Genomic DNA, 121,000 nt, shown 5'->3' with positions numbered 1-121,000 from the left:
GGGGGAGAGAGGGAGGCGCCGCCGGGCCCGGTCTCGCGAGAGGTGGGAGCCGCTCACCGTGCTCTCGCGAGAGTCCTGCCGGGCCGCGCGGCGCCGGCCCGCCGCCCGCCCCCCGCTCATTGTCCGTGCGCTCCCGCGGGGGCGGATGGGAAGGCGCTAGGGGGCGGGGCGCGGCACCGCCCGCCTATCCCCGCCCCCGGCCCGGGTTGAGGGAACGGGGCGGGGGTGGGTCGTCGCGGGGCCGCGGGTGCGTGGCCGCCCTCAGCCTCCTCAGCGCCTCCCGCCCGCGTGGCTCCGCCATCCCCGCCCGCCACCGCCGGCGCGGAGTGACGACCGGAGGGAGAGCCCCGGGGTCGGTGCCCTGTGAGCCCCAGGCTTCCCCAGGAAGAAACGTGTCCCCAGCCCCGGCGGAGGCAAACCCTCCTCAGGCAGAGCCAGGGCTCCCCTCAGGGCCTGCGCCGGCTGCTGCCTCTCCCGCTTTCCATGGCGGGGAACGGAGGAGTGGGGGACGCCAGCCAGGCGCTTTGGCATGTATTTGCCCAAGATAATAAGGATTCACGGCTGCCACTCGGCTCTTCGAACCCCCACAGCATGGTTACCTTTGCAATGGGGCAGGCACTCATAGTCCCTCAGCTCCCTAGGCCGGGCTCCGGGCAGCCAGCGCAGCCATGCTCTGTCAGCGCAAGGCTAAGGGCTGCTCTCCTCAGCAGAATAGAGACGTTAGCATCTCTCAAATATTTAAGACAATGGGCTCTCGATGCCTATTAGGTTCATTAGAAGATTCTGGCAAAAAAAAAAAAAAAAACCAAAAAACCCAACCAACCCCACAGTTTATGTGCAAGGTTTTGCTTTTCATCTAAGCCAATATTGCCACCTGGTGCTGGTATGAGGAAAGCTCACTTTTCCTGTGCTCGCCTTAGATGGGTTGGTTTTTATAACCAAAACAGTGCTTGTAGAATCAGGCAAATAATATTTATCATTTAAAATTCTTTCATAGTCGATATCTTTCTTTCCAATGTTATTTGGGGCTAAAGAGTCAGCCTCTCCATCATCGGAAGCTGCCATGTTCCAGCCGCTTTACAAAGGTGGGGGAGTGTGGCTGAATTCAGTTCTCCAGGGGAAAGGAAAAATCTGCCTTTTGAATTCATCACAGACTGATTTTTCTTCTCTATATGCGGCTGGAGAGCACAATGAAACAATAACACAGAAGGTATTTGAAAAAAACGGGATTGGTACAAAATACGCGTTGAAATAATATGAAAGTGCTCAGAGAACAATCACAAGAAATGCAGCTCTCTTAACAAGCTCAGGATAAAAAACAATGAAGTGCTGAGAAACAAACACATAAATCTAAGTTAACAATACTTCTGCGCTCCAGTACTGCAGAGCAGTAAAAGCAGAGCAAGGTGCCTTGATGAAATGTAAAGCAATCCAGCCACTTTTCCCCAGTAAAACTAATACATAGATTGCAAAACGTATGGTGCTAATAAACAGAATTATAAATGATGTTAGCATCTCCTGAGTACAAAAGCGGGTCTTGCTCCATTTCCCTGGCTTTATTTCAACGCCAGTATTTTGTTCCTCCGAGACCTCTCTCTCAATTTCCTTTGTCGTCCTTCGGTCAAGGCACCAAACTGGCGGCGAGGTGAATCATTTTGACCTTTACTGATTGCATTCACGCTGCAGAAAGAGCCATGCAGTGCTGACCATCGCTGCCCTGCTAACACAGCTGCTGCGGTACGACACAGAGCTCCAGTTCCCCAAGCCTCTACTTGTGCTGATCGCTGGAAAACTTTTATGACATTCCTATGTTTCTCTTTTCCAGTATGTGCGCAAAGCCTCGTGGATTTGGGGAGAAATGTGCTACCCCTCCAGCTGACTTGGGAGTTGTGGAGCCTCAGAAGAGCTCTCACGGTGCGTAAGGTGTGCACTGAGCGGGGCTCTGTGGCTGTTCCCCAGCGCTCTGATGGGACCATCCCCGCTGGCAGCAGGCATGCTGCGAGGTTATCCCAACAGAATTCCTCCATCCTTTTCTGCTGCCTTTTCGGTTACAGCACAACCAGGCCTACAAGTCTCAGGTTCAGCCCCGAGATAAATGTAGCACAGCTTTATTGCAGAAACAGTTTTTCAAGGAAATAAGCCAGTCAGCATGTATTTATTGTCCATAAAGCACACGCTTTATGTGGCTGACAGAGAGAATATATTCCTCATTTTTTTGCCAATTTCAGAAATACCTGGCACAGAAGCAGAGTCCCCTGACACAGTGAGCGTGTTCCTTGCCAGTCTGCAGGCAGAAAGCCTTTGCCGTGGGAACGGGAACCCACACCCACAACTGCCCTCCTGAGCGAGCGCTAGGAAGGGGGAAGATTGCTGGGCACAACATAAATCCATAGGAATTCCACCTGGTCATTAGTTTTGCAGGTAGAACTTGTTCATATAGAACCAGTAAAATTATATTCGTGTATGTCGTAGGCTTCAACCAAGGAAAGACTTTTTCCCCAAGAACGTTGAATACTTCAACAAATATTTCCATATAGAGTGTAACAAATGCCTATTCAAAGGTCAGTGATATTACAGAATCACAGAATCACTAAGGTTAGAAAAGACCTGTAAGATCGTCAAGCCCAACCATCACCCCAACACCACCATGACCACTAAACCACGTCCCGCAGGGCCACGTCCACACGTTCCTTGAACACCTCCAGGGATGGTGACTCCACCACCTCCCTGGGCAGTTTATTCCAGTGTCTCACCACTCTCTCAGGAAAGACATTTTTCCTAATATCCAGCCTGAACCTCCCCTGGTGCAACTTGAGGCCATTCCCTCTCATCCTATCACTCATCACTTGGGAGAAGAGACCAACACCCACCTCTCTGCAACCCCCTTTCAGGCAGTTGTAGAGAGCGATGAGGTCTCCCCTCAGCCTCCTCTTCTCCAGACTGAACAACCCCAGTTCCCTCAGCCGCTCCTCATCAGACTTGTGCTCCAGACCCCTCACCAGCTCCGTCGTCCTTCTCTGGACACGCTCCAGCACCTCTATGTCGTTCTTGGAGTGAGGGGCACAAAACTGAACACAGCATTCGAGGTGCGGCCACACCAGTGCCGAGTACAGGGGCACGATCACCTCCCTGCTCCTGCTGCCCACACTCTTTCTGATACGGGCCAGGATGCTGTTGTATTCAGACGGCAGAAGGGCTAACAGAGAAGTGAGCGGTGCCAGGGACATTTAAAAATTAGGAGAGCCCTGAAAAAAATCAGCGCTGTAATTCATTTATCCAGAACTAAAAACATGACAGAAGCACCTCTTTGACATAAAGCATCAATAACCCAGGAGCTAACCTGGTGTGTGCTACTGTTTGAGCAAAAGCCTAACCTTTATAAACTCCAGCCACTAACAACCTAAATACATTGATGCTGTTACACTCCTGCAGATAGCACGGGTACAACAGTAGTCTCGTGTCCATGCTTCCGAGTTTTAATTTGTATATAGACGGCACAGCAGCTACAGTAGCATCTACAACAGGGTAATTGTAACGTGACTGAAGACCATCGAACCATTTTTTAAAACTGAAAACAGAAGTTTTAGCCTAAAAAACTCCCAAGTTTGGATTATTTCACAAACAAGGGGTTCTCCAGAAGACTGCACTGAATCCAAATGGGTCAGGCATCTTGGTAAGAGCAATATACTCCTTTACTCTGACAACTGCCATCACTCTGGAATTTAAACAGCATTTTTGTCTGAATCCATGATGGTCGTCTTTCCCCTCCCCACCGGTTTCAATGTATTTCATGTATTTGACGGCCTCTTCCAACTCCTCCATCTTTTGTAGGCTTCACCCCCCCCAAGGCCCAGGGAAAGGAGATAATGAGAAAGTTCTTTCAAGTCAGGAACTGAAGCATGGGGAGGGTATCTTGTGAACTCGCACTGGCTGTGTACGCAGCAGAAAGAGGAATTCCAGACCTTATTTCCTTCATGGAAAACTTTAGACATCTGACATCCTTCAAAGTGCCAGAGGAAAGGAAGCCTTGTTAAAAACCTGTCCCTGCAGCAGAGGCTATGGAGGACATAGACAAGAATTCAAGGCGACTTTCAAATCCTGCTGTACCTGACAGCCTTATGATATAATGACAACCAAAATGACCAAGTTTAAATATATATAAGTTTAATAAATAGAGGTCACAAATATATTTTTAAACAAACAAATCGTGTATATAATTATATAAACATAAACAAATTCTATATGTAATTCTTGTTATACCTTGCCCCCAACCACCTCTGACATTCCAAGTTACTACATCCAGATCCTGAAAGGAAATACTTCTCCACTACTGCCATTTAAATTGTGGAAGTTTCCATTTTCTCAATCTCTTTCAAATGGGGATCTTCAAAGCAGCACCAACAGCTTTTTCTTTTCTTCTGCTCCAGCAAGCCCCCACCCGCAGCAGAACATGCAAACCGTTTGCCTGCGATTGAAAAACATACGAAGACACTTAACAGGAGTATTTACAGATCCCAAATTCAACCCTTACACTGGCCAGTTAATTAGCTGACCTTCATTTTGTCTTCATCTGCCTGCAGCAGAATATTTTATTTTCTGACTGCGCATTGTCTGCATCCAATCTAGGATTAACTCCACGGAGAAGGAGTTACTCCACTCTCAAGCATGCAGAGTGCTGCCAAAACCTGGTACCACCTAGCACCAGAACAGCACTGGCGGTGCCAGGAGTGACTCGGCAGCACATTTCTCTCCCAGCAGCATAACACTATCACAGGCACTGAGCAGCAATGGGTAGCTGACTACCGCTGGATGAAACAGAACTTAAAATTGAGTTTTTAAAGGACAGAAGGAAGTAGAGGCCCAAAAGTACATCCCTCTGGTGATGCGGGCCTCACTTCTAACACCTCCTCTCATCACGGCTTCCTCCAGCAACGGGAAGCACTGCCTGCTTTGCTAGATAAACCCCGTTATTACTTCCACCCCAGAGCACCAGAGGCTGGCACACCAGCCCATTCACAAGCCAGCAGAGCCCATTTAGTTCACTCAGCATGGCAGAACGACCAGTCTTTTTGCCCATCTCCCCTTGTTGGCTCGCGGGGAGACCTCACCCACGTAGCTCAAAAGGCTCCTGAGCTCTCCTTGTGCCTCGTGTGCAGGTTATTCCTTTACATCTCCTCTCCACGGGCACGGGTCAGGCTACCGGAGCGGCAGTCTCCTGCAGAAGATGCCTCATTTGGCTGCTTCCACCTCCTGCAGAACTCGGGGGTTTTCATAAATGAAGGCCACCGGTGAGGAGCCTTACCTGAGGGCTGTGTCTCCCAGACAGCTCTTTGCCACCCCAGACCTCCGAGTTACAGCGATCCCTTCATGCACGCTTAAGCCACGTATCAGCTGGAAGCCCTAAAGAGAGCACAAGAGAAACATCACTTCAAATATTCAATTAATTATATCTGTATTAATAGAGCTAAACAGCTGGGATCTGGCTCGCGGAAGGGAAAAAAAGAAAAATCAAGCCGAATAATAGGCTGAGAAATTACTTCTAAACGACACAGGCTGAACACATTCCCCGCCGACCCCAGGGCCTCACAGGCTATCAGCCAGAGCAGGCCGCCGGGCACCACCGCCTTTTGGCCATTAATAACAATTAAAAAAAGGGGGCATATTTCACGTGGCGTTTTCCATTTCCAGAGCCCCGGGGAGGGCTCAGACACCCCGGGTCTCCTGCCCCGGTGCCCCTCACCTCACGGCGGCTGGGGCGGGGGGAGGCCCGGCGCCTTCACCTCACCTCATGGCGGCGGGGAGGGAGGGAGGGGAGTCCCGGCGCCTGCACCTCACCTCATGGCGGCGGGGAGGGAGGGAGGGGAGGCCCGGCGCCTTCACCTCACCTCACGGCGGCGGGGAGGGAGGGAGGGAGGGGAGTCCCGGCGCCTTCACCTCACCTCACGGCGGCGGGGAGGGAGGGGAGGCCCGGCGCCTTCACCTCACCTCATGGCGGCGGGGAAGGAGAGAGGGGAGTCCCGGCGCCTGCACCTCACCTCATGGCGGCAGGGAGGGAGGGAGGGGAGTCCCGGCGCCTGCACCTCACCTCATGGCGGCAGGGAGGGAGGGAGGGGAGGCCCGGCGCCTGCACCTCACCTCATGGCGGCGGGAAGGGGGGGAGTCCCGGCGCCTGCACCTCTCCTCATGGCGGCGGGGAGGGAGGGAGGGGAGTCCCGGAGCCTCCACCTCAACTCATGGCGGCGGGGAGGGAGGGAGGGGAGTCCCGGAGCCTCCACCTCAACTCATGGCGGCAGGGAGGGAGGGGAGTCCCGGCGCCTTCACCTCACCTCATGGCGGCGGGAAGGGGGGGAGTCCCGGCGCCTGCACCTCTCCTCATGGCGGCGGGGAGGGAGGGAGGGGAGTCCCGGAGCCTCCACCTCAACTCATGGCGGCAGGGAGGGAGGGGAGTCCCGGCGCCTTCACCTCACCTCATGGCGGCGGGAAGGGGGGGAGTCCCGGCGCCTGCACCTCTCCTCATGGCGGCGGGGAGGGAGGGAGGGGAGTCCCGGAGCCTCCACCTCAACTCATGGCGGCAGGGAGGGAGGGGAGTCCCGGCGCCTTCACCTCACCTCATGGCGGCGGGAAGGGGGGGAGTCCCGGCGCCTGCACCTCACCTCATGGCGGCCGTCGCGGCCCAGCGCCGCTGCCACCCCTCATGGCGGCCTGCACCGAGAGAGTCCGGGCCCCGCCGCGCCGCCGAGGTGTTTCCGCAGGCGCCGCCCCGCTGGCCTCGGCCGCTCCCCTCGGGGCGGGCCCGGCCCGGCGGGGCCCGGGGGGCGGTGGCAGGGCCCGGGGGGCGGTGGCGGGGCCCGGGGGGCGGTGGCGGGGCCCGGGGGCAGCCTCCCTCGGGGCAGGCGGGGTAAGAGTAAACTGAATAATCTTGTGAAAGAGAAGCAAAGGCAGCGGGAACGGCGTGGCTCTCCCTCCGCCTCCTCTGTCCGGGGGCCGAACGAAGGCTGGTGTGGAGTGTTGGCGTGTATCTCACCGTGCAGTCCTTGTAGAACAGGTACGGTGTGTTACCACCTCCGGGCCCCAGCTGAGGCAGGCCATTAAGGTTATGAAAGTGCTTTTCATCAGAGCCCAGCTAATGCCCCAAAGCTGCTTCACAGTCGGGCTGGACACTACAGCCCCGGTACCTGCGGCAGTCATGGCTGAGGGAAACGGGACTGGCTGGCACAGCACGTTTGCAGAACTTTTCTTGCAGCGATTTACTGGATTTTCTTCCCCCTCCCACAGCATTGCTGTTTCTTTTGCTCTGGGGACTGACTGCGGCACAGACGCTGTTGAGCCACGGTCGATAGGTACGGAAGAATGACGGTACCGATGCTGCAGCGCCGGAGCTGGAGAAGAGCAGGTGACGGACACGGGGCAGGCAGCGAGTCCCCGGGCACGGGCGGTTTCGGACCTGAGTGTGACAGTAAAGGATTGCTCTTGCTGTTGCAGGAGCTCCAGACGTCGGTCTCTCCCATCCTAGGCTTGTAGCACACGTATTTTTGAAGTGTTACAGCTCCATCCTACTGCAAGTCCCTCGAGCAGATGAGCTGTGCCAGCAGAGAGTGGTTCATGTCCTGATTTAATCCATCCTGCTAATTTATGGGAGCAAAATCTCTCAGATGTGATCCCTCCTTTATTGTGTAACTGAGCATTTACTCAACAGGTTTTAAACAGGTTTCTGGAGCCTGTTGTGTTGCTTTGGACACAAACTGCAGGGCTGCGTTGGGATGCAGGGAGTTCAAGGGAGGCTGTCGCTAGACTAGAGGGGCTCTTCTGAAGGTTGGCTCTGCTTTTGTTTTGTGGTAACTTATATCTCTAATCTGGCTTGAAACAACATGTCTCCATCCCTTCAGTCCCCAACACGGCACTTGCAGGAGAAAAGGCGGATGTATTTAGCTTCCACCAAGCTAAGATGAACAACAGGCCAAGCAGGGATCTCGGTATCAAAGAACAATGTGATGTTTGCAGACATCAGCTATGGCCTGGGAGAGAAGGAAGGCCAACACAGCTGAGCAGATGAAACTGCCATGAAAACAGCTCTCGGATAGTCAAGCCAGTGCTGTGGACACTGCAGCTGCCCGTATCTCCCATCCCCACACCTGGAAGCAGGCGGGAGGTCAGGCAAGAGGACCTGTTGCCCAGCCAGGTGCTGTTTCCAGTCATGGTGTGGTTCTGCTCAGCTCTGCAGACCGGCATCTGGCCAGGCTGCTGCAGCACGGACTCCAAGCACGGCATTGCTGCACCCAGCCTGTTTCAGAAGCCTCTTCTCATCCCCTCAGAGGGATGCAGCTGATGTAGAGAGCACACTCACCAGGAAGCTCTGGCAGAAGAGGGCTTTATTTGATACCCATGGCAGAGCTGTTGTGTTTCACCTGGTGTGACACCTTTTATCCAAAGTTCACAAATAATGTGCAAGCATTTGTTTGAGATAAACCAATGCTCCAAACCTAATTACTGGAGGGGAAAGCTGTACAGGAAAGCAGGGAAATCTATGCTGTGAAATGAGAGGCTGGTCCTGGTATCGGAAGTCGCTGAGTTCTGGTATTTGGCATGCAGAAAGCTTTTGAAGTATCTCCCTGGTCCTGCTGAAAATGTCTTATTATAAGAGGCAAGGCACATTAATTTGGGCCCCATGCTACGCTAAGGAGTTATACAGCTTCCAAACCAGAGCTGTTGCTTAGGCAGCCTGCTCCAGGTCTTGGCAGAGCTCATCATCCATCCCCGCCTGTGGGCACGTGCCCTCAGCCACAGGCAGTAAGACCTCCAGTAACAAAATGATGAAGTGCCCTCTGTGTTTGCTGTTACCTGTCCCTCCACCATAGCAGCTTTTCATCAGCCCCAGATCTTCAGCGCTGGAGCGTAGCCAGGAAACTGCTGTCCTTCACTAGGTTCATCACTAGATAGGAAAGCACCTAACGGTTTCCATTGCTCAGCACCAGCCACTCTCCCCGCACACAGCCGTGGCTGTCCTGGGCAGAACAAGCCCAGCGCTTCCTGGGACGAGGTAGGAGCAGGCTGCATCGGGGAGGAGCACCCCACACATCATGGCCTGCATGAGCATCCCCACATCCAGGAAGAATAGCTGCCCACCTTGGGTTGAAAAAGACCAAGAGGGACTTGAAGAAGACAGGGATGGTAGCAGATGATTACCTGAGGCAAGAGACAGATCCAGCTGAGCGTTGGTGGCATCCCCAAGCTCCAAGAGCCTCCAGGAGGAGCACAGGGGAGAGATCCCAGCCTTTCCCCAGAGGCCTTGGAATGTCTCACTGGAACACAAAGCCCCGATGAAAAACTTCCTTTGAATGGATCCCAAGTGGGAGAGGTTATAGCTACACTGCCATGCCTGGCCACAGACACATGGAGCACCGAGCCGGTGTTAAGGCATCCGATGGAGGCTGGGGAAGGTGTAGCTGCGTCTCTCTCCCAGCGAGGGATTTGGCAGGACTACCCCTTTAGTCTGCTTGTTTCAGGGCAGGCTTTTTGCTGTTGGCAGCCCACAGCCGTTTCTGAGCTGGCTTTTCCTACCCTGTGTGTCTGAAGTGCAGCATCAGGGGTAAGCAGAGAAGCAGCTCACCTGCGCTCTGGTTCCCTTTAGCTGGTGCTTGATTTCATTTTCTCCAGCTTCACAGATCCTGTGTTTCCTGCACTGGTTCTCCATGCCCCTACGTGTGCATCTTAGCACTGAGGTCAGTGTGGATGTTTACAGCAAAGTTGATCTTGCTGAACTCTCCAACTTCAATCCAGGAAGAAAAGTACCTTTACTGCTTGGATATGGCACTTTGAACCAGAGATCCTTCCACCGCAGCGCATCACACAGGTGGCACTGTGTCCTTCCATGCTGAGATGGAAAGTTAGCCCTCAACACCCAAGGAGAGACCCAAGTCAGATTCTTTAGCCTGGAAGAAATTCCTTTCTTAGCCAGGTAATTGGACGAGAGAGGGCAATATTAATGGAATGAATCATTTTCACTCTCTCAAAGCAAGAATAGGGACTTTTCTATGACAGTCAAATTTTCTCTTAGCCCCCGACTTGTTAAACTGGGGTGCTTCTGGGCTTTCTCTCTATCTGAACAAGAGCCACAGATTTCATCCGACTCCAGAGGGGAGCCTGCACTTTCCACTTTCCAGCTATCATCACAAGATGGCATTACAGACTTAAAAGCTGAGCCGGCTCTGCTAATGCTTAGAGATCTTTCCCAGACCCTGGGGCGTCCAACTCCAGAAGACCACAGAAGAAGCTGTGGACTTAACCCTGCCTGCTGAGCTCCTCCGCCAGGTCTCAGCCCCCAACACTTGCTTTTAATCATGTCCCTTTAATGTTAAGGCTGTGCTTTAAGTACACGGCGTGCGGAATGAAAAGCTGCAGCCGTTACTCCTGTAATCTATGAGCCATCTAATTGCACTGATTTAAGCTAGTTATAGTTTTGACAGTTAATGGCATGCAGAGCGCTTTAATCTTGACCTGCAACACCTCCGGCTCTTCCAGGGCCTCCTCTGCCCCTGAGGAGACACTGCTAATCAGACCAAGCGGTGAAGTAGTTGAAGATGTGGCTAAAGGGAGCCAAAGGCAAATCATGAGCAAAATGCACCCGACTCATTTTGTTGCAATGCACTGTCAAATTTAAAACTGTCTTTTGTTTGCCTGAGAGTGATTTGGGAGAGGGATGATAAGTCTTTCAATAATTTACAGCTTTAAAATAATAACAAAAAGAGAAAAATGGTTCTTCTTAGATATGTTTTTTAAAAAACAAAGTTTATTTTGAGTTAGGTGCATAAAGCCCCAGCACAGCGTGTTATCCCCTCTGTATCCCTCCTGCTACCTCTGCCCTCACAGGGATGCAGCCTGCCCTAAGCTGCCTGCCCACCCATGGCGTGACCCACAGCCAACAGCCACAGCTCAGCTTGGCCCCACTGGTGAGGAAGCTCCAGCCCCACACGCTGTCCCATCAGCTCAGGAGAGGGCATCGGCAACAGCCTTGCCTCATATGGGACTGTGCTCCCCTTCAGCCCTTGTTGCAGCCGTCAAAGCAGGCAACGCTTTGCCTAGGTCAGGCTACCACAGTTGTGCTCACTTGCTGGATAGTTTCTGTTTGCCGAGGGTTAAACACAGCTTGGCTCAGCCCCAAGGGACCAACAGCCCTAAAAGACCCTGACCAGCCTCACCTGATGCCCCTACACCCATAGGTCATGAGCCCCATTTAAGCTCAGCCCTGTGCTTCCCTCTTTCCATAAGTGATGCTGCAGGAGTGCTTGGCTCCAGCCTTGCTCCTGGATGGACCCCTTGGCTCTGAGCTGCTGGTGGCTGGCTCCTGGAAGGACCCTTAGACACGTGTTGTAGCTGTGTCTCTGGCCCTAATTTCTAGATGAACTTTGGATCTATGTTGTATCCATGCTTCCAGTCTTGTCCTTGGCTGATCTCTTCTTGGTCCTGGGTGGGTTCTGGACCTGGGTTATTGCAAGCTGGACCTGGGACTGCTGGTGGACCCTGTAACCAGCACCGGGCTGTGCTCAGACCTAGTGGGGCTGTGTGTGATGGTGGTATCTCTGCTGGGCTCATCTTGGTTTCCCTTCCCTTAGGGAGCAGTTGGCCCTTCTTGCTCCCTGCTGGGCCCATCACCTTGTTGCAAGAGAGCAAGTACAAAACCTGTTCATCTCTATGCTGACCCTATTCCCCATGGACCTTCCTGGGATGGGGTGGGAGGAAGCAGTTTTGCCATGGTATTCAGTGGCTATGTCAGGAGAGGACGATGCAGGGCTGGGTTAATGGGAGGCTTGCTGTTGGATGCTCCAGGCTTCATCCACCAGTTGCTTTCTGCAAGACGCAGCCATGATCTAACTGCATCTCCTTCCCTGGCCAAGGGCCCTACAGCCTCTCACTGGGGCTTAGTGTTTGTCTGGCTGTGCTGTCTCCTGGGGTGACAGCTCTCCCCAGTACAGCTGCCCCGGGGATGGCAGTGGGGCAAGATCTGTTGGTGAGCTGTCTCTGAGGCTGTAGCTGGATGTGTCCCTCTGGGCAACGCAGGGAAACGCCGGTCAGGCTGTTCCCTTCAGAGTGGAGCTAGAGAGCAACCTCCCTTGGCCCAGAGGAAAGAAATCTAAAAAGATTATATAAACCAAAAATCAGCCTGCCGGAGGGGTGGATGCGCTGGCACCAAGTGCAGTGCCAGTTTGCATCTGCTGGGGCAGGAGCATGCCATGCAGCCTCTCTCCCCAGCTGCCCTCCCTCCAGGCCTTGCCTGGGTTTCATCTTGCTGCCAGAACCCAGGTCTTTTTGTTGTTCAAAATGTGCTCAGGCAGCACAAGGAGCCTGTACGGTTCCCCTCTGTTCTCGGCTGAATTTCTTTTTCCCCTTTTGCCTCTGGCAGAGCCCTGGAGCTCTGCTCCCCTCCCTCCTGTCCTGCTCCCCTCCCTCCCTGGCCAAGTCTCCTTCTCTGCTGTCCCCTTCCCCTTCTAGCTCTTATTCAACCCCCATTTTTTTGCTTCTTCCCCTTGTAGCTCTTATTCAACCCCCATTTTTTTGCTTCTTCCCCTTCTAGCTCTTATTCAACTCCCATTTTTTTGCTTCTCTCCCTCCTTCAGTGCTCCCATCCAGAAGACAGATTGCCCACTGCAATCTCTGTTACTCTGAGCCTTTCATCTAACGGATCCTAAACCACTTTCTCAGCATGATAAATGTGATCTGCTAATCCTCTGGAGGGGGATCCCCCGCAGCACAAGCCACCTCTGGGATCTCTGGCAGATCTCACAGTATCAAGCTGCAGGGTCTGTCTCAGTTGCAAATGTACAAGTGGTAAAGTAGCTGCCTCGCCCACGAGCATGGGCATCACAACTTGCTCCGCTCCCCCAAACCCTCTTCATCTTAGGAATTTACACACGCAGGGAGACTAACTGAAGCAGATCCTCCTCCTTGCAGTGGTCCACCGGGTCCTTTTTCAGCAAGGAAGAGGCTCTGTGGGGCAAGCAGCGAGGTATGGGATTAAATATGCGGAGGAGACCTGGAGGAGGGCTTGGACAGCACCGACCTGAGCATGCAAGTGGGCTGTTCTGGATCTCTCATTACTCTAAATGGTACTATGATAATAAAACCCAGTTACTCTGAGTGCTGGTTTAATTCTGTGAGGTCTTGTAAAGCCTGACTGGAGCCCCAGGGGATTTTGGCCAGTGCTGGCACCGGGAGCAGGGGGGTGTAAGCATGGCCCATGTTTCCTGGGGTTGAGTGGTGGGTAGAGAGGGGTGGACACACCAAGAAAAGCACCAGCCCAGCATTTCAGAGTAGAGCTAACTAGAAACAGCTTATTCCATTAAAAAAAAAAAATAAAGAAGGAAAAAATCATTCTTAATTAGGACAGAAACCCCCAGATAGGCTTTTTTAAAGGAAAAGCCTAAAAATACCATTTTTTGCTTTGATTTGAAAACTATTTTTGCTCTTCAGACTGTAAGATAAAACACATTTGAATTGATGATGCATTTCACAACAAAAATATATCCCTTTTCATCTTGAAAATGCTGAAATGGGTTGTTTCAAAATTTTCAACATTTTACCCCCCTTTTTCTAAACGCAAAATTTTTAATTTAGCTGAAATGTCTTTTTTTTGAAAGGAAACTCTTGATTACATTTTTTTTTCCAACAGCTTTAATTAGAATTAACAATTACAGCTGATTCTTAGCTGGATGATAAACAGCTGGACTGAATCCACTCCTCAGCCTTCTCTGCTATGGGACTTCCAAACAAGCTCCGGCACTAGCAGGAGTTTAGCCCTCTGCAACATTTTAGCTTTGTCTAGTCACTGGAATTTATTTTTCTTTCTTTTTTTTCCCTACTCTTTCTCCTCTGAGGATTAGTTTTTACCAGTGCAGTATCTCTAACAGTCAGGGAACTTCACAGTGAGTTGAGATCATGTTGATTTCTCGAGGAAGAAGCCGCATACTAATTTTTTCTATTTTCCTGCCATGAGGAAAGCAGGTAACAGCTTCAGGAAGGCAGCTGGGTTTGTAGATATTATATTCACCCGCCAGATGACAGGAAGGTCTGAGGTCCATGGGACCATCATGGGAAAGAAGGAGACCTTGGCTGGGGATGAAGCTGGTGTTGCTGGTAAAGGGAAGCACATGGGATTAAAGCAGAATGGATTAAGCCTGAGAAAAGCATTAGGTGAGGATCAGGGAGATGGATTAGTTCATGGTCTGGCCAGGAAGGGCATCCTGCTTAAACCAAACCCCGCATCAGGGAGAGGGGAACCCTTGCTTGCAGTGCACAGGGTGATGTTTGTTGTAGGCAGCAGCTCAGGACCCCCAGGGCAAGGACTCGTTCCGGGCAGCTCTGAATCTGTTGGCCCAAGCTGCTGTGTTTGCTGCCTCGATGCCCCTGCAGCAATGCCCAGCCATTAGCCGGAGGGTTCCCAGGCTCGTGCCCACCCTGGAGGGTCCCGGTACCCAGCAGAAAGATACTGCAGAGAATCCGGATGGCTTTTCAGGGCTGGAGCCCAGGTCAAAGCCTTCTGGCTGGTATCCCAAAGGTGTCCAGGGTCTTCTACCCCATGGTGTGGGGCTGGGGGCTCGGCTGCTGTCCCTCTGTGCCCAGGATTTTCACACACCCCAACTCTTTGGGGGCAAGGGAAAGAACGCTGCAGCAGTGTGAATGGAGAGGAAGGGCCTGGTGGTGGAGGAGATGGGAAGATATTAGAGTCTGCTCTTAAAACCCTTAAAACCTCTGTTTCAGGCACCCAGGCAGGTTTGTCCGGCCTTTGCAGGCAACCTCCAGAGAGCCAACAGGCACTGGGGCATCCTCCTTTGCCGAAACCAATGTCCCCAGTGCCCACCGCGGCTCTCCCACAGCCATGTCCAGTGCTCTTCATCGCTACTCATCCCTGCGTTGGCTCGTTGCTGTTAAGGGCTGATCTCTTCTCCCTGGAGACAAGCCCACGGCTTCAGCCTGTCCCACCTTGCTGCTCCTGCTCCCCTGCCAAACAGTTACTACTATCTTGGATGATCTTGAGATGGTATTGAGTGAGAGGGAGGTTTTCGTGTAGAAGTCTCCCTGTGATGAATGGATTAAGAGATTTTGTGAAAATTAAAGCCTTTCTTCACACTTCAAGCTCTTCAGCTGTTGCTTTTTCCCTTCCACTTCTGTACAGAAATCCCTGTGGGCCTTACTTGCCCCGTCCCTTTTGCTGATGTTTTCTCCCCACCGTGACCTGGAGATGTGCCTGGCAGCACTCACTGCTTTTTGCCACCCAGTTTCCCCCGAAAGCTTCATCCTGCCGAGCCCCTGGCAGACCCTGCTGCTCCTGGGCCAGCGGCTGCAGAGAGGGTGCTGCTAGCATGGCTTATTTATATACCAAACCAACCCGGGAGAGGGCCCGTAAATGCCTCTTTATTTCCATATTTATCATTGCAGTTCAGATGGATGAGGAATCCGATGGAAAGTTTAGACGAAATGGAGAGGAAATGAAAAAGTGTCGGTAAGCGGCAGCTCAGCCGAGAGACTGGCAGCCTCAAGGGTTTCCAGCAGCAAAAAGGCTTTCAATTACTGCGCTGCTGCTCGATAACATCTTCATTTCCCCAGCAGCGCTGCCAGGATGGATGGGGCAGCGGGTCCTCGCTGCGGAGCACCCTGTGCCCAGCAGTCTTCCCAAAGACTGTGGCCTGGTCGTTACAGAGATACGGACCTGAGACCCTAAAAAAAAGAAAAAGCATGTTTGGTCTTGTTGGTGTTTTACAGGGCTGTTTTCTTCCCAGATGCTGGTAAGTACCGTGAGCAGCAGAATGTGGGTGCTGACGAGCAATAAATATCTCCAGGTAATGAGCATCGGGCTTCCTCACTCGCACCGTGGTGGAAAGGAGCCGCAAAGGCTTTGCTGGACAACTTCAGAGCATCCAGCACTGGGCGTTGGTGATGGATGATGATTTAAAGCCCATTTTTGCAGGGAATAATGGCTCATAACCATCCCCTCTCCTTTAAGTGTGCAACACTGCTGAGATTTATGGTCTCCTTGTTTCCACCTTATGGGAAGTGTTTTATTAATCGTCCCTGCGCTTGCTCCCAAACCTGCGTGTGCTGTGGTGCAGGGATGCTTCAAATGCAGTGAAGAGGAGGTGGTAGCGCAGGATGCAGCTCCTGGGGGCAGCAGCCGGAGTGGCAGGGATGGGACCTTCCCAGGAGCTTTCCAAGGATCTGAAACCTTCAGCCCTGGGATGGGCCATCTGCCCACGGGCCAAGGGAGCCCGGCTCAGCCCAGGCTGCGCTGCCGGGGCATAACTGGGACTGCAAGTCTGTGCCTAGGGCCCCTGCGTCCCTGGGGAGGAGGCTGGGGACGGAGCTGCTCCATCACTGCCTGCACAGTCGCCCTCTGGAATGCAGTCCCACTCCGGCACCCCCCGCCAATGACTTTATTCTTACCTAAATCCCTGCTTGGACACCTGGAAAGGCTCCTGCTCAGGTCATTAGAGGTGACTGCTTCTAGAAAGGGTCTCTGGGGACGCTGCTGCCTGCGTGGTCCCAGCCGAACTGGTGGCACTAAAAACTTCATGTTCCCTTCACACCAGTTATGTACCCGCCAGGTCCCTCTGCTCTTGCCACGGGCTTTATTCTCCTCTCCCCTTCTAAATCATTGGAACATGGCTTCCTAGGAAAGCAGCTTTGAATTGATCACTGTTGCCGCCTTATCTAATTTAATCCAAACCTGATATCAAACGGGAGCAAGAGAGGGAAGCCCTGTGGGAAGCCTGCGTGCGGCAAACCACTTGGCTGTGATGAACGGCATCGTTAATAATCCGTAATGAAATGCTGGAGTCATCTGGCATTGCCGGGCTCTCGAAATAAGGCAGAGCCTACCCTCGCTCCCCTGGCTGAAGCCGCCAGGCTCCCACCAGGGCCAAGCCATCCTGCAGATGCATTCCAGAGGGAGAAGAGTTGTCGTGGACAGACACTCGCCAGGATCCCGACCCCGAGCTGTGCCGCTGCGCCAGCAGCAGCTCACCCGGAAACCCTCGTGCTTCAGTCCCCGGCCCCGCTGGCAGAGCCTCCCTGTGAGCAGAGACGGCCCCTCGGCTCATTGCATCCCATTTACCGCTCCGGAGCCTCCAAGGGATTGATGGCAAAAGCCCTTGGACGAGTCTTTATTTTTTTTTTTTTGGACAGCGAATGAAATAGCATTTGGGCTGGTGGTGACGAGAGGCTGTAAGTGGGACCCATCTGATCCTTACGGCAATTTGGAGAGGCTGATGCTGACGTGGCAGAACTGGTCCTGCAAAAGCCTCTGCGTCCCAGCACACAAAATGGGTGAGAAAAAACATTTTCAAAAGCAAGCAGGGTAACCCTGCAGCTGTGATGCCACCCCACCTCAAGCCCAGGGTTCACCTCTGTCCTCTCGGGATGCATATGCACTGCAAAAATCATCTGCTCTGAACTCAGGCTGGGTCGCGACTCACTTCTCGGGTTGTAAAGACGCGTTTCATCATCTCAGCGTGGAAAGCGGCTGCTGCCAGCTCTCTGGCAGCGGCGGGGCAGGCTGGGAGGCGATGCAGCACGGTGCCGGAGCTGCAGGTCATTAAGCAATTACACCCGCTGGAGCCTGAGTTTCATCTAATCTTTTGGAGCTACAGCACGACACAAAAGGTTGAGGGAAGGAAAGGCTGGAGGGGAAAAGTGTTTTGGACAACAATCCTGGTAGGAGACTCTTCCCAGTGAGTGTCTGGCCACAAATCCATCTATTTTGGTGCAAGCATGGAGTGCAAAGCCTGGACCTGCCACCTGGAAACTCGACCTAACGAGTCGCCTGTGGAGCTTGTTTATTATCCGGGAGAATGATGCCTTTCCTGCCATACGGTCCTGGCGTCCTCCCAGGGGGAAAAGGCCAATCAAACACTCCTGGTGATGGCAACTTGGCGCAGGAGCCCTGTGAACGTGGCAGGGTGATCGGGGAGAGCCCCGGCGTGGGGGGGACGGGAAGGTCCCCAGTGCCTGTCAGCCGCCTGCGGATGTCTGTGCCTCACTCCGCTCTGCACTAAACAGCACCTCATGGCTTTCTTTGGGGTCTTCCCCCAACCAAGACTACTTGCAGGTACTTTAGCAAGAAAAAACCACTAAAAACAGAGTTAACTGGCGAGGGGCAGTGCTGTGTGGCTTCAGAGCAATGGCACCTTGTTATTTGATTTTGCTTTTGGAGTTAAACTGAATGTCTGATTATGCATCCGGGAATGTTCGACACCAGCCGGGTAATTCCATTTCTGACCAAATTCAGGACATGTGGCCATGCCTGAGCTTCTGGAGAAGCCAGAGTGTCCCGAGCAGGGGATGTGGCTCCAGCTGAGCATGCGGTGGCCCCAGGCACAATACCACATGTCTTTTCCTGAAGAAAGTCTGAATTTCTGATGACCCAAGAGTCACCCTGTGGCCCTCAGCACCGTCCCCACAGCGATTGCACCGTCTCTCCTCCAGCTCCTGCCCGAGAAGCAGCAATCCTTGAAATCAAGTAGTTAGGTCCAGTTGCAAAGGCAAGGAAAAGTTTTATCGACTTTATTGTGACAGCGAATCACACCGAGGTGTCAAGCTATTGATCTGGGCTTGTGCTAAGCAAGGGCAAATTTTGTATCATCCTGCCTGGGGGTAACCAGGCTCTCCCTGCTGCTTCGCTGCTGCTTAGGCGTAGGACTGGCCCAGCTTTTCCGGGCCCTTACCCTAGTTCACCGTTAAACCTGTGAAGCTGTTGGCCGAGAAGACATCAGTGCCGTTTCGCAGGGAATAACCCATTTCTGCATCCTCAGCTTTTCTGATTTCCTCTTTTGAACAGCTCAGCGCTATGGATAAGGGAAAACAAAGGTGCCCGTGGCAGGTATTTGGGGATGCCAGCAGCTCTGGGCTTGCAGGCAGCCCATGGGAGCTGGGCAGCGGTGCCCGGTGGTCTCTGCCCGGGAGAGGGGAGCAGGCAGGACCCGGCGCACGCCTGACCAGGATGCTCTGCCCAGGGAGATCAGCCCCAAATCCCACCCCATGCTCAAAGCCGAGCCGCTTTGAGCAAAGCTTGCCCTTAAAAGAAGGTATTTAAACACAAAGAATCGATCGCGTTAAGTGCAAATTCATCTGTTGATACTGCTGTCCAGGGGCAGAGCGGCCGTTTACTGTGGCGCGCAATACTGCGGGGATCAGCGGCTCTGCGCTCATTAACGCTCTGGGCCACTAACGATGCCCAGAAGTGGCTGGAAACAAAGACAACTGAAGTCTGATGGATTAATGCTGCCTCCCACCAATGCAGCCCGCGATCCATCAATTACCTATCTGCTTAGTCCTTTTCTCCATCCTTTTACAATCTAAATAGCACATTTTATAGTCGCTGCTAAGTGATGTGATCAACATCAATTACCTACTAAAAGAGAATCAAGTCTTGATTTGAAATTAAGTGCTGCATTTTGCCGTGTTCTTTATATGTAGCCAACAGAATAATTGCAGTGACATAAAAACTAATTACACAACTCCACAATTAGGCCTCCCTCCTAGTGCTGTGATTGTCTTTAAGTACATTGATAAAAAACTACTCCCAGCCTTAAGTTATTCTCTCATACCCATCTTCCCCAATACCTTTGGAAAAAACCCTCCACCCCAACAGATCAAACGAGGAACTCGAAACGCAAAAGATAATACATGCAGAGCGTGTTTTCTGATCTCTTTGATGTGCGAGTCGTTTCAGACGGCGGGATTAGGCTGGTACCGCCCGAGGATGCAGCAGCGCTCCTCTCTGTGACGATGGACCTCAGCAAGACTTCCCAAACCGCCCGGGGCTGTCACGGGCCGCAAGGCCAGCGTGCCGGCACCCTGCTGCATCACCATGAGGCTGTGACGGGGGAGAAGCTCCTTTTCCCTGTGCCCCAGCTGACATTTGGCTCTTGGGCTGCAAGCAGAGGAGAGGCCAGCCCTGCCCGGCTGCCGGCCTTGGGTTTGGTGCATGGAAGGGTTTTATTGCTGCTCCTGCTGTGCCTGAAAGAGAGATCGTACCTCAGGTTCAGCGAGATGGCTGATCATCCCGTTAGTGCTGTTCCACCCCGCAGAAACAAGGGGAAAAGCTGGATTCAGCTCACCTGCCCCACCAGAGAAACCACGGCAGGGTTTGGGCAGAGACGGATGGATGAGCCCTGTCCTGGGCTGGTGGCAATGCTGCTCCGGGAGCCGAGAGGGCCCAGAGCCCCAAAGGGAGGAGAAGGAAGGGGCTGGAGTACGGCAGTGCTTTCACACATCCAACGGCCAGGAGTAACATCTTGCCAGAAATCACGTAGCTGCCTGAAAAATCATGCCATCGAACCCCAATGAATCTGTGGAGCGCTCCTGATGGGCTTTGTGGGTTTTGTTTTTGGATTCCGATTTTGAGGTGCTTATATCCAACCTGGAAAGACTGAAAACACTTCATTTACTGGAAATGAAAGCAGGGATTTACTTATAATCAGTCTTCTGCCTCCAAGATCTTTGTGGGTGCCAGCAGCAAAGCACGGTGGCAGCAAAGCTGGCAGCAAAGCTCAGCGCATGGGTGAGCGGAGCCGTGGGGACACCGGCCCAGGGGACAGAGTGGGCACGCAGCTTTCCGCCAGTCCCCTTACACCGTGCTGTCCTGTCAGCTGTCGCTTGCTGTCGCTGAGCATCCTTTGCTGGATAATTAAGCATTGTAGATTTAATTTTGGGGCTGGCAGGGTGTTTTTGGCTGCTGTCTGGTGCGTGGTGGAGGCGCCATCCTCGTGCATCAGCTGCTCCTCAGCCACAGCCCGGCCCTTGCCGGGGAGGAGGGTTGCGCAGCTCTCGGCTGTGGCTTTTCCGTCATTTCTGCAATTCCATCGCTCAGTCACTGGCCGGGAGAGGGGTGGGAAATGCTTTGGCACCCGATTTTAATCAGCACCGTGCTGTGAGCTAATGAGGCAGAAGGGTCCCACTGGCTCACGCCTGCGGCAGCCCGGCAGTCCCCGTGCCTTCCGCTCCGACTTTCTCACCTCTTCACCAGCGCGGTCCAGGGGACGTTAGGTGCCAAAGCTGTGAATCAACACCCTTGTATTTACCTGAAACTTCACTACCTCCTTCGAAAGGTGTGAAAAATAAAGGGGGTGCTGAAGCAGTCAGCGGCAGGGAAGACGAGAGAGCTCAGGCCAACCATGTCCCATGAACCTTGCGAATAATGTCACCTCCTGTTTCCCCATCACCTGCGTGGCGTGGGGGAGAGGGGGAGCTCGGGACGCCCCGGCACAGGCGGGCCCAGGCTGGAGCAGGGAAGGCCCGTGGGCCCAGGCCCCCTTCCCCGGCTGCACCACTGATGTCTGGGGGCTCCGGGCTGTGCCTGGGCCCCTCCCGTTGCTACCCCAGCTGCCTCCGAGCAGAGCCGCCCGCTGCCGGTGCCCCGGGGCTGCCTGGAGGGTGATCCGGGGAGGGCGATGCCCGCGGTGCCACACCAGCCCGAGGGACGACACACAACGAGCGAAGGTCCCAGCGCTTGGTGTCCGCGCGCAGACAGCCGCGGCGCAGGGCCACCCCGAAAGAAAGCAGTTGTTGTTTAGAAAAGCCATTTATTTCAGACTTTTCCCCTAAAACCGGTAGGGAAAGTGGCCGTCAGTGAGTCCGTCCCTCCCTCAGGGGACCGAGTTTCTTCAGGGCCTGGCGCAGCCTCGGCGGGGCTGGTGTCCGCTGTCCGGGACAGGCTGTTTGCCCACAGCTAGGGTGTCTCCCGAACGCCTGGCGAGGCCCACTCCCGCCTGCTCGGGCCGCTCCCGGAGCCGGCGGCCCCGGCCCGGGACAGGGACCGACCCCGCCCGGTGTGAGGGCGGCGACGCCGCCTCACGGGGAGCGCGGGCCACCCTCGCGGGGGCGGGGCCAAGGGCGGGGCGGGGCCGCGGCATGGGCCGGCGCGGATTGGCCGGGGGCGGGGGCCGAGCGGAGCGTGCGCAGTGCGGAGCGGTGAGTGGGGGTGGGCGGCCGGGGCCGAGGCGGGGGCGCGGTGCTGTGGCAGCCCCGGGCCCCGGCGGCTGTGCGGTGCCGGGGGAGCGGGCCCCAGGCGGGCCCTGCGGGGCTGGGCCGCCGCCTCCCGTGCCGGAGCGTGTCCTGCCGGTGCTCTCGTTGGAGGGGAGCCGGCGGTGAGGCCTTGTCGGGGCGGGGGACTGCCCGCCGCCCTGCTTCCCCACAGAGGGGGCCCCGCCCTGGCGCTGAGGGCGCAGGGCCCGGGGAGCTGCTTCTGGGGTGGAGTAACGGCGTTTGCCCTAAACCCGGGGGTTGGCGGCCTGCCTTGGGCGGGGCTGGGAAGCAAAGCCCTGCCTGGGCTGTCGTGTTGTAGAAGCGACCGAAAATCAGGGCCCTGTGGTGGGCACCTGCCTACAAAGTGCAGGGCAGGATGCCCAGGCAGACAAGGATCCCTTCCACTGAAGGGTTTTAAGTACAAACCCAACAAACCAGGAGCGGTTTGGATTCAGCGTTGAGCGCGAGGGTAGGCTGGGGGACCTCGGGCCCCCTTTGCACCTGGGCAGCTGTGGAATACAAGTGTCCTGGTACCACTGGTGTAGCTCTGGGCCATTAAAATGGATTTTACTTCAGGATAAGCACTCAGTAACATGAGGCCTGAATTTTAAAACTGTTGAATTATTTTAGTACGAGCTTGCATATGGTTTTCGTGCCGGAGAACTAGTGAAATTACATGTTGCACAAAGCCAGGGAGTGAAAACTGAGCAAATGGAATTTTGTGTATAAACACTTTGGAATATTGCCTTAAAATGTTTAACTTCAGTGGTTGACTAACACTCGCATTAGAAGTAATCTTTGACAAATAATCAACACTACCCGCCTCTCAAGATGGCCTAGGTTTACACTAACAAGTTCCGTAGGCACAATTTCTTCGGGGCAAGTTATTTATTTTACAGTGTTTTGCTGATAGAACTAACCTAGTACAAATATGGTTTAGAGGCAGAAAGTATGACTTCACTGATACTGTTTAATTTGCTTGCCAAAGGAGTATAATCTGCACAGGCGTTTCTGTCGGTAGAGCTGTCTGCGCGAGGAGGCTGCTCCAGCGTACAGCCGTGGTAGGAAACCTTTTAAGTGCAGATAAGTCTCTACGGTGTTAGAAGGCGATGACACACCTTGTCGTTTACCGAAAGTGCTACCGCAGTGTTTCTGCTCTGTGTGATCCTTCTGAATTCATTTGTGCTCTGGGAGGAGCATTATTAAGGGATGGACTTCTTTTTTTCCTCTCTTTCCTTTCCCCCAACCCTGCCCTAAAGTGACCAGTCTGGACTGTATTGGTATTTTTCAGCAGCTTCCAAGCATCCAAAATACTGTCCCAGAATCTTTAATGTAAAAGTGCAGCTAATGGATGTGAGGGCAGCATCTGCAAGTTCCTGGGGTCTGCCATCTGTGTGACCACGTATTTACTAGATTTGAAGGGATATATATATGATCCTTTTAAAGAAATAAGCTGGAAACTGGCAATTCCTAATGAGTTATCAGATCAGCCCTTGAACGCGCAACACCCTCCCCATGCCCTAAAGCAGCACAAGACCAGTGTTGGTGCTACCGCTGCCACCTTCTCCTTTTTTGCAGTTGAGAATTTCTTAGCCTGATCAATAAAACCCCTGAAAAACTCTCCAGCACCCCCTAACCCTCCCTCTGTCTGCTCTTACTTGGCAAGGAAATGGGAGACTCCTTAAATACAGATGTGGTCAAGCTCAGCAGGTGTGGTTGAAAGCACGTCGACTATACCCTGAGAATTTGCAAGGCAGTGGATTATTGGGATAAATTTAGGGATAATAGTCAGCGTTTCTATGTGCTAATCTTCTCTGCTACTGACTCCCTCTGTGGCTTTTGTAACCCACCTCAGCTCTCTTCCCGCTCAGCTTTCCCCTTTGAGAAATACTGTTTAACTTGCGCTCCTGAAGTAGGTGAATCAGCTTTAATTAAGATTTGTCGAGCACTTTGTTGATAAGTTCCCTGTAAAGCTAGTTATTATTTTTTATTAACACGGAGATATTCTTAGCACCTGAAGTGAAAAATGACACAACACTGGGGATCTTCTGGGAAACAGCCCTGTGAAAGGAGACGGCGCGTGCTAACGAAGGCTTTATCAAATCTCTTCTGGCTGCGGTTCACAAGGCAGCTTGCTTCTAAAGCTCTGACTCAAAAAAACCTCCAAATCCTCTTGAGTCACTGGGAAATCTTACATGTTCCTGGAAGTTAAGCCTCGCTTTTGCATAAGATTTGTAGATCATGCCCCCTTGCCGGATTTCTTGCAGAGCCTTCAGTCGGGATTTGGTGCAGCTGTGTGCGTATGGCATCTGCTGTGCAGGCACAGCTGCTCTCGCTCGCTTTGAAACACCTTGTTTCAATGATTTTGATTGCTTTCAGCAATCGTTGCCTCACATTATTCTGTCTGGGGTGGGGAGGTCTTGCCTGTTCAGCTGGCTGGTGACCCTTATGGGTTACAGCCCGTGGTGGGGCTGTTTGGGGGTAAGAGGGGAGGAGGGAAGCCTTGCCGTTCCCCACTGGCAGCCCAGGTCAGCATCCCTCGCCCTGCAGCGCATGGGAAGGCCGTCTCCACCGTCAAAGTAGCTTGGTGGCAAATTGAGCTGAAGAGCTTCGTTTTTGAAAGGTAATGAAGACGTGAATTGAAACGGTTACGGCTGTGCTTGGTCTGCATTGCTGGGTGTGTGCCCTTTCGGCAGGATGAGGAGCTCTATTGTATTTTGGGGAAGAGAAGGCTGTTAATTTAGCTCTGTCACTGCTGTAGTGGTGTAGGAGTGGCCAGGTGGGGGAATGCTAAAATCAAATGCAGTGCTGGAAAAGTCTCCTTGTCCATGCCTCTGTCCTGAGGCCAGGTGAGAGATACTCGGCTCCAGACTGGACAGCGGTGGATGTTAGTGTAGATCTGGACCGGGGGCAAGTTCCCTCTGGGACTTGATGAAATCCTGGTCTCGGAGAGCCTGATAACTCGTCTAACTCACCCTTCCAGCTAATTGAGTGGGCCGCTTTGTCTCTTGCCTTCAGAGAACGAGGAGCTCAGTGGATGGTTGTCCTCCTTGTAAACAGCTGGTAAATGCTGACCGAGAGCTGATAATGACCCTGGAGGGGAGCAGGGATGGAGAAACCCTTCAACAGCTCCTAAGGGGCTGCGTGTTTTACAGCGCTGACTGCTCCGCTTGTTTCCCAGACCCTCCGGTTTGTCTGCGACTTTCTTAGGGGTGGTACCCAGCACTGAGCATGGCTTTCCAGCCTGGAATTAGGAATTTTATGTTCTTAAATCCCAGAATGATGTTTAGCTCTTCGCAGCTGGAGCTGTGGTGTCATAACACTGACACGTCGCATTTTTAGTCTAGTCCCTGATTTTCCTTAGTGTTACCTCTGTCCAGAGGGCTTTCCCCCATGCTGTACTGGGGTGCTTGATCTTCGGTTTTGCTGTTTCCAAGTGTGGTTCTTTGCATTGTTTTCCTTGCTTTTCTTTTTATTGATTCATGGGTGTTTTTGGAACTTTCTTCAGTTGATCAATTCTGATCATGACCTCCGGAGTGCTTCCAGCTCTTAACTGCTGGGCGTCCTTTCAGGTTTTATAAAAGTACTTGCTCTTTCATTGTTCAGGCCATTAATGAAAAGGGTGAATAGAAGCAGACCTGGACTGAGCTCCAAGGGCCCTCGTGTGAGGTTTTCTCCTGCTGCAACAGGGAATCATTGTCATCTACCCCTAAGGTGTGTGTATGGGGCAGTTGCTTTGTTGTTTTGTTTTGTTTTTTTTTTTTCTTAGTAATGAGCACTGTGCTTCGTTAAGGTGAGCTCACCTAGTCCGAGTTCCTCTGATTTGCCTGAGAGTGTCAGATGGATAGAGTGAAAAGCCTGCTTTAACGCCGTTGTGCTGGTTGGAGGTGTGATAGGCAGATCGTTGTAGTGGGGGATTTGTGCCCCATTTCTGAAGACTCGGGTGATTTTCAAGACCTTTCATGAACCTCATTTAACTGGGGCTTCTCGCTGGCGCTCGCTAAGACTAGCATCACTTGGAGGCAATCCTCCAGTTGTTCAGCCCTGCTTTCCACCGAGAGCTCCCTGGGTGTTTCTGCTTTGATAGCAGAGGGGTATGCATGGGGGGAATTGGTGTCTGTAGTGTCCTGCTCCCCTTTGTTTCTCCGTAGGTCTGTCCTCAGTGAGAGTTAGGCTTGTCTGTATGTGACTAAGGTAGTTAAAAATACATTTTTCTCCTCAAGCAATTCAAAGTTCCTTGTGTGGTTGCTCTGCTCTGGAAAAAAAAAAAATGACTTGCTCTGGAAAAATTAATTACACTCATTTTTATCCCTGAATAGTGTGTTGCTGTGGGAGCAGTTGCAGGATACCTCGTTCCACCAGGGTTCTGCTGGTCACCTTCTCAGTGCAAACTAAGCTTAAGGAAGAGGAGTTACTTTAACTGAAATACATGTAACTGGAGAAAACGTCACTGCCCAAGCCGGACGAGTTTTACCCGCCCCTGAATTCTGTAAGTACTGAGCTACTGTGTTCAGCTTTTTGAATTTTAAGAGGTTGGTCCTTTTCTGAGGTGTGCTTCTACCCACTATACCGTCTTTCTTTGCACATTGGTGTAACTGTGGGGTGAAATTTGGGCCCCAGGGTTCCTCTGTAGTTTTCATCTCTTCCACCTTTCAAGGCTGGTAACATGAGGTACCTGGCCACAGCTGTTTGCTTAGGCTGTGCTTCAAGGACATCATCAGCGGGATGGAGAAGCTGTGCCCTGTTTGTTCTTCTTTATTGGTCCACGGCTGATGGTGTGCGCCCTGACCAAATTTCTGTGCTAGGGGAGAAAATTCAGCCCCCCTAAAGCATTCCTGTGGTTTCTGTTGGATTCTTCCTTACTTCTCTCCGGGGGGCTGTGTGCTGTAGTTAAATACTGGTAGAAAGGTTGTGTTCCACTCTGGATTACGGCTGAATCTTGGTGGTGGACAAATTGCATCCTGAGTACAGTTTGCGAAGCCTTTTGGGCTTCGTGGGATGCAAGAAGCTGTATTTTATTCTAGATGTGTGTTTGCTGATAATTCTATAGGATTTTCAGTGAGCAGGTTGTAAGAGTCCTGATTATACTGGTTCTCTGCGCAGTCAGACTCTTTGGCCAAATAATTCACAAGCGTGCTGCAGAGAGAGGAAAGGGAAGATGGAAGGATGATTTAGAAACCTCTGGGTCACTGGAATAGGTGGGAAGAAGATGCATATTTTGATCTGAAGGAGATACTGAGCCAGGTACATGCCTTTAAGCATCTAAAGAAAAGTTGGGATTTTTTTAACGGCTGCCTGCTTTAAACCCAAATAGTTTCTTTAATGAAAGTTTTTAAAGGTTTCACTGTTAATTTTAGAATTTTTATTTCAAGCATGCTTCTATAAAATTAACTTTTTCAATGCAGAATGCTTTAATGTCTTCCGTGTTGGTGCTCATTTGCAAGAAATTTATGCGCAATTATTTCTTATGTACCAGTTAAATCTATCAGCCAACAGATGTCAAGTGTAGCAAAAATGCTATAATAATATTATGGTCTAATAATAGTTATAATGATTCTAATTACCTGGTGCGGCTTTTGAGAGAGGCAGACTCAGAAATTGGTGGAAATGGGATGTTTAACCTTGAACTGCAGAAGTAGGGCACTTTCAGAGGTGTTTGGGCTGTACCCCTTCTTCCTTATCGGACATCCCATTCCCTTTATTCCCTCCAGCAAACCGGGAGTACGAGTCTGGTCTGTTTTGAATGTTCAAACCTCATTCTTGGTATGTTCAGAGATGGAAAAAAGTGCTGGCAAGCTGTAGATGAGCACGTTTCTTAAAATACCCATAAATGTGAAGCCCGGTCATTTTTAACCTCACGCTGCAGTCTAGCCGCCCTGTTTTCGGTGCGCTCCTGCTGCCTGATGATTACAGCGCGCACAGATTGCTCTCACCTCAGGAAGGCTGCAGAAGGCTCAGCAATCTTCATCTTTTATGCAAGTTGGTTGCGCTGCTTTTAAGTGTCAGGGAGGCTTTGCCACAGCCGGTATAGCACAAAGCCAGCCTGAATCTGCCTGAGCGCTGCCGGGCACTTTTCACGCTGTCCGCTGATGGGGGAGTGGGTATGGGGGTGTGCAGGTGAGCAGGCATGAGTTGTTGATCCCGATGGAGGCTTTGGTGTGAGAGGTGAGGAGGGCATGTCAGCAGGTAGGAGCCAGCCGCCTTGCTGGTGCGCGAGTGCTGTGCTTTGCCTTCCGCAGTTTGAACCTGCACAGTCTTGTTGGAGTCTCCTTTCCCAGTGCAAGAAGGATGCTCTGCATGCCAGCTCTTTTATGTCATTCCCAATGCCCCTCTACCACCGTATTTTTCCTTTAGGAAGGGTCCTAGGCTGCATTTTCAGTGAGTTTTGCCCGACTTTGCCATGTGCTGTGTAGTGTCTTGGGGTCCCAGTGCCCATTATTGTTGTAGGACCAACAAGGCGATGCGTAATGGATCGCCCCTTGCCGCAGCTGTTTGTTTTAATTTTGTGACGTGAAGTTGGTGAGGAGTCCCTGATTCACAGGCAAGGATCCTTTCCGCAGAGGAAGTCCCTCGCATAGGCTGGAAGTTGACAGCTTTTAATGATTATATGCCAGGCTGAATGTTTTTCCTTTAAATAATAGATTCAGCATGCTGATGAGAACTCAGCAGGACCTATGGGAATTCGGCTGTTGGTTACTGATCCTCGACACAGGCAGCAGCTGTGAATCTTATACCGCCTTCCTGTAAAATGGATCCAGGTGTGCCCTTGCAAGGTTTTCTTCTTCATTTCCAGCCTGCTTGTAGGCCGGCGTACTCTACCTCTCGCAAAAGTCCTGCCTGCCAGTGCTGAGCACTCGGCGCACGCAGCCCACCTTTCCCCGGGGCTCACATCAGTGAGGGCTCTGCCATCTTCAGCCTTTTCTTTGGGGAGATTTGCCTTCTTGCTCGAGTCCGTACCTCCATTGGTGTGTCACCATGGAGATGGGGCTGTAGGAGCTGCAGGGCACAACCTTTTCCAGGCTCACGTGAAGAAGGATGTGGTAACGGGCTACCCTTGTTTAGGGAAAATGATTTCTTGGAGTAAATAATTTGTCAAAGAACACTTGGCATCGCCCCAGATGCTATTAAGGAAAAGACAAATCTTGGAATTCTTCAAGCCTGAGCTGTAAGGCTCATGTAATATTCACTTGCTTTATAACATGCTGCTTTGCTTAGCTCAACATCAGGCATTGCTGCTACGACCAACGCTGACTCACTAACCTGCTTGTGCTTTTACTTACCCTGAGAAACCAAAGCTCCCTTTGTTTTCTGCTCTTGGTAAATATTAGCAGTGTATTTCTCATCCTGCCACAAGAGCACCTTTCTGCATCCCTTTTCTGAGCCTACTGAGAGTCCAGATTTTCACTGCTCTGAGCTGGTTGCAAGGGTTCGCTTCCCTGTGACCGGTACGGCTGTGGCAGGGTCTCCAAAGGACACAAAGGGCGCGTAGGTGCGTTGAGTTCTCCCACATGCAGAGGAGCGCAGGCACCTCTCTGGCTTGGCCGACCGTGGCAGCGCACCCCAGAGCCTGAATGAGCTGGTGTTGAAACCTCCTTGAGAGTTTGGGGACGCTGTCCTTCCTGCTCGCCTGGCACTGGTGCGCTCTTTCTTCGTCTAGTTTCTGGTACATGGAGAACTGTCTTGACAAGGTCTGGAAGAGCCCTCCGGCACCTCTCTGCCTCATTGTCTCTACGTCTCATTTCAGACTTCATCTGTAAACATCTCTTTGCCCTTGCTAAATACTGTGTCTCTTAATTTCTTCCTGCAAGAGTATTATTTAATTTGTAAATGTTTTAGGACGTTATTTGAAAAATACGATATGAAGCTGTATTTCATTTACTGTAATGATCCACTAATGCGGGCATATTTCAAAGGCAGGCTATGCAGTACTGTGGGGTTTAATTAAATTTTGTTTTTCAAGTAAGCATCAATAGACAGACAATAACAAATGGTGAACAATATTCATACAGAACAAAGTCACTCCATTTTCTTTTCCAAGACTGTGGAAGTGAAAGTGTATAGCCCTTAAAATGCACTTGGCCTGCTCACAACTGCTGCTTTAGTGCAGTTACTTACTTTAGGGGGAGGTTTTTCTTCTTACTCTGACTTAATTAATTTTCTTGATCTCTTCCTGCCCACAAAATAAACTGTTAACACTATGGAAAATTTCCAGCAGGAGCCTCAGGTGAGCTAGGTTCTGCTGCAAGCTCTGGACTTATTTTTGAACATTGTGTTGCTTGATGCATTATGGCTTGTAGAGATGAGTCTTTGTGAGGGTTGCAAAACCGAAGGGCTGGGTACAAGATTCTCATTCCTTCAGTCTCCTGTCTCCGGTGGCCGGATGTGGTATGTGCCAGCGCTGGCACAGAGAGGTTGCCGGAAGGTAAAAATGATGTTGTTGCATTCGACATTGTTGTACCCAAATCGGGAATAAGCAAGTGGCTCTTGAGTGCATTTCGTTCCTTTTCTTCCAGCGAGCGTGGGGTAATCAAGTACAAAATGTATGCAGAGGAGCTTGGAAAGTCTGTTCAACGTCAGCGGGAGGCTGTTGGTAATCATAATAGAACTCGCAAGCGTGGCACTTGTACAAGTCTTCTAGGGGTAAAGAAATTCATCGGTGATGATGTAAATGGGCTCCTTTGTTTGGGTTTGCGCAGAGCATCGCTTGAGGAGCAGAGTGAGATTGCTGGCTGGAGCATTGTTGAGCTCTGGCTGGTTTCTGGTGGCTAGCGTGGGTTTTGTTCTCTCTTAGTGTTTGGCAAGTTTTCCGTTGTTAAGAAACATAACCAGAATTTGCTGAGGAAATCAGTGCGGGTGCCCTGGACTCCCGCAGCACTACAGCCCTTTGATTTTTCTCTGAAATCTCTGCAAGTCAGAGAGCTGAAAAAAAGGTAAATTTTTCCAAGGAGGACCCCCTGTTCTCCGTTCAGACATGTGAGTTCAAGCCGTGTCCTGGATTGATGCCTAAGGCTTTGCCTGCTTAACCTGCCCGCAAAATGGATCCCAGGCTGGGGCAGCGGGGTGGCTGGGGTCGAGGGCTGGCTGTGCCTGGTGCTGGCTCTGCTCACCACCAGCTGACCCAAGGTGGGTCACCATCCAAAGAGCTGTTGGGTGAAAATCAGAGCACGTAAAGCCTGGGAGAGGCTGTGGGAACCTGGCTCTCGACTGGCGTCTCTGCAGCTGTAAGTGCCTGAAAAGCATCGCTGTAAACGACAGACTTGTGTCTGCTAACCTCCTCCTCCATGAGATCTCGGTTTAACACTTCCTGCGTTACGGTAACAGCCTGTGTTTTGCTCCTTGCTGGAAAGCAGTGCCACGAGTGCTTTACAGCTCTCCTGGTGCACGTACCGGCTGATGGTGTTTTCTGCGCTGGATGAGATGCTTGTAGGAAACAACAATCCTGTCCAAGTAAGGCTGGCAAGATGGTGTCCTGTGCTTGATGCCAGTCCCTGTGGCTGGAGAGGAGTCCTGGTGCAGATAAAACAGTGTCTAAATATAACTTGTCGTGAGGCATCAGATGCGCTTTAAATAAATTCTGGAAAAAAACCCACGCAGCTGAGGGTTGCGCTGGTACTACCAATACAAAGAGGAATGCCCTGTGCCTGCCACCTTGTTCTGCCCTTGTTTCTTACTTTAGGCTGCCAGATTTTCCCTTTTCTCACTTCTTTTTTTTTGGTATGTAATGGCACTCGAGGTTCTGTTGCTGGGTTTTGGGGCAGGCAGTTGCTTTTTGGTGACTTGAAGCAGTGTCTCCTACTTCTGTCATCCTTCCTTTGGATCTCCTGCCCTTCTCCCGTTCGCTCTTACTTTGCGATAAGCTAACCTTCTTTGTGGGCTGGTCAAGCTTCCCATGCAGGAACCTCGGACAGACAAACTTTTCTGGTGCTATTATTCATCTTCTATGGAAGGAGCGGTTTTCCTGGCCGTGGTGGGGCTTGGCTGGCTGACTCCAGATGAAGCACACTGGTATCTGGAACATCTGGAGCCGGCGGCTGAGCCCTGGGCTGAGGGATTTGCCTTCCGTGCAGACCAGTAAGTGCTTGAGCCTGGTCTTTGCAGGAGCAGGTGAATGATTTGGGTTCCCCACGGTACTGGCTGGCATGATTAAATCTTGCAGATGTGCCCAGAGCAGGTTTAGGAGCTTGTTCTCCTACCCAGCAGGATAACAGAGAGAGAATGATGTGCCCCACAGCACGGCCAGCGCTGGAGAGTCCAGGACCTGTGCTTTAATGGTTCTTGCAGGATTGTGCAGCAAACAGGGGACCCGCGACGGGCCTCGACACAAGGTCTGGAATGACATGAGCCCAGGGCATGGAAAGTTGCGATAGTGCTCGGGAATGAACTAAAAAAGGGCTCTAGGACTATTTAAAAGAAAAAAGAAGTAATCTGTAGTTCAATTTTTGGGGAATTCACTTCTAGTGAGAGAGCGCAAGGCTGTCTGGGAGGGGAGGAGTGCTTGCTCAGACGGAGGATAATCCATCACAGCACGTTACCACGCTAAGGCTCTTTGACAAACATTAGCCTTCTTAATGCCTCCCTAGCACGAGCGAGATGCTGCACTGCTGGTCAAAGAACGTGAAGTTTCTGGACTATGAGGAGCTTCAGCCCAGAGTGATAATTTAAACACCAAGTTCTTTTTAATAATGGATATTGTTGATGGCTGCCTCACATGGGAGTGCTGCACAGGAACAGATTGCGTTGTACTGATGTGTTTTAAAAATGAGAAATGTGCTGGTCTTCGTAAGCACTTGGGTCTGACACCGGCCAGCTAGGTTTCTTGGATTTCTCCTTTGGAGTTTGGCAGCCGTCTGCTTCAGGGAGTACGGTGGTCTCACAAGAGTTTATTTGATCTGACACATGACAAATTGTTTCTGCTGGCAGGTACTTGAGGCGCAGTCTGTTAGCTGGCAGCCGTGGCTTCGCAGGCACCGGGGAAGTTGGGGAAGGCAAGCCTGCCCTCCTCCTCCTCTTAGAAAGTGCCAGCGAATGGAGCGTTGATTTAGCCCACCTCCCATTCCACTCTCCTTTTTGCTGGTCATTAAATTGTGCTATTTGCATACATTATTAATGTTGCTTATGTGCTGGGTGTTCCTGCAGATGCTCGTTGTGTTTCTCATTGGCGCTTCAGTGTGTGGTGCAGAAGAGGAGAGCCTGCATCTCTGGAACCAGACCCAGTTGCCATTAAAGATGCTTTGTTAAGTCGCTTTTTTTAGGGCACCCTTTTAATTCTGTAATGAGGAGTGGAATATTACATTCCTCAGCAGAATAAAAAGTACACGTCCCCTGTGAGATACTGTAAATACATTTTATCTGTTCTATTACCTGCAGTTTTGAGAATATGTCCCCTAAGCATTTTAATCTTGTTTTCCAGAGTTGTCTCAGGGTGAGGAATTGCTCCTATTTGCAACTTTGGGAATAATTACTTGTTCGTTAATTTCTTCTCTTTCCTGCTGTCCATCTATTATTGCTTCTGAGAGAATAAAAACTCTCTGTAAATCTCCACCGAAACAGGACTGACTGCTCGATTAGAAGAGTTATGTGCGCTAGAAATGTGTTTGTGAGAGAGCATCTTGTAGCTGTGCGCGTGGACGGACTCACCAGCATGTGCTGGCTCCTTCAGCGCTGTTCAGAAGCACTTAGCCACATAGAGCCTGCCAGATGCCCGGGCTGGCTCTGCGCTCCTTACCCTACGATTAAAGAAGAAGGCACCGCAGGCAGCATGTTTCTGGGCAGTCGTGGCACACCTGGAGCACTGTGATGAGGCAGGAGGCTGAAGGTCAGGTCTGCTCAACCACCCGAGCGGTGCTTCGCCTCCTGAAGTGCTTTGCCTGCAGTGCCTAGCTGCTGTTATGAAATAGAAATTAGACAGGACAATAAGGGAAGCGGTTCATCAGCTGGCCCTCTTTTGTCCAGCAACTGAAAGCTAGTTCAGAGATTTTTGTGGAAGCACTGTTTGCTTTGGTCCTTTTTTGCTCTTTAAGTACAGACTGAAAGAGCTGGAGACTGGAGGCCACTGTAATTATTATTTCTTCCTGAATAGCAGCATAAATATGCCATTTAATGCATAAATGACAGGGTCCTTGCCTTGGAAAAAATACACGGTCTGACCCTAATGCTGCAAACCCTTCTACATGTGAGTAACCGCCCCTGCCTGGTTCTGGGTGCACTGAGATTTCTCGCTCCCTGGATGGGGGTTGGTACCAAAACTTGTCTTGACATGTGATGTCTGCGGTCACTGGAAGTCACTGTGGAGGCTGTCATTGAAACAGCCTTGGCTTGCGTGGCAGCTGTATTTAGATGGCAGCTGATGGAGGAGCTCTGCAGAATAGTTTGTCCATCGCGTGATAAAATCTGCTTGCAGGAAGGGGCAGCTGAAGTCTGTGGTCTTCATGGGAGAAGCCCCCTCTGTACAAATGTGGCCTGGCAGTCCTGTGATGGACTTGCCATCTCCCCACCTGATGCGGCAAGATGAGGCTGTGGCACCACCAGGATGTAGAGGAAGCTGCTCAGGGTGTTCTGCTCTCTGAGCAGAGAGGAAGGTGCTGCAGATGCATCTTTCATCAGAGCTTCAAGAGTATGAGTGGCTAACAGCCTGCTTGTTAGCTCTTACAGCAGGCAGGGAGATTTTGAGAGTCTTCCTTGGCTTTGCAAGTACCCGTACAGCAAAGGCCAAGGAATGGAGAGCGAAAAATCCCTGTATCCTTTGGCTGCTGCTTCCCACTGCCTGGGCGCGCTATACGGTGTTTGCAGAGGCAGCAGATACAGTGACAGCCAGGACTGCTGAAGAAAGGACCCTTCATGGACTGGTGCTGCTCAGCTACTCAGATACGCCAGTTCACGAAATGGCTCTTTATAGGGTATTCTCTAACAAAAGGATGTTCCTTTTAAGTGGTTGGGTCTCCCGCTGTTGGTCCAAGCTCCAGGTGAGAAACAGTGGGTCTTTTCTTTTGGGCTGAAGGGTGCTGAGGTTACAAACACAGTCATTGTCCCTTGGAAGAGAAAATCACAGAGGAAAACCACTCAATTCTGGTTGCATCTCTGTTTTCCTCCTTCCTCAGTCTAGGTTTTGGGCTGCTGGAGCCTGCCTTTGCTGTGGCTGAGGGGCAGTGGGATGGAGCTGAGGTACTGCTCCTGATTGAACCCCACGGCTCTGAAGAACAGTGAGCACGGTCATGGAGCTCAGGAGGAATCTGTGAACTGGGAGCAGTCCTACTGTTTGGGAAGTTTACTACTTCTTTGAGTCTCTCTCCGTGACCCTTCACTGTGCTCACCTCTAAGGCCCAGACCCGCAGCTTGAACATCCTCAGCGAAGCGGTTACTTGAGCCTTCTGTGCAGAGAGGAGCCACGCAGACCTTGCAGCCCTTGAGCGCAGTGGCTGGTGCGACTCTTGACGGCATGCGCAGGCTCCCGTGGTGGCTAAGGCATTTGCAGAAATGTTGTTTCATAACCTTTGCTGGGAGTTGTGAGACATACAGAGGCAGGTTCCTTGATTTGTCACAGTGTCACAAGGATTTAAGGTTGAGGAACTCTTTGAAGCACCAATACAGCCTGTTCTGCCATGACAAGGTGGAGATGAGCGCCAGCGTGACTTTTCTTCCCCGAGGAAAACACTCTTTTGCACAGATCACAAGCTGTGGCTCTGCCACCGTTTGAAGAGACCAGACAAATTGCAGAGACGGGCGCTCTGTGCAACATCAAAGTCTGCCCGTCAGAAGCTGAGATGCTCAGGAACTCCAGCTCGGCGTCCTTCATGTCTAGGCAGCAAAAGGGAAGAAGGTCTCTGAACTGAGAGTCACTTGGGGGATCAAAGCTCTTCCTAGCAGAGGCTGATGAGGCGAAAGCCAGGACGACAGCAGGAAGGTCACAGCCCATGCGGATGATCGGGGCCATCTAATAACAGCAGTCAGATCTCCACAGGGGTCTGTGAAACCTTCTGCTCTGCTGGAGGACTCGGGCCTGTGTCAACCCCCGAGGAAGAGGATGTGCTATGTCCAGCGCCTGCCCTTGGCTGGAGTGATTCTGCAGTGCCTGAGGGATTGTTTAATTAAAAGAATGCTGCACTGTCACATTTTCAACTATTTTTTCCGTACGTTGCTACAAGTAACATCTAAAATAGCTCTTCCTATCTGACAAGAGATGAAAGAAGAAATGTTTTTTCAGCTGTGGACTCCTTGCATTTGATGGTACTTTGTGTGCAGGCAGTTTCCTTGCTTCTTCCCTGATTTTTATTAAGCTTAAAACAGTGCCCAAGGACCATCAAAGACTGGAGCATCTTGATCCTAGGTGCAGCGTGAGCACGTGTTGGTCTGTAACCATCTCGCAAGCAGAAAGGCAAAAAAACCATTCCCCAACGTAGAGGTGGCAGTTGATGAAGAACAGGAGAGGGATGGAATTATGTTCTCTTTCAGCTTCCCGTGTCTGTGCATTTACTTCTGCGTTTGCAGCCCTTAGAGCTCTTTGCTATTTTAAATTTCCTTGGGAGAAAAACTGCCGAATGAATGCTGCTGGCTGTTCTGCTTTGGTTTCAGACTGGGGAGGCTCTTGCGCTTGGGGAGAAAGACTCGCTTTTTAATCTTGGTGGGAAGTGCCTGCGTAGAAGAATGGAAATCATGGTGAGAGTCGCTTCTAGATGATTGTACTGGTAGTCTCTCTGTTTTCTCTTCATACTCATTACTGTCGCAGGGCTTTTTTAATTGCTTATGAAAGGCATCCTCTGAGACCACTTTAAAAGTACTGATGCAGTGAAAAAAATAAGCAAACTTGAATAATGCCTTTTATCCAAGCACGTGCTGCAGACTCTAGTGGAAGGAGCCCTGCGATTCCCTTGGTTTAACCGTGGCGTCTGTGTTAGAAGTGGAGCAACTGAGCCCCGGCGTGGGGAACGACTTGCCCGGGTTCCTGTGGAGAGTTGGGGCAAAGCCAGGAGCGGTCCCGAGGGAACCTGCTTGGCAGTAGGTTACGTTCATCCCCGGAGAGCTCCTTATTCCCCTTCAGGGGAGGGTTTGAGATTGTCTTTTTAGGGCTTTATTCGTTTTGGTGCCGGTGGCTGATCTGGCAGCTCCTGCATGGGTTTGGCCCACGAGGCGGCTCCCAGTGGCTTTTCAGCTGGGAACTCGCCACAGAACTGGAAGCGTGGGGGAGCTCAGCTCGCTTGCAAGGGAGGTCCTGAGCTCAGCATCCCGCCAGACGTCCCATGCACTTAATCCCACGGGTTGTGATGCCACGTTAATCCTGGCTGCATAGCCAGAGCATGTGGCGGGTGAGCCACACGTTTGCTGCCCGTGTGCCGTGCTGCTCCCTGCTCTGACCTGTGCCCGTGGGTCGTCACGCCGAGTAAGAGCTGTCACCACCACCCGGTGCACTGTAGAGAGGTGAGGAAATGCATTTTTCATCAACTTCGCAGCTCACCGTTTCTGGCGGATCGATAGAGCTGCTGGAGAGGCCCTTCGCTTGCCTGCCGTCGAGGCACCTCTGCGCCGGGTGCTCTGCAGGGCTGCAGCAGCGGGTACCCACGGCTTGGGAGAGATGGCAATCCCAACGGGAAACCTCCAGGCTGAGCTGGAGCCGACAGTGAGAGTTTTGGGGGGGGACAGGCTGAGATACAGACATAGGGAATAGATGGTTGTACTGGGGCAGGCGGTGTGGTGTGGGTGCTGCTGCGCAAGTTGTGTGCCTGATACATCAGCGTCACATTTCTATAATACTGAGCCTGAATTTTGCATGGTTTTTTAACCTCTTTCTTGAGTCTCTTTATAGGGAAGCTGGCATCTGATGGGGGAAGGAGGTTGCTATTCGATGTGAGAGCCAAGAGTGAACAGCAGGAACTTGGAAAATACAAAAAGCTGTTTCCAGAGGGGCTGGGAGTACACCAATTAAATCTTTGGCTCTTTGTGAGCCCAACTGCAGTGGGATGTCAGAGTGCCCCGTGCCCTGGCTAGTGTGGCATACACTTTCTTTCCTGTTAGATTCTCCAAGCTTGGGAAAGCAGAAGGGGTAAAAAAATATGCTGAACACTGGCAGACTCCCAGGTTAGTCTGAGCCAAGGCATCACCTTGCAAATAGGGGCTGGTGGAAATGATAAGTACATGGGGCAGGGGGGGGAAATATTACTGAATTGTACGTGCTGTGCGTAGGAAATTGCAGGAAGGAGCAGGAGAAGGGAATAAGTACAGGCAGGAGGAGAGGCATTCTCAGCTGGGGTTTGGGGCAATGGGGAGGCGATGAGGAAGGGGAAAGCTGTTTCGCATGGTTGAGGTCAGGCAGTGTGGCAGCTTTCAGAAAGGTGTTTGTCCTGAATGTCCCTGCGCATCTCTTATCTCCAGGCAAGTCCTAAATTGGTGCAAATCAGCCCCCCCGCTCTGGTACGGACTCGAACGTGCTTGCTAGCCCCGAAGCTCTGTAGAGCGAGGGTGTCGTATGCGTGTGCAGGTGGTTGCAGAGCCCTGCGAGAACAAGTGCCAGAAATTCAGACAGATGCATTTTTTAATAAATAATAAATGATAAATTCAGTCGTCTACTCTCTGAGGCATGCTCTGCTTTTGTACACTCCATCCTGAGTGGAGCAAAAGTTCCCCCCGTCGTGGACCCAGGGCTCTGTGGTGTGGAGGGTCTGAGGACTGCCGGAGGCATGCCGGCTGCAGCCCCTGGAATTGGGGATCTTGCTGAGCCCCGGCGGAGAGTGGTCCCTTCTGCGATCGTCGGTAATGAGTGGGTGGAGAGGATGATGGCAGCCTTGCTCAGACTTCAAACCACCGAAGTATAAAGCTGTGCTCTTGTCCTCTGGAGAGCAGTGTTTTCTGTGAATGCTGGTTTCTGAGGGAATTCATTAAGTAAATTTAATTGATAGACTAAATGATGTTTAATGTTAAACTGCGCGAGGTTGTTTGTATAAATAACAGGGTTGGAGTTGCTGTAGTTGGGTAGAAGGGGCGATGCCGGCTTTATCCGTAAATGACCCACAACAACCCACTCCTCTGCCTCTGTGCAGAGCCGTGGCCGGTGTCGGTGAAGCCGCTGGGTGCCGAGAGCTCCCCTCGCCATACCCAGGTGCTGCTGCGCTGTTTCCTGTCACTGGATACTTCCATGCTCTGCTCTGGTGTGCGTCGGCACCCGGCGGCGCTTGTAGTAAAGACTGACATTCGGTGGTATTGTAGCTGAGCCGCTGTTAGAGGAGCTAATGTTAGCTGATGGCTAAGCAGGTAGCCTGTAGGGGTTATTAATATTTATTGTTATTATTTGTTAGTGGTGGTTATAAAAGTTGCATGATTGCACGGTAGACGCCAGGCTCTGTAAGCAGGTGTTTCTGCCATGGTTAGCCTTCTCCCTCCCCATCCCCACCGCTGCGTGTCAAAATTTCTCTCTGTGCACTGGTATGAGTTCAGAGCAGTGCTTCTGCTGCAGATCAGAGCAGAACCCGCTGCTCGGGAGCAGGCTGTGCCTAACCAGCAGAGCTTGAGCCGCGATTTATTCCTGTAAAACTAAAAGCCTGGCCTTCTTGCTGCGTGGGTTCTCCGTAGGCAGCCAAATACGCGAAGGTGTTCCCACAACTTTTCCCTTGTGTAGGAGTGTTTTTAACATGTCAGAGCAGAGTCCTGGTAGGAGTAAATGATGAGGAGCAAACAAGAAGAATAAACGTTTTTTTAAGCAGTTTCGTAAGTGGCATCAATGGGATGGTCTGTATTGCAGCTGCACCCTCTCCGCTGAAATCTTGGCAGTGTGGGGGTGTTTGCAAACAAGTGGTGCTCGCTGTCCTGTCTTTCACCCATGCGTGTGGGGCTCCGTGCCCAGGTGGGACCCTCTGGCAGGGGTTGGGGCCTCTTGGTGCACTGGGCTCCTCTGTGGAGCTGGGGGTACTCACTGGAGGCACGAGCACTCTTTCCCAATGGGGGGACGCCATAAGAAGCAGAGCTGCTGAGAGCGTCCTGAGCGCGGCAGAAGTGGATGCAGCGTCAGACCTCGAACGAAGCTGCGCAGAGCCTGCACCAGCCCGGTGCAGTGGGTCTGTACCCAAAGAAGTCTGTTCTTGCCCGGTTTGTCCTGGGAGAACCAAGGACAAATAAATTGGGGCTCCATCGGGACAGATCCCTGAAGGAAGCTCCTCCTTATGTTTGGTTTTGCTATTCCTGCTTTACATAAGGTGTTAGGTTTGTTATTATTATTTCATTCTGTTTTTATTATTAATTTTTATTCAGATCCAGTTCTTTGATCAGTCAAGCATATTCAGGTCTCTTCCAGCTTCTTTGTACTTCTAATATTGGCTTTAATGAAAAGGAAATTTCACTCCTGCCTCCTTTTGGAAATGTTGCTGATCAGGACCTGTTCGTGGCAGGAGGGAGCTCAGGCAGATGCGCGGAGCAGGAGGTCCCTGGTGCTTCCCGGGTGCCTGTCGATCAGCTGTGCAGAGCCACAGCGGCTCACCTGGGCACCACACCTGGGGCAAGTGCAGTTAATTTCTAGGCCTTGTCTCAGGAAAGAAAAAGCATGAAAAGAAGATGAAGGTGACTTTTAAGGAGGCAAAAGTGGTATCAGAGACTCACAAGTCCTGTTCTTAGTGAAGGCAGCGGGGAGCGCTCACATTGTGCAAGGTTTGGTAGCTCGTGGTTCTTGCAGCATCTTGCCCGTCAGCTCGCATCTTCCTGCTGGATCCTCCACATTAAAACGTGGTAACCATCTCTCAGTAGACATGTTTGGAAGGACAGGACCTGTGCTCTGTCTTATGAGAGCCATTAGGGTTTTAATATGGGCCAGTTGTCTTCTCATGGCTCCCATTTCCAGAGGAAATCCAAGAAATCCTGTGCTTCGTGCCAGAAGCCACGATGCAATGTCCAAGTACTGTCAGGGCAGGGAGAGCTGAGGCAGGTCTTCAGGATTGAGTCCTGCTAAGCAGACACATGGTCATCTGGGCCTGTGTCCACCAAAACATGAGTATTTCCAGGCTGGTTTTTCTTAGCTTGGTTTGTACTTAACAGGAGCCTTTGTGTCTCCGTGCCCCTGGGAAGAAGAGAGGATGATCATATTTGCAGGTTGGTCCTGCTCACCTGTTTGAAAGCAGAGGATTGTGCAGACCCGACTGTAATGAACAGGGAAGGTCAGAGCGTCCTGTGGCCTCCTAGTAATCCTCCGTTTGTCCACCAGCTGCTTCCTCTCTTACGCACAGGCTGAATTTCAGATTAAAACCTCCTCTTTCTCCTGTTGGTGTAGCTGCAGTCATCGCAGGAGGAGGGACCGCCAGCCACGGGACGTTCTCAAGGCATCTGACTGACACTGCTCTGCTCTTCAGTAGCAAGTCGGCAAAAACGGGTGCTCATTACAGACCTGGGGACCCTATTGCTCAGAGGAAGAAAATTTCAGGTCAGGTCAGCTAAATTTCCTTCTCTTTCTCCGTTGCGTTGCACATCACTTAGCATGTCGTGCTGGTCTTGGCCACAGATGCCAGCATCATTAAAATGACATTGTGTTTGAATGGGGATCTTGACACTGATTGCAGTATGTGTCCTGAGTGCACCTCTTCCATCAGACTTCCCAATTTACACGTCTATCTTTAAAACAGTTTCCTTAACTGTTATTGCCCATCAAACTTTGGCTTCAGCCTAAGAAGCTGTGAGTGCTTGGAGGTCTTCGTGTCACCATTTCGGCTGAAGGGTGCTTTGGATGTCTTCCTTGATGTCTTTGATCATTTGATTGTTCTCCAGTGCTGCCCTGTGCTCAGCGAGGGGAGCTCTGTGAATTATTTGTGCTCGTAGATGCACAAAGTGCTGTTGGTGCTGTCATTACCACCGGCCGTCTCGATGAAGGGTGGCTGGACAGATACCCTGCCTGAACTAGTAAATTTGCAGACAATTTTGCAAGACTTATAATTCCCGTGCTGCTCCCTCAATCCTGAGATGAGAACAAGGATTAGCTTATTGCTTCCAGTTGGCCATAAAACCAGAGCCTAGCGAGGGAGCTGGGGAGCTCTCTGGGATGTCTGTGTGCTCTCCTGAAGCAGTGGATCAGAATTCAGATGAGGCTTCAGATGGATTTATTGGGGTGGCACAGTACATGCAGCGTGGGCTTTGAGTTAGGACATGAAAGAGTGGTGCGTTCCCAGCAGCAGAAGGCATTAATGAAATATGTTCTCTTACTGACTTGCTTTGAACTGTCACCTATGACTACGGCAACCGCATGCACTGGGCTGTGCAGCACTTACTGATGCACAGCTAGTAAAATCAGCAAAAATGTCCCTGCTAACAGATAACGTAATGGCAACGCTGTTGTTTCTGCAGCCGTCGGTGCAGATGGGGTTTTCTGGAGCCGTGGAGCAGAACCTCCCTGTGCTGCGAAGCTGAGAACATCGCCTGCTCTGGCGGGAGGACTGCTGCTGGGAACGGAGGCTTCTTTGAGAGTGACCTTTTGCTCTTTCCCTAGTACCTGATTTTCTTTGACAGAAGAGGATTATTGGAGAAAAAAAAAAACCCAACAAACCACCACCCCATTCTGCACAAGGGGAATTTGTGGTCTTCCTGTAGTGGTTCTGGTGCTGACCAGCTGCAGCTGTATGTGGGTGCTGCTGGATCCCAAAACAATGTCCTTAAATCAAAGCAAATGCTCCCCATGCAGGTGGGGTCACGGTTACCACCCTTCCTGCTTTGCAAGCTGCAGGGGTCGTTTCTAAAAATGCGTTGTAGCCACATAACATTTGGTTTGGAAATCCTCTCACGCCCTCTGCGTACATCTGTCTTGTAACGAGATGTCAGCCTGCGCAGGCTTCTCTCCAGGAGCTTCAAACCCCCGTGTTTCACATGTTAGCTCCTCCTGCCTACCTGGGACCTAAGCAAACTGCTAATTGTTGTGCAGATGTCATCTTCCAGGCAGGCATGAGGTTGTAGGCTTTAAAGAGGCTGTACTGTCATTTGCTACCAGCCTTCTCGGTACACGTGAGCTCTATTTTTATGGGAGTGCGCGTTTTCTTTCAGCCACTGCTTTGTTGAATTTCTTTTTCTTCTTTTCTCTTTTTATTTCTAGGCTTGCAGGTAAAGTTTTAGGGATACATCTATTTTTCATTATCCCAGTTTTGCCGCTTGTTTTATAACTAAAAAAAAAAACCCACCAAAACCTGTTTCCTATGTAAAAAGCAGCAGTTTGTTCCAACATGAGTTGAGGGGAGGACTGTATGTCTTGGTCAGTCTGAGATTGAGGTCCTGACTGTGGCATTGACCAGAAGGGCACGTAGATCTTCTGGGAGCGGATGGAGCCCATGAACTCTGCTCTGGGTTTTCCAGCTCAGGAACCTGGGTGTTGGTTGTAGCCTGGTTGCACTTGGCAGTGCCCCGAGAGAGATGGAAGCTTTGGTCACAGGTTGTCTTTGCCTGTCTTCTGAAAATGGAGAGCTTTTCTTCTACTCTGGTTGTAGTTTAATAAGGGCTTGTGGGTCCTTGAGGTGGTTCTTTGACCCTTTAAAAAAGAGGAGGACGTCAAAGGAGGATACCAAGCATTAGGTCAGAAACGCAAGGTGGTACTTCCGCGCATGGTGTGAATTAAGCAGTGGAACTCATTGCTGAGGGATGCTGTGGGTGTCAGAAGTCCAGATCTGCTCCAAAAGCAATGAATGGGAAAACAAAAATTCTGTTGAGCTGGATTTGAGCGCAAAGACACAGGCTGCTGTTCAGGGAGACCCTGCGTCAGGAGTTTTTGGAAGGTGCAGAAGTGCATCAGATGTATTAGTGTTTGTGTTCCCTGCTCTGCTGCTTTTTCTTAGATGTCCACCACTGACCAGTGTGATGCGGTGTTTTGCCTTTTGGGTTTTTTTTTTTTTGGCTAAAGCAAAAACCAAGCAGGAAGAGGAAGAAGTAACATAACAGAGTGGGGAGACAAGATAGCAGTAAAGGGGTAGAAGGAGAGGACTCCGCTCCCACTGTGTCTCCAGAGTTGTTTTGGGGGAGCGGTCCTTTGGTGGCAGGAGTTGGTGTTGGGTGTGCCTGTGAGCTTATTTTCTGCTTTTGGAATAGAAGATGGTTGTTTCAAGGAAGGAAAAAATCTGTGATGTGATGTGCCATCCTGATGGACAACAGAGACAGAAAGAAAGATATTTAGGATGGCTTGTATGGGAGGAAATTCTTTAAAACCTGGATAGGAGTAGGAGCAGACTTGATGGAGGGATGAGTAATGAAGGGGTGTTTGAACGGAACTAATCAGTCCCATCTTCTTTCAAAAGACCTCATTTAGTTTAATTTAGCAGCATGTAAATTTAGAGCCAATCAAAGGAAATACTTCTCCAGCCTGTGTGCTGGCAGGCTGCTCCCTTCCCTTCCCCAGCGTGAGAAGCAGCAAGCTGAATGCTGTAGGTGGATTTAAAGCCTCATGTTGTGAGGCAGTGGGGGCACGCGTGAGCGTGGTTACACACGTAGCGGTGAGGATACAAGTGCCGAACCAGGGAGACTGGCAGCCACAAGAGCAGAACCCTTCTTTTTTTTTTCCCCCCTCTCTTGTTCAGTAGGTGGTCTGTGGTCAGTCGGGGCGGCTGTATGCCACGGGACTGCTTCGTGGTCCACTGCAAGTGCAGGCAGAGCTGGCTCCTGGGCTCACGGTTCGGGTGAGCCAGTGCTCTGAGCAGCGGGGAAAGCCTTGTGCTGTAGGAACCACCAAGTAAACCTTGTTGACCTCTGCAAAATGTTGTTTTCCTCAAGCAAAGCCTGCATATGGATTTAGATAAACCTCTGATCCTTTGACGGCTGGTAATTTTGTTTAATTTGAATTAACGCAGCTACTTCTGTGCTTAAAGTGAGGCACAGGCATAAAAAGCCTCACAGGCTTGCACTGATTTTTATTTTTCCCTGTAGTTGTCATCCATGGCATTAACACAGTGATTTTAAACAAGACTTGCAGGTCTCTTCATATTTTTCAGGAGAGATATAAGCCCCTGCAGGGTCAATATAAGCTACTTTGTCATTACCTGTCATAAACTCCATTAGCAGTAAAATTGGCACCCCTTGCTGTCAGCTGAGACCCATGCACTAACACCTTGAGGTGTTCTGTTTCCTGCAGTGTTACACCCCTGAACCCGTGCTGCGTTGCAAAATGTCCTGTAAAGTGTGCTGAAAGCTGTGAAAACGTGGACTAAAATATCATTGGTTTTGTTTTCCTTTGCATTTTAGGCTGGTGGCAATGTCTCACTGGGCCAGTTTCCTCTCCACCCCTGCCAAAGTCAACCTGCTGGTCTTGGTGATTTCTGCAGTGTTTTCCTGGTCAAGCCTAAGCGACAGAGTTCCCGTAAGTGTCAGCTGCTCCGGCTGAGAGCCATGCTCAGAAAGGGCTGTCCGGCCACCGGAGACTCTGGTGGGGTGACAGCCTTACCTGATCCTTCTGAAGGGCCAAGTAGGGTGTTGCAACCATTAGTGAATCACCTCTTCTCGACAGTGGTTCTTCAATAACAACATTTCAGAAGGGCTTCTTTCTTAAGACTGCTTGCCTCACCCCAGGAAATGCAGAATATGCTCAATCCAGAGGGTTTGCAAACAGGAACAGTGCAACTCAGGCAGCTCTCCTGTTTGCTAGATGTCACTTTTTCTATTTGGAGTTGTCACACGTTGCCCCCGTGGCAAGAGGCAAAGCTAATTATGCAGTCTAGTGGCAAGAAGAGGGGAAGAGGTGGCCTCGATTAGGTTCCTAGCTGTGCCTCTGTTGAGTCACTGCAAGTGAGTCAGGCTGAGAAGAGCATCCTCTCAGGTCCTTGCGTCCCATGTGCATGGATTTTACTACACGTTGTGTTATTTTGAAGCTGCAGTTGAGGTGAGTGGATGCTGTCTGCCCCTTTGCACTCGTACAGGTGCGCAAAACTCCCCCGGTTTGGATTCTGCTGAGCCCCAGGTGCCAGGCCCCCCTAGATTAGCAGATCTGGAAAGCTTCCTTGAGGAAGCTTGAGCAGTAAAGAGTGGTTGTTTTTTAGTTTAATTAATGCTGTGGCTTAAAACAGGGAGTCCCCCAGCAACACTGGTGTAGGGGATCACTGGACTCCATGTCCCTGAACACTCGCTCCTGCCTTTGCATTGCAGCGTGCTGGTCTGTTGGTTGCGTAATGCAGCTGTTTGGGGGCTGTGCTATTACCCAGAACAAATACAAGGGGCAGATTACAGTATAAGGACTGTAGGCCAGTGCCTCGGGCCCACCTGGAGTCATGTAAGGATGAGATAATTTGTCTTCATTTCAGGGAGGGAGGGGAGGAGGCTGGAGACAGGGCACAGTCATCCCAGCTGGAGAACAAGCGCTGGAACAGCCACCCAGTGATATGTGCCCAAATTGGCAGGCAGCCTGATGCTGGGGGTCAGACAGGATTAATGCAATGGGTGGTTAACTCTCCCATCACCTTTTCCTGCACTCCCCCCTACAACGGCTCCGTGGTGGCCACGTCCCTCCTTTATGGCAAACAGACTGCAGATTGTCTCAGACCCTCCCTGCTGAGGCTTTTCAGCTTATTGCAGTTGATTTCAGACTAATAAAGCAAGGAGGCTTTTTGCCTTAAGGAAATTTCCATTGTTCTTAAGAAAACATCTTTCTTTCTACTATTTTGATTATGAAAACAAACCAAAAAAGATTCTACTTAATTTCTGCGTAAATGAAGAATCGCTTGTGTGTTGTTGCCCATTTTTGCCAGAAATACTAAAGAAAATGGGGTATTGCAAAGCAGTTGTGGGCCAAGCAGTGGCAGTAACATTTAAATGAACCAAGTCACATCCTTTTATCCTTACTGAACATTTAGACCACGGCATAAGCAGAGCCGGTAAACATCAGCCATCTCCATTATGTGTTTCAACAGATGCAACACTCGGAGGCCTGTTGGTAAATTTATAATGGCCTGTATCGTTAAGTCCCTCTTGGATAATAATATAGTAGCGTAAATGAGCTAAGTAGTAACTGCTCTGACTCATTTATTTTAGTCCTGTTGCATCTTGACTCAGAAAATGTTAACATTGATTTTCATCAGTAGAACCTGACTTTTTATGTTTATGATTGTTACCGAGCTTTAACCGTTTGTCATAATTTTAACAATTTCAAGCCTCTGATGCCCTAAGCGAAAGCAGGAGTTAAGCTCTGTTTTCCAGTGTATTTCTGAAATTTCAATCCCTTTTGACAGAAAAAATAAAAACATTCTATAGGTTTGTCAACCATCTTCATGTGTTACCACTGTCATCGCTAATTGTACGTGTTTTGCTCAGGCTGACGTTTGTCTTGCTCAGAAACACTCTCCTAGGCTGGATAATGGATATTTATATGCAAAGCACCCAGATTCCACCAGAAAATACTCACGCATTTTTTCCAAGAAGTGGAAGAAATAAGGCAGAACATGGCCTAAAATTTCTAGTTAACCTCTTAATTGATTTCTTTTTTTTTCCCCTGTGAAAATGTTCTAAGGATTAATATCAAAATACTTCATGAAGTGAGTGTAATGTAACTCTTATTCTAATTGCCAACAATTAGGAATAATCTTTCCTTCTAGTCTGGTTATTTGAAATTATTCAGTGGTGTTGTCCTTGGTGATATCAGAAGCTGATAATACTCCTTGCAACAGAAACTGAGCTGTCTGGACCAGCTTATCTGTTGCTGTGAAAACCAGAACAGCAAAGACCTGCTTCCCAAGCAGTTCGTAGCCTGGTGGGAGATAGTAACGACCTTGTACTTACTATGCACTCTCAATAATTTTACCCGTTGCAGTTTTACGTGACTCCCACCAGCTCCCTAGGGAGACTTCCCAGTGCACAGCGAGGCTTCCCTCGCAGCAAGGATCTTTTTTTTCCTGCTTTTCATCCTCGTTTTTTCCATTGCGTAATGTCGTACCACTCGTGCTAGCTGATCTACCACACCTCTCCCATTCGCGTGCTGCACTTGCAACGTAGGTGGTGATTAAATTGCTGCCTCATTGTTTTAAAAGACTTGGAGGACGCTGGCAATGGGTGGAGAAAAGGATGCTCGCGTTTTTATCGTGTGGGCAATTTGGTGTGTTTTCCCTGTATCCTATTTTGGAAAGAGCTGAACTATTTTAGCTGAAATCTTCTCCAAGCCTGAAATAAGTGCATTTAAGGAAGAAAAAAAAAAAAAAAGCAACGCTTGAGGCGTTCCACTCATGTGGAAAAGTTCAGCTGAAAAAGTTAAGTTTGACATATTTTTAGGCAAGGGAAAACAGGGTCTTAGAACGTTACACAACCCTAATAATAGTCAGGGCTCCTGGCTCTGAGTGTAATATAGGTGAGGCTCTGTGAAAGCTTGTTTTAAACCTGCAGCCTGTACTGGAATAGGAAATAAGCTGCGTTGCTTTGTTCAGCACAAATGTCATGCTAGTTATGCATGTTTAACCTTTAATATACTTTAAATCTAAATTTAACCATGTGGAAAGAATCTCGGATGTCAAAAAAAAAAAATCTGCTGGCAAGGGAAAAAATTTTGTATTCTCAGCCGACACTAAATTACCCAGATGCAATTGCTAATGAGCTGAATCTCTTCTATCCGAAAGGAGTTTGCCCTTACAAAAATAGAAGAGAGCGACATAAAAGATGACAGTGGGAAAGAGCCGATAACAGAAGATGATGCTGATCCTGAAGACCTGGAAGTGTTTTACCCCACACATCAGTGGCAAACCGTCCGTCCAGGTAACGTGCTGATGACTAATTCTAGCATCCCTCTGAAACCCCACCTGACAGCACCAACAGGAGTCTTGCAGAAACTCAAAATAGCTGTTTGTTCCCATGACAATATTATTTTATTTTTTTTGCTGGTGTTCAGACAAAGAGCTGTGGACCCAATAACCCAATACAGGGAAAGGAGACCGTCACCCAACCGGCTGGCAACGGGAGCGGTTGCTAAAGTGCTTTCAGTTCACTGGGGCAGGTCAAGTGGGCTGCCAGCCACCTTGCAGGTGGTGATGTGTCTCTGTCACTAGCTCAGAAGCCCTTTCTCTTTTTGTACGCTTGTCAAGGGACAGATTTTATAACATTTGGTGGCATGCGGTATCCCAGGTCTGCTGTGCTCCAGTGTGGGCTGGTGAAATGCTGCTCAGTGGCAATCTGATTAAGAACCGTCCGTGTAACACTACACAGCTTTTTAACAATGGGTTTTCTGTTCTTTGGCTGTTTGAAATCCAGCTTTTATCCTTATCCGTACATCCCACAAAAAAAAAAAAATCTCTTCCCTTTTTTTTTTTGGGTTGGTATCTTTTATTAGATGGTACGGGACACGTATGGTGAGAAAACACCAACTGAGCAGGCTGGCTTCGCTGCAAAAACCTGTGCGTGGGGAAAGGCTCTGGAGAGGATGAGCCGGTTTAAACACACACACAGGTGCATGTGTGCACACATATTTCAGGAATTAGGACGATCAGTAAGCCTGCCTCTGGGGTCTTGGACAAGGTATTTAATCCACTTGTGCTTTGGTGTCCTCATGTGTATGCAGGTGTAATACCTTCCCACCTCAGAAGGGTGAACTAAGTAGTAATTAATTTTTATAAAGTGCTCTGAATTTAAAAGAGCTTTATCCTGTGCTCAACGTTACCATTGAATGAATAAATATGGGATCCATTTGTCTTGAAATTTCTGCCAGATATAGCAGAATGACTTTTCGAAATGTAAATCTTTGTATAACATAAATGTCTAGCTAAAGCCCCTAAATTTCACAAAGCTGCAGTATATGCTTATATTCCATTTTTGTACCATTATGTATGGAAGGCGTGTGGTGTCCCTGCTCAGTATTCAGACTGGCAGATCCCCACCACCCTTGTTGAAGCAGAATACATATATACTTGCAGTCATTATAAATGTTGTTGCCGGTTTTGTTCAGAAGCACCTTCTCCATTGCTCAGGTGGCTTACTCCGCTTTATTTTTGTAGCAGTTCCATGTTGGGCATGTGCAGCAAAGGGCTTGTGGAAATGGAGACCTTGTCAGTGTTCACAAGAGGAGAAGGTTTTCAATTACTCTTGTAAAAGGCTGAAATGGTGGCCTGCCTCATTGTCTAGCCACTGCGGATCCTCATTTCAGGTGTGTGTGCTGATTTGGGTAGAAACATGTCAGAAAGACATGGTCTCCCCCTGCCAGCCTGGGGTTTTGTCTCCTGTGGCTTTCTGTGAAGCGAAAGCTCGTGCGTGGACTGTGACTCGCACTTTTAGCACGTGTATTACCCAAAGCAAGGCTGGGGAACCTGCTACCACCACGGGCCCATCCCTGCAGCCTCTGGCCTCGAGGATTTCCCCCTTGCTAGCGCAGGTCGATGCTGGGGACGGTGTTGACCCACGGGACGAGGGAAGCAGCCAGCATGGCTGCACGAGGGATGTGCCTTTTGGTCCTTCAGCAGAGGAGCACGTGTTGGCAGTGTGTCTAGTCTGGTGGTGCTGCATCTTCCGATGTTTTCTGGTGTGATTTCACTCGCTCGTAGCCGAGCAAAGTCCTGGCTGGGCTGACTGGTGTGTGCTCAGCACAGGCCAAAGTGAACCACAGCACAATACCCAGAAGTTTGCTTTCTGCTGCCCACCTCTCTGGGATGCTCCCACGCCGTCTTCCCTTGTATCCCTGCAGCAAACGGGGCCAGTCTGTCCTGGGGAAGCAAATGTTTTGATTTAGAATCTGGATCTTCAATTTTGAATGGTGGAAAGGAACTCAGAGTTGCGTTTCCCCCTGTCACACTCCTGTTTCATCTTGTTCCTGTTCTGAGCTCAACGCAGGATTTTTTTATGCTTCTGTCCGGTCCTGCAGTTGCTCATCTTTTATACATGTACTTCCAGCTTTACTCTGCTGTTTTTCTAGTTCCCTGTTGCTAATTGCATCAAACCACGCTTCCACCGAGACTGCAGCAGTGTCATCAACCTGTAACCTGTCAAATCCCTCCACCTAATTCAATTGTTATTGTATATGTAGCGTTGCTTTGTGCAGTTGTTCCCTTGCTGCCTACAATGTGAGCTGGATTTTGATCAAGTGCTTTCTTGCACTTTGAGCACACTTCAAGCTGCTGGAGATAGCTGGATGCAAACAGGGAGCGACAGTTACCCTAAGAGCTCTGCCGCCTGTAATCTGGAAGCAAGGAGATCAGTTGTCTCTTCTGTCAGCCAGCCGGGAAGCTGACGGACTGTAGAACGGTTGGTGAGACTTCACAAAGTCCTTTAACACTTTGTTAGGCATTCACTTCTTTCTCACTTGGCACTAAATAATGCGTCAGGCATGGGTGGGTTAGAAAGGATACGTGCACCTTGGAAAGTCCTCCCAGCACCTCCATTATTTCACTTCTTTTGGTATCATCTGAGGAAATTACGAAGACATATGCAGGGCTTTTTGCTCTGTTCTTGGATGGCATCCATAGGAACATGCACGCTACTTGGGTTTTAACAAGGGGGATTGCACTGAATGGATGTTCACGCCCATGGTCAGATCACTTCTTGTGGTCAGGTATCTGTTCCTCCACAGATGCAGAATTTTTTCGAAGTTGTGCTTTCTCTGATGTCTTTTTCCTGTCTGAATACATGTTTACCAGGTGATAGTACCCTTGCGAGTTGGAAGTTCTCTGGAGAAGCATCGCAGATGTGACTTGCTTTTGTTACTGCTTACGTTAAGCTCTTCCAAGTGTGCGGAGGTGAGTGTCAGCATGCAGAAACACCCCACCGCTTTTCAAGGTGATCTTTGCCTGTTGGTTATGGCAACCAAATACTGATTCCTTAGTCTTCGGGCTGGCAGAGATGAATGGAAGGATTGGATGGCATTGATGGTCTTCTCTGTCAATTGACAGTTTTCTTTGGGGTTCTGTAATATGAAAGCGTTTCTTCCACATCTGTAGGTGACCACAAATCTGCCACGCAGCATCCTAGAGCACATGAATGCTTCATTTCCCAGGAATTACCTCCTTTTGTTATTTGGGCACCTTGTTTCCCTCTGTTCCATTTAGCATTCTTGATGATTGAAAGTCGGATTGCTCTGACCATTTAATCACATCACTGACCAGCAGATTTTTCCACCTGACGTTAGGGTCAGAAGTGGCTCCTCTGAGAAGGCATTGCTGTGAAGATTAAGAAAAAGGATATAAGAGGCAGGGGTTTAACTGGGAAAGAAAAAGGGGGTTAATCATCTCCCCAGCGCTGCGGGGAGCCCCGAGCTGTGCAGTGCCTCTGCAGATGGGCTGTCCACCTCTGTGGCAGCAGCACTTCCCTGCTCCCTGACGCAGCAGAAACTCACTGGCCAGTTTCTCAGCTGACAGTTTGAAGTTGGGAATTAATGTGTCCAGTTTCCAAATCCAGATGGACCAAAGGAGACCCTCATCTGCCAGAAATATTAAAAATTTAGTCTACTCTGCAAGCTTTCCATTTGAGAGGAGCCAACAGTGGGGCACGGAAAGGTTTCCTTTGGTCCAGAGCAGCTCCCTGCAGGTCAGAGAAATGGAGCAAACTCTTGCAACGGCAATTGAAATGGTGCGGCGTTGGATCTCTCTCAGGTTTGGATAGCATGTCTCAGTACCTAGCCGGGCAGAGCACGTGTTACAGGAGCTCGGCTGGCCTGTACCTTTAGCTGTGGTTAAACTTCTGCTTTGCAGAGCTCTGTGCTGATACCTGCAGTTACTCTATGGCATTTGTACTGTTCAGAGTCATTTTCCTAAGTGCCTAATTATATTGCAGTTAAAAAATAAGAAGCCATGACTGCCGCTGTTGATCAAACTGCCAGAGTGAAGTTGATGCAAGCATGCTGTTGTTGCTGCTTCTGCAAAGATGAAACCATCTTATGTTCAGCGGGGAGCTGATGATACATTGCTCAGCATTTAAATATCCATGGCTGCAGCTTCCAAGGGTCCTCGGGCTGCTGTCTCTGTCGGTAGCTATCTTTGCTGTTCGTACTTGTCTCAGGTTTTCCCCTGTCTCATTTGCTGCACAAACAAGGTTTTATGTGTATGGAAGCACAGTTCTCAAAAAAAAAAAAAGCATTCAGGCTGGGGATGTAATTTCAGAAGCTGTTTTGACAGACTTTCCGTGGTTTTGCTAGATAGAGCAGGACTCAGGATGGGACGTAACTCAGTCTAGTTTCATTGCTAGTCTTTGTCTTTCAAGGGATTTCAGACGCTGAATGAACCAGTGCTGCTCTAAGCCGAGAAGAGGTTTTTAAAGCTGTGAGGAGAGGGTAATGGCAGCAGGGATCCCTTTGGCTCAGGAGTCCTGTGCCAGGGCCTGTCCTACAGCCCTTGTGGGTGACGTGGTGGCTGGCGAGGATTTCCTTACACCTTGTCGGTGGGTATCTTGCTCCTGCTGTTCACTGGGATGTCCTGAGCTGTGCCGGCTCCTGCTAATTGCTTTGCTGAATTAATGAATCTGTCTGAACCATTGGCTTCTCAGTCACCTAGACCTAACTCAAACAGTTAGTGCAGGTCTCTGAAATATTTGTGTTGGCATGGGCAAGAGCGAGCTGTGAAATGTGGTGTTAAACCACCAGGGTATGCTCGTTTTTGCAAAGCTTGATGTGTGTAATCCAGGAAATAGGAACCTCATCAGATCAGCACAGAGGGAAGGCAAATGGGATTTTAAAAACCTCATTTATACCAGATGAAATGCTTCTTTTCCAGTTTGGTGTTTTGGTTTTTTTCTTAAAATAACTTGTTACTGATGTGCAGAGGGGAAAGATCTCAACTGTGGAGTCATTATAATCTTCTCTGTCCAGCAAGAGGAAGAGCTGCAGGATAATTACAGCAGGTGGGAAAGCCCAGGCAGTCTCAAGACTAACTGCAAATATTCACTGCTTGGAGGTAGAGCTATGGCCACTGGTAGCAGTCCCTCTGCTTGTTTTTCCATCTGACCTCTCGTATTCAAGGCTTTTGATATCTTAAATTTGTCTTGTGCATGTCCTCCCGTGTAATACCACGTGCCTTCGTGTTCTCTCTCAGCTTCCCTATCCTCGTGAGCTTTCCTTGACTTCTCACCTTCGCATCACAGGATGCACGGTCTCCCCAGCGCTGGCTCATGCTTAATTCCTCCTTACACTGAAAATCTTCTCTGGCAAAAGTACCAGGGCTGATGCTCCACGTGCTGCTTCTGGCTCTGGTGTGGGGCACTGGCGGGCCGATGTGTAAAACAAAGTGAATTCTCCATGCCTTGCTCCTGATGCGTGAAAGAGGGATAACAGTATTTCCCTGCCTGTTGTTGGTAAGAGGCAGGACTGGAACTGCTTGAGAGACGCTTGGAGGGCGTGCAGACAGAAGGTATCTCAAACCTCTATTTGAGTAGGGAGTGTTTGAAGGATGCCAGCTTTTGGATGTGGAGATATTATCTGTATGAGTGTCTTTCCAGCTCAGCTGTGCAGATGAGGGCAGTGCTGTTACCTTTCTCCAGCCTCGCTCTGCGTTATCTGCTTGGATTTTCTTTGCCGGCAGGTTCCCTGAGTTGGGAAGTCAGAGGGCACCCACCGGGGCTGCATACCTGGTCCTTGTCAAGCCATCTCTTCAGTGTGCAGACAAAGGCAACACAGTGCTGCATGGTGAGCAGGACGGCTTCCCGGCTGCGAGGCAGGCGTGGGCTGGCCGTCCCCTGCGCGGTGAGCTGCCGGGAGCTGCTGCCGGCATCCCGACGAGATGCTGCTGTAGGTGGCTTTGGACCAGTGTAGTTGAGACACTCACGAAACAACCATGAATGTTACTGGGCTGGGTCCTCAGGCACAAAGCTGACCTTTTTCAGGAGAGGACAGAGGTGCAGAACCCGTGTCATTCACACGGTGGGAAACTGTAGCAAATAACAGAACTTTATAGGCCAGTAACTGAATGTGCACATTAAAATAAAATACTCCCGCATTGTAAAAACCACTCTGCTTCTCTAATTTGACAAGTGTAGTAATGCAGTTTTGATTATATATTTCGTAGCATGTTGTAAATGCAGTGCGTATATATATATTTAAATTTTAATAATGTGAGACCTCAGAACTGCATAGCTCCTGGTACCAAATCATTCCTGGGAACTGGGTAGAAACAGGCTCTTATGTGTCCGTACACTTGACTTGCAGGTTTTAAGTAAGTGGGATCACAGTGGTTGGTGGCTGTGCCCAGCTCCAGCGCGGCACCGCTCGGAGCAGCGGGACGGGTGGGAAGGTGCCGCTCCGCAGAGCATGTTGAGCTCAGCCAGGCTCTGGTCTGGCTCACAGCGTTGTTCCCTGTGTTTCCTATCTGCTTCTCTGTGACCTGGGAAGTTTTGCAGTCGTTGTTTTCCCAGCACGTCCATGACAGTGTCCCGTTGAGCATCTGTGAAATGCCAGGTTGTGTTTTTTTCCTCCCAAACCCAGATAAAACTTGCATTGTTTTCTGTCACTTCAAGGACTGCGGGTATCCTGGCAGCACCAGTGTTGGTGAGAAAAACCTCTAGATTTATGACTTGTGTTGCTCAGGTTTAGGAGCAGAGTAGGGCTGAGATGGGTTTTCGGTGTGTCGGGATGAATACTGTTCCTTACTGGCCATGGTGTTACTTGTTTCATTAAACAAGCTGGTTATAAAAGCCTTCTGTGGTTATGCATGTACTGCCAAAACCTAATTATGCCTCTGAGCAGCTGAGATAAAAGTTTGCATCTTCTCTAACACATAGCTGTGGGCTTGGATGTTGGGCGTAACCGAAACAAGAGTGTACTGATGTATTTTCACGTGAGACAAGCCGTGACTCCTGCTAGCTGTGCGTGCGACTCCGTGCCCAGCAGTGTGTTACAGGTTCGTTCTAAAGGGGTTATAAAGCAGGTGATGGAGGTGTTTGAGAGTCAAGCGGCTTTTTTGTGCAACAGGAGGAAGTTAGGCTGCATTTTTCAAAATATTTTCAAACTTAGCTTTAATGATGCTCTGACTGATGTTATATTGTAAGTGTAGCGTTAGCGAGTAAGTGTATCGGCTGTATTGCAGTGGACGTAAGCAATGGGAATCATTCACATGGTTAAATTTACATTTCTTGGAGGGCAAAAAGTGCTTTGAAAGAAGAGAGACTGCTTCCCAGAGAAGATATCTCTCATTCTTCTCTTTTATTTTCTTTCTGCCATGCCAGGGATGCTGTGAGCATGTGAGCTACTGAGAGATGCATAAATGTGTGCTGGGTGATGAGGAGCACCTTGCTGTGGTTTTTATGTGCAAGCATGCTATATTTTCTGCAATAACATTAATAACCTCCACGTGACTGTTTAGAAAGATGAGCTTCATTAAAGAAAAGGTATTTAATAACGGGCCTATTTTTATCTCTGTCTTTATCCAACAGTCTGTGCGTTTTATTTCAAGCTTGTAACAGTGCTTTGGAAGAAAAATGTTTTCCCTCCTGGAAAACATTTTGGGAGCGCACACAGCCTTGATTATCTTGAATTTCTAGTCTGAGTATCTTTCCTCTTCCTTCCAGAGCAAGCAAGCCAGACTAGGACCTTGGTTCCAGCATTTTTATCAGGTATTACGGGAAAATGTTTTTCAGAAAGTGTGACTTGGGTTCCAGAGTCACTTATATAGTTCTGAAGGTTTGACCCAATATAATCAAAGTGACTCCCTCACCCTTCAAACGCATGATCTGGTTTTGTGGGACAAGCCTTCCAGGCATTGCAATGCGTGCTTGCTTAGCTGCGGGTCGGATGTCCCTCCTCATGAAACCCCGGAGGTTGCTTCTGTGGCCAGGAAGGCGTTGAATTCTCCCCAAAGCACCGTCGTGGATGCTGGGGATCAGGCAAATCATCCAGCGCCCGCTGCAGCCGTTCGGTGGAGAGGCTGCTGCTGCACACCGTGAGCTCTGAGCTGCGAGGGAAGCCTCCTTGTGCCAGCAGAGCTCAGTGCCTCTTGGTCGCCTTCTGAAGCTGTACTTCTCTCTCTTTTGGTGACAGAAGGCTCCCAGAGCAATTATTTTCCTGGTTTGGGAATTATTTTCCCAGGCTGTGGCAGAGCAGCGTTGCTCGTGGGGCTGCAGGACGTGTTTGACCACGTACTCTTGGAGAGGTTGGCAGTTAGCTCTAGAGATCAGACCTTCCTGCAGAGTTGATTTTTTTTTTTTTCTCCACTGGCTGTTTTGTTATGTAATTTCATAAATTAATCTCTGACCTATTGATATAATACAGACACAGTGTTTTCAGCCCCCTCTCCCATATTTTATCTCATCTGCTGGCCAAGGTTGGCCGTGATGGAGGCAGGTGGTCTGCCTTGTCCCCGAGGGGACGCACCATCTTTCCAGTTCCTTTCACATCTGTCCTTTTAGCATCACTGGCTCCGCATCCAGACTGCCTGCCTTCATTGAACATTTCTTGGAGCAGAGCTGCTGTTTAGCCCACGCAGAACTATAGTACCGTGCAGCCTGTGGCCAGAATGGCCATTTCTGAACCATTTCTGAACCCTTTTCCCAAGACACATACGTGGCCGTACGCTCCGAGAGTTTGTGGGTTTGGTCCCTCGTGTGTGTTTGACAGTTGTTACAAAAACACCTGACTCCGGGAGCTAAATTCTCCTTTTCTTTGGAGTTCCGTCTAGATCGTGTACATCACTGAAACACAGTTTCACAACGTTATCTTTTTCGTAATTAGGAAGAAAGTATTTTTCCCATGATCTTGCTCTGGCTGTTCCTTCCTGCAGTCTCCCCCATGGGCTGTATGTGCGCTAAGACCCCACTTACTAAAATTTTCTACAAAAATGGTTTTAGTTGGGTGAGCACAAAGTCAGGGTTTTTTGGGGGCAGTCAGCACACAGTCAGGTGGCTCCTGCGAGGAATATTTCATCCTGGTCCTTCACAGTTCATGCCTGAAAATTAGTGCTCTTACTTATGTGGCTGCAGCTTTTTTTTTTTTAATTTTTCCATATATTTATTTATAGGGTCACACTAGCAACAGATCCTCTTTTTCCACAAACCCTTTTCAGAGCCATGCTCTACCTCCTCCATTCTGGTTTAAAAGCAGCTTGCTCTTCTGAGGAAAACTGAGTATCCATCATGCTGTCCTGATTTAGGGAGACGTTTTCTCTGATCTCTGCCATCCATTAATTTTAGAATCTGCAGTGAATTTGGGATGTAAATTAAAAAAGCTATTTGTGTTTCTTGAGGTCTAGAAGCTTGTTTTGCATTTGTTCCTACTTGAACGCGCCCTGAAACAAATGTCTCCACTTTACTGAAACAGCTTTCTTTAGCATCTCAAGGAAATTTCTGAGTTAAAAAATAAATATATCTCTGTTTTTCCAGCTCTGCTTTACCAGCATAAGCTTGGGAAAGAAATGTAATCTCCTTGGGTCTGTCTTGATGTTTTGTAGAACGAATTCCCATTTATTGCAAGAACTCTTTCAGTACTATATTCAAGTTTAATTTTTTATTATGTGTTTACATTTTGGAAGGAGTAAGTGTGGTTGTGTCGGAAATTCTGATTAAGGACAACATTTCTGATTCAAAAGATCTTTCTTCAGTTCAGAGATTCTTTTTCCTCTCTCCCGATTTTCTGCTGGCTCCTTAAGCTTGCAGAAAGTTTTGCTTGGGTCATTCACTTGCAACAGGATGTTATCTGAATATTGAATTAATGTATGCAGTCTGTCACTTGGTATTTCTTCTGTTCTTCTGCTGGAGATCTCCCAGGGTTGCAAAGACCTTGCAAGCGGCAATGGCAATAACAGGAATGTGCCTATGATCCTGCAAAGTAAAAGAAGAAACATTAAGCTGCATGTTTCTCCCATCACTGCAGGGTGTGAATAAATAGATCTAATCAACAATTTACATTTTAACCCCAGACCAGGTTTTATTTTTAGGATTTGTAATTGAGCCCAAGCGAAACCTTTCTGTTTCTGTCTGGTGGTGTTTCTAAAAGCACCGAGACTGTATTTTAAGATGCATTTACATTTTGATATAATCTGCTGCTTTTCTTATTTGAAACAAAGCCCACCTGTTCTTCATTAATTATACTATCATTTAACTTGCTAACCAGGTTGCTGCTAATTACAGTTATCTCACTGTTCTGCAGCCGATAATATGCAAAAATGATTAGACCTCTCCGTATCTCGATTAGCTAGAGCTGTAACGAGGTGGCAAATTGTGAAGGTTTTTACAGGTATTGTGAAGGTGTTTACAGACTATATGATACAAAGCTGGGAGGAGTGGTTGCTGCACCCGATGGGTGTGCTGCCCTTCAGAGGGACCTCAACAGCAAAAACTGAAATAGAAGAAACTCTGTTTAAACACAGAAAAATCTGTTTTACCGTAGAGTGATTGAACACTGGAGCGGGTCAACTCCATCAGAGAGATTGTGGAGTCTCCATCCTAGAAGACATTCAAAACCCATCTGGACACGGTCCTGGGCAACCTGCTCGAGGTGACCCTGCTTGAGTAGAGGTTGGATGGGATGATCTCCAGAGGTGCCTTTCAACCTCGATCGATCTGTGACTCTGTATGGCAGTACCTTTGTTAAGACAGAGGATCTCATGGTAGGCTCCACAGAGAACTGCAAATCCTGGTGGTGATGCTGACTGTTCCCCCTTGTTAACATCAGCCGAAACCTGAATGGAGCAAACATAGGGAAGAGTTGCTGGAGACTCCTCTGAAGAGAGGCAGCAGAAAGTGATGACAGACCAGATACCGGGGAGATGTTGGTCCAGCAGTCTGGAGCCAGGAGCCCGAGGCTGGAGTGAAGGCACCCCACGGGACCAGAGCTGGAAGATAAGCCAAGAGGCTTTTCACTTGAGCCCTATTTTATCATCTTTCCACCCACTTTGATCTCTTCAGGTGCTCTCCAAATGTTTGGATGACATCCTGAAGTGGAAAGGACATGTCCTGAAGGAGGAGCAGAGCGAGGCTGCCAACAGACAAGAGGTTGTACCTCACCCTGCCACCTGCGGGGAAAGCCCAGTCTTGCTGGCAAGCAGGAGAGGAGGAAGAGCTGAGGCTCTTCCAGATCAAGCTGTGTCGGTCAGAGGTGTTAATGTATCCGCTTTATGAGGGGGAGATGTATACGCTGTCCTTCATCCACTCCAGCAAAGATCCTCAGGTTAGGTCAGATCACCTACACTGGCTATTTTTACTGTTTGCTCTCTGCTATGCTTGATAAAACTGATTTGTGTGGGCGGTTTTGTTACTGGTTTGGGGTTTTTTTTCCTGAAGTGGAGTAGAGATGATTCATGTGATTTGTGTCCTCTGCAGTGCGGAAGATGCAGACAGGGTGGGACAATAGCACCTTTATACTTGCCAAGTATCTATCCACAACCCAAGACACTGCCCACGTACAGCCTGAGTGCGAAGGTGATTCTTCTGCAGACGTAGGAATACTACACAAACTGGTAAAACTAGACACTGGATGAAGACCGCACTTGAGAAAGATTGTATCCACGGTCTAAAAGCCAGATACGGGGTCACTGAAGTGTGCGTCACAGTGGTAGCTGAGCTGGCAACCCTGGAAAGGGAGATTTCCTGCAGTTCTGGCATGAGAAACCAGAGAACCTCTGGTTCTCCATGGTTCTCCATGAGCACCTCCCGATGCCTCGCACAGAGCTTGCTGCAACACTGGGCAAGGAGCTCGCTGGTGGAGCTGCTCTGCCGGCGCAGGCTCTGGCGCAGCCCAGCAGTGCTCACAGGGACTGCACAGCAGTGATGCTTGGCCATTCTCGGCACGCTTCTGCTCTGAAATGTGACCGTGTGTGAAGGTACCTTCCTACAATGGCTGCTCCTTGTCTGCATCGCTTCCATCGGCGGAGCAGGGACAAAAATATCCTCCTGCTGCATCGTGGTGAGCCCTATGAAGCCACACACCTGAGAGAAGAGGAGACAGACTGTACTCTTCTGTGCATTGCCTGGGCAGTACTGGTTTAATCATTTATCCCTGTTCACGCCACCAAACCTTTACATCAGGTGGAGATCTGTGTATTTGGGGGGGGGTTGACCCCAGCTGTTGGTTTGTCAGGTGTCAGGCAGGATTTGCAACACTGGCAGCTGGGGAGAAAAACTGTTATTAAGTGTAACGTGGCACCTTGGATACAGAAAGCATGGGGAGACAATAAATATAGACTTCCATAATGTCATTTTATAGTGTCACTCTTCAGAATTTATTAAGACTTAGTTGCAGTGATGCCTGCAGCTTCTTCTGGTTGAATCAGTAAATTCTGTTCATTATCTCCAGCACTTGTTTTGACCTACTGTGTTTTAAAAAAGAGGAAATATTGGAGGCATGGGGCACCCCAATTACTTTGTTTGGCAGCTACATTTTTTTGGTGTAAAGCCAGCTTTTCTCAGGTTTGCTGCTAACACCCCAGTCAGCGCTTGTCTGGGTGGATGGACCCAAAATGTGAAGCGTTGCTTGATGAGAGCAGTGAGAAATGCAGGTACCAACGACCTGCCTTAATCACCACAGCCTCCTGCGGGCAGCATGCGGCAACGGGAAGAGAAGAACTGCAGCGAGGAGGGATGCGGCTGTCATCTCGGAGCAAGTCTGCATGTCTTGTCATCCCACCCTGGTACCGCTCCAGCGTGTGGACAGTCTTGGACAAGCTGAGGATGGCTGAAGGAGGAGAAGGGGTCACAAGACCTTCCTTAACGACAAAAAGGTCGTAGCTAAAGCCCCAGGCTCAAAGAATAGTTCACTGTCGCTTCTCTGCGGGTGTTGCCACTTGTTCGCTGTCAGGAGCTTGCTGCCTTGTTGGTGCTGAGAACAGCGCTGGCGTTTTTCAAGAGTTCCTCAGTCTACAAATGAAATTGTGCCCGTTTCTCCCATTTTCTGTCAGGCACAAATCACAGCGGCGGCGTGTTTGTGTACCTTTACCCCCGTCCTCAGCATTTAGCTCTCCAGGATGGGAGAAAATGAGTTCAAGCCCAACCTTCTGATAATTTATTATGTTCCTTGTGCTTAAGGGCAAAATTTAAGTTGCCAAAAGCAGATGTTTGCTCGCTCCTTTTTTAGCTCTCAAAGTACTTTCTGCGTGCTTGATTGATGGACGTCCCTGTTACATTAATAGTTGGGCTTTGCAGAAAGCTGTTATTACCAGGAAAATCTGGTGTGGGTTTCAGTTTTTCTTCTTGCATTGAAAATCCATTATTAATGTCTTTTTCAGGAAAAAAAGACTTCAATTCAGGCATTTTGCTTTGCTTTCTCAGGCTTCTTCACAACTGTCTTCTCTGAGGCACTTTTAAAATCAATATTACTAGTGTTCTTTATATTTTACTGGGTGGTTGAGGGTTTCTGCGCCTTGCTATTGATTTCTAATTGTGTTGCAGGACATTTGGGTGCACGCAGATTGCCATGTGATGGATGATTCTGTACGTGTCTTCCCGATCATCACTGAGCTGAGTTTTTGCATGTTCCCTGTTGCAGGATGCTGCTGCTGAGCCTGGAAGCTACCAGGAGAGCTTTGCTGACTTGTAGCCCATGAGTGCAATCTTGAGACACCGAACTTGCGATCATTCATTTAATTGTGGTTTTGATTTTGGTTTTATATCAGACATGGAGGTACGCTTGTGGGGTCTCCTCTTTTGTGTTGTCTTTGCAGAGTTGTTCGGCTGTGGCTTCTTGGGCAGCTTTGTGTTTTGCGTCGTAGGAACGTAACAGGTTGTCCTGGTTTTGTTTAGGGTGGTCGTAACGCATCTTCAGCTCTTTGGATCAGCGCTGGCGTGAACTCTGACATTGTCCCTTGGATCAGCTCTGCTAGCAGATCAGGTGCAAAGTCCAAGTCTCAAAATAGTCTGGAAACACAAGCCACATCTCTAGCTGCTGTAAAGTTGGATTTGCAGATATAGGCACGTGGAGCATGTCAGCGTTGATGGAGCATGGAGATGTCTGTTTGAGAGCTTTTTGGGACCAAGGGAGGGTGTGAGGAGTGACGTGACTGTGGCCAGCACAGGAGGTCCAAAATGCATCCATGACTCCAGGTGGGCTGCAGCAGGGAAAGAGCGCATACTGAAGAGGACAGAGGACTGTGCGTGCGGTTCAGGTGTGTGTGCACATGGCAGGTCCTAAAAGCACGAAGGAGAAAGAGCAGCAACAGAAGTTTTCTGCGTAGGGAGGGTTTGCACATGCCTCAAGCTCTTGCGAATCAGGGTGGTGAGCAGTCCCGCTCCAGGGCTCTCCAGGCAGGTGTGGACATGTTTGTTGCTTGACCTGCCTGCGGGCAGGCTGCTTCTAAGCCCTCTGTGCACTGGTGGCACAGGCTCCACGTCTGCCGGGTGCTTTGGTTGTAATGATAAGCAACATGTAGGTGGTCTGGGTATAGAGTAAATTGCTGCCAGCTGGATTGGAGTGTTTGCTTGTCAGACTTATCTTCAGTAAGGTTCAAATCCTAGACACACAAAACACTCTGCGCTTCGTGGAGGCCAGTTTTAGCCTCTTAGGAATTGGTTGTTGTAGTTTATCCATCCATGCTGGAGCCCAGAGAAAAAAGATGGCAGAGGCACTGATAGTGTGTCTCTAGAGGAGCAGCACAGAGTACGGGTGTTTTAAACACGCTCGCAGAGGACATGGGCAGCCTGAGATCTTCCTGGGTCCAGCGGTGCCGTCGTTTGCTGGAGCCAGCAGTTGGGAGGGGGACGGCATGCATAACTATGGGCAGGCTTCGACCTTGCCGCTGGAACTTCGTTAGCAATTCTGTTGATGTTCTGGAAACGAAAATATAATTCAGGCCACCTTCTCCTCCAAGCTGACCCTGAGAATCTGGGAGGAGAGGAAGTACTGAATAATTAGGGTCCTTTTTTTTTTTTTCTTTTTGCTAGAGTTACTGCTCAGTGTTGAACTGCGCTGTAAAGTGTCATTAGTTTCCTTGAACTTATTGGTCCAAGTGTACTTTGCATTAATACAATTACGTAAATTGCAGTCTCATTAATCACAGCGTGCGCTGCAGCGTATCACTGTCCCGCTTTACTGTGCGGGTGGTTTGGCTGTACCCCTGGCTGGGGGGGGGAAAGCTGTGGCTGTAGCACTCCCCCCAGACTCCTGTGCCTGTTTTAACTCACGCTTTGTATTTGCACGCCTCTTACCCTGTAAGATCCAGGAGCGTTTGCCAGTGCTGCCACAACTGCGGAGAGCAGCCACACTGCTGTGGAGGAGGGCAGCTGGAACGCAGCCGGGGAAAGGTAGGTTTGTCGCAAGGGAGTTTGGCTGTACCACTTCCCTGCTGCTGCCGTTTTATTTTGGGTCTGTCGAGGTCCCGGCATGGCAGAGCCCAGGCTCCTGGCTTTGCAGTAAATACCCGGAGCCTGAGCTCTTGCGCCGGGGACCACTGCAGGGCCATTTGATGATGCTGTGGCTCTGTCTCCATGGCAGAGCTCTCAGCCTTCCTGGCAATGTAAATTCTCCTGGCTGCATGCTAAAATTACACTGAGTTATTGATTTATCTTTGAGAGGATTTCCTTCCCGAGGGACATTTCTGGCTGTTGGAATGATTTAGTTCTTCTGTGAGTACAGAATCCATAGCAGCGCAAAGCCACCCTCCTGCCCACAAGTCTGCAGCCCAGGGGTCGTGCTCCCACAGGCTTCCTCCGCAAGCTGATTTCTATTCCAAAGCCAAGGTTATTCTGCTGTTACTTCCAAGTGACAACTGCAAATAAAAGGGCATTTTCAACTTTGCACTGAGCAAGCTGCAAGTCTCAGACTAGCCTTTATGCCACGGCACCAGTGTTGTTATCCTGGACTTCTTGCAAACACAACTCGGAGGCTGGCATGTGGGGAGTGTGAAGCTGTGCCAGCATTAATGTACCCAGGCTCCTGGGAACATTTTAATTCTTTAAAGCAGGGTATGATGAGAGCAGGGTCATGCAAACTTTTTTTTTTCCTGAAGATGTAGGGTACAGCATCTCTTTTCTTCACTTTCTGCTGACCCACCCATGGAGCATCTCTAAAAATCAGGCCAGGCAAGTTCAGTTTCAATCTCCTGCTTGTACTCCTGAAGAGGCAAAACCAATTCTCTACTTCCACCACCAGTTTTCTCCCCTTAACCCTGAAATCACAGTCCACTGGTTGTGGCTCAGCTGGTGAGCACCATCAGTAGAAGGACCTGACCCTTCAGGACTTGGGCCAAATGTTTTACCAAATATCTGTGGAAGGGAAGTGACAGGCTCTGTGTCCCTGGGTGCCCATCTCCAGTGATGGCCCATCTAAAGCACCTCCCTGTGGGTTCCCCTGTCGAACCCCACGGTGGATTTGGATCCGATCTCAGGTGCAGTGTGTGCACTCATAAAATGTGAGGCTACTCGCGTGCGTGGTGTTATAAAACAGCATCCCCTTAGCAGGCCCGGGGAGAACGTCAATTTATTTGCCTGTGAACCAAGTGTGGCACAACTACTTTCTTTCTTAGTGATCTATCTGCAATATAAAACGAGTCTTTAGCATCTATCTTAAATACTGCAGTGTTGACAAGTTCTCTTGGCAAAAATTAGGCTAATGTTCCCTACGACTGCATTAGCTATAGAAATGAGGCTTTAAATTGAAGCTTAGGAAAGCGCTATACCAACGCTCTCTCCAAGGCATCTTCTTATTCCAGCTTTTATTATTCAAATTCATTCTCACTATAGCTTGGCAGTGTAGCTGGCAGACGAGCTTATCCAATACATTCTGCTAGTCTCGCAGCCAGGCGGTTCGGATCGGGCACCTTTCAGCCTTGAACCGGGGAAATGTTGTCCAACTGTCTGTGGACCTGGGCTCTCTTGGCTCTGGGGGATGCTCTAGGCTCAGGAAAACGTTGGTGTCGGGATGTTACTGCGACCGCTGGTGTGAGAGCGTGCGAAGAGCCAGCTGACACGCGTCGAGTAGAGATGCAATCCAAGTCAATGAGCTGCACGCCTTGCCAGCAGTACAGCGTGTCCTGAAATGCTCCCGGTGATAGCTGGAGAAGGGAGTTTGGTTTTCCTCTGTTGAGCATGTCTATCTCTTCAGTTTCAGCTTTGATTGAGTTATAAACACAGAAGCTGAGGATGGGAACGGAGATTGCTGAGACCCGGTCATGAAGACCCCTTCTCAAGCTTCCCAGCCTTCCCCTTGAAAATAGTTTCTTTTTTTGGCCCTTTTCCCTCTTGTAGCACAATATTAGGCTTCAGCTCCTCATTAACAACTGCAGGTTAACCGTGGCCAGCTTAGACCTCCTGGTTCTTACCCTGGTGTTGGTCTTGATGGATTATCCCTCCCTAGAGGGCAGTTGTGTCCTTTCCATGCCTCCGCGTTGCTGGGTTCTTTGGGGATGGTTTTCTCTGCCCTTACATTGATCTGTGGTGGCTATCTGAACAGCCACTGGAGAGGGGAAGAGAGGCTCTCTGAGGTGACAGATGTGGAATCTGGTTGATGTTCTGGAGGTGCTAATCTGTGTCATATTAAAGAAGCCAAGGTGCCTGGCTCAGAAAGATATTAGATGCCTAAAATTTGGCAGAATAAACATCATCCTCAGTTCATTTTGTCAGGTTCGCAATTCTCCTGGTCATCCCCCTTGTCCTTCTCTGCCTACGTTCTGCATTGATCTTCTCCGAACGTAGATAATCCTTTGGCATCCCAGGTGGGCTTTCTAGTATAACAAATACACCTGTGGGATGACAATTATTTAATAGGTTGCAGTGACATTATGAAGTAGTTTAGGTTTGGGGATAAATAACTTAGCAAGCCAGAGAGGGATTAAAACTGGCTTTTGTAAATAATGTTTCTCTTGGATGTTGACTTGGTGCCATGGCGAGACAAAGGTCACTGCAGCGTCTGTGCAGCCCGGCGTGCCATTTGATAGCTGAAATAATCAGAGTGTGGCTGGATGCCTTCGATGTCAACTTTTCTTCTGCTGCCCAGACCTTTGTGGGGTTAAACTCTCTAAACTGCTGCGGTTCACAGAATTGAGCCCAATATCAAAGGAGAAAATAAATTAAGTGCTTTGTGTTGAATCACTAAGCACATGCATCATGCTATAACCAAGGGTGTGTGGTAATGCATAAGAGATGACTGGCTTGAAACTGGAGATAAGGGTTTGCTTATAAAGTGAAAACATGTGTTTTTGCCAATTTTACAAAAGGGCAACCCTTCCTCCTCCTTCCCTGCTATTATTTTTTTCCTAGTGTATTTTCTGCTGTTGCAGTGCAAGTGAGAGAGAAGCCTTTGCAGAGAGGGAGGTGGAAGGGGAGAACCACTTGTTGCGAGGAGCTCTTTGCCATATGAAGCTTTTCTATACTGGCAGCAGCAGAAGATATATCAACAGATGCTACAGCAGCAACTCCCGTCAGAGAGGCACCATATGTCCTCTCCTGAGCCCTCCCATCGCTCCTTCCCGAAGAGTCTTCCTCCCCAGGCACCTCGCTAGCATCCGCCTTCGCTTCCATTGCTTATGATCTGAGAGCATCCCGGAAAGCGGCAGACACCTCGTGGGAGGTACGTGTTCTGCCCTGCGTGTGACAGCCGCCTCTCTCATCCGTGGAGGTTATCTTGCCACGAGAGGGTCGAGGTTTGATGGGTTTTTAGGCAGGCAGCTAGCTTGGCTCTGTGCGTGCCCCTGCACGAGGCTGGGCTACGTGCAGAATAGTCTTTTTGGCCGCCGGCGATGGTAGGCGTGAGTCAAACAGACCCGCTCTGACAGCATCAACCAGGGTCCGTCGCCTGTCGCCACCAGCTTTGCCTGCCTCTCCCTCCCCTTCCACTCTCCTGCTGCCGGAGCCGGAGGCGAAGCCAAGCACAGGCAGCAAGTGGATTTGGCAAGGGACGGTAGGAGCTGGAGCCCGGTGCTCGCAGGGTGCCGCTGGTTTGAATAACTGGGCTCATGGCCCCTGGCGCTTGCTGATTGATTGAGAGAACATAAATACCGGTGCCGTGGGAGAGCGTTGGATCGGTTTAAATTGGTATTTGTAAGTGGTTGTCCAACCGAGTGTCCAAATTTAACTGATGCTTTCACATGTCTAACCAAGTATTACTTACTGGAAAGCCCCTTCCTTGCGACGCTTTGTTCTCCACTGGCTACGGATCGAATCGCGGAAGGGAGGGATTTGATTCTGGAGTCATTTTAAAAACGTTTTCATTATATCTGCTGAGGGAAACAAATTACAGAGAAGACCTCTCAGCACTAGGCCAAAAGAGTGGCTCTGAAACCCTTTTCAGCTAAACAAATGTTTGAGCTGTAGGCCCAATGGATGGTTTTTAAAGCCATTGTCATTACTGCAGCAAGCAAGCGCTTGGCATTAAAAATCACGGGATGCAAGAAAGTAAGTTCTCCCAAGGTTTACTGTGGGCAACTTGTCTCCCTGTAATCCTGGTTGTGCGGAGCCCTTAGCACCCTGAGTCCACACGGTGATCTCCGTGGCATTGGCCGTAGGAAAACAGTAGCCCAGCGAGCACCGGTGAGTAACTGCTCTCTTGCTTAATAAGAAACTGGAATGGAAATGGCCCTTTCTCTGCGCCCTGTTCAAGTAGGGTTCAAGACCAGCAGAAAGCAGCGCTGCCCCTTTGGGACACGTAAGGACCCGGGGCAAGAGCAGAGATGGTGGCATTTTGTGTTGGGATGTATCAGTGCGGCCGTTCTGGGGTTTTCCTGGCGATGGCTTTGCTGCCAGCGGCACTGCTGGACGCTGAACTGGGATTTGCCCTCGGTGAGCTTGAAAGCGTTTCAGGTGGCTTCTGTCCCTGCCCTGCTGCAGCATGGAGCAAAATCGGTGTTGGTGTTGTATTTAGACATCACCATTTTGACAGGTCGAATTGCAGGATATTTATTAGCATAGCTTGGTGTATTATATAAAACATTTGTCGGATAAACTAACCAACTAAAGTGTCTTATGTGAAATGTCCTTGATTTTGTTGAGGTTTTTTAATTCTTCAGTCTCTCAACATTTCGTCACATTCAGGCATTTCTGGAAGACACTGGTGGAAGTTGCTGCTGAGAGCTAAATATCTGTGGCTTGGGGATCAGGCCCTTCTTGCTCAGTATTTGTCTGCGTGCCCTGGAAAGCAGAAGAAAATCGCAGTTTTGAGTTGTTTGCTCATGCTGTAAGGACAAAACTCCTCTCTCATGGTTTCCTCTGTAATCTCAGGAAGGGAAGGACATCTCTTTGTCCTTGTCACCCCCCTGCACAGCAGGATCTTTGTCCATATCGAGGTGCAATAAGACAAAATAACGGTGGTAAGACCAACCTGACACCTCCAGGACTTTCCATTTGCAGGCAGAGGCAGCAGGATGCCTGCAGCCCCGAGGCAGGCAGCCCCTGGGAGAAGTGGCACGGTGGGGATGGCCACGGTGGGTCACGGCAGGGGTTGGTTCATCCCACATCCCGTCCCCTACAGATGCCGCAAGCATATGCTTAACGAACAGTTCATGAACATGGCAAACATATGGTGATGATGAAAGAGTTTTCTCTATAATTAATTACAGTAGGTAATTAGAGCCCCTGCTGTCACTGATGGTGCGGACCTGAGAAATTCAGGAGCACCGGGCAATGACAGGATGGTGCTTCTCTAAGGATGTGCTGCGCTCAACGGGCAGCTGTGGTTTCCCACCAGAAGTACAGAGCTAATGGAAATAAGAGATGCACGTGAAGTGGCTTTGTAAAGCATTTCATGCAGCGTGGTAGGAGTTTCCACCTGAAGTGTGGATGCAGGCGTCTGAACTGCCTCGCTGGCTACACCGTGGGCGAGGTATGGTGGGAAACGGCGGGGGGTGCTGGGGTGGCTTCTGGGGGGAGCTTCCAGGCCTGATGCTGTTAAACCTCTCCGCTAGCTATCTGGAAGAGGTGATATATAGCATATTAATGACTTTTTCCAGTGGCACTTAATTGGGAAGAGCAGTGAGTGCCGGAAAGCGAACTAATACAAAAGGCTGTAGATGAGTGAAAAAAGGGGCAGGAAGTAGCAAAATGAGATTCAGGCTCTGGGCTTCCTCTTCCCATCAGTAATCCATCTCTTCTTGACCTGTGTCTTCTACACATCTTCCCTTCCTTTTGTATGTAAAAATGTTCCGTTTTGAAATAACAAGCAATCCAAGGAGTGGTATGACTCACCCTTAGAGGAAAAAAAGAAGCCAGGCTTTGCTGCTTCCTTGCTCGGCAGTGCTAAGCGGAGAGTCCGGAGTCAGAGCACGCACCGAGCCCCATCAGACTAGGGCTGGTTCATCTGTTTTCCTCTGAGCCCAGCATTCAGCGTGAGAAACAGGCGGCATATTCGTGCAGCTGGAGCACCGTGCTCGTGTGAAATCCCGTCCTCTCCCCAGGCAGAGCCCGCGGCAGGAGCCGGTCGCCTGGGCCAGTGCCGGGGCAGTTGTGTCCCCCTGTGCATGACCAGCACGTGATACCCCAGCCTCTCCCATTTACCCACTGGTGGCACTGGTGGCTCCTGGAGCTGGCAGTGCCCATGATGTGGCAGAGGGGAGCTGTGCTACTTCCTGGGATTTGTCTCTTTGTGTTTTGTTTTTTTTAATCATTATTTTATTAAAGGAGTAGGTACGGTGCCATCAGATAACTTTTTGCAGATGCTCTGTCAGTCTTGTGCAGCCGTACTATTTTTAATATTGCAGCACTGCCGGTTTGTTTTGCTGGGAATGTTCACATATTGATTTGCGGGTTCTTTTGTTGCCTGTATTAGAAAGAAAGTCCCTTTCCCCGCACTCCCCTGCGCTGAGAGAAGCAAAGAGTAAAGAAAGGTAGATATTATCTGATGCTTGCTCAGATACCAAGGCGAATTTTGAGAACTGCAGAGCCAGTTACTGACTCATAACTGTGGTTTGTTTTCACACCGTTAAAAAAAAAAAAATCTATTAAACTTTTTTTCAGTGGCGAACGAGGGCGTTTACTTGGGGACCTGCCTCGGTGAGCTGGATCACCCTTTTTTCTGCTTGCAGAAGCCTTCCCAAGGGGACATTTCTCTGCCACAGGGGCAAAGTGGTGCCAGAAGGTGTTTCTGGAGGGGGAAGAGTCTCGTGTCCCTCTTGGGCTTCTCTTGCTGGGCAGGTCGATGGGTGGCAGCTCGGGGGTCCAAGGGCTGGGCAGGGGATGGGGAAGCCGCTGCCAGGAGCATAGTGACTTATTGCGTGATCTCGGTATGAGATTTGCACATCTATGTATGACGTAAAACTTACCCGGTTATTTTTAATGCCTGCCTGTTGCTGTGGAGGGAGTTGGGGCTCAGCCTTGTCCCCATGCAGAAATGCAAAACCATTTGTGACCAGCACTAACTGGAATAACGTACTGGAGAGGAGCTGGGCAGGATGACACCTTTCTCATTTAGTGAGGAAACACAGTTGGCCGTTTGGTTGGTCTAGAAAAAGAGAGATGGGGTTACTTGGATGTTGTTACTATGTGATGCACGTTCAGCACAGCAAGACCTCTGCTTTTAGTTATCCTGTATATAATGCGCCTGTTTCTCGCCTTAGTTGTGAGCATGGTTTTCCATTTTTTCCAGTTTTCCATTTGTTTATTTATTTATCATCTTGTTTTCAACCTCTGCGAAACTTGATATAGGTATAGAGCGCTTCAGGAATGTGCACGTAACAGAATAACAGATAACTGTGATTTGGTTACAAGGCAATAATTTAAGTTGACAGGTTTAGCTGATAACGTAAAACACAAGAGAGAAATAGCATCAGTTTATAAACGTCAGCAGAACCCCTGCGAGTGAGTTGCTGCTTTGAAGCCGACTCTGGTGCTTTTACTCCATCTAATTTATTATAAGAAGAAAGAAATGGATGTCTGAAAAAATCTGGCTGACCAAGATTAAAAGAATAGGGCTATAAATTAATTTCTTCCTCGGTGTCACTTTAAGCAACTTTCAGGACAGACAGAAGACATCCAAATAAGACGAACGCTAACGCACTAGAAGGACCTCCAAAAGATCAGGAGTTTTTAGGCTGCGGATGCTCGCACGCGTGGCAGCGCCCAGGTGTGGGGACGGTTTGTCTGGAGAGCAGTGTAAGTCAAAGCGGTTGAGCTCCGGCTTGTGTGAGAGAGCAAAGCCTATCCTGATGCTTCTGCAGCTGATAAAGGGATTAAATTGAGAACGGGAATAACGTTGTCCTAGCAGCGCATTGCCACAGGATCAGTGTCTCCTGCTTGGAAAATAAACGCTGTCGCTTTGCTTTGACATCTATTCCCAATAAATACCTTGTCATTCGTGCAGTGGCAAGGGGTTTTTTTATCCTCTGGAAGTATTTTACCTGTTGGACGTTATCTTTTTGGCTGCGAGGTGAAGGGCTGAGTGATTGCGGGGCAGGCGGGTGGCACGTCCCCGTTGGGGACATTGGGTAGTCTGCTTAAACCCTTTGGCTTTCTCTTGGATCCACCAACCCAAGTGGATGCAGTAATGCGTATTCAAATCATTTTAGTTGTGGTTTAAAAAGTGCCAAGTATGGGATAGTTTTTAAGTGGTAAAGAATACAAACCGGTTGTGGGGGAAGAAGTTTGCTGGCTTTCTCCTCCGACAGCTATAGCCTTTTCTGCAGTTTTGCGGAGGGGTTTTCACAGCTATTTCTACTCACTGGGTAGTTGATTTGGAGGTGGGAAATGAATTAGAATGGAAACTCTTCTTTCCCTTTCTAAGGAGCGAGGGAGTAGGATAGGATGAGATCTAGCGACTGTAGGATTGGGAGATCTCTGGGAAGTGAGACCGTTCAGCTTCATTCAGCAGCACATATATGTAATGCATACCTGCTTGGATAGACATCTTTTGTTTTTCGAAGGTGTCGAGGAGAAAAAAGGTCAGAAAATTGCTTAAATATAAACTTGTTTTTATATTTTGTAATTGAGTTTCATTTCCCAAATGCAACTTAATGCAAACAATAAGTAAAAAGTTAATTCCTCTAGGAAAAAAGCTATTAAGGCTATGATTCTGTATTAACAGCACGTGAAGCTGTGTAATTGCTTGCATATGTATCGCTCCGGTGCATGCTCTGAGTTGTTGAAGAGTATCAAATTATAAGAATCAAAGAGAATCAACTATTTTTAAGGGAAGTGTCTAGAAGCTACATGTTGAAACATGATTAAAATTCAGGATTTCCAGCTTGCTCGTTTAAATCAGCAATTTTAATCACATTATTCAAGTCAACCCACCCTCAAACACACTTTATGAATAATACTTCAGAATACCCCAGACTAAACAAGACTGAAGACTTCATCCTGTCTCAAACACGCGGAATATTTTTAAGTGACTACACCAATCTTTTTGCTGAAAACAGAGACGTCTTTCTTGGTTTATTTAACAAAGCACTATGTTTGTCCTGCTGTGGCATGAACCTGCGCTGCTGTGCCAGTGGCGAGAAGAAATCCCTGTAGCGATGCAAACCGCTTAAATACGTCAAGGCTGAGATTTCTGCTCTGGGATTTGGATGGTCTTGGTCAAATTTCATCTAGGAAAGTGCGAAGAAGCAGAAGCAGGAAAGGTTTGTGCCTTCTCTGATGGCGACCTCCTTAATTCAGTTGCGCCGGGTTTGGGAACTTGTGCACGCTGGGATTCGTGTTTTATTTACTGCTCGCTGAAAATAGAAACTGGGAGGGTTGGTCGCATGGGAGTCGCTCAGCCCTTCTGGAGGCTGCTGCCTTGCTTTCCCTTTTGATGTTTCTTTTAAGCAAAGCCCATCAGCCTCCTTCCTCTCCCCTGGCAACCGAGTGAACTAATGTGGCCAGATGCACTGGGAGCATGACAGCCGGGATATACTGTACTCTTCTAATGGGGACATTTATTTCTGGCTGCGTTTGACAATTCAGGAGTTGCTTCAGTGAGTGCTGCGGTTGTAACCTGGGCTGTCCCAGTGCGAGTGTCTCCCTCGCTTTCTCCCCTATGTGATTTTCGTGCCCATGGAGGAGGAAGACGTCCTTATGCATCTGTATGTTCAGCGTGCAATGCCATTTTATAATTTTATTTTATTTTTTTTCCTTGCCAGCAGCCCCCTGCCTCGGTTTCTCCTGAAACAGGCAGGAGGAGATGCGGTGTTGTCCTTTTCATGGAGATCTTGCAAACTCCTTTTCGACCGGCACGTCCCGGCTGTGTTTCCTGCATCACCTGTGAGCTCAGTTAGCGCAGTGAACTTTTGCAGGGCTCACCTTTTCAAAGTGGGAAGATGCTTCTCTAGACAGACATATAGATTAAAGCTCCCTCATATCACAAGTAAAGGAGCAGGAGAAGGGTTGGGTCTGTCGATGGAAAGCGTACCAAGTGCGAAGGAGGCATATCTAGCCTGTCCTTGCGTCGTTTAAGATGGGAAGATAATCAGGTCTGTCCCCTCGCATATCCAACCAATGCAACTTCCTATGGGTGGGATATGGTGGAGAGAAAGAGGAGCTATCAGAAATGCACCCTCTTTTAATAGGAAATCCTCCAAAATGGATTTTCCTGGTTTTTCTAAATGCATATATACCTGCTGGATGGCTTTAGGCTTTGAAATGTTTTTGTCTGAATTGTGACAAACGTCCCAGCCTTATGTAGGAAGCACCAGGTCCTTTGATCAGTGACATGTCTCTTTGGTCTTGAAGAGGGAGGATCAATCTGGTCGTTCCCTAGACTAGAGCATTTTGTCTTTGAGTACATGTATTTATTGTATGAAATAATTATCCTTGTCTTCGTTTCCCTTTGGTAGGAGATGCTACCTGTCTCCTGCATGCTGTGTTATCTTATCCTAGGTGTCTTTTTAGGTAAAAGGAAACAGATAAAGGAAAGGCTTAATAGGGAAACCTCATCAAGATAGAAGAACACGAGCAGCTGTGTGTGTGTCTGTCTGTCTGTGTGCAGCTGAGATCTCTGTATCCATTCAGCTGCGACCCTGCTCTCCTAAGCAGGCAGATTTCTTGCATTAAAAGAAGAGGAAGCAACATCAAGAAGCAGCAACCAAACATTGCCATCCTTCCATCCCAGTGCAACGGCTGGCCGTTGTGACATGTTTGTGGTGAATTGTGACCAAGAAAAAACACTCTGAATTTCCCATCTTTTTTGCATTTAAAACCAAAGCTTAATGTATTCTGTGTATTTTTCTTGGCAGATAGTAGTGATCATATATTCCTTTTAATACAATATTTCCAAACCAACACAGCCTCGCCTCGGTACGCTTGATATGCAGCATACCTGGCTGTACTCTGCGGTATGCTTTGATTTCTCTTTGGCAGCTGTATTTTATGCCGTCTACCTCAATCAGCAACCAATTCCCCTTTCTCCAAATAGTCTCCAAATCCGCTCCTGATGTGGAGTTTTAGTGCTGTCTTAGGAATTGGCCTGGGAGGGAGGAGGGAGCCAGTGCTTTGCTGCGGTCAGGGTCCCTCCTCCCCTGCGGCACGGAGCCAACCTGGCTGCGCGGGAACGCATTCGGTGGGTCAGGGTGGCATTTCTGCAAGGTTAAAACAGCACTTGTGTCGAAGGGGTGTTGATAGAGGGGAGCGTGGTTGGTGGCCGATAGCCCGCTCCTGTTCACCTTGTGGGACGAGGCTTTTATTTCTCTTTCTCTTGGGTAGCAAAGCTGAAATAATGCACATGCCCTAAAATAATCTGGCCTTTGTTTGTAGGTCAAGCTGTTCCAGCAGGGTCACACGTACGATTAAATCTGCAGACGGGAGACAGAGAAGCCAAGCTCCCAGATAGTGAAAGTGGAAAAAGTGACACGAGAGAAGAGAGAAGAAGAAAAAGGTACGGTGATGCAAAGCATCAGGGGTGGGTGGGCTGCGGGTTTTGTGCCTTTTATTAGAGGTCAGGTTCCCTGGTGCACTCAATTGCTGTCTCTTCCCGAGACATAATTGCTGGTTTAAGAGTTCAGCAGTGCTGAAAATGAAGCCCCGGCCTTTGTGATCCCTTTGGGATGGTGGTAGAAGTGCCCTGAGTGCATATTCAGAGACACCTTCATGGCTTCTCAGGCCGTGACACCGAAACTAAATTTGCAATGTGACTTCTTTGATTGACACTTAGTCCTTTGAAATGTCTGCAGCAATCAGTCTGAAACTGCTTTCTGAGCTTAAACCATCAGAGCAGTTGTAAGGGGCTTTGTTTGTGTTGACCTGAGCCAGATACAGTGGTTTTAGCTTGATGCCGTCAGCAGGCTTGCAACATTCATTTACACATCAGTTACTGCTGACGTTCTGCTTGGATCACCCAGCCTTCCCTGCACCCGTATTTTTTAATCCGTTTCCAAAGTTTCACTGGTGCTGACTTTCCCCTTGGCACACTGATAACAAAGACAGGTTTAGTTACTATGGGGAACTTTCTGTCCTAAAGTGCATGGGATTTACCGCTGCTTCCCTCGTTCCCCCCGTTACTCCTGTTCAGAGCGTGGAGAGGCTCTTTAGCTTCATGAAGCCTCAACGGTTGGCTTTCCTTTCTTCTGTGCAGGCGTGTTTGTAGGCCAGATAAACACTCTCTGAACCAATGAGATGGGTGTAAAGAGCAACACAACGTGGGTTTTTAGCATTTCTGTGCAATTTCTGCTTGGATTTACCCTTGCCCTAACTTTGTGGATGACGATCATCAGAACTTCAGCTGTAAATCTCCATGTTAAAGCTTGCAAGTCCTTAGCAATGATTTAGTGGCACAGTGGTGCTTTTTTGTTTTTCCTCTGAAACATTTCCTGTTTCTCTGTATTGCTACGTGAAATTCAGAGGCATAAATTAATCAGCTATTTTTATTGTGTTAGGACTTGAGATTCTGGGTCGGCGTGCAGATTACAGAGCCTTTTTTGATTGTCAGGGTGAGGTGTCTGCAAACCCCCCCCCCCAAAATATAGCAGTCAGACTAATCTTTTCTTGAGCGTGGAGGTTTTTTGTGTGTTTTAAGTGAGATGCATGGAAATCTAGTGCTCTTAGTGCCTTTCCTCCTGATATTATCCATTGCTAGTATATCACAATGAAAATATTATAGATACAATTGTTCACTCATAACATGGTTTGTTTTGTTTCTTCTGCAAGGCTGGGCAAGGTGGATGTTGACTCAAATTCATTCACATCCCAGGAGCTCAAAAAGGCGTTAGCTAAAATGAAGGAAACTGAGAAGGCAGAAAGAAAGGTAAGGAGAGATCCCTGTTTCTAAAGCAATGCACAGTACACGGATGCGAACACCCTACGTTACACGTCTCAGAAATATGATGGTTAAAGTAATTGCTTGGGAAAATACTGTGCAGACTAATCTTCTGGTGACTAGGGACCTAAAATACCTTTGCTAGCCTGTTAGTGATATAGTTCCCTGGGAAACTCTCACCCCTTTTTGTACTATTCCTGGGTTTTCTGTAAAAATGGAAAACTTCTGTTCAGATCCATTTTATTAATTTCAAACTTTAAGGCCTTGTGTTGCAAGCTGCTTGTGCGTACTTAAGTATATTCTCACAGTTCAGCGTGTTTCTTGGTAATAATTATCCTGTGGGCTGTCGAGGGAGAGAGGGGCAGACACCAAATTTCTTACTGCCGTTCTTGGTGTACCGATGCTAAAGTGAAGCTATGGGATCTTTCCTGAATCCAAAGCAGGTACGTTCAGTAAGCTTCCATAAGTTTTCCGATATCAGTGTGATTAGACTTGAATTAATAATTCGAAAAAGTAACTTGCAAACACTTGTGTGAATCCATGGGCTGATTTTCTTTCCATTGTTTGGATGTATTTTTATCCGTTGCTTTGATTTATTTGTTCAACTGCCACTTGGTTCACAAAAATGTCTGCAGACCCCCAAAGTGGACTGGATTGCAGCGTGATGGTATTTGTAAAGGAAGTTACTTTGCTGTTCACTGTCCTTCTTTTAGCGTGAGGATGTACAAAAAGTATTGTGCAGCTGAGGCGCTTCTGTTCTGGATTCAGTGATGGTGACAAGCCACCGGTCATAACATCCCCTGCGACTGGCACAGCTGGATCCAAAAGTGATCTCATGGTTTAGGTTTCCAATCTCGTGCCCTGGGTAGTGAAAACCAAATGGCCGTGGTGAAGCATAGGCTGAATTTTCCTTATCTAAGCTGTAAGTATCCCATTTACAGATAGTTCACAATCCAAAGTAAGATAGAATATAAGTGCTGCTTTCAGCCCTCTCCAGGCTTGGAGCTGGTCCCCAGCCACTGGCATGACCCTGGTGGGATGATATGCAACTCATCAGGTGGATCACAGCCTTTTTCCCCTCTTCAACTCATCAGTATTTCCTTAGGTCCCCTCTCCTCCTGCTGCCCTGACATTGTTTCAGTCGAAGGAAAACTGAGGTAGGGGTCAAGGCTCTAAAGTATTGGAGTCACAGAAAGTATTTTTCCTCCTCTCTGGCACCGGGGAGTTATTTAGTTTTCTGAAAGATTATTTATGTAGCAGCCAGCATTACTGATAGCAGAACTTCTTGAAATGACTGTCGTTTAAATGCAAAAATTAGTGATACTCTATTATGTGAAAATAAGCCATATTTTAAAAAAACCCTGTTAGAATAGCTATTGTCCCAGCAACTGGGCTAAAACCAGCTACATCTGATGGACCTAAAGTACTCCATTTAAAATGACTCCTGCAGGGAGCAAATTCATCCTTGAAGTAACTGTGTCAAAGTAAATTGAGTTACACCAAGCTACACCAAGCGTGTTCCCATCTATGCTCCTGCAAAGGCAATTCTGTGCGGTTGGGGTGGGGATGGCGTTCTGTTATCGTGCGGTACCTATAGTAATTAGGCCGGTAGTCATTAGCGCCGATTGTGCGGCTGCTGTTAGATTGACAGTGCTTTACTTCCATCACTCTTTTTTTTTTGTTCCCTCTCACGTCTCGAGCCCTCGGCTTCTGTTCACACGTGGGGGACTGGGGCAGTGCTTGCTGGGGGGAGCACTGCACGTGCAGGCTCTCTAGTTGGGGGTCACTCCTGTATAAAAACATGTTTTGCTCTTTGGGTTTGTGGCAGGATCGCTTTCAAAAGGGGCTTTCTGGCTTTCTCCTGCTCTTGGGGCAGTCCGTTTCAGTCTGGCCTCTCTGCTTCCTCCGTCCCCTGTAGCAGCAGGCTCTGTCCCTGCCTGCCCCAGTGTCACCAGTGCTGATGCTGGAGAATTGGTCCCTGCTGGCTCTGGCGTTCTCTTAGATTTCTGGCAGAGCCTTTTCCTTCTCACCGCACACCTTTCCGCAGCTCTCTGGGTTCATCGCAGCCATTGGAGTGCTGTTTGTACGAGGGAGATGAGCCGTGCTGCCCGGAGTGCTATCTCCTGGCCAAGTCCCACGGCACTTCATCTGGCTCCATCTCGCAGCCGCTCCTCCCGCCTTGCTTTCTGACAGCTTCTGTCCCTGCCAGCGAGTGCATACGTTTCCCTGAGAGATAAAGCCATCCTGAAACGCGTTAAATGATTGGGGTGATGAAAGCGTCTTCGTACACGTCCGAGGAGATCTCCTCGATGGCACTGGCATGGAGTCACTGGGCAGTTCAGGCTGGACGGGATCTCCGGAGGTCTTCAGCCCCATCTCTGGCTCCAAGTAGGGTCAGCTCTTAGATCTGGGAGTTGCCCAGAGCTTTTTCCAGTCAGGTCTTGAGAACATCCACTTGCAGGCAAACAGGTAACAGCAATGCTGCCTGCTTCTGGGCTTTACATTGTTTTGGAAGGCGAATAGGATGTAGAAAAGGTGTACAAAGTCCTAGGTGCAGGTTCAGCTCCTCAGGGAGTGCTGGCTGGTACCCAAGGTGGGTATCTCACAGGTAACTGGGTTCCTGGGCTTCTCAGAAGGGCCCTCCAACGCTGATGCACAGCGGTAACTCCATTTGGATAGACAGCCAGGTTCCCCTTGTAACTCTGGGGCTGGGGTTTATCACCCACCTTCATATCTGGTTTCCTCCTTCTGCTTTCAAGGCCCACGAGGAAGAGGTGAGGAAGAAGTTCCGGCCCATAGAGCAGCTGAAGGAGGAATTTGAAAAGCTGAACGTGAAGATGGAAACAGATTATGAAATTATGGTTAAATTAATCGGCAAATTCAATAGCTCTGCCTCCACGCTGGATGAAAAAGTAGCGGCGCTTTATGATCTTGAATATTATGTTCACCAGGTAACAAAAATGCATTAGTAACTACCATGTAAAATCCAGGGGATACGGTGTCATAAACGTGGGTTTATTTTTCTTATCGGTATCAGGTAATACAAATTGCTTAATTATCATAATCCTGGGACAATAACAGACAGCAGAAGGCTACTGCAGGCTTATTTTTATATCCAAGCTTGAGTAAATCATCGCTTGTACCAGTAGCAAGCAGTTTCCTAGGGGTTAGTGTTGCCTGATTTGTTGTTTTTTCTCAGGCTTTTTTTCTTGCTCTCTCTTTTTCTTCTTTTATATGCTAAATGTTATGAAATGGGGTTTTATCTGCCATTTTTGGGTAAGTATAGTGACGGCTGCTAAAAAAATGATTTCCTTGCTTCTTCCACGGAAAGCGTCTGTGGTTGCAGGTAGGTCCCCTTACACCAGTTCACAGAGAATGTCTTCGTACCAGGGAAGACAACAGCCACCCAAACCCCTGTATTTTGTCTTGGCATGGGTAAGAAATGGCACGTAGAGCCTCTCTCACAGCTGGGCCGGTGGCAGAAATCACTGAAGAGGCTCGGGCGAATGGCAAGTTGCTGAGCATCAGCTGAGCCGTGCTAATTGACTCTGTGTGAGATTGAGTATATTTCCTGAAATCTCGCTTTCTCGGGTTTATGCTCACACTTTTTCCCCCTCCTCTGACCTCTCTTGCTCTGCTTTCAGCTTGCACATTTTTACCTCCTGTTGGTTGCAAGCTGTGGGCACAGCACTCTCCTCCCTTGTGCTCGGTGCCTTCCCACGCTGCAGCGGCTTCGGTGGGGGTCCGGGCATCGAGGCTGTGTTCTGCCTCATGGGAAAGGACTGGGCTTCTCCCTCCCCAGCGACTGGGAGAGTTTCCAGTGTCACTCTCAGTGACTTTATCATTTCAGAGGGTGAATGGGACAACTCTTGGGAGATGCCAGTGCAAGACCTTTCACTGAAACTGCACTTCTTAAAACCAAACGTGGTATTTTGGGCGAAGGTAGCTGAAGGAATGTGCTGCTGAGAGAGGGAGTCCATGCACCAGCTAATAGAAGTGTTATTTCCCTGGCTCTTTGTCTTAAATTTCCACACTAAATCTCTGTCATACGCATGCAGAGGCTTCCTTGCTGTTTGTTCTCAATGCTTTTGTTTCACTGACGGCATCTGTCTGACTCGGAGAATAAGTGTGAACAATGAGCGCCCAAAGAGCTTCATATTTATACTCAGGGCTAATTCTGTCTGCTTAAGGGTGCCAGAGCATCAGGCCAGCGTGCTAAAAAGTGATCCCCAAACACCCTGGGGTGCTTTGGATTCCAGCATAATGGTGTGGACTATCGCAGCATAAAATCCTGCCTGCTTGCAGCACGGGATGGGGCGAACAATTTCAGAAAGGCAAAAGGAGCAGGGAAGCAGTCCCTGCTCCCTGTGCGGGGCCTGCAGCAGCAAAGGGAACCACATCCAGCATCAAAGGGGTCAGAAGGGGGGAAATGGCAGGGAGGCTGGCAGGGAGCACAGAGGACTCCTTTGTGCATCGATCACAACGTTGCTCTGTGCCCGCGCTGTCGGGGCAGATGGCTGGGCAGCACCTTCTCATCAGGCAGGAAGCTGATAAGAAATATGACTTGTCTCTAAGCCAGCATGGCTTTTCCTCCTCTTTCTTCTTCCAGCCAGTTGAATGCGTCCAGAGCATTATCTCTGCTTGGTACTGACTTTAGCAGCGCTGGCTTAATGTAATTACTGAATAGCAGCCAAATACGCTTGTGCCGCATAACCCTGGAAGGGCTGAACTTAGGAGTCCTCTGCGGCGAGCCAGGGCCGTGCGGCTGGAGGACGGGGATCCTTGCAGGTGTGGGTGGCCCAGGGCAACACACACTTGCACGTGGGACCGGTGACGGCTCTGCTGCTCCCTTTTCTCCTAGCCTCCGTCTGAATGCTAACGTGCCACGGCTTTTGCTAACTGTTCAGCTCCCGGCTGCCTTGCCTTTGGGGCACAAAACACCCTGTCGAGCGGAAAATGCCGTGCCCGGCAGGGTTTACACGCAAAGGATGCTCTCTGCTCTGCAGCGTGGTCACGGGCATCTGGGAGCTCTGGGACATGAAGCAGCGCGTGCCTCCGAGCTCGCTGTGAGGGACCGGAGGGGAAGCCGTGGCCGGTGCCGAGCTGGGGGAGAGATGCTCTCTCCTGTTCCTGAAGAGTCAGCCCAAGGGCGCTGTGTTTGCTCAGCTTTTGGTTGCCAGCGCTGGTTTGCTTCTCATCAGTCAGGATTCAACTTGGCATGTTTGGGAGTCCATCCTGGAGAAAGAGCAGGAAGGTTTGGCTTGCTAGGTTATCTGTTACGCATAAAAACCAAATGCAAATGTGAAGAGGCCAGAGCATAACTCATTTATAAACAGAATTCACGGTGCTTGCACAGCAGTGTGCGGAGCCAAGACCCCTCCTCATGCGTTGCAGGCTCTTTCTCTCAATTATTTACTCTCCTTATCTTTCTCTCTCCCCTCCTCTGACATGCTACACCATTTCTCACTGCTAATTTCTTCTCCGTTGTGTACGGTTGACATGCTGCTTCTTCCTCGCTCTCGTTTTCTAACATCTTCTCTCTCCCCTCCCCTCCCTGTTTTCTTTCTCCTCTGATCTGAAGCGGCTCCCTGAATAACTGCTGTCATATCTGCTCTTCTCCCATCCCTCTCCTCTCCCACCTTGCCTGTGTACTTTACTCAAGAGCTGTTTTGATCTTTGGCCGCCTTCTGTGCTGATTTCAGTGGACTGAAGCGAGGCACAAGCTGCTGCCTCACAGCATCCTCTGCTCTCCAGAGAGGTTAATACCTTCAAGTTGTTGAGTTTGGGGGTTTTGTTGGTTTTGAAATGGTGAGTGAGGGAAGGAGCTCTCACAACAGACTCCAGTTAAAAAAAAAAAATACATCTTCAAAATAAGCTTTACAGCGCAATTTATATTCTGCAGTTGAGGTGTCTCAGTGACGCTGAGGCTGGCCTGAAGGACTCCGATGCTGATGAGGAAACAGGGACGATTGGTTTTACCACGACTGATGCTGGATGCAAACTTCTGCCTGTCTATGCATTCCCTCTTGAGCAGAAGTCAACGTCCAATTCCAGCATTAAAATGGCCTCGGAGTTTTTACAGAGGCCGAGCAATAAAAGCACCCACTGATAGCTGAAATTGGGTTGCTGCATAGATTTCTTTGTAGACAAAGATGGGCCTGCAGAAAAGGAAGAGAGGTCTGGCTGGTCCAGTTTATAGGGACAGTTAAAAGAACAGGATCTGAAAGGATACAAAAGCTGCTGCAAATCCTGAATCAGCCCCAGCAGACCTGCAGAGATCTGCTTTCTGTCGCCAGCTTTGCAGAGGGACAACAAGTGGTGGGTATTGTCCCGTTGGGGAGAAGAGACGAGCTGTAGCTCCCCAGGTCCTGCTTTGGTAAAGACATACCCGTAGGACATAAAGCTAAGTACCTTCTTCATTCTCTTGGGTACCTAAAATATCCGACTTATGGCCAATTTTGGTGAAGGTGCACCGTTGAGATAAAAATAACACTGAGCATGAAGTCACTGTCGACTAAAAGAGCGTTCAGGCTGGAGCACAGTGCCTGAGCCCGACATACCCTGCGCGCCTTGCGGTGTTTGTCCTGTCCCACCCCATCAGTGGGGTCTGATCGCTGAAGCTGGGGAGGTCGGTTTGCCTAGCCGATAACTCGTTTTTATGTTTTATTTCCATCTGCCAGCATATGCTGTTACTTCCCCGTCTTTCAGGGAGGAGAAGTGTCGAAATTCTAAAACCGACTTTTTTGCACGCATAATTCTGAGCGTTCGTCAGATTCCCTTTTAAACCACAAAAAACACCCCTTGAAAACCAAAATGCATCAATTTGACTTCGGACCGAATTTTGTACTTGAAGCACTTTGTGCTGTTTCTCTAAATTATGTTTGCGAGCCACTCGGAGCCCTTTTCTAATCTCCTCTCCGAGAACAGATGCCCACTGTGATTTGTGCCTGGTTAGCCCCAAGTCTGGTTGAAGTCAAAGATGGATGAATCCCTACTAATGTTTAAACTTTTTCCTACTGGCAGTTAGCCCAATATTGTCTGCTTTAGCAAAATCATTGCTCAGGCTGCCTCGAGGGGAAGCTCCTGGCTGAACCTTCCAAGCAGGGACTGGCTTTTTCTTTTCACGTCTGCGTGAAATTGTTGACCGTACTCACGAAAAACACCCAGAACCGCCCGTGTGCCTCAATGTGAGCCGAGGTGGTGCTGCCCGTGTACCGTTGCTGCTGACAGGCTCTTAAACATTCCTAACTCCTGGTGCTACAATTAGAGCATCAATTAATTAATTGCGTTTGCAAAACATACAATTCCCTGGGTTCCCAGGAAAGGCCTGCTCAGGTGAGAGGGCAAAGAACTGGGGTTTTTTTGACATCATCGGATTTACTGAATTTTTGACATCATCCAAATTACTGATATACGTGTCAAGAATAGTTTTGATATCTAATCAAAGTATTTGAGTTTTCAGCGATGCCTTCTGCATGTGATAATAGCCACCTGTCAGTAGACTGTGCTTCTGCAACCATGACATCCACTGCTCGCAGGCAGCATTGTACGAAATTCCAGCCACAGTCGTTCCCTCTTAATTTTTAATTGCTTTTAAAACTCAGCACTGGTTAAACTAGGAGGGAAGAGATGCTGTGCTTTCCGAAGCAAGGCGTTCTCAAAGAGTTGTTGAGTGGAATCTGGCTGGGGGTTTCGTACTGATGGGGACCTGCTTTCTCCCAGGTGGACAATGCTAAGGACTTCCTCTCCATGGGTGGACTCCGGCTTGTGATCGACGGGCTGAACAGCACCGAGGCCACGCTGAAGGAGCACGCTGCCTTCGTCCTGGGAGCTGCGCTGTCCAGGTGAGCTCTCTCCCACCCAGCCTGGGAGGGTGAAAACCTCAGGAGACCAGATGGGCTCTGTGCTTCTCTTCAGCTCTCTTGATTTATTTCTAATAGCAGGAGCTGAAAGCTGCTCTCGTCCTGCGACACCACAAATTGTCTTCTCCCCTGCCTAGCCCTTTTCTTGCAGCACCGCTTACCCTGGTCGTCTTGTCAGTGTGTCCTCACGCTGCTCGTTAGACTTAGCCAGAAGTAATTTGGTGTGGAAGCTACGATTGTTTTATTGATTTCCTTGGACTCCTTGTTTTTACAAAGTCCAAGGGGAATAATTCTGCCTCCCCCCCTCTCCCCTTGGCAGCCCTCTCCGGGGGAAGATCTGGAGGATGGTGCGGTTATGAGTGCCCCAGGGAGCTCCTTTCTCCCTCCTGCTCCTTGCTCCCAGGCTGCTTTAGGATAGCGAGACGCTGATTTCAGAAACACAGCGACTCTCATGGTCTTTGGAGGTGGGTTTTTAGCCCCAGTGACACGTGCCTCTGACCCCCAGGCATGGCCAAAGGGGTGTCGATTAGACATGGGGTTAGGAACGGGGGCAGCTGGCTGAATCAAGAAGAGACTGGTCTGAAGGATGTTTGTGGTTCATTGGAAAGTGGCTGTTGCCCAAAGGAGCCCAGTCGGCCTCATGCTAAGGCGCAGCGTGTAGTGCTGCAGGTGGTACCATGTGGGCTCAATGGGTTTTATTGGTGCCCGTTTTGTTTTATGGGTTTTGGGGCTTTGTGGTGTGTGTGCATTCACAGGTGCAGAGGCTTTAGAAATGCATTAGATGGACCCAAATGTCAAGGTCAGAAGTGCAGAGTGAAGATTGAAAGTCAGGACTGTTATATCTGCATATTTCTATGCCTAAAAATATGGTCACCTTCTCCTCCAGTATAAATTATTTATCACTTAGTCTGATATATAGTCTACAAATCTGCATTTATTTTGTAATCTTGTATATGATGCAGTTGGTCCTCAGCATGTGTGAAGTAATATGGCCTCACGGACAGCAGCAGGTACGCAGATTTACACCAGGAAATGATCCAGCTTATAGTCTGAAACAGAGCTTGACTTACTGATCCCAGTAAGATACACTCTTTCACATCAGAAACACGGACCCGCTCTTCATATTCTGGCGTATCTTAATGTTTGAAACAATATTGTAATTGTTTTCTTAGGTTCTTTAATAGCATGTAAACTCTTCATTATATGTTTCATAAAGAGAAAACCACGCAGAAGCTCTGGAAACATTTGCAGGTAACTTGCGAAATGACAGGGGCTATTAAATCGCTTCTTTCCTGGTTTAGCTAATGTGACATAAACAAAACTCAAGAAATTCATTGTCTCATGATACGAGCATGTAGCGGTGGCCACGAAATTAATGCTTTTGTATAGCATTCCTCACTTAATTGCAAATGCCTTTCTTTGGACAGAAGCAATCTCTTTTCTAATATGACAATACTAAAATACTGCTTTGGAAACTTGCAGACCTTTTTTCTTTAAAGGACGTTCTGACAGATGGTAGGTTTGAGTGGTTTGGATGATGTATTGTCTGAGAGCTCAGTTCCAAAACGTGAGGAATATTATGCCTCGGTTTTGGGTTTGCTTTTTTCCCCTTGCCGTGCTTAAGCTTTCTCAATAGGCAACTACACGCCAACTCGTCTGCTTTGTGCTATCTGCTTAATTTGTTTGTTCGTACATTTTCTCAGCTTACTCCGTTTAAATTGCTGCGGGCATTTCAAGTACTTCACTCTAAGCATTTTCTGATGTCTTGTGTTTTTCTGAGGGCTTGTTATTTCCTTCACTCACGGTTGTTCTTAGGGGCCTTGGTTAGCTGGTAGGACTTTCCAGTAAATGCCCAGAGGTGCCGCAGCTCACTGGGCTGTAGGGGCATGATCTGATCCCTACTTGTGTGCCTGGGACCGGTATCACATGCCGCGTTGGATGCTGAGCCATGCCTGGGCAAGAGGTGATGGTTTGCTGCTCACCAAATGGGTCTGTGGCCATCTCCCAGGTCACTTCAGCCACGTTGGCTCAGGCCAGCGGTTTCAAGCTAGGCAAACCTTCCCAGAGGAGAATCAGGGCATCATCATAGCAGGTCCTCAGCCCAGTCTGGGAGGCCATTAACTCCTGGCATAGCTGAATTTGGAAGAGGGAGTTTGGCGTTGTCTGTAGGCAAGTTGTTTTATGGCAGGAGAAGACCACTGGGCACTGGGCAGTCTCAGATGTACTTGGGTCACATCCAGAACTTTTCAGCTCTGAAAAATATCCGGATCTTCTCCAGATTTGCGTTGCCCTTAACTCTGATCAGGTAATGAAGTAGGTAAGGAATGGAGCAACCAGCTGCAATCACCCAGGTCTTGCCTGCACACAGTCCGGCCGGGACCTGGATCAGAGGTCTGGCTGTGCTGAAAACCAATTTGGGATAAAAGGGTTTTCAAGTGGATCAGCATCTTGAGCCAACAGTCCAGGTGGCTGGCCAAGATGTTGGATCAGCAAAGGTGGGAGGAGGAGAAAGAGGAGGAGGAGAAGGCACAGCAGGGGCAGCTCAGGATTTCTCCCTCCTGATATCGCTCCTATTTATTCGGCTTAAACTGGACTTCAAAAGCAACCTTAGCACAGCAGGGTTTGGTCCTCAAGGCAAAGGGTCCCAGGGTCTAGTTGCCAGGGTGCTGCCTGCACGGATGCTGTCCTCCCAGCATCCTTCTGCCTCTATCTGTGAGCCTCTGCCATGGAAGAGGGTGACCTGATATGGAAGAAATCAAGACTTCATCTTTCTTTTATATGTCCTTCATTTTAGGCATTTGGCTTTTAATCGCCGAGTCTGTGACCAAATCAAACATCGTTCCATCTGCTAGAGTTTTCTGAGCAGTGCCCTTATTGCAACTCTAAAACCTCATCACAGTCTTACTGTTTTTAAACCTTTAACAAAATGTTTTCCATTCAGCGGTTTGCAAAAGTAAACTTCATTTGAACAATCCTCAAGTGCTCTGATTGCAAATAAAAGTTAAATACACTAACAAAAATAATTGCTAGGCATGTGGGATTGTACATTTAGGTATCCATAATTCACTAACAGTATATGCCAATACACAACATTATCTGGATTTTCAGTGATTGCATTAGCATAAAAGCATGTTAGCATTTATCCGGTGGTACTAGCATTTAAATATATATAAGTATGAAATATTAAGATACAGCATTTTGGAGGCAAGTAAACCTAGTGTCTGTAAAATATTCCTCCGCATTTTTGAAGGTACACTCTAGTAATCTTCGGATGACAATCAGCATTCGCACCATTGGGTCCAAACATTGCAAAAATGTCAATGTTTTATGCAAAGAGGAGCTATATTAAGCTGAAAAAGACTGCTGATGAGAGAAGTGTCTTCTGATGTCCTCTAAGCTATTTACAGGCAGCATCTTCCTTTGTTCGTAGCACAGCCAGGCCTCTGCGCAATTTGTATCTAGATGTTTCACAAGACTGGAAATGTTAGCCAGAAAGGATTATGCTTGTGATTAAAACCTCAATTTTTAAAAACTTTACCTCCAGGAAACGTTTTTCCACACCAATAATTTGAACATTTTAATATTTTGTAATAAAAGGATTTTTGTAATCCCTTTAGAAGGGGAATAATCATTTATGTTGAATGCATTCTTGAAGCTTTATCCCAAACTCTCCCCGTATGCTTAGGGGTGAATTAGAGGTGAGGACGAAGAGAAGCTAAGCCGTGGGACCTTCAAGGCGAAGAGAAGCAGTTTGTGTTTCAGGGGGAGCGGGCAGAAAGCACAAAAGGTGAGATTTTGGCACGGCCAAAGTTGGGAACCAGGAGGAAAGTCGCTCGTGCAGCTGCGTTGAGAGATTTGTGGCATTTTGGCCAGTCTTTTAAAAAACCAGGTGCTGTTCAAACTGAGTAGCTGGGGACAGGATCTCAAAACAATGGTCCAAGGTTGCATTTGCCGTACGTCCTAGCAGGACGCAGGGCAGTCCCCCGCACAGCCTCTTCTGACAAGCCCAGCGCTACTGGGATCTCGCTGTTCCCTCTTTTGGCCCTGAGTGATAAAGCAAACGTTACAGGACTTGGTAAAGACTTGGGAGGAGACTCACCACAGGTAACAACTCGAGCATCATCTTGTAGCAGCACTCAAGAATTTCCTAGAGATGGCTCACGTCAGGGTATTGCTTGTCTTAACCATTTCCCATGAGATTAAACTCCTTAAACTATGACAATGTGCATCGTGAACATCCCAATCACCATTATTCATGTTACCCAGCTCTGAGGCTTGTTTAGAGCTTGCACGGTTTTGGCAAAGCAGAGAGAGACATAAAACGTCTATCTGCTTTTCAAGAGAAGGCTGAAAGAAGAGCCCAGAGCGGTGGGCTCCGTTGCCTTCCTGCGCAGTGCTGTGCTGGGGTGTCTGAGTAGTGCTCAGCATCGTGATGTCCGGCTGTTTTCAGTTCTGCTTTCTCATCTTTTTTTCTTTGGGAGGAGGGATGGGGGAATGCTGTCTCCCTGTCCCTGCTTTATCCATCAGTATTTCGGTGGTGTCCGTTCTCCTAGGGTGTACGACTTCCACGTTTTGTCAGAGAAGCACCAGCTTCTTCAGGATGTCTTTGTCAAGAGGTAAAAGCTTCCACCAGATTTAACGCTTTTGAATTAAGTCCAGCTTTGCAATGAAACTGGTTGACGCTCACTGCTGTTAAATAACGTTAAGGCCCAAGCAATAAACCGAGGAAAAGTAAAATTAAAGACCTTGCTTCAACGCTGTCTTGTAAGGACATAAGAATTTCTGGGCAGAGAAATAAATCTAGTTAGCTTAACAAGCACTGTCTCTACCCATTTATTTCAAATCTGTCTTCATGTTCGTTCCTTCCTCCTCCAGCTTCTCCTTTTACATCCTACAATCTTTGCCCATCTCTTTATCCATTTTCACGGGTTTTTTCAGTGGCCCTGTTTGCCAACGCCGTGCGTTTGCCACCTCCCAGATGCAGCAATTCCAGCTCGACTCCCTGCCCGCTTGTAATTTCTTGCTTTGTAGATTGTCTCTTCTGTTTTTATTTGAACTCCTGACTTGTCTGGAGTTATCAGCCTCACTGCACTTAATTTCAAATTAATTTGATTGGGTCACCTCAATTTTTTTCTGTAATGATAATGAACTCAACCTATTTAGCCTTTCCCCATTATGAATAACCTTAACAAAAACTGCAGTGTGGTATAAAACTCTGTTTCATCATTATGGTTAATTACACAGAAGAATAAATCCCTAAACATTTTTCAGCGTCTGAAATCTAACAGGAAAGTGTAATTAACAATTAAATAGTAAACTGCCATCCTTGTGCTCTCAGGAAGACAGAGAGAGCAGACCCTGTGAGAAAAATCTAGAATCCCAAGGTTTGCTCCTGGGTTTGTTTTCATAAATGCTTTGGTCATTTAAATTCTGGGGAAACGCTGGTGTCTGGAAGCTGGCAGGGTGCAGCAGCGCAGGGTCGGGTGCTCGTCCCACCCCAGGTATGTTTTTCCCAGGTGCCTGCAACTGCCGGAGAGTTGACAAGGCAGGATGGACATCTTAGCCTAACCCTGTGAGACTGGTTTTAGGCTGAGGATGTTGTCACTTCGGTCAAATGTGGGAATTCTGGAGTGAGTTACCCCATCCAGGGGGTCTGGGTAGGGCTGGTGGTGCGAGAGGGGAGGACAGAGAGGTTAAGCAGTGAGGATGCAGCTTGTTGAAATTGGAACGTTTGGCCTCACATCACACTTCAGCAGCGAGCAAACCTGCACGGTTCCTCACCAGCGCTGAGTACCGTTGCGTTTTATCAGTTATCACGGGGCTCAGCCTCGACGATGCAGGAGGTCTCTTCTTCACGTGGAGGAGAACGCTCCCAGAGCCGTGTAGGGTCTCGCCGGTCTCCTGCTGCTCACTGTTCCAAGACCTGCCCTGAAAATGCAGCCCCACAGGAGAGCTGGCGCTGCCGAGGGACGTGGCAGGGGTCGGGAGCGCTGGGAAGCTGCTCTGGCAGTGCTTGGCAGCACCCTCTCTTTAGCAGAGCGGTTGGTGACAACCTGCAGGAAAGACTCGTCGCAACCAGGTCATGCATTATATAAAACACATTGTTTCTGTCTCTTCTCGTTTTGTAAACGCTCTCCGCTAAAGCATTTGAGTTACTGTAGTAGTTTCCATTTAAAATGTGTATTCAGACTGGTTACCTAATCACTTTCTGCAGAAAAAAACAGCCTAAACTTGCTGTTTCTTGGTGTAGACCTGGTTTCATCACTGGATGCAACATGTATTCCTCTGTCTCTTCAGCCACTATTTATTCATCATCCACGTTCTCTGTTTATCCTTCTTCCTGCAGCCTGTGCACTCGCTAATGGCTTCACAAGTTTCAAAGATTTTCCTACCTAACACATGCATTATTTTCCTGACCTGCTGTGACTTTCCCATGTCGCGTGTTCTCTGCATTCCCTCCAAGTAATAGGTGCAAAACGCTCCACAAAGAAGAGGCATGTGTGTCTACTCTTTAATCACGGCGTACAGGAGGCTGTAGCAGCCGTTGTTAATGTGTTTCAGAAGGGAGGTTGAAAAAGTGCATTGAATAGAACAAAGCGGCGAAGAATGGGAGGAAGACGAACAATGAGAGCAGGAAATGCAGGATCCAGCCTCAATTACATACCTGCTCCCAGCAGGGTTTGGGGTGGACGGAACTGACCCAGCGATTACGATTACAGCTATTGTCTGAGCTTGTATAGGAGGATCCAGATCCCATTTCTTCCTTTGTAGGTCCTGCTGTGCGCACCCTCCTACCCCTTTCCTGATTGCGCTTTTGTTGGATTTAATTGCTGGCAGGCTGTACGCAGCAAGCATGCAAAGGCAGATCCGGGCAGGTTTGTGGTGTGAATGGTGTGAATCGGGCTTTTGGAGGGGTCTTGGGAGGCTGCCCTTAGCTCTCGTGGGCTGTATTCTGGATTTAGCCGTATTTACTCACTGGCCCTCTGTTGTTCCCCTACTCTTCCCCTTGTTCCGAGGAGAGGAAGACAAGAGCTGCTGGACGCAGAGCTTGCATAGGAGGCAAAATATCACGAGGCAGCAGCCACAGGCTTTCATGGCATCTAAGATGCCCTTGCCTGTCCCAACTGAAGACAGATCAAGTCCCAGCAAGTGGCCTTGTTTTCAGGTTGGCATCTTCCAGCCTACCTGTTCTCTGGATACAGTGTTTTGATAAGTTTTCCTTTGTCTCTCTATTTGTGTGCTTTAAAATTCATTGAAACAGTTGCTTATTTATCCATGAAGACAGTTCCTCAGGTCTTCCACCAGATTGCTGCCAACCTCAGCCCCTTCAAGGCTTTCCAAGTGTTTGAACAGGGTGATGTTCTGCGGAGAGAGAAAACAACAGCTTACTGGAAATTATCTCTTTCTGAAAAAACTCATCATCACTGTTGGCTACTTGCTCTTCCCTCAGGTGCTGACATTGTCTTCTTGTGAGCTGGATTTTGATCTCCCTTTATTTCTGCTTAAAAGATATCTATCAGAGGCCCTCGGAGCTGCCTGACACGTTTTGGAAGGGGATGACTCGCTGGCTTGGCTGTCTGAGAAGCTGTGCAGACCTCTGAGCCCTGCCGATCAGGGCAGCAGTCTGTGGCCACGGGAAGCCTCCGAGGAGCTGGACCGGTGGGCAGCCCCCTCCCCGTGGCACGGCTTGGAGTCATCGCACAAGTTGGAGAAACACTATCGCAGCCGCTTCCCACTAAGTCTTAGCCCCTTGATGCCACTGCATGAGACCTGAATAGATTTGAAAACTAATTTGCTGCTCAGAGCATCAGTAGATGTACGTCACTTGTCCTTTCTACTACATTTAATGAGTTTCCAAGGTACTGCAGCCAGTTCCAGAAGGCAACCATCAAAGGATTGTGTCTTTGCTTCCATCAGAAGTGTCTAGCTGTCCCTCCAGCGCACTTGAGTTCTCACAGATTCTCTCTGGTTTTGTCTCTTATGAATTTATTGTGGACTGCATCGTATAATTTCTTGAAATCATCCTTCCCAGACTGTCTTTCTTTTTTTAATGCCCTGAAAACAGGGGATGGGAAAGAGAAAGGACTCTTCCAGCAGTCAGATGGTGTTAGCTGGAGCCCAGACAATATGTGGGTCATGGTAAATGTCCTGTCATGCTGCTTCTCTCCACGTTCATGACTCTGTTATTCTTTCCTGTTGCCTAGCCGTATCTGTTCCCTTCTGTTAATCATCCTGGACCTGGCCTGTGCTTTGAGTATCCCTGCCTGTGACAGTCTCAGCTCTCACCCGAGTGGGACCACATCTTTGCGTGGGTGAGGAGTGAGCGAATGCGTTGGTGCTGCTGGACCGACGGTCGGGAGATGATGGGCACAGCCCCGTGGTGGCTTTTTCAAGGGACAGGTCGTTAATCCTTAGCTCCATCTGCCAAGATCAATAATTAGGGCTGTTGCTTTGTATGAACCACCAGATCAACATAGGAATTGCTTTATTAAAGCGGACATGCAGGCCTGGCTGATCGGAAAGCCCCTGTGGCTGGATTTTGAGGAGGTAGGAACAAAAAACCCAGGGTGGTAATGGTTTGGTAACACGGAAATGAGGTTTCTCTAAGCCTTAAGCAGCTAAACCTGCCATACGTGATGAACCACAAGGGTTCTTGGGTTTTTTATCTATTCCTGTCAGTGCCACGGAGAGGGTTGAAAAGGCTTTCTGGATTCCGGTCCATGCCTGGTGCAGCAGGGTGTCTGCTGCCAGAATCCCTTTGGTCGGCAGCTGCACACATGAGCATTTCTGATCTCCCTCTGCATGTTCCTCACCTCCCTTTGGACGCAGATTGTGTTACCTTTCCATACGTAGTCTGTCATAAAAGCCCATAAATATGATTTTAGTGTGTTTGCATGTCTTGCAACAAGCAGGAATTCACCTGAGTTGTTTTCCAAATTAATACACTGCTGCTTTTACTTAACAAGATCTTTTTCCAAGCTGAGAATGGTAACAACTCTGAATATTTTTTTTTTAAATGTATTTTCTTTTTGGGCACTTCATATTGAAATCTGTCTTAATTTCAGTTCAGCTAGTGTGTGAAAACACATGGTGAGGCATTATTAGTCCCTGAAGGAATAAAGACAGATGGAGCCCAAAATGGAATTGACTTTATGATTAATTGAAACCTTCAAGAGTGGAATAGAGTCAGGGCTTGGTCCTACCCCATCAGCGTCTGGAGATCAATTCAGCCAGCGTGAATCTCCGTGAGCGCAGGCTGGGGAGCTCAGCGGGAGAAACACAGATGTCACTGGGTCGAGTCAGCCCTGGGTTGTCCCCTTCTAGGTGGGACCTGTTGCTGAAAGAGGGCACGGGGAGGACCGGCTGGTGGAGCGGTGAAAGCGGTGTGTGGGTCAGGGTGACGGGGAGGGGATTGAAGGGTGTATCAGGGTCCTTGGTGTGTGATGACGTGCTTTAGTAATGAGCTGCTATTTCTGGCCTCGAGCTTCCCGCAGCTGTGCATGACAGCTCTTGTGTGACTGCCGCGATGGAGAGCAGAGCTGGGAGGGGGGGAGTGTTTTAAGGCATGTTCCAAAAAACTTGGGAACAAGAATGTGGAGGTGTGGAAGCAGCGTGGGGGTACGGCAAGTTCAGGCTCCGCTCTGCCCTCCTGCTCCCTGTGTGACCTGAGCAATTTGCTCGGGCGTTGTGGTTTCACATCCTGAGACATGGAGGGTGGACCTGCCCCTTGGAAGGGAGTCGTGGAGAAATACCAGGCGGGGTTATCTGCACTGGCTTTGGCATTAGTGGATGTTTCTGGAGTCTGTAGCCAAAGACCTTTCAAGCATTTCTGACATACCTGCTGGAAAGGAGAAAGAAAAGATGTTGCAGAAAGGAGATCTCTCCATCACGTTTTGGCAGCCAGTCCTCCCCATGCAGGCTGGTCTTACGGCTCAGACCATGCCCACGCTAGCGTAGGCAGCAAGTTCTGATCCGCTACGGAGCAGGGGAGAAGCAGCAAGTGAAGGCAGAGATGCTTTGCAAAGGCAAAACTGGATCAGTTACGGAGTTATGTCAGCACGTCTGCCTGAAGAGGGTATGAAGGGGATGGTTAAGTGCAATGGTGGCAGCCCCAGGAGATGGTCCAATTTCCCACCCCACAGCCCAGTGCTCGCAGCTGATCTTCCCTCTGTGCCCAGGGTTGTGCTGGCACGGGGCACGCTTGCCCAAGAGAGGATTGTGGCTGCCTCCACCTTAGCTAGCTGAATGAGGCAAAAGGGTCTGAAGTAATTTAAAGACGGATTTGGTGTAGAAAGTTGACGTTGCCTCTGGAGATCACGGTTTAAGGTATGGAAACTGGCCGAGGGGCCTGTGACTGAGCGTGCTTGGCAGGCCTGCACTCCCTGCACCCTTGCCATACCCTGAGAGCAGGGGTACGTTGAACCCATCTTCCTGGGGCAAAACGGATGAGGAGCAGCGTCCAGAGGTGCACATCAGCTGGGAAGAAGGTATAGAGGGACACATCTCTTAGGTCCAGCCAGGACAGTCTTTTCACAGGCACCGGCACCCCTTCCTGCAGTGCAGTAGCAACACTTCTGAATTAAGAACGTGGCTCGGACCTCGCTAATTGTCCTAACGAGTGGGAGGGCTTCTGCTAATGAGCTTACACTGCAGATCAGTGGGGAGCTGAGCAAACACGTGAAGCATCATGCCCAGCGCTTCACAAAACATCCACTGTTCACTTATCCTGACAAGTGCAATTTGGTTTGTATTATCCCTGATACCCCCTAGCAGGGCAGCAAATTTGCCAAGGTGTATTTTGTAAAGGGAGGAAGGCTCTGTAGTGTGAGCTCTTTCTGCAGGACCTGGCCAGGCAATCTTGGAGAAATACTACAAGGCTGCTGTGGATTTTCTTTCATTCCCTGGAGACTCTGGGGATTGCAGATCAGCGGATTGTGGATTAGTGGATCAGGAATTAAAAATGCATTTTTCATTTTTATGTTACACACTAATGAGCTGACAAATTTAATTTCTTTAAATCCAGCTACTTCAGCTGGAATACGTGAAGTCGTCTTCTATCTCTTCTGGTAACCTGGGAAAGGCTGAATCGCGATCTCTCTGGGCGTCACATCATCCAAATTCAGTTCTTTGTCTTTAGCGTGTGGCTGTTAGGAAAGTACAGTCTATTTGCAAGACAGAGCTCTCCGTCCGTGGGTGGTCGCCGAGCGGTGCGGTGGCGTGCTCGTCGGAGCGCTGGGGGTAGCGCTGCGGAGGGGGCTGCGGCTCTCTGCCGACCGTGTACTGCCTTGCCAGTACGAGGAGGTGAACTCAACTCTGGGGAGCAGGCGTTGCACCAAGCTGGTGGCTCCAGTTTCGGTGCCCAAGTCCCCTGGTAGGGACTCTGGTGTCCCTACCAGTTGGTACTGGGCAGACAGCCTTTTAAAACCCGGTGCTGTGGCTCTGCTGAGTGTCTCTGCGGCACAGCACGGCATGTTTGCTCGGCTCCAGGTGTGAGATGTGCTTGGCTTACATCGAATACATTTTTCTTGCTCTTGGGCTTGTTCCTGTGAATGGAGCTGAGGTCTTCCTCCCTCTTTTAGATCCCTCTGTAGGGAGGGTTCCTGTGCCTTGGGCAGCCTCCTCTGCTGCAACGGGTTGGGATTTGGGAAGCGCTGGTGCCGGTGGATGCACAGGCTGCAGTGGGCTCCGCATACCTCTCCTTTAGCTGCGGTGTTCTTCAGGTCTTTCGCTATGCACCTCCCTACCCAAAACCTGTGCCAGGGATAACGCAGAGCAGAAAAAGGCATTTATGTCATTAAAAGCCTAACGGACTGCGCTGTGGGACCCTATCTGCAGGGAGAAACCAGCTCCATCATTACCCAGTCACCCTTCAGAGCTTTAAATGAGAGCTAAACAAAACAGCCTTGGCTTTCCAGAGCAGGCTTTGTTCATTTACTTTGTGATGCTGAAAGTGGGTCTGAAACGCGGCCGCCTCTCGTCGCGAAGCGCCGGCAGAGCCGTGGGCTGGCGCCTGCAGGGAGAGCTGCTCTCGCTGCCGGGCAGGCACAGCCTGCGCCTTGCGGGAGGAGAGCACTGGGACATCAGTTACTCCCCTTGACTGATGAACGGATTTTGGGCTGTGCCCGTAATATCGTGATTAACAATTAACATGATGAAACTGGAAGATACATCTCATTTCTCCCCCTGAACCCAATAGGTGAGGATATATGTTTCCTGGTTGATTACCGTGCCTCGTTATAGCCTATTTACGATTGATTGAAAAGCAGAGGCTTTGTATGAAGAGAGACCTTTAATCTCCTGGCAGAGCCGAGTGCGTTTCCTTTCAGGAAGCGTTCCTTCTCTTCTGCTTGTCTCTAACCCCCGCTTTAAACCTGAACCTGGCAGAGACCAGAAAGAAGGTAGGATCAAAGCAAAAATAATTGGGATCGCTGGCTTCTGTGGGCAGTCTGAACCAGTTATTCCTACTTACTAACTAGTTATTCCTAAATAACTCTTGCAAGAGACAATTCAGCAGTTGCAGCATCTTCTTGATGAAAAGCACTCAAATGTAATAACCATGGCAACAGTTGCTGAGGGCCGGCGCAATGAGGGACGGAGATGTGCTCTCTAAAGGACAACGGGCCCAACTTTACTAACAAATGACACTGTAAAGCACCGAGGAGGTGATGTACGGCGAGCTCCGCGTGCTGGCTGTTGTCCTGGTGGGAACCCAGCCACACGTGCTGTGCTGGGGGTGCAGGTTGCCCCCATGCACCCAGTAACGAGTCACGCTTCATTAAAGGTGGGCATCTTCCTTTCTAGATGAAAGGGGAGCTCATAACCTGAAAGCTGAGAGGGAATCTTGGGGACACTCGATTGGGAGGGAAAGGCCAGGGAGGGAACTTCAAGGGAAGACACCAACTCTGATCCCAAAGTCACAGATGATTTCCCAGGGTTTGGCTGCTCTGGGAAAGACTCGGTCTTTCTGCTGGTGATTTTCACCCAGCCTGGTTGGTGCCAGAGACAGGTATTGATAATAAATACTTGACATGTCCAGTTTCAGAGCTGCTTTTTTGTAAGTCATCTTTAAAACCATGTTGGAAGCTCTACAGGAGAGGTGCCAGAAGCCACGTGGTGTTGCAGGTGGAGGAGTTGGTAAGAAATAGGGCATTTGACTTGAAGAGTTGGCCCTGGGTGCGCGGCAGGGGAGAGTGCAGGAGCCAACTGAGCCAGCGGCGCCTGGACTGAGCCTGGAGAGAATTTGCTGCAAGGGTCCTTCATCCGTGGCTCGTGCTCTCCGCTTGCCCAGGGGTCTTCTGAGTGCTCACTGTTAGGACAACCCTGGAAAGACCTCTCTAAACGTTCTGGTCCTAATCTTGGCTTGGGAGCACCTTAGGTTATGGGATCAAGGCCTCTCAGATAGCTTTGTGGGGGTCGTGTTATTTTTATTAGGCAATACTCTCTCTCTCTTATCTTATTTAATTTGATGTCTTATAAGCCTGAAAAGTAAAAGAAGGAAACTCTTTAATGTTCACCAGAAGAAAAGAGGAGCCTGCTGAAAGGCAGCTTTTTTATGGATTTCTGAGAAGGAGGCAGTAAATACTCCACCTCTGCTTAATAATAATAATAGGCAGGCTAAGTATCTCTAAAAATATAAAATAACGTGGGCCTGTTTGGAATAGTCAACATCCTTATCAGCCTGCTGCCATCTCTGCAAACAAGTTTCGCTGGAGATTCTGGGCATGATTTTCAATGGCTCGGAGCAGCTGTAGCTTCTTTGACTTCAGTGAAAAGTCTGAGTGCTTGGCACGGCGGCAAACCAAGCCTCTTCCTTTCTGCTTCAAATTGGGTCTTGATTCTAAGTGAGATGAATTTTCTCCTCCCGATAATTCTGTGCATCTGAAGTGATTACAGCTCCGCGTGAGTGCTCTTTTAGGAGATTTGTATGCAGCTTTTTCTTCCGTCTTAAAAAGGTTCCTTCAAGCCGTATGATTCTGGGTGGAGGGGGGGAATAAATCCTGGTGGAAGCCGTCACATCTTCCAATGCAGATTAGAGATTAAAACTTTTATTTTTATAAAACACATACGGGGGCTAAATCGGAAAACTTCTGTTCAGGCGAGCGGGTTTTGGCTGGTGGCAACGTGCTGCTAAATTCTTATCTGGCGATGGAGAGGCAGAGCCAGCGAGTGGTATTATTTGGAGTTCTTAGAGAGTGAGCTTTAATGTTTGCTTAACTCCACTAAAAATAGACGCCACCCTCTTTTCCTAATAGGCGGCATTTGTCACACTTGATTCATTTCCTCTCCCAAACTGAGTTCTTTCATGAATATTCATCTCTACTCCCCAGGAATCTGCCTGTCCTCAGAAGTTGTACTCACGGCGATTGTGCCGTAACAATGTGAGTCAACCTTTCAAAGCTCACCGAATACCTGGCCTGATCCAGCAAAATGTTGTGATATCAACAGCTCTCATTGATTTCTGCCTTCTCTGTGAGCCGTGATTGCTCATTATCCCTCTCGGTGAGACCCTTAACGAGTCTCCTATTCCTGTTGTCATAGTAGCACTGCATCGCTTGGTGTGGCGAAGTCTCTCTCACTGTTAATTGTGAGATGGGAGGATTGGTTTGGCAGTTTTTCTAGTGGGGATTAGGCCAAAAGGTCCCTTCTGAGCCGTGATGAACGCGGTTTCCTTCAGAAGACACTTAAACTTGGTAGTTACAGAAAATTTCTGGAGAGGGAAGCTTTACGTAGTGAAGAGAGGGAGAGTAGTCCTTACCGAGCTTTTCCCATTCATGCTCAGCCACCACTTAAAGCAGGAGAAAACCAACCAGAAATGCCAAAGGAGAATATAAAATGGTTGATTCGTGGTTAAGGAAGTCTGTCAGTACCTCAGACCTTCTAACCCCGGAGGTCCAAAGTGTGTCGAAGGTCCCTGCTACTGTCGTGCTCCAAGTTGCTGCTGGAATGGGAGAAATCTGCTGCTGCCTGGTGAGCGTTGAGGAAGCAAAGGGCTGACGGGATGCTGGAGGAACGTGAGGCCAGCAAAGCTGCCGGTCCGCGGACCCTGAAGCCCTTGGCCAACGGTTGTATGAGGAGGCGTGCGTGGAAGGGCATCTGTAGGATCTCGTGATAGGTGACCATGTGTTTTACTCAGCAGGGACCGAGGAGAAGACTTGATGCATTGCTTTTCAGGGCACTGGTATGGGAGACGTGCCAATTTGCTGTGTCAAGGGGTGCTGGTGGTCACCCACACCTGCGTGGTGCCTTCCAGCATGTCAAGCTCAGGTCTGCTCCCTGACAGTCACTCCATCCCCACTCTGTTTGCTCATTGTGTTAACACCTTTCAACCTTGCTCATTGTTAAAGCAATTCAAGGACTAAAAGGTGTCTCAGCAGGGTGTTGTCTGCTGGGCTTGTGAGGACCACCCAATGGGCGGACTTCTGTTGCCCTTGGGGTCTTTGCCATCAAGGAAGACCATATTGATTTTCAGCAATGTGCTAGAAGAGTTTTATAGGGGTTGCTCTGGTGTTGTGGGTGAGAAATGGGCATAGCAGAAGGAATGATCTCGTCACACCTTTCATCCTGCAAGTCCTAGAGCGGCTGCGTCGCCCTGTTGCAGTGAGACGTAGCCACGGTTGGATGAAGAGGGCAAAGAGAGGCAGCGTGCTGTTTGCGGCTCGACCCGAAGGAGTGATTTATCACCAAGGATGCCATCGTTAACTGGTAGGACCTGTCCAAGACACCGGGTCAACATCGCTGCTCTCGCACGGAATAGCGCCATATGGTCATTTGCCCAGAAGTGGTAGGGCCAGTGGTTGTGTGTCATCTCCAGGGATGACAGCTCATCTGCAGGCTTGCTGCTGGCTCAGCACAGAGGCAGGGAGGAAGGGCTATCTGTAAACAATTCGCTCTGTTTCCCGCACGCTGAGGGATGGGGATCAGCTGTGCTTGTTCCCAGAGACCTACTCTCTGAATACGCAGGGCAGGTTTGTCCTCCGTGCCTGTCACTGGGTTTATTCCAGAACTCTGAAAAGCAGCCAAAATAATCTGTGACCTAAACGTAGGCATGAGTGGTGTTGTTATAGAATGGAAAAAAAAAAAAAAAAATCCTTACGCCCCTCAATCTCTTCCCCAAAATGAAAAACTCCACTGGCCAAGCCCTGCAAATGAGTTTTTATTTTTTCATATATGCAGTGAGGAGCCAGGTTTCTAAAGGCTGGCTTTCAATTTTACAGGCTTTTATTATAGGCATGAATAATTGCTGGCACTGTGCTACCACTGCTGTTGTTTGCTCTTACGGTTAGGCCAATTACATATGTAAGCCCCTGATTTACAAGCAAAAGCAGAACTAAAGTAGCTTTGTGGCCTGCATTTCAGGAACGAGTAATGTGTCCGTAGTCAGCTGTAGGTCCCCGGATTCGTGCCGTGACACACGGAGGTCCATTGCCTTAAATATGTGGACCCAGATTGTCCAAGGCATTATGCGACACGTGCTGTCACAGCGCAGCGTGAAGGACATAAACATGGATGAGCATTTGAGGACCAGGAACTTGCCCAGATTCATCCCATGGCAAGCATGCTAGACAATTCCTGCTGTATTTGGGGAATTCACAGAGAACGCACACAGAAGAGGGAGAATTTGAATTAAACATAATGGTTCTGCAAGATGGACTTACACAAAGCCTGTCCAAGTCCTATTTCCCAACGTGATCATCGGTTTGTCTCCAACTCTTACTGTCCCGTGAGCCCTCCTGGGGGAGAAGAATAGATGGCATCCATTGCTGAATTTCAAATTGATCAATTGAGATCAAACTGAGAATTTTTTTCTTGCTTTTGCACAGTAGGCAGAAGAAGAGTGGGAAGGAGGTAGGTCAGTGTAATGATTGATTCTCCATGGGGTGATGGTTTTCCTGACAGCTTCTCGGATAGGTCGCGTCACCCACAATACCTGTTGACCTGGACCCTGCATTGCCCAGCTTGGGGAACGTCTCGCCTTGCTGTGCTGGTACCACTCGATACCATCAGCTGTGGGGTAAGGTGAAGATCCAGCCCGTACGGTGAGGGAGGATGAAGAGCTGTACTGATCCTCCTTGGTCTGGTGGCAAGCTGGTGTCCTTGCTGCTGGGGGGTGAGCAGAAGGGGAAGGATGTGAGTTAGGACAGAAGAAGGCAGGACATTTGTGGATGCTGATCTCATCGTCACAGATCAGTAGTGGATATTGTCTGCGGGAGGTAATAGCAGCTCCGTTTGGGAAGGAGGCCAGCGTTTCACACTCCGGGGGATGGCCAAGGGAGGATGCTGCACTCGTGTCGTTAGCCACTAGCGCAGAGCAGGCGGTTTCTCATCTCGTAGGGTTTGTGTGCTCAGCTGGAGGCCGTGGTAACCTCCTTTGCGTAAACGGCCTGAAATCAGGCTGACTGCTGTGTGCTGAGCTGACGGATGTTGGCAAGGAGACGCTCTGCACCAGCTCAGCGCAGGGTGCTCCCACGTGGGTTCACAAACGTCCGTCTGGGCAGGAAGCATCAGTTTAGGCCCATTGGTTTCTGAAGTGATTTCCTTAAGCATCTACAGCTTCTGAAGGCAGACGCAGCACCCCGTCACCCCCAGGGCAGGCAGACCACCCGGCGGCGTGCGCTGTGCCCTCAGCAGACCCATTGGGCAGCGGCTTCCCTCTCTCCTCGGTCCAAGGCAGGAACGCAGACCCAGATTTGTTTACTAGGCTGCGATCAACTGGGGTTTTACATCCTGGCAATTACTGGCGAGTCTTCTCTCCTCCTGCGCCTTCGCAGCACATGTGTGAACTTCTGGTTGTGTCACCTTCCCGTCCTCTTTTAACGAAGTCTAGCAGTGGGAAGTGATCATCACAACTAACATTTGCGTAGCGTATGTCTTTCCACAGTTCCAGAGCGTTGAATAAATTGAACCCCGCTTCCTCCTTCACCGTTCACATTCAAGCTGTTTCTGAATCCAGGCATCTCATCTTCCGCTACCACTCTCAGTTCTCAGAGCTTTCTTCTGCCCTCATCATTAAGCCCTTATCTCCTGCCTCTCAGAACCTACCTCTGATGCCCGTATCACTGCTCTCCGTTACAGAGACAGTGTTCATCTCAAGATCTTTCTGGCTTTTCCTAACCATTTCGTCACCAGGCTAAGTCTGTCTGTTGGCTCCCTCCGCCGCCGTAGCAGATGAGGGCTTTTTCTCTTTGCCTTTAGGGTCATTAAAACTTAATTGGCACGTCGGCTTTCTTTGTCAAGGTATCTGTTCTCTCCATCCATCAGTGATGTAGGACACGCTGCTGAAATGCCCTTCTTCCTGCGTAATTATCTTATTCCACTGCATTTTTTATGCAAAATGTTCCCTCTTGAACGTGCTTCCTCTCCTTGCTCTGGCGTTTTCTGGGCATCCAGTTTAGCTGTGGTACCTGCCACGGCTTTGTTTCTTATGTATGCACATGGATTCCGTATTTTATTAGCTAGCTTGGTCATTTTAACTCCTTGATAGCTAATCGTGGGTGTTTCCTTCAGCCTCTCTCTGAAGATGAGATCCACATCACCTAGCTTCAGTCTTCCTTCACCAGAGTCCACCTGGGCTAACTATCCAGGCTCCATCTCCAACCAGCAGAGAGAGACAAAAGACCTCCAAAGAGACAAAGAGAGCCTCCAAAAGACAAATCAACCCATCGTAAGACAGGAGTCAAAGACAGCCCCATCTCCCACAGGGCAAATCATCATTTCTGCTCACTGCTGGGGACCATCCTCAGACCCTTTTCAAAATAGATGCAGCCCCCTTTAGAGCAAATCTAAAGCCTTGGACCTTAGACTTGTCTTTCTGGATTAGCCTGGGCAAGTCCGTGGAAATACAGAAGCGGTGGTTGGGTCTCCAGGGATGTGCGGACCCCAGGTTGGAACACATCACCGAGGGATCCCAGGCAGCTCGTCTGGGCTAGGTGTCTTAATTTTAGGTGTCTACTGTTAAGTGAGATGAATCTGACACTTAGAAAGGTTTGGGGAAATGTTTCCATCTTATTTTGTATTTAGAAAATATGAAGGTATATAGCGAAATGTTTAAAAAACAACAACAGTAATAACAGTAATTATAGGTGGGTGCAATTTTTCCTTTATCTTTTAACTGAAGCTGCTAGAAAAATTACTGCTGTGCTGATATTTGGCAGGGACACCGATGTGAGTACCCATTTCCTTCTGAAAAATGCTGTTGGATTTTTAATGACCGTCAGCAGCACAACCTTGATTTTTAAATGTCATCCTAAATGTAGCAGTTCCAGCCTCCTCTGCTGTGGCATGTGGGTGTTTGAGTAGGGATGAATCAGAAAGCAGAAAGAATTGCTGGTGCTTTCTGTGATTCCCAAGTTTTCCTCGAGGGCTTCCCACCCAGGAACTGGTTTGAATCGTCTGTGGGCTGCGTTGCAGCATCGCAGTCCCTGGTCCCGTGGCGGCACTCCTGCTGTCGCTCTCCCCTCTATTAACGCGTGATTAAGTCCCTTGATGCAGAATGAGTTTGTTAGATTTCTCCAGGAGCTGGTGTTCCACAGGTCATGCTTTCTGCTTATGAAAACCAGAGAAATAAAAAAAAGGTTTCCCAGCTTTTGCAGATGCAGCTTTTCCATTCTCTTTCCGGCTGGAAGCGTTCCCCAGGCTTTGCTTTTGGAGACGAAATCTGTGCTTGGCATTTGCAAGATGGTGATTTGCTTTTGTAAATGGAGCAAAGTCTCGTTTCTGAATCATGACTCAGTGAAACAAATCTACTTTTCTAGTCGAAAATGATTCTAATAGCACTGTTAAACCCGACGGGATTAGGAACAGCCAGAGTTTAAAACATGACATGGCAGTGGGTGTGATTCTCCCTGCGATCCAGCATCTTCCCTTGCCTGTAGAGGAGTGGGGTGGATTGAGATGAGGCTCGTAAGCGATGAGCGGATCCGTGTTTAAGAGCAACACCTTCCGTCGTGGCGCCCGGGGGTGCTCCGGGGCACATCCGTAAGCAAAACGGGTGGGAGATGATAGAAAGATTGGCTTGATGGAATGCGCTGCCTTCCTCGGTTACGGGAGGGAGGCAGAGAGTTGTGAAACAGATGGCAGGGTTAAAATAGGACAGAGCATCGCAGAGATGCTGCTGGAAGGGAGAGAAGTGAAGTGCCTGTTCTCACACTTTGCTTTGTGTCTCGTGGAAGAGCTAGAGAGTGCCTGCGTTCCGCTGGCATTCCCAATAGGGACACGCCAGGCAAAGGCTTGCTTTTTTTTTTTTTTTTTTAATATTATTAGCACTTGTCTTAAAGAAAAATCAGCTCAAATGAGCAAGCAAACAAATAAAGCCAATAACAATCGAAGGTCGTAGCCTCGGGCCACCTTTTAACATTTTTCAAGATTATTATTGCGATGCGTTAGATAGGCACTCACTGCCGCTGGAAAATATAATATAATAAAAAATATAATATAATGCCGAGTGTTAGGAGCCCGGCTGTTAGCACTAAGGCTTTCTTCTCGCGGTGCTTTCAGACAGCTTTTTGCATTGTGTTCCTGTTACCTAAGGCGTGCAAATAGGTTTTGTTGGAATATTTGAGTAACTTTGCATGCCTTGAATTACGGTCAGTGCGACATGGCAGATCTTGCAGGGATGCTTCTGCGCAAAGCTGCCCCGCTGCGAGTTACTGTCGCAGAAGGGTCTTGTTCAGAGGCTCTGTAGCAGCAGCAAAGAGCTGGGTGGGACCTTGGGTGCTCCTTGGGTGCCACCATCCTAGGCCAGTTGAGTTTTGGAGGCTGGAGGCGTGCAGAGAAAAGGAGTGTGAAGAAGGGGAGGAGCAGGGAGGCAGGAACTCGGCACTCACGCTTGCACCCTGGTGCGGCTGCCGGCGCTCCTGGGAGCGCTTCAGTTTCCCCGTCTATAAATCAGGGGGTGCTTTGAACTCTCTGTGATGAAAAACACTGGATGAGCTCAAGGACGTGGTATTAATCCTGCGGTATTGTTCTTGTTGCTTGCTGTGTGGTGATTTTGAAAAAGAAATCAACACAGTTTTTGTGGGCTATGGCTAAAATGGCATGGAAATAAATGACTTCTGCTTACGCTTGTAGAGGATCGCTTGCTTTTTATTAATGCAGCCTCTGATGAAACAGACCCCATCCTTAGGCACCGATATGTGTTTGACCTACGGTAAAATAACAGGCTTTCAGAAATGCATAGGGAGTGTTTTGTAAGCCTGGCACATACAGCCTTAAGGTTGATTTACGCCTCAAAATAAAGCATTAGTTTGGGTGATTGAGCGCTGGGGGGAGTTCCTGTGATGTCCTTCTCCACGCACCGCGGAGCACTTGCTCGTACCTACCTGGAAGGATCAGTCATTCAACACGCCGTGCTGGAAGAGAGCTCACGCAGTTCCCTTGATCGCTGCAGATGGGGCATGAGTTACCCAGTCCAGCCCTTAAATCACGGGGGGTGACAGCCCCTCCAGAGTGGACTGCATGGCCCCATCCCTCACCGTCAGGAGAACGGGGAAGGGCTAGCCTTGACTACGTGCCTTCATACCCTTTCCTCTGCTGCCTCCTCCGGCTCCGTGCTGACAGGGTGACAGCGAATAGCCCCAAGAATCCAAAACCCTTTGCTTTTTAATCGTAAAACGGTTTGTGGGTTCCACGATGAAACTCGTGGAAGCTGAGCTGGCATCCAAGGGTCTTGAGAGCTGCACCCCTTCACTTGCCCCGGCATCTGTGGGAGCTTCAGGTGCACAACCCTCTCCAAAGCAGACCAGCGAGTCACCCGGCCGTCGGCACCGACGTTCGCGGAGCTGGGGGGGGTACGCGCTGGCACCAAAATAAAGCTCAGAGCGGGCGAAGCCGAGGGTCAGGAGAAGAGAGGGGCTCTGGGGCTGTCCTCACGTGCGCTGGGGCGGTGGGATTCCTGCCTGGGTTCGCTTTGTTACTGTGTGCATTCTCCAGCCGTTTTCATGGTATCTTTTCCTACGGGTATAAATACAGCCTGTCAGTTTGTTGTTTTGTGTGCGTTCAGCAGAACAATCTGGCGCAGTTGATTTTGTTATGGTACCTAAGATTTTATTGTCCAGAGCTGGTACTCGCTCTTGTGCTCTGCTCTACGGAGAGGTGAGGAAGAAGAGGGGTTTTGCTGCAACTCGACTTAGTCCCTTGTTCACATTGCTCCTCTCTGAGCAGTCGTGCTTTGGGTGACAACTCGTTTCAGTTGACCCAAACGAGTCCTTGGGCTCTGCCACCCACTCCCCTGTGGCTGGGGCTTTCTGCACCCCTACGAGGTGTCTCACTGCGGCAGATCCGCTGTTCTGTATTTTTATTTAATTTCTTTTACAACTCTTCATATAAATCTAATTATCCATCTGTTATCCGACATGACAGCACTGCAGCTCATGTGATTTTGTTTTTTTTTTTTCCCCCTGTTCCAAAATATTAGCCGCCTTAGCCTTGCCCTGTCCGGGCTAAGGCGAGCCGGGTCCCCTCCCCGCGGGGCTCCCGCTGGCTCTCGACCCTGGCCGCACCGCGAGAAGTAGCTCCGCTCTGCGCTTCCAGCTCAAAATCACTGTGACTGCAAAAGGGCCTGAAACTCACGCTAGGTAATTCCCAGTTACGTCGTGTATTCGAGAGCAGAGTTTTCCCTGGTTAACCCGGTGTCGCTGTGTCCCCCGGGAGTGCGGGGCTTGTCTATAACGGGATATTATAGCCCTCCTGCTTTCAGCAGGGACGTTGCAGGGCTCGTAAGAAGCTTAACTATCTCTTGCTGGTGCCTGGGACACAGATAGCAATCCAAGGTTCCCCCAGCTTTTCCTAGGCAGTCTTCCACACTATTTCTGCATCTCTGGGGTGACTCATGCTCCCTCGCTTTAAGTATCACATTAGCCCATCAAAATCACAGAATCACATACTCAGCTCCAACTTATTCTCTGCCGTTCTATTCTCCTCTTAGCAACAAATACTCAATAACCTAATTGCTCATTAAAAACCATACTTGCATCTCTGTAATCCATTATGTCACGTTGAGACGTGTTGCTCTCACAGGGATGCTGCTGCTCCCCCGCTACTGCGATGAGCGCCTGGCTTGGTAGAAAGTGAGAAGGCAGCATCGCATTGAAGTGGAGATTTTCATCTTCTCCGGGTTTTTTTTTTAATGTCTCTCCTATATTCTGTGCTTTTGAACATCTAACACCTCTTTTATGCTTCACATCTTCCGTAGGAAATTGTTGTATTGTGTTGCCTATTGAAACCAAGTTTTCCTTTTGTCAGGTTTTCCCCCCTCACCCCCACTTTCTTCTTCACTGTATTTTGATTGGCACAACGACTTAGGGCTCCATTTTTCTGGGTGGTTTTTAATCTCCTTAAGTCACAGCTCTGAAGGCCTTTGTCTGTGATAAACTCAGGTTTGAGCTGATGCTCAGAGAAGAGGCTTTCTAGGCCAGTTCTGCTGCATGTGGACCTGGGTGGGGGCTTTGGGGTGTCACTGCTTCATCCCTCCTCCTCCTAACTCTGACTAGTTGCAGGCAGCCTTGTTGGGGTTGGGGTTATTTTATTATTACCCTGTACATCTCATATTGTGCTGCAAACGTCCTTTTCGATAGCGTGTGACTCCACAATGATGGAAAGGCTCTGTGTTAAAGATGTATTTTTGTAAGAGATTGACCAACCCTCCACTTAAGCATCGTTTGCTGGCATCCCGCGGCAGAGCCAGGGTGGTGGTTCCAGAGGACGAGGGGGCTGCGGAATTGTTCGCGTTGACTCGTCCCAGTTATCCTCCTCTTAAGAACGAAGTTCGGAAGGAGATGTAGCCACCCAGTGCGTACCTGGGAAGCCGTGCATTCGGAGCCGGCTGGGCTCGCCGCAGCTGCTCCACAGTCATTTCCGATGGGGATACTTCATGCCGTAGCCAGTGCTTTGAATGTGATAGGAAAGGGTATTCTCCCCACGTGTCACTTCTCTTTTTTTTTTTTTTCCTTAAACCTGCAATCTAAAATTCAGTCATGCAAGTACTAATGAGCTGCTGATCATCCCGCCTCTTGTTTCTGCCCTTATTCAGAGTCTCAGATTTACAGCTATAGTTCGGACTGGAATGAGCTGAATTCCAATCAATCCTTTAAACGTTGACATCGTAATGATCAGTTTTATCTATCTATTATAACATGAATATACTTACAAGAGCTGTCAGAAATCCTCCAAATACAGAGGCCTCTGAAAAAGTCATTGGCCTTTTCACGCATGACCCTGCTTGTATTGCTTTTGGTTTCCAGGACTCACAAAAATGACCTTTTCAATCGCCTTTCAAATTCTTACCCAGGTGTGAAGGTTTGAGAGGCACAAGAAGCCAGGCAAGGCTTGGAGCCGTAATGCCGTTGTAGGCACGTTTCGGGCCCGAGCCACATCACTCTCCTGCGAGTGAAGCGTTGGTGTACTCTCATTTTCTTCGTTAACGGATTTTGGAGTGAAAGCTGGGGAGGGGGACGGAGGGAGGGGGAGGGCAAGGTAAGCTGTGCTGCCTTGCTGCTTGTTTCTGATCCTCAGGTTATAGCACAAGCTAAATAGACTGTACTAAATTTTTTAGGCTGTTTCACAGACTTACAGACTTTGATCCCCGGCTTTGATTTCCCACGCGGCATCGCAGACCGCTGGTTCAGATGAGAGAAGAGACCCATTAAGTCCTGTCTAGCCCGGTGATTATCATGCTTTTTCACCGTCACGCCGAGCTTTCATCAAAGTACGAGCTTCTCCAGACTTCCCTCCCTGCGCCCTGGGGAGGATGCGGGTGTAGCTCAGCAGCCGGTGGCCGGGAGAGCGGGTGTGCAGCCAGGGCAGGAGCAGTGCTGTGCTCAGCACCCTACTCCAGCCAGGGCAGGAGCATCCCCTCCATTGCGCTCTCCCTTTCACACCTCTTTTTGGTCTTTCTCTATCTGGCTTCAGCAGGATGCTCCAGAGTAAGGAGGTGACCCTTTTTCTATAGGGTCTCCTGTGGTTTGTACAACAAGGAGGCTACGAAATAAATATTCTCTGTGTGTCCTTGCCGGAGCTGTAGAGATGAGGGCATTTGCCTGCCTGCCCTGCTCTGTGTTTCTGAGTCCCCAGGTCCCTCAGCACCGCTTGGCTTTCCCCTTTTTTTTTTTTTTTTTCCAATTTAAATCTAATTTTGCTGCCGTATTGCAAGTTCCCGTCTAACTCAAAAGCCGCTGTTGCCTCAGGGCTGTGTAGCTGCTTTTCAGTCTTCCCACGCCCCTCGCATGTGCAGTCTGGAAAAACTTTGAAAAAATCTCGCCTAAATTTGCACATGTCTACTTGGGGTCATCCTAGGAGGAATAGGTAAGGGTGTCTCTTAACGGATAGTACTCTTAAAAAATCCCTTTTTCAGCAAAACATGCTTCCATGTAATGAGTTTGCCAGTGAAAATCGCAAAGGAGAAGCCCGTGCTGGATTTGCAGGAGCAACAGCCGCAGCCCCCCAGCCGATGCTGCTCCTTAGCACGCCCAAAACAACGGCCAGGGAGAAACGGCAGCCGTCCCACGAGCAGGACCCTAACAGCCCAACGGCAAGGTGCGGGGGAATTGCAGGGTGTGAGGGATTACAAGCTACAGCGCGTGGAGAGGCTGTTTGGAGGGCTCTGATCCCAGCTTGTGAGACCACGTCTCCTCCAGGAAGCCTCCATCGTGCTGGTGGGTCCTCTGGCCGGTCATCCCCGTCCTAAGGTCTTGCTGCTTCCCCAAAGAGCTTTAATGGAAGAAAAAAGGAAGAACGGCGCAAACATCCCGACCCGGCAGCTTGTGGAAGATGCTGGGTGCCATCTCTGCCTGCGGCACCCGCCCGAGGCAGGACGTGCCGCCAGTCACTGGGGCGCTGCGACAACTTCATTTCAGTTTTACTCTGATAGCGCTGGATCACAGCGCGTCAGCCCTTGTTTTTATTACTTTTGCTCCCCTCTCCGTGCGCTTGCGGTGTTCTGGCAAATAAGCCTGGACTGTAATAATTTCTGGCCCCTCGTGGGAAGTTTTAGTACAGTGAAATATAGACTGGCAGAAAATGGAGTGTTTCCTTCTGCCATTGCAGCAGGCAGGCTCAGCTGGAGGTTTTCTGTTGGCTTTCCCTCTCCTGCTTTAGTGTTTTCCCCTCTCTGCCAAAGGGCATGGTCACCCTCCTTCAGCCACCGAGAGGGAAATGCGCTGGGCTGATGAAATGGCACGTTAAATTTGTGCTCGACAGTCACAACTCCAGGAGCTTTGGAAGGAAGCAGAAGTGGGAAACAAATGTTGTTGGTCTTGCGGTCAAAAGGGTGCGGTGTGCTTGTGACAGTGTGGGTGGCAGCCCTGTCACTGCCGGGCGAGCCCGTCTGCGGAGGTCTCTGGGAGAGGTGGGGAGAAGCAGGGAGAGCTGCAGGCAGCGGGGACATCTTGAGTTGGGTGGAGGGTCAGCTTGGTTGGGATTTGAAAGCACAGAGAGTAGACCGTAGTCTACGCCCTAGGAAAGAGGGTATCGTCTCCAGGATCCGTATCAAAAGCGTCTGGTGATCCATGTCCAGAGCTGTTCAGAGGTATCTCACAATCTGGGATGGATGACACGTGTCTCAAGAAGTTCAGTCTGAGGACAAAGCCCACCTTGCAAGGGACAGAGTCTTCTCAGGAGCTGCTCAGAGACGATGGCGTGGGCACCTGCGGGCAGTGGGGATTCCTGCTGGTCTCCCCGATCTCTTCACCCCTGCTCAATGCATCTTGGCTGGCGTGAACACCAGCAGCGTGCCCATTAACTCCAGCCTGTCCCAGCGCCCACGTGGTTTCTTGCGTGGATCAGTCATGGTGAGCTTGTACCCAGCCTTGTTTTCTACTCTTCAGGAACAGAATAAGAAAGAGATGGATGTAATGGACGTGGGCCATGTGGCTTGGAAGCAGAAGAACCTCAGACGTGTAGTGAGGGTCACATCTGGAGGGGACACAGTGTGGCCCGGCAGTCAGGGTGGGTCCTGCCAGGACAAACTGGGGCTGTGTTTAGTACAGGGGGGTCTCTGTTGAAAAGCCGCTTGAACCTGAGCACGGCACTTGTGTCGAGTCCCCATAGCCTTGGGGCTGTTCTTCACCCAGGTTTGAGGCTGGTTAATCTCATCCGTTGAGCGCACCCAAATCTCTGTCTACATCATGGAATGTCATTGTCGGCTGTATTCAGTCTCTATCTCAGCCTCGGAGTTTCTTTTCAGTGATTTTCCTTGCTGATGCCACCATCCCCTTATCCATTAGCAGATTAGTAGAGGTAGAATTTCCCATGCGAGCGCTCCACAGTCTGTCTCATTGTATTTATTTTGTTCAGGCTGCTTTTCCCTGGGCTTGACGGTGTAATTTGTACAGATCTGTGCTGAGTTTTCCAAACTCTCAAACAAGCTTTTTGGTTAGCGTGAAGCCCGGACTATTGATAGCGGAGACATTAAACAACAGAAAGACTGAGAAGCGAGCAGCACGCCTACCATCCAGGAAGGTTTCCTAATCTCTAGAGGTGCTCCTTGGCGAAAACTCCATGGTTCAGAGATTTTAATTAGATCTAATCCTCCAGGTGACCAACCAAGCATTTAAAAGGCATACCAATTTTTCAGTTGCGTCCCTTGCTGTAGGAGGTTTTATTATTTATTTTAGATAGATGTGACAAAAGAACTTGGATATCCCAAACTTAACATTTTCCTTGAATGGCACTATGAGGTTTCCAACATAGGAGATTCTCCTTTCAGTGCAGTTATACTCAGAAAAGTGCCTGCCTGCAAGCTTGTTCTGCACTTACTCTGATGTCCCTTTCCTGGAGTAATTTTTATATAAAATTTGGTTGTGTTTTCGGATCATAAATTATATTTTCTGAGTGTCAGAGTTGCCAGCTCCTCCTTGGGGTCTGGAAATGCAGCTGGGGTTTCTTCGCCTCCCATTTGCACCAGTCACGGAGCTCCAGCATTGAAAACGTTCCTGACAACGTGGCTGACGATGTGCCAGGCAGAGCCGAACCTCTGTGCCGTGCCTTCCCCTAGAAAAGCTCAAAGCAGAAACAAGCACAACCCAACCGCACGCAGACAAAGGCGGAGACCAAGGCTGTCATCACTGGAAAAACAGAACTGGAAAAAAACCTCTTCTTCCCCCTCCTGCCTGGTTTGCAGCAGAGCTTGTCACAGCAGGAGGGCTATGTCTGTGCATCTCCTGTAGCAGCTGGGTGGGTTTTGGAGATGTGCAGAGCTCTGATCACGGCCCCAGCGGCTCTGCTTGTGTTGCCCAGCCTCTGCAGGAGAAGGTTTCGTGCTGTTGCGGTGAGCACGGCTGCGCTCAGCTGTCCCAGCTCGAGCACCGGCTGTGCCCAACTCACTGCCGAGGGCACCTTCAGTGACTTTGGGACGTGTATTGCTTGTCACTGCTGTATTTCCTTGCTGCCTTCTGGGTGTTGTGTCTCTTGACTCTCAAAGGAGTCTAATCACAAGCCTGGCTTATAAATCTATCTGGACCGAAAGGAGATGCAGGATTCATTCACTTCTCTAGGGTAGATATTACTTATCTCTGGCTTTTTTGAGGCGAGGGTCACGCTTAGCACCTTTCTACTTGCTGGGGTATGTTAGGCAGGTCTTCAGCCAACCCCTGGGTGCTTTGGGAGCTGTTTGTCCTCCGTCCCACCATTGTACTCTTCTTCCCATCTTTGCCCTGGGAGAAGTTGCTGAGGCTGGACAGGGCACCGTGATGCTGCAGGGCTGTCCCTGGGCCGTCCCCGTGCTGGAGGGGCTGTGGCTGCCCGTGTGACTGCAGATGTGGCTGGAGATGAGAGCAGCGGTTGTCACCTGGGGGGAAACTGCCTTGTGTCCAGGGGTTGCCTGGGGACAGCTGAAGGTTTTGGGACTGATGCTGTTTGCTGTGTTGACTCTTGACTCTCCAAAATCAGAGCCAAGGCCAGGGCATCGGAGATGCCATCACTGCTCTGCGTTGGCCACACGGGTCATTTCCCACCATGTTGAGGTGGAAAATAACATCCCATTGCTGCAGGAGGAGACTCTGCTGGACCTGTTGACATGGCGAGGATGGGGGATAAACACATCTTGGTACGTGCATCAGGTCCCACCTGGACCCACGCACTGCCAGAAGCTGGTTTGCTCCCAGGGATGCTGGCGGTGCCGCAGTGCCGGCACATGGGAGTCTGCGGGCCCACGTGTGCACCACACTGCGAAAATCTCTTCTGCAGGAGGATCCTGAAGCCCCTGGGTTCGTTCTTTCTCCTTCTTGCCCTGTCCAGGCAGGCCACAGATGTCCCCCTCCTCGGCAGGGTGCTTGCACTGTGGCTCTGCCTGGGTGCCTGCTGCAGCAAGTGGGTGAGGAAGGAGAAATCAAAGGTGGCTTTCAACAACGCCCCCACTTTTCCTGCCTTGAGGTCAGCCTGGTAATTGCAGTCAGGAACCCGCACACCAGATCTGGCCGCCTCTGAGCCGTGGATGACTGCTAATGGTACAAGAAGCAAAGCCTGGATAGAGCAGGGAGGGTTGGAGAGATTGCCCGGCACCTTGGTTGACATAGATGAGTTTAGTGTTTTGCTGTATTTCTAGGAGCAATGGGTTTAATTCAAAGCTGCTCCCTGCCCAAGTCCATTTGCCTTCTGGTTTTGTTTTTTTATGACGCTGTCTGCCTCTGTCTCTCATATTTCTTGGACGATGCTTGGCACTGGCTGCTCCAGCAGCTTTCTGGTAGCAGTGAGAGCTGTGGGTGTTTTGCTGTAGCAGGAATGCATGACCTTTGTTTGGCCGCAACGCGATTGCTGCTTTAAAGTCGAGCAAAGGCTGAAGTGCTGGAGCTCTTCCTCAGAGCGCAAGAGACCCAGGATCAGGGGCGCAGACAGCCAGTACGTTGTGCTCTGACTGTGAAAGCCCTGCCAAAGAGGGAGCCTGTAGCATCTAACCTCTCCGCCACCTTCGAAGATGTACTAGAAGTGGGTTTGCAAAACGTCTGCGTGGCCGAGGTGCCCCTGCCCAGACAACCGGTAGCTGGGAGCAGGGCGGATGGTGGGCAAGGCTTGTCTTCGCCTGCCTGCACCTGGGGCAGCTTTTCGCATCCAGACCTGAAATTTTAGCCTGGTTCTTGCAGACAGAGGGATGGATTTAGCCATTTGTAGTCCTTGGAGAAAAGCGCTCGATGCGAGAGGTCTGTGGGTGGTGATACCAGGTGTAATTTGTGATTCAGAGGTGCCAGGGACAAGCAGGACCTTCCTCCAGGTGAGCTGCAGCACAGGAGCACTTAAATCAGTGTTAACGGAAAGCGAGAAGTCAGCGAGGGGGAAAGTGAGAGCCGAAATAAAAAGCTGTTAAGGAATAGATGCGATGCAAAGCGAGAGGATTAATAGCTGCAAGGAAAACACGGGGGAGGGCTCCTTGCCAGGGGAAGATGGGTAGGATGTGGGCACGCAGTGGGGTGATATGGATGGCCTGGCGTGCCCTTCCCCAGCCCTGTTGCCATCGCTTCAGGTTGCCTCAGTCATGTGCTCTGTTTGGGGTGCTTCACGGGGCTTCACATCTTCTCCAGAACCACCGAGCCACAGTCAGTGGGAGCTGGGGGTTTTTCCTCTGGGATCAGGCTGGATTGACCCTCGTTCGCGTCCGCTGCGGGGTGCTGCCCCAGAGAGACCCGTGGTCCGTCCCACCCTGCTGTGCCCTGCGCTGTTGGTGACTTGCCTTTTGCTTTTGTCCTTGCAGCAACCCCAAAGTCCAGATAGAAGCGATCGAGGGGGGTGCGCTGCAGAAACTCCTGGTTATTCTGGCTACAGAACAACCCCTGGCTGTCAAGAAGAAGGTGAGCGGGCAGGGAAAAACCGTTTTTGTGCTGAACTCAACGTAAGTGCTCCTCGGGGCATCGCTGACGTTGTGAGAGTGTGGGACCCTGCGCTGCTCCCCATGCTGGGTGGGCTACAGTGCACCCCAGGGTGCTGGACACCCCCCCGCAGCACCCCTGGCCTCTTGGCACTGCGGGTTTCACCCCCACTGCCAGCAGCGACACGCACGGCAGCTCCGCCAGCCCCGCAGGGGACAGGGCTGGGTGCTGCGGCTCCTCTGGGAGGAAAGGTGGGGGTCCCTGTGGCAGGCGTAACGATCAGAGGTTAACAAACACGGGAGCTGACGTTTGGAAGGAGCTAATTGCTGGAGCCAGCCCCGTGTCCTGCCTTTGGCGGCGGCTCTGGAGCAAGCCGAGCAGCGCCGAGAGCCCCCAGCCAAATGTGCAGCGCTGTCCGTCGGGGTGGGGGCTTCCTCGTTGCCTCCCTCCCTCCCTTCTCGCCGTACTCCCTGGAGCATGAGATCTCATTACCCTCGCTTTAGCGTGTGATGCCACCTCTGTTTAAGGGCTGTAAAATTATCTGGCTGTTCCCGAAAACCTAGTCCCGGCGTTTAACATGGTGACCTCCTGTGAGAGGGGGTTCCGCGGGGTGAGGGAACCACCAGCTCTTCCATTTATCTTTATTACACTCGCTGTTACGCAAGCAGCGGTGTGCTGCCAATGTTTTAACCAGCTCCCACAAACACGTTCCCCTTTAGTCCACGGTAAGAGTCCTCCAGCGGATGAAAGCCATGGGAGAGGCTGGGCAACCCCTTTGCCTTTGGCCACGGGTGGGAGGAGGTCCCGGCTGGAGATGTGCACCACAGGATGCTCCGTGCTCAGAAATTCCTCCTGGGAGTGCCCGTGGCTTGATCTGGAGCTCGTTTTGGGGTGGGAAGGGATGGCTGGGTGTGCAGAGGCCCTCACCAGCACTGCTTGAACCCCTGGGTGGTGGGTGCAGGAAGCTTCCTTCCAGTGAGCCTGAACGCTTCCCGCTGGCAGCCCCTGGAGAAGAGCGAGAGGGATGAGCTCAGTATTGTCCGCATTTACATGCGGTCTTATGAGAGCCTCCAAGGGTTGAACCCCCTTTTCCAGGAGGACAGAGGCTTTTAATTTTCAGTTCCCATGCTGCGTACGGTCTCCCATCTCTCTCCAGGCCAGGATCCCGAAGACAGGTCGGTGCCCCAGCCCCTTCCCGTGAGGGGCAGCAGCCCACAACTCCCACTCGGGTGGGTTTTCCACCCCAGCGCTCGCAGTGGTGCATGGCAGCGAGGCCAAAAGTGCATTTCTCCCCCCCCACCCCACTGCGGCATTCACCAGCAGCAACTCGGAAGATGGAAAATAGAAACAAACGGGACTGGGGAAGACGTGGCTGTCAACTCGGATCTGTCCGTACGGAGTGGGGGATGTGTGCTCCACCTCCGTGTGCGGAGGAGCCGGCTCAGCTCGCTGGCGGGCACCCAGATGAGCATCCCGGTCCCCACTCGGGCAGCAGCCCTGCCCCGGGCAGTGTGGGCCTGTCCCCTCTGCAAACCACAGTCGTCAAAAGTAGAGAAGTATAAAATTCAGCCGTTCGCCCCTAATTGCCTCCTCGGTGGCAACCGTGTGCTCGAGGCCCAGGAGGCAAGTGCAGGCGTGCTCATTTCTCTTCCCGGCAGCACGTGATGCTGCACCATGACAGACCCTGTTTTGGGGCCGTGTCCTGGGAAACAGCACGGTCTTGTCCTCCAGCCGCGTGGGTGCAAGGAAGAGGATGTTCCCCAGGAGTCCAAATCATCTTGAGGGGATCAGGCTCTGCTTAGTGGTGCTGGATCCCGCTTTGCCCCATCCTTAGCCCGTAGCCGGGCTCTGTACCAATGACCAGTGGGTGTGAGCTGTGAGAAACGATGGTGTTGGGTCTGTTCGGGTGCTGACCACAGGTCCCTCTGCGTTATTGTTCCAGTGAACACGATGACAGTCTTGGGTTGAAGTTTGGGTGGAAGTCACCCAAGTTGGGGCAACCTCATAGAGCCAGGGAGGGTTGGGATCAGGAGAAAAGGGGCCTCTCAGAGACACCCCTCGGCAAGGAGAGGTTTGAATGCGTATGCTGGGGAGCTCCACACAAATGGGTTGGAGCATTTCTCCTGTCCCCGTGGGATGCCATGAAAAGAGGTGGCGGCCGTGGCCACCGTGCTGATGGACCTCTCTCCCTACCAGGCTCTCTTCGCGCTGTCCTCCATGCTGAGACACTTTCCCTACGCCCAGCAGCAGTTCCTCAAGCTGGGCGGCCTCCAGGTCCTCAGGAGCCTCTTCAGGCAGAAGGGGATGGAGACCCTCCACGTCCGTGTGGTGACGCTCCTCTACGATCTCATCATGGAGAAGGTGAGGAGCCGGGAGGGCAGGGACGGGACCTGGCCAGGCTCTCCCCACCTTCACCCCTTTGCCAAGCCAAAGGGGCCGTTGAGCATCCTCAAAGGACGAGGGTGAGGAGGGGCCGACCCAGCGTCGGTGCTGGTCCGTGCTGTTGGGATGAGTTCCCTCCAGCCCGTGGGCCACTGCTGCGGGGAAGGAGTACCTGGGAGAGCCCAGAGCGAGCTTAAACCTTTAGTTTTCATTAAACTGCCATCGCCGTTTCCACCCAAGTCTCTAAATAACGAAATGGCAAGGACATGAGTAGGGAATGTAGGTACCGGACTACGGTGAGCTCAGCTGCGGCGTCCAGCCGGGTGCCAGGGGACCAGCCGCCGCCGCTGTGCCCCTGCCTGCTGGAGAGACCCTTGCCTGCCTGCACGTCCCTCGCTGGAGCCAAGCCCGCAACGTTAAAAGTGTTTTATTTTCGAATACCTTGGATTACTGCTGTAAATGTCAGTTTAAAACCCGTCTTTCCTTGCCATCGCTTGTTGTTTAGTCTGTGCGTTTCTCTTACTCCAGAGAATGGAAATTAAATCCACTTTCACTCAGTTTATAGCCAATTTGCCCTGCAGATCGTTACTGCTGTAACACTTGGGTTTCAGGCACCGCAGAGCAACGTCTGCGTTTTAAAGCAGTTGTTTTCCAGGAGACTTTGTAAAGGTGCAAATTGTTTTAGGGGTCTGAAATTTTATCGGGTGCTGGCTCTAACGCGCAGCGATCCTGTCTGTCTGCTCTCATGGAAAGGGAGCGTACGTGGGCATTTTAGCCGAACTGTTCCCGTTCACTCCTGCTGCACGTTTTACGGCCGCCCCTCCGGCAGCCCCATCTGTTCCCAGCTCCGCTGTGGCTGAGGGCAGTCCGCAGGCCAGGCAAATTCTCGGGTTTATGATAAAACAATGATTTTTTTTTTTTAATTTTTTTTTTTTTTGCTGCCCTTCAGCCTGGGAATGCCATGTATCAATCCCAGCCCCTTCATGGAGGAGATGGGAGAGCCCTTGGTGGCCAGTGTGGTGCAGGGCTGATCCGAAACGGGGTGGCAGATTTGGGGTGGGCTGGGTGACAGTCAAATAGGTTGGTTTGAAAAATCATAAACTACCGCTGGCAGCTCTCTGCGCTGAAACGCGGATTGCCGGGGCTCTGAACGGCTTTGTCTGCCGCCTTCTTTCCTTTTCACCCCAAATCCTGCATGGCCACCGGGGTCTTAGCAGGCAGCCCTCTCGGGGGACCGGGAGAGGGGAGGTCTCTTTGGCATTGTCCCTCCTTGTCCCCCCCGTGTCCCGTAAATCAGTGGGATAAAACAGCATGACCAAGCTCCCCGCAGCAGCCGCCCAGGGGACGGCAGGAGTCCATTGCCGAGCTGACGCACAGGTCGCAGAAAATGTTACGGGTGCCCTTAGGGACCCAAACAGCCTCCACGGACCCACACGGTCCCTGGGGACACCCAATCACTTCTCCTGGCAGCTTCTGGGCACGCTGGCCGCCCTCTCCCTTCCCCAGGGCTGGATTTCTGCTCGCCAGCCTCACAAAAGCCCTCGTCTGCCTTCAGCGGTCCGAGGCCAGCAGCCTACTCAGAACTAATTAGTGAAGCACGGAGACAGTAATTATGATGGGGGCCACCAGCCAAGCCGGGAGGAGCGCTCCGTCGGTGAGCAGAGCCACTCCACCACCCAAGCCTTGAAAGGTGTTGGGGTGGTGGCAGGAGGTTTCCCGTCCTTCCCCTGGCACCGGCGCTGCTCGGTGCGGGTCTCTCTCACGGGGAAGGGAGCCGGCAGCCCTGCCCGCCCTGGTCCCCCCAGGCGCCTTTCTGCTCTCGGCACCGTCTCTGCAGAATTTCAGTATTTGGGGTTTTCTGGACCAGTCTGGGAGGGGAAGGTCTGGCTGTGGCTGGAGGAGACCGAGATCTCCATCTCTTCCGTAGAGCAGCGCGAAGCCAAGCAGCGATGTTTGTTAGGTGCTGAAGGAGCCTGGCCAGCAGCCCAAAGCAGAAGACCCAGAGACTTGACAGGTCTTCTGCTGAACTTCCTTCCCCTTGAGTCCCCTTTCAGGGCCGTGTGATACTGAACCTCCTCACTCTTGGTGACTGCACTAAGAGTTTTCCAGGGTGGGCCACCAGCCCCCGTGGCCAACTTCATGCATGGGCAACAGGGAACCAGGACACGACCTCGTCTTGGTTTTCCATTGCAAGTCACCTTCCAAGGCAGGTGTTATGGGACACGCAGCCTTCTCTCCCACGATATGTCACCTCCTGGGAGCGGTTGCTCTCCAATAGGGATATTAATCCACGTTCCACCACTTCCCGCAGGTGCTGCTTGAGGACTCACAGCACGGAGATCAAATGGAAGAGAAAATCCAGCAGTACCGACAGGTCAAGTTGGTCCCGGCAGTGGTGGAGCAGGACTGGTGCGTGGTTGTTTCCAACCTGTTGGCCATGCCGGAGCACGACACTCGGGAGAAGGTCCTCAAAACGGTGGGCGTGCTGATGGCCTTCTGTAAGGAGCGCTACCGGGGGGACCAGGCCCTCAGCACCACCCTCGGCCTCCTGCGCAGCGAGTACGAGGAGCTGGCGGCGGAGGAGCAGAGGGAGGGCGACAAAGACGGCTATTTCAAGGAACTCCTTGGCTCTGTAAATACCATCATTCAGGAATTAAGATGAAAAAAGCTGTAGATTGCGTTCTATTACAGATAATTCAGGGCAACGGCATGAGTTTTGATGGCACCAATGTAAATGCACTTTTGAATAAACTGCTGGACTAAGTGAGATCCCACCGCTGGGCGCGTGTGCCAACGGCTTCGTTATTAAAACATACGCGTTTGGGGGCACGTTTTCTTTTTCATGTGGTACTGCTGGAAAAATAGAATATGTACCTTAGAGGGAACGAGGTAGAGTCTCAGCTTACGTTGCCTCCAACCATGGTACCTTACGAGTGTTCTCAGTCCGTCTGCAGGATTATTTGGGGTGGGAAGGACTGAAGGATGTGGGACCGTCCTTGTTAGGCAGCTCTGCTGCGCGAAGGGAAGTGTTTGTTCCCGCAGCTCTGATCTGCCTTTGTTCTTGCCTGGCCATGACCCGC

At 49.8% G+C, this 121,000-nt stretch overlaps 1 protein-coding gene, 1 long non-coding RNA gene and 1 other non-coding gene across 5 annotated transcripts; 1 reads left to right on the top strand and 2 right to left on the bottom strand.

Annotated features, from left to right (window-relative positions):
* Window positions 1–4,157: 4,157 nt before the first annotated feature.
* LOC132318377 (uncharacterized) lies at window positions 4,158–6,707 on the bottom strand. Its single transcript, XR_009484323.1, has 3 exons — window positions 6,654–6,707; window positions 5,303–5,400; window positions 4,158–4,465 (listed from the first exon to the last, which is right to left on the bottom strand). It is a non-coding gene; the product is annotated as an uncharacterized LOC132318377 (long non-coding RNA).
* On the bottom strand, window positions 4,607–4,810 carry LOC132318420 (small nucleolar RNA SNORA74). The gene has a single exon (XR_009484324.1). It is a non-coding gene; the product is annotated as a small nucleolar RNA SNORA74 (small nucleolar RNA).
* Window positions 6,708–26,352: 19,645 nt separating the features above from the next.
* On the top strand, window positions 26,353–120,687 carry SIL1 (SIL1 nucleotide exchange factor). 3 transcript variants are annotated; one of them, XM_059825365.1, is made up of 10 exons: window positions 26,353–26,500; window positions 45,184–45,298; window positions 48,534–48,669; window positions 75,391–75,511; window positions 76,780–76,876; window positions 79,648–79,839; window positions 84,611–84,732; window positions 115,424–115,520; window positions 117,735–117,899; window positions 120,232–120,687. In XM_059825365.1, the coding sequence occupies exons 2-10, from the start codon at window positions 45,194–45,196 to the stop codon at window positions 120,580–120,582; spliced, it is 1,386 nt and encodes a 461-aa protein (XP_059681348.1). In that variant the 5' UTR covers window positions 26,353–26,500; window positions 45,184–45,193; the 3' UTR covers window positions 120,583–120,687. The 3 variants fall into 3 exon arrangements, with proteins under 3 accessions (XP_059681348.1, XP_059681349.1, XP_059681350.1); XM_059825367.1 differs by lacking the exon at window positions 26,353–26,500 and adding an exon at window positions 41,348–41,401; XM_059825366.1 differs by lacking the exon at window positions 79,648–79,839.
* The last annotated feature ends 313 nt before the right edge of the window (window positions 120,688–121,000 follow it).

This window comes from Gavia stellata, chromosome 16 (assembly GCF_030936135.1).
Source record: "Gavia stellata isolate bGavSte3 chromosome 16, bGavSte3.hap2, whole genome shotgun sequence".
NCBI classification, from domain to species: Eukaryota; Metazoa; Chordata; class Aves; order Gaviiformes; family Gaviidae; genus Gavia; species Gavia stellata.
Note: the sequence above shows the minus strand (reverse complement) of the source record. Positions and strands in the feature narration are given on the sequence as shown.

Coding starts and splice junctions, on each gene's coding strand:
- SIL1 (XM_059825365.1), top strand. CDS start 45,194: ATGTCTCACTGGGCCAGTTTCCTCTCCACCCCTGCCAAAGTCAACCTG. Junction 48,670..75,390: donor GTGGCAAACCGTCCGTCCAG/GTAACGTGCTGA, acceptor CTTTGTTTGTAG/GTCAAGCTGTTCCAGCAGGG. Junction 76,877..79,647: donor CTGAGAAGGCAGAAAGAAAG/GTAAGGAGAGAT, acceptor TCTGCTTTCAAG/GCCCACGAGGAAGAGGTGAG.